The 125,118-nt window shown below is 36.5% G+C and overlaps 1 protein-coding gene across 1 annotated transcript; it reads left to right on the top strand.

Annotated features, from left to right (window-relative positions):
* Positions 1-17,621: 17,621 nt before the first annotated feature.
* LOC106074216 (neuronal acetylcholine receptor subunit alpha-10-like) lies at positions 17,622-117,069 on the top strand. Its single transcript, XM_056008320.1, has 9 exons — positions 17,622-18,147; positions 42,434-42,560; positions 44,164-44,360; positions 64,031-64,075; positions 82,679-82,788; positions 83,308-83,515; positions 84,382-84,504; positions 94,225-94,429; positions 111,453-117,069. The coding sequence occupies exons 2-9, from the start codon at positions 42,434-42,436 to the stop codon at positions 112,235-112,237; spliced, it is 1,800 nt and encodes a 599-aa protein (XP_055864295.1). The 5' UTR covers positions 17,622-18,147; the 3' UTR covers positions 112,238-117,069.
* Positions 117,070-125,118: the final 8,049 nt, after the last annotated feature.

Here is a 125,118-nt window from a genome sequence, read left to right as displayed (position 1 = left end):
GACACATTGGCATCATGGGAAATGAAAAGGCAGATAAGCTATCAAAGGCAGGTTCAACTATGGAACAACCAGATAGACCTGTTAACTACCTCACCCTAAGGTCAATGTTAGTCAACAATCACAAAGAGGAGTGGCTCAACCAATGGGCATCAGGAAACACAGGCAGAGCCATGTACAGAGAAATGACTACGCCTAACAAACTGGACAGTATTAACTTCCTCCCCCGCAAAGAACAATCTACAATCTTCCAACTAAGAACAGGACACACACCACTATTAAATTACCACCTGAACAAAATAAACTCCACACAACTACCCCTTTGCAGACACTGCACCCACCCCTCTGAAACCGTAAACCATATCCTCTTTGAATGCCCCTCCCTAATCCACCTTAGGCAGACCCTACTTCCACTACAGCCCAACATAACCAACACCCTGTACGGCAGTGCTGAACAACTGAAGAAAACAGCACACTTTTTTTCCTTGGCACAGTCTGCAAAAGAGCTCACAGCTCAGCAGCAATAAAGCTGGCTAGAAGAAGAAGAAGAAGAAGAAGTCACATCTAATACAGACAAATCCGTTGTACGTCCAGGTCTATTAGAGCCTTCTCTTTGTCTTCTGCGCATGTCTTTGGCAAGGTTTTTTCTTTCTCAAATGTCTGTCCCGCTGCCGTCGTGAGAACTCTCTTTCACTTTCAGAGGTCGTCTGCTGCCAGCTACTTTCCACAATGCCACGTTGATCTTTATAGCGTTTCCGGTGGTCACCTCTGTTACGACTTCTGCTTTTAAGGACGCCAAAAAAAAAAAAAGATATACAAAAATAAAAATGATCGCCTTTGTCATGCAGTCGTTTATCTTTTATCGGATAACAAACCTGTATCGTTTGGCGAGTAAATGGGAACATTTCAAGTCATTCAAAATAATTGATGCATATTCACTCAATATAAATGTGGGTTTATTTTTCAAAAGTATAATAAGTAAGAAGGGTTGCAAGATAAAAATAACCAATGAGGAAGTGCTTTGAAGAACAGGGTGCCAGGATATCAGCAGCAGATGCCTTGCCTCGCTTGGCCACGTTCGTAGAATGCCAGTAGGTCGACTTCCACAGGACATTTTGTACTGCGATCTAACAGAAGGCTGGAGAGCCGATGGTCGCCCACTTTTACGGTATACGGATGTATGCAAACGCGACATGAAGCTCTTCAAAATCGACACTAGTAGCTGGGAAAAAGTGCACTCTATAGATCCACATGGAGAGAGAGCATAAAGGAAGGGCCTCGGATTGCAGATGCCATACACAACAGCAGCAGAAGGAAGGGTGAAAATGCAACGGCGCCTTGTGATTACATATGCCCAACCTGTAACCAAAGCTGTGTATCAAGGATTGGACTCTTTTGTCACACAAAAAAATAATTATAGTTTTATTCATATCTATGTGATGTGTATGTGGGTTGTTTGATACTTTTTATTCAATCCTGTTGTATTTGTTTTTACGCTTAAATTGTTGAAACAGCTTTGGTGATCTCTATGAGCAAACAAACACTAGTAGACCAGCAACTAAACACACAACTAGACCAGCAACTAAACACAACTAGACCAGCAACTAAACACAACTAGACCAGCGACTAAACACAACTAGACAAGCAACTAAACACAACTAGACCAGCAACTAAACACAACTAGACCAGCAACTAGACACACAACTATACCAGCAACTAAACACAACTAGACCAGCAACTAAACACAACTAGACCAGCAACTAAACACAACTAGACAAGCAACTAAACACAACTAGACCAGCAACTAAACACAACTAGACCAGCAACTAAACACAACTAGACCAGCAACTAAACACACAACAAGACCAGCAACTAAAGACACAACTAGACCAGCAACTAAACACACAACTAGACCAGCAACTAAACACACAACTAGACCAGCAACTAAACACACAACTAGACCAGCAACTAAACACACAACTAGACCAGCAACTAAACACACAACTAGACCAGCAACTAAACACACAACTAGACCAGCAACTAAACACACAACTAGACCAGCAACTAAACACACAACTAGACCAACAACTAAACACACAACTAGACCAGCAACTAAACACACAACTAGACCAGCAACTAAACACACAACTAGACCAGCAACTAAACACACAACTAGACCAGCAACTAAACACACAACTAGACCAGCAACTAAACACAACTAGACCAGCAACCAAAAACTGTTAGACCCGCAAATAAATACTATTAGCATCTGTGGCCTCCTTTAGTCGCGAAGTGACTATAGATCATCTCATGGAAATGAGATGAATGCCTGGGCATTAGCTGTGGTCGGAACGATGTCGCCCACACATCAGTTCTCCCCCTCTCCACGCAGCTGATGTATCCAAAGGAACGGCAGTGCCGACATAGTTTAGTACCTAACAAAGCATGAGTCAATAGAAAAATTAACCACTTGGTTAACTAATTATTGGTAATTAATTATATTGTTTCATATCGAAAAAGGGAAATAAATTCTACATTATTAATAGATATAGTCATACATTTTGATTTTTTCTTCTTAGATAAACCCTTTATATCTTCCCTGTTTTTTGTTTCACCACCTCCACCGTTCCAGATCATTCCACAAACTGTCACACCCGTTGCTCGCGATCAACGTTTTTCTGTCTTTAAAATGAAAGTTTAAATGGCAATATATGCCTTCCTCCATCATCGTGCATTGTTAGTCTTTCTCTTCTCTGTAGCACACTTTTTTTTCTTAGTGACCTCCCTTCCCCAAGTCTTTAATTATCCTACTGAATTAATTGGTTGTATCCGTATTCTGGTAAACAGGGATCCAGTCTTGCGAGACAGTGATCTATGATAGAAAAAATGTAAATCTTCATGGGATCGTTTTTTTAACAAGGGTGTCATGCGGTAAGCACAGCCATCGATCGCTTTTTTTTCTTTCCCCAACGAAGATAAGGTTAATTAGAGGTATACACAGTGAAGAAATAAATAAATAAAAAAAAAAGGTTACAAAGACAGTTTGTGTGGAGACACAAACTCAAAATCGGCCCCCGAAGTGGTCCACCCAGACAGGTAAAAAAGGCAGGTTTCAATATTTTCAGAAAGAACATCAGAATAAAATTCTATCAAAGACAAATGACAGAGAAGAATGGAGAAAGAAGGTTGATGGATCTTATGTGGTGTCCCAGAGGTCCACAGACCAAAGTATAGGTGAAAGTGAATATGAAGTTAGATGTGAACCTGATCTAGCTAATGTCTTAGAATGAATATATAATTTCTCTAATTGTTTTGTAAAGGGACAATATCTTATTTCTCAAGAAAAATACTGTTCCGTAGGAAAAAGTCCTTTAGTTCAACTTCCTATATGAATAAATGTACGTTATATTTCAAGCGATAAAATGTTAAACGACTTATTAATTGTTTAAATTATGCCCAACTTATATGCATACTAAATAGTTTTTTCTTCTAAAAAAAAAGTAAACATTTTTTGTGTAAATTTAGTAGTTAGTATAACACAGTGGTTCCCAAACTTTTTGGTCTCGTAGACCCCTTGCCATGCTTTCTGATTTTCGGTAGACCCTCTGCTTAACTTGCACAAATTTTTTCAAATTCATCAAAACATTTTTTTAAAACAAATTTCTAACTGTAGTGAGTTTAAGAGTGAAAAAGTAATTAAAACTACACATTACGTTATAGAGATCTATATTTTTTATTGATAGCATTTAAATTTAAACCAATAAAAGGTTTATCATCCCTTGCTACGGATACTATAATTCATATAGATCTAGAAATTTGTTGTTCTATGAAGTAGTCTTTCAAACAGTAAATACTAATTAATTAATTTGCCTTAAAAGTTGAGTTTTGCAAAGAGCAGTTTCTCGTGTATTTCTTGATCTTTCACGTGTGGCTCAAATATTGAATCTGCAGAACGTTTTTCATTAACAGGAGAAGGGGCAAAGGCCGAGTAACTGGCGCCTAAACCAGTAAGCTTTGAGAAGGACGGGCCTTGGTTTGCTACCCACCTAGCAGAAAGAAAACTGAATTCAAAAAACTGAATTCAAAACTCTGCTGCCAAAATGGGAAAGGTTTTTCGTGGGTCAACCATGAGGAAAAATAAGGAGACGAGACCATTAGGCCGTTTGTAGCACACAGTGCTACACCTTGTCACACCTGTGAAGCCATTGATCACAAACTGTATATATGTCATTTGCAAAGAATTATATAAGAAGCGTTTACTTTATAACTCATGACACCGATGTGCCCTTGAACTGTATTAAAGAAATTCTTTTAATAATAACAGATGTAGGTTTGTGTAAAACGGATGGTAAAATCATTGTTTGGCCTTTGCTATTTAACGTATTTTGATATAAGTAAAGAGATATTGTAAAGACTCTTAGAAACTCATCTTTGTGGAAGAGAGATTTTTTGGTTCTATTCTGAACTTTATCTTTGAGTGTTCGACTGTTTTTGAAATCTTTATCTATTTTGTCACAGCTCAGCAGCAATAAAGCTGGCTAGAAGAAGAAGAATCTATTTTGTCATGGTGGCATTGTCTCAAATAATCCTCCAGCGTAATTGGTTTCATATCGTCTTAAATAGGTATTTAGGCAACCGCTTGTTTGACAAGGAAGGAAGGAATCCAAATTTTAAATAATCAACGCTACACAGTCAACATTGCTTTTTTAAAAACATTAATTACATGTAGACAAGATTAAGCTATTTAAATAAGTATTGAAATTGAAAGGACAATTTTTCGTTTGAATATCAGGATAAATATTTATAGGATTGACTAAGATACAAATCATATATTAGTGTATGAAATAATTACATGAATAAAATGTGAAAAATAAAGTCACGACTTCCTTAAATGAAATCTATTATCGTAAACCCCCTTGGACATCTCATAGCCCCCAATTTATTTTTTCACTTTCGTAGACCCCTTGGAAGTCTTCGTAGACCCCTTGGGGTCTATATAGACCACTTTGGGAATCACTGGTATAACAGAATTTACTTAACTTAGCAATACAAATGTAAAAAAAAAAATAATTTTTTTACAAAAAATAAAAAACTATGTGCATAAATGTGTTACAAAAAATATGCAATTGAATATCTCCCCCAATAAGGAGCCTCCCGTGCTTGCTATTATTAATAGTTAATAGCTGTAAAAGTGGTGTTTTTAAATAAAAAAAATGCTGGCATAAGTGATTTTAAAAATTTGATTTTTCAGTTTCAGAAAAGAAAAAAGTAGCCGTTGCATCAGAACCTTGTAATGGTCTAAAATATTATGTCAGATTTTCACTATCTTTTCTAGTTTACGAGATCTAAACGGGACGGACGGAAAGACGGATGGACAGACATCCCACACAAAACTAATAGCGTCTTTTCCCCTTTCGGAGGCCGCTAAAACAGATGTACTTTTATAGTATTATCCTAGTAAACCCTCTTAATAGTCTGATAAAATAATGATACTCGATTGAATGACTTCGTACTTGAAAAAAAATTGTGTTTCATGTTCATGTCATCCTCTTCAGTATATCAATTTCACTATATCCTCTTCACTATATCCTTTTCAGTATATCAATTTCACTATATCCTCTTCACTATATCCTCTTCACTATATCCTCTTCACTATATCCTCTTCACTATATCCTCTTCAGTATATCTATTTCAATATATCAATTTCAGTATATCCTCTTCACTATAACCTCTTCAGTATATCTATTTCAATATATCAATTTCAGTATATCCTCTTCACTTTATGCTCGTCAGTATATAAATGGCTACAACGACAAGAAAGCTGTGATGTTAAAAGAAACCAAAAGCTCTACATTGGTAAGAAGCTGTCCACAAGTAGAAACACGACTTCACTTTGTGTAATAAGCTGTCCACAAGTAGAAACACTACTTCACTTGGTGTAAGAAGCTGTCCACAAGTAGAAACACTACTTCACTTGGTGTAACAAGCGGTCCACAAGTAGAAACACTACTTCACTTGGTGTAAGAAGCTGTCCACAAGTAGAAACACTACTTCACTTGGTGTAAGAAGCTGTCCACAAGTAGAAACACGACTTCACTTTGTGTAAGAAGCTGTCCACAAGTAGAAACACGACTTCACTTTGTGTAAGAAGCTGTCCACAAGTAGAAACACGACTTCACTTGGTGTAAGAAGCTGTCCACAAGTAGAAACACTACTTCACTTGGTGTAAGAAGCTGTCCACAAGTAGAAACACGACTTCACTTGGTGTAAGAAGCTGTCTACAAGTAGAAACACGACTTCACTTGGTGTAAGAAGCGGTCCACAAGTAGAAACACTACTTCACTTGGTGTAAGAAGCGATCCACAAGTAGAAACACTACTTCACTTGGTGTAAGAAGCTGTCCACAAGTAGAAACACGACTTCACTTGGTGTAAGAAGCTGTCCACAAGTAGAAACACTACTTCACTTGGTGTAAGAAGCTATCCACAAGTAGAAACACTACTTCACTTGGTGTAAGAAGCTGTCCACAAGTAGAAACACTACTTCACTTGGTGTAAGAATCTGTCCACAAGTAGAAACATGACTTCACTTGGTGTAAGAATCTGTCCACAAGTAGAAACACGACTTCACTTGGTGTAAGAAGCTGTCCACAAGTAGAAACACGACTTCACTTGGTGTAAGAAGCGGTCCACAAGTAGAAACACTACTTCACTTGGTGTAAGAAGCTGTCCACAAGTAGAAACACTACTTCACTTGGTGTAAGAAGCGGCCCACAAGTAGAAACACTACTTCACTTGGTGTAAGAAGCTGTCCACAAGTAGAAACACTACTTCACTTGGAGTAAGAAGCGGTCCACAGGTAGAAGCACTACTTCACTTGGTGTAAGAAGCTGTCCACAAGTAGAAACACTACTTCACTTGGTGTAAGAAGCGGTCCACAGGTAGAAACACTACTTCACTTGGTGTAAGAAGCTGTCCACAAGTAGAAACACTACTTCACTTGGTGTAAGAAGCTGTCCACAAGTAGAAACACGACTTCCACTTGGTGTAAGAAGCTGTCCACAAGTAGAAACACTACTTCACTTGGTGTAAGAAGCTGTCCACAAGTAGAAACACGACTTCACTTGGTGTAAGAAGCGGTCCACAAGTAGAAACACGACTTCACTTGGTGTAAGAAGCTGTCCACAAGTAGAAACACTACTTCACTTGGTGTAAGAAGCGGTCCACAAGTAGAAACACTACTTCACTTGGTGAAAGAAGCTGTCCACAAGTAGAAACACGACTTCACTTGGTGTAAGAAGCTGTCCACAAGTAGAAACACGACTTCACTTGGTGTAAGAAGCGGTCCACAAGTAGAAACACTACTTCACTTGGTGTAAGAAGCTGTCCACAAGTAGAAACACTACTTCACTTGGTGTAAGAAGCGGCCCACAAGTAGAAACACGAATCCACTTGGTGTAAGAAGCGGTCCACAAGTAGAAACACTACTTCACTTGGTGTAAGAAGCGGTCCACAAGTAGAAACACGACTTCACTTGGTGTAAGAAGCTGTCCACAAGTAGAAACACTACTTCACTTGGTGTAAGAAGCGGACCACAAGTAGAAACACGACTTCACTTTGTGTAAGAAGCTGTCCACAAGTAGAACCACGACTTCACTTGGTGTAAGAAGCTGTCCACAAGTAGAAACACGACTTCACTTGGTGTAAGAAGCTGTCTACAAGTAGAAACACCACTTCACTTGGTGTAAGAAGCTGTCCACTAGTAGGAACACAAATTCACTTGGTGTAAGAAGCTGTCCACTAGTAGAAACACGACTTCACTTTGTGTAAGAAGCTGTCCACAAGTAGAAACACGACTTCACTTGGTGTAAGAAGCTGTCCACAAGTAGAAACACGACTTCACTTGGTGTAAGAAGCTGTCCACTAGTAGGAACACAACTTCACTTGGTGTAAAAAGCTGTCCACTAGTAGAAACACAACTTCACTTGGTGTAAGAAGCTGTCCACAAGTAGAAACACTACTTCACTTTGCGTAAGAAGCTGTCCACAAGTAGAAACACCACTTCATATGGTGTAAGAAGCTGTCCACTAGTAGGAACACAACTTTACTTGGTGTAAGAAGCTGTCCACTAGTAGGAACACAACTTCACTTGGTGTAAGAAGCTGTCCACTAGTAGGAGCACTACTTTACTTGGTGTAAGAAGCGGTCCACAAGTAGGAACACCACTTCACTTGGTGTAAGAAGCTGTCCACTAGTAGGAACACAACTTCACTTGGTGTAAGAAGCTGTCCACAAGTAGGAACACCACTTCACTTGGTGTAAGAAGCTGTCCACAAGTAGGAACACCACTTAACTTGGTGTAAGAAGCTGTCCACAAGTAGAAACACCACTTCACTTGGTGTAAGAAGCTGTCCACTAGTAGAAGCACTACTTCACTTGGTGTAAGACGCTGTCCACTAGTAGGAACACTACTTCACTTGGTGTAAGAAGCTGTCCACAAGTAGAAACACCACTTCACTTGGTGTAAGAAGCTGTCCACTAGTAGGGAGTCTATATACTGTAGTCTAGTTTAATGGAAATGTATACTCTATATACTGTAGTCTATTTAAATGGAAATGTATACTCTATATACTGTAGTCTAGTTTAATGGAAATGTATAGTCTATATACTGTAGTCTAGTTTAATGGAAATGTATACTCTATATACTGTGGTCTAGTTTAATGGAAATGTATACTCTATATACTGTAGTCTAGTTTAATGGAAATGTATACTCTATATACTGTAGTCTAGTTTAATGCAAATGTATATTCTATATACTGTAGTCTAGTTTAATGGAAATGTATAGTCTATATACTGTAGTCTAGTTTAATGGAAATGTATTCTCTATATACTGTAGTCTAGTTTAATGGAAATGTATACTCTATATACTGTAGTCTAGTTTAATGGAAATGTATAGTCTATATTGTAGTCTAGTTTAATGGAAATGTATAGTCTATATACTGTAGTCTAGTTTAATGGAAATGTATACTCTATATACTGTGGTCTAGTTTAATGGAAATGTATACTCTATATACTGTAGTCTAGTTTAATAGAAATGTATAGTCTATATACTGTAGTCTAGTTTAATGGAAATGTATACTCTATATACTGTAGTCTAGTTTAAGGGAAATGTATAGTCTATATACTGTAGTCTAGTTTAATGGAAATGTATACTCTATATGCTGTAGTTTAGTTTAATGGAAATGTATACTCTATATACTGTAGTCTAGTTTAATGGAAATGTATACTCTATATACTGTAGTCTAGTTTAATGGAAATGTATACTCTATATACTGTAGTCTAGTTTAATGCAAATGTATATTCTATATACTGTAGTCTAGTTTAATGGAAATGTATAGTCTATATACTGTAGTCTAGTTTAATGGAAATGTATTCTCTATATACTGTAGTCTAGTTTAATGGAAATGTATACTCTATATACTGTAGTCTAGTTTAATGGAAATGTATAGTCTATATTGTAGTCTAGTTTAATGGAAATGTATAGTCTATATACTGTAGTCTAGTTTTTAATGGAAATGTATACTCTATATACTGTGGTCTAGTTTAATGGAAATGTATACTCTATATACTGTAGTCTAGTTTAATAGAAATGTATAGTCTATATACTGTAGTCTAGTTTAATGGAAATGTATACTCTATATACTGTAGTCTAGTTTAAGGGAAATGTATAGTCTATATACTGTAGTCTAGTTTAATGGAAATGTATACTCTATATGCTGTAGTTTAGTTTAATGGAAATGTATACTCTATATACTGTAGTCTAGTTTAATAGAAATGTATAGTCTATATACTGTAGTCTAGTTTAATGGAAATGTATACTCTATATACTGTAGTCTAGTTTAATGCAAATGTATACTCTATATACTGTAGTCTAGTTTAATGAAAAAAAAACAATGCTTATTATAAAGATACGCGTTTTTTTTTAAATCATCATAACACCTTTCGCACCAATACGGCTGCACCAAAACGATAATCGCGCTAAAACTGTGGCGCGAGAAAGTCGCTTACCCACACCAAAATATACATCTATTTTGAATTAAATGCGAACATAAAATATGAATCAAATGTTATAACATTTAACATTTTCATTAATGTAAATAATAGGCTCTTTTTTTATATTTCGACTAAAACAATATCCAAAGATTATTTATTAGTGATATAGTGGTAATCAGAAGATGCGGGGTGACATCAAGGAAAAGCCACATCCAATGACACCAACCCTAGCAACGCATCTGTCAAAGAGCTGGGCATGCGAATTAATCGAAGTCTGGAATAAAAAAATACATATATGACATTTACGCTGCCTAAAACTAACAGCGATCTGCATACAATAATAAACAATATCTTTCAGACAACAAAGCCCATCAGAAATTGTTTCAAGAGGCTCTAGTTCTGCTGGAGACACCGGAGACACGATTGAGCAAGGGAAACAACTGCTCAATATTTCTACTCATTCAAGCAGACGAGATTTTGTTTTGTCCTGTGTTGCTCTCCCTTCCAACGGTGCGTTCTAAGTTTTTCTCCTATGACAAATTGTTGTAGATGTGTGTGTATATTTATTTGTCTTTGATTTCACTAGACAGCGAAAAATCTGAAGCTAAAAAATATATGTCCAATTATCAGGCTTTAGGACGCTGTAAATATTTGTGGTCTGTTTTTTTTCTGATTTCTACACATATACAGGTTATGCTCACACACCTACACACATACATATTTTTATGCACAGCAGAGAAAGATAATTTTAAATTGCTGGTTTAAGGTTGAAGACAAGGGTTTCAGTAAGGTCCCAAAGTTATAAGAAAACACTTTACATTTAAATCCTCAAGATTTCACTTTGTTACTCAGCAGTAATTTTTAGGTAATGACCATCCTAGTACTATTAGAGATTTGTAGATAATGTTTCTTATCTTGCTGCACCGTGAGTCTATTTAAAACCCTAGACATTATTTACCTTATAATAAAACTGACTGTGGCATTAATTTTTTAAAATTATATTTTGATCTACCGCCATCCTTTTGATTTAAGGAAATACCATTCGTCGCATATTTTAATTAATGACGCGTTTATTTATAATATTGGCTCTAGGCTAAATGGGTGTTGGAAAGCATTTGTTTGTTAAAGAGTTACATGTTTTGGATGTTTCTTCAGAGTTCAAGATAACTACTTCCAAATCAGCCGCAGGTCGACGGAGGATGGCCGCTGGCAGGGTACTAGACTTTATAATATTCTAATGATAGGCATATAAGAGGGTGAGCAAAATGTTCCTCAGAGCTGAAGATAGCTACTTCTAAGTCTGCCGCAGGACGACGGGGGATGGCAGCGGGCAGGGTATGAGCTCGGGACCCTCGAGACGACCGAAGACCAGTTCAGCGCGCATACCGCACGACCAGCCATCATTTCCTGACTTGATTTAGCTTGCTTTCATGTCTGCCCATCTACAGATTATTGTTCTATGAGACAAACGATTGCCTGGTTCTCACCTTGAACAAGTATCTAGCTATCGCAGCGGTTCTCACCTTGAACAAGTGACTAGCTATCGCAGCGGTTCTCACCTTGAACAAGTGACTAGCTATCGCAGCGGTTCTCACCTTGAACAAGTGACTAGCTATCGCAGCGGTCCTCACCTTGAACAAGTGACTAGCTATCGCAGCAGTTCTCACATTGAACAAGTGAGTAGGTATGGGAAGATTGTTAGATACTTTTATCTTCAAAGTCTTTAGAAATATTGAATAGACTTCAGAGCACAGATAGATGCAGAGTAAATACCCTAGACCTCCTGCTTGGACTTGGACACATTTAGTTTCAAGATGTTAAAAGTGTACTTTCTGTCAGCGTTATAAATAATCCAAAACGTGAACAACAAGAAATCGATGAGTGGCCATAGACCTAAGTTTGTACAAGCTGAGATATATTCCGCGGTGAATTCATTATGTACACGTTAATTCACTAAACTGAGTCGCCCTTTAACAAATGCATTGACGCCGTGCGGGCTAAGTCTTCTTCAACGGTGAATTCCCTTGGCAATTAAAATCTCGATCGAAATCTCGTTAATTAACAATCTCATTTCTGGGTTAATCCCAGGCTCACGTTGAGTTGTCGTTACATGGATGATAGAACCGTTGATGTCTCACAGGATTCAGGCTGGGTTTTTTTTTAACACGGGTTTCGAGTATCTCCCGGAATGTTTCATTTATTAACACTTGAAAACGATCGAGGCCCGATACTAATGAACTGAATGGGAATGGGGAGGAAAATATATTCTGATGCAATGCCAATTAAAATACAAATACAATACAAATGTACAAAATCCAGGAACATTTAGTTCAGATTGCACCCAGTTTATTTATGGGCATGGGGCTTCAACATTTTTACAGTGGTGTTTAAGGATAAGGCTATACTATCGGAGTTAGACCGGCCTTATTTTACGGTATTTTACACTCAGGTTAAAAGTTTTATTTAAATTAGAAACAATACAATAGAATACAATTATTAATGGAATACCTGTCCCTAAATTTGTAGTAATGTTGTGTTCATTAAAAAACTACTATGATTTCGCATTATTTTCGTTGACCTGATACTTAACATCTTTTCTGGGATACAAGTTTATTAATGACAGACACTTTCATCACTGATGACAGATTTTTATCAGATAATCAAGAATGGGAAGTTGTTTTTGTAGATTTCATTATGGAAAAGAACTGCTCACAGAGACCAGTGCTTGCAAACAAAGCAAGATTCTGGCTGCAAATTTCCGCAATTCAATGTACCGTTCAGGTAAATAAATGTCAAATTTTGGCACAGCCACTTCTTTATACTTTGATTTCAACAAAGAATCTAACTGCTATTCTATCAGTTCTAGTTGCACATTGCCATCAGCATTTTCAGGTGCAAATGGAAATGGAGATACAAACAACGAAAATTTTTGCTCGTATGAAACGAAGTCACGAAAACGTTCATTGAAAGCATTAATAACGATTCCAGGTGTATGACATATTTACCAAATGTTGCAGCCGTATTTAATCTTTTTAGTTCCTGATACGTTGAGAAGTGAGCAAGGTTTTCTATTGATATTTGGTTTATCCACAGTCGTAACTTTGATTGCTAAATCGACCACTTGCGGACAATGGTTACGCCTGCGCTGGCTGGATGTGGCAGAAACAATACAATTTCCTCACGCAATGCAAAAATCTCTTCAATACTTTATGAAAGGAAAGCCAGCGAACTTCTGTGTAGTAGGGAACACAATCAAATTCGTGTCCAATGTCATCCAGAAACATTGAAAATTGGCGATGATTTCAAGCCATGGGCACGAATAACATTGAAAACGACAGAAACTGGTCGTAGCACAGGTTGGGACTGTAGTTGTTCTGCACATATTGCTTCTTAGTGAATGATGCACTGAAAATTAGCAAATTTAAAATTAGCATCAGTCTTTTTTATTTTTTGCATTTCTAACACCAATCATGGATTGTGTCCCATCCGTTGCTAGACTAGCTAGCTTTACCGAAGGTTAATTGTACGACAATATCTCCTCCTAAACTTTGTCAGAAACATCCTCGCTAGTTGTGGTGTTTTGCATAGAACATAGCTCAAGTAGTTCCTCATGTATCTCAAATTTCCTTTCAAAGGCCCTTATGAATATAGCCAACAACAAAGTCTATGTCGTCACTATAAATTGTATGTTCACCGTCAGTCTAATAAAGTGCGCAACCCAACTCACTAAACTAGCTATCTAACAGTTGTTCTTTAATTGTTCACGCACGCTGACTGATTGACAAAATGTAGCTGGCTTTCGCTACAGACTCACTCTCGTTGTTCAGTTTAACAAATACTGTTTGTTGCCTTTGAAACTACTTTTCAATTCAAGTCGCTTGTCATCCCTCATTTTCCAAGTGTACGCCTTTTTGTGATTAGCGTCATGTCGTTTGACATTGTATTCTCTGGGCACTTTATTGCAGGCATTGCATATATAGCAGTGAATACCGATGTGTAGAAATAATTTAACTCCCGTCTTTCTTGAAATGATTTATTTTCATTCTTAGTTTTTCTTTTAGTTACTGATTTTTTTATAATTCTGGGAAATTATATTGTCAGAAAATTAGTGTAAATTGTCTTGTGACCGCAGACAGTGCTGAATATTCAATATACAGGGGGTCAAGAAGTCACAAAAATAAAATACAATTACAATATTAATCACTGATAATGTTTCTGTAACTCTAACCTATTGGCTTATTTATGATGGGATTAAAATATTTTTTTTCAAATTTTATTTGTTTCCAAAAATCTAATCAATAGTGAATACTTCATAAGTGCAACAAAGTTGATTGTTACGTTTTTTTTTACCTGAAAATTAGTGGTGACTGTTAAACGCTGAATAATTGAACATTATTTTAGTGAGGTGGACAGAGTGGGACACTTGCAAAGTGGCTGCGGGCCGTGTTTGACATGCCTGGTGTATTATATCATGTAATGAAGTGTATGTAACATGTTTCTATGAAATAAAACTGAAACAAACCTTTTAATATCTTATACAATTCTTCTATTCAGGTTGCTACTTCATTTACAAAAAAGGACAAACATCAAAAACTTGGAAAATATGTGAACACGGTTCTTGAAAACGGCTCTAAAAGTTTTAGTAAAAATTTAACAGTTGATGTATATCTTTGGGAAAAGATTTACACTGGGAAAACTCTAGTTTTTCAAATTAAAAAAAAATTAAATTTGGCCCGTGAAACTAGAAAATCTTAATTTTGAACAGACTAAGTATTCGGGTATTTGTACGTACACGCTCTATTTTTTAAATTAATAAATGAATGTTAAAAGAACATATTGCGTACGTCATCTGAGTCTAGATCTATAGGCCTATCTTATGAATATTGTAAAGTCCAGAAGATTTATACATTCGCTTTACCCGGATTCTTTACTCGGCTGGGGGAGAATGGGGTGGGGTACAAAATGTTCCATTTTTGAAGTTTAACATTCATTAGTTGTTAAGAGCAAAATAATCGCGCCATAAAATGTTGTAATGAGGAATAGTCTTTTTTTTTTAAAGTATTTAAAAAAAATATTTTTCTTGTTTCTAATTTAGAAAAGTTAAAGCATTGATGAAACTATTACAGAAAGAAAACTAAATATATTTAACTCTGTTTCCAATAGTTGAAAGCTATTACTATAAGTTGTGGATCTTTACTGTTATTTTAGATTCTTAGATGTCTCAATTTACTTCAGCAAGACGATGGGGGTCTCAATAAGTTTGTTTGAGATCTTTTGTATCTATCCCGAAAGTAAAACAAAGTGAAAGTTGAAAGAATGTAGAAAACAAGAAGATGTGTCGTGGAGAACGGGCTGAAGTGAAAAACAATCCAAAGTCTTTCTTTATAGGAGGCTTAGCAGCTTACTAAGTACAATACAGGTGGAACACTTCATTGTAACAGCTAGAGAGAGAGAGAGAGAATGAGAGGGAGAGAGAGAGAGAAAGACACAGAGAGAGAGAGGGATAGGGAGAGAGAGAGAAAGAGAGGGAGAAAGAGAGAGAGAGACAGAGAGAGAGAGAAAGAAAGAGAGAGAGAAAGAGAGAGAAAGAGAGAGAGAGAGAGAACTGGGAAACAGATGAAGATAGAAGCTCAGCCCCAGGGCCACACAACTAATAAATAAATACATAAATAATGAAACACATTAATGTGGGATAGGTTCTAAACTTATTCTAGGTACGGCGAGTAAATAAAATATTTCTCAATCATTCATTTATTTAATCTTCTGTTCAAACTAAGATATAAAGTTATTTAAAATTGAAAGTTTTTGTTCAAATTTTTTTTTTCATTTGACCTTTTCAAATCCTACCATTCAATTGATTCAAATTCATATCACATAGACCGAGACGGCTAAGCACGGTTCAGCACACATTTGAAATGATGATTAGCTTTTAACTCACATCATTGCAACTATTTCTCATAGGTGTTTGTCACGTTTAAAGACATCTAGTGACGATAGAACCCTATCGCCCTGTCAGTTAACTGGCAACCAGAAATTTAATCCCATAATTCCTCAAGTTACTTAGGGAACATAAAATCTCAAACTTTGTTTTTAAAAACTCTTATCAACGTGCAAATTCTTGAAGGGATCAGGAATAATAAAAAACCTGGACACTGATCTCGAAATCGGCTCTAACGATTTTCCTCGAAATTTGACAATTTTATCAACATTTTTGGGAAACAAAATACTTACTAACTGGCACAAGCAGGGAAAACTCTAGTTTGACCGTTATAATTTTTCAAAATATAATAATTTAAATTTAAATTTGATCTGAAGATCTAGATCTTAAAGAAAGAAATAGACGTCCCTGGTCAATGTGCTCCCTGTCTTATGTAGACTTCAGTCTAGACTTCTGTCTTGTTATGTTTTTTAGTCTGACTCTATATCATTTAACTACAATTGCATATACTCTGAGAAGACTTATACATGGGCGTAACCATTTTTTTTTGGGGGGGGGGGAAATAAGTGTTATTATATAGCAATCATTCTTTGTTTATTAAGAGCAAATTAATCTATCATACAAAAGTCATCATATTCATATAGGAGAAATTTTCTTAACAAAAAACTAAACTTTTTATATGTTATTTGTTATTGGCCAGTCAAATTTGAGTTATTGTCTCAGGAAAAGAAAACAGAGGCGGTCTCAGCAGTACGGGCGGTGGTGAACGAATGTCATTGTAGGGCCTAACCGTAACTTCAAATATCAAGCTAAGAACTCTCATGGTAATTGATAACAACTATTGGGTTAAAAAAAAATATTTCAGAAGAAATCGCAACATCGTATTTTACTTTATACCGGATTCGTATGTTATAGGTAATTGATAGGTATGCTGAAGGTAAATTATAGGTATGCTATAGTTAATTTATAGGTATAGTTCCCCTTTCAGACCTTGCAATCTATAGGGCTGATGATGTAAAGGTCATCTGTTTCTGTGGCCGACGGTAAACAAGGGTATCATATGGCCAGCACAACGACCAATTGCCTTTACTTTTTCCCAACTAATGTCAGGTACCATTAGAGATGGGTGGACTCAGATTCTCAGAGGCGCCCAAAGATCCCGAAACTAAAAATCCCTGTCTTTACCAGGATTCGATCCCGGGACGCCGGTTGGTAAGTCAAGCGCCTCACCACTTAAAATGTGTAGGTATGTTCTTTAGTAATCTATACGTATGTTATAGGTATGTAATGCTCTAGCATGTTTAGCAGAATTACAGTATATCTTAATGATAGCCTGATTGTGGTTGTCTCGGACGGTGGCCTCTGTTTGCCAACCCCTAAGACCGCCACTGAACAAGGTGATGACGTCAGTCAACGGGGCGCTCAAAGTCAGCAATCAAAGGGCAGATAAACGTGATTATTTTTCTTTTAATTTGGTTTTTTAAACATAACTGTATATGAAAGTGTCACCCTATATTGTAAAATTAAAATCAAAGGCTCATACAGTGAGAGGATGCAAATATACCTGGCTTAATCAATAGATGGAAGATCATTTTCTATCTCTGGGACATTTCCCACAGGTCAACCCCACCCACCCACATAAACTCAAATCTGTACAACAAGATTACATCGTGAGCTCACACTTGGTTATATGCTCAGCCCTCGTCGTCACAGCGTTCCGTGACTTAGAAAGCTGTGTGGGTCAGTTGGATAGCCCAACGTAGTGTCCCAGGCTTTTGAATCGGAATTGCTAGCTGCTGCGATTTCTAAATATTGTGTTCTGAAAGGACCACTATGTAACTCAGGATTTTTTATAGAGCTTCCACTGGATCGCAAGAATATATTTTGATGACACCAGAGTTTTCTAAATAGATTGAACAATTTAAATATAAACGCTAAATAGGAATAACTAAGATTTAAAGATAAAAAATTTATATAATACTTGGATTATGAAACGATATTTTTTGAAGTGAATATGCCTTTCAATTTGAATATTTTCAAAACTTATTCTTTTTTAAATCTCGTGATCTTATAGTGCTGTAACTCTGGAGCATGAAGGAGTTTTGTATTGATGAAAATTCCTAAACCACTTGGAAGTCTTTTCACAAGATAAATTTATACGTAAGTATCCGAAATCTAAATAAACTCAAATTTTGAACTAGAGGATTTGTAAAAAATCAGTCTTAATAAAAAAAATCTGTTTTTTCTCAACAGATGTTTCCTAAGCTTTGTTTTTTAAAGTATTGATCTTCTAGAACTGTTACTGATTAGATTGGACATAGTTAAAACATCTATATCATAACAACTTTAGACAACTTTGTGTTCTGCTGATGTTTTATTCTCTCGCTAACCTTCTTCCTTAATCCAGCCCTCATTCTCTCTGTACTCTTTCTTCCTCCATCTCTTTTTTTTTCTACCACCCCTCTTCCTCCTTCCATCTTTTTCTCCAACCTCTTCCTCTCTCCCCCCTCTTCCTCCGTCAACCCTCTTTCACCATCCACCTCTATTATTAGACCTTTCTTTATTCTTCCACCTCTTTCTTCCTTGACCTCTCGTTCTCCCCTCCCCACCTCTCTTACTCACCGCTTTTTCTCCCCCTACCCCTCTAAACAAGTCTTGGTCACAACAAATCTTGTTACATCAAACAATCAATGTTATTGCCTAACACTGTTAACATAGTGACAACAATATGGTCTGTTTATTGGAGATTTACACGATAAACTAAACAATGACGCTTAATTGAATTCACTTTTACCAACTAAACAAATAAATAAATAAATAAAACAAAGAACTTAGAAAATTTGATTCCTCAGTGCTAAAAATGGCGCAGAAATATCATCAACCTTTTTAAAAAAAAAAGCTTTTCATCACTTTACTACACCGAATACACCAACAAAACGTACTATTTTTAGCTTTACCGCCATAGAAGGGTATTAAACCTAGAGGAATGTGAACATTTCAGAGCATCCAATCGTTTGATTGCAAATGTTTGTAACAACGTGATGAAAACAAAGTTCATGTACTGGAGATTTTCACACATGGAGGCGAATCAAATAAATAGCAACCTTGTTGGTGTATCCGGTGTACAGAAGAAATGAAGTGTTGATCAGCTCTAGGCCTACTCTATTCTTTCCAAATTTGAAGCACTGCAGAATGAAAGTGTCTGATTTTCTCTTTTTGTAGCTTTCAATGGAAGTTTATTTTATCGACATCGTTTAGTTTTAGTGCAAAGGTCTGATTGTTCTTCTGTGTCTTGGATTGTTTGCTGGGTTCAATTTTTTTTTTGTTTTCGGTAAAGCATTGCATAAATGTAGGAAGAAGAGGTTAGCATGGTAGCATGATTTAGTACCAAAAGTGTGAACAATATCAGCACCATAACACGCATCTTAAAGGTCACTTTGACACATGGCAACCAGACGTCCCACAGGGTATCTAGAAATGTTCCCACTCCATTCAGTTCTCCCACAGGACCCATCTTTGTATCAGGACCTCGTGACACTGACTGTATTAGACAAATCCTTCTCCTGACAGCCAGCAGGCGTTATGTAACTCTCTCGAGATTAGCATTTTGACAAATGATTCTAATAACAAGTATTCGTGCTCTCGGAAAAATATGCAGAAAATTAAAACCTCATTTGCTTAGATTAAAATAATGATTTATAACGAATATGTGCACGTCACATGGATATTCACAAAATACACTACCTATACACATCAATGTCTTCAGAAGTCCTTTGATTCATATCATAGAAACATCATAAAATAGTATAAATAATGAAACTTGATAACAGGAACTTACACTTCATATTATCAATGCCAAAATTATCCAACGAAAGAGTAAAGAATGAAAGGAATTTGATATTAAATCAATTTAAAGTGGAGACGATCCGGGCCCATCAGTCAATAAATTTAAAGCTATATGTTAGATCTAATCTTTTGAATTTACTATCTGAATCTAGATTTTAACGTTTGGTTTTTAATTCAGGATTAATGTATTTTGATTCGTAAAGAAGAATTCGGTTAATTCCTCAAGTCTGGTCGTGTGATATGCGCTCTGGACTGTCGTTTAATGGTCACTATGATCCCTGGTTTGAACCTCACCCACCTCCACCCTCGTCGTCGAGCAGAAGACTTGGGGCTAGCATGCATGTATGCTCAAATCTGACAAAACATTCGATACGTGTAAAACAAAACACAGTCCCCGGTACACTTTGAGCATTGGGTCATCAGATTTAAATTCTGAAATACCTATAGGTATTCACCACGGAATTCTATCGTTACTTATTTTTGGCATATTAGTTAGGATCCCTTCACTTACGTTACATAGAGGCTGGCTTTTGAGTTGTTTATATGATAGTGTATTTACATTTACATTTAATTTATTGAAGTGTACAAATACGAATCATACAACTGACCCTCACTACTAGTGTGTATTATATTGGCACATTAATGCACTAAAAGTAATGTAGCGGGTTCAAACTACTTTATAAAGTTAGAGGTAACAGCCAAATGTTTGTGTGTAAGATTGAAGGCTTAACATACCATTACACTCAATGAACACTTAAGAAATCAAGTTGAAATATTCAGTACATAAAGTCACGAGTTCACTATTCCCACGTGTTAGTCAATTTAAAAGTGAATCAGTTTGTGGTCCTCTACGTAGTCTTTCTGCTGACATTTTTAACATCATCGCCTGTCTGATTGTAGCTACCACCTCTCTCTCTCTCTCCTCTCTCTCTCTCTGTCTATCTGTCTTTCTTTCTCTTATTTCTTTTTGTTTTTGTTTATGCTCGTTGAAAAGAAGTTGTACAAATGAACACAAAACTCATCAAGTCAGAAATATGAGAAACAAACAAACGATCATTTGAGATTTACAAAGAATTGGAAAAATTTAAAAAAAAAAACCTCCACGAAAATAAATCATTAAAAAAATGTCTAAAAAAAAAAAAGCTGAATGCTATTTAAAGATCTGAATTCTTATAATTACGACGTCTGCTTTCAAGCTCTTTCATTTTTTAATCAGACGTCTGCTACTAGGAAAGGAAAAACAGTGATAATGGCGCTATACTGAGTTGTGGATGGTCTTTAATTTAGATAATTATTGAAATTATTGAGTATACAACAGAACTGATTTGAGAAACGACTTTCAATATTCTATTCTAAACTACATTAGTTCTAGACATCAAGTAGCTGGTCTGAGATTTTTTATGAAGTGATGCCCGCTTCCAAATCTTCTCCAATAGCATTGAAAGAATATAGTGACTTCATTTTAATGAAGTGTCAATATCTTCTATTTACACAGACCACTCCGTAATTGATCTGAAATATATTCACAATTACGGGGTGGGATGGCGGTGAAGCGCTTGGCTTCCAAAGCAAAGGGTTTCAAGTTCCCAGTGAGGCCTGGGATTTTGGATTTAGAGATTTTTAGGTCGTCCATGAGTCCAATTAACTCTTAAGGCAACCTGATATACGTTGGGGGAGTCAAGGCGACTGGGCGTTGTGCTGGTCACATGACAACCTTGTTAACCGTCGGCATAGATACAGATTAGCTTTATACCATATGCCCCCATAGATCGTAGATCTGAAAAAAGTAGCTTTACCTTAGCTTTACTTTAGCTTTACTTTAGCTTTACTTTAGCTTTACTTTAGCTTTACTTTAGCTTTAGCTTTACCTTATCTTTACCTTACCTTGACTCAGTTCTGGATAGGCCAGGGGTCGGCAACCTTTTGAGTCGGAAGAGCCAAAAATGACAATTTACAAAATTTCGAAGTTCTCAAAGAGCCACAAAGTTTTTTCTTGCCAGCTATAAATAGTTCTAACACAATGAATTTTTTAAAAAAGAAAAAAACTAATTCATATAAGTAGTGTTTTTCACAATAAATTAGATAATATATATATTTATATATATATCATTATTAGATAATTATATTTTAATTCGGTAACAACTAAAGAACTTAGACATTTACTTACAACACTAACTTGTACTTCAATAACAAACAAAAGAGCAAACAAATTTAATGGGAGCATTGGCTTTGCATGGGTTTTAGAAAGTTTGGATACATTTTGGCTCATAATTTGTTGCTTTTAGTTTCAAACACGGCCCATATTTTCAATTGTTAGTGGGCTTCTTACTTTACTTTTAATTATATTCATGCAAGAGAACAAAGGCTTGCAGGAATATGTCGATTCATAGATAGTCATCACTCCACTGTAGCAATCTGGAAGATTACTCCATTCGCCGAATCAACTCGCGCATTCCTTTTAAAGCTGTCCACTTTTGCAGCATTACATACATTTCTGGACCTCCAACACTTCCAACTTACTTTTCAACTCTGTCAATTTTCCACCCGATAAAGTTTTACTTTTTAAATCGATCTATTGCATTTCTAGAGATCCAGTATCAATTCCAAATTGATTAATGTGGATTTCGTTACTATATTTGTTGAGATGGTGTACTAAGAATGCTAGAATAGTTTTGTTGGTTTTGAGCTGCTCAAATCTGTCAAGAAATTCATCTTTGATTTTTTTTATAACTGTGCTGAAGTAATGTGTGTCTAAAGTTGCACTGATGTTATCGCGATACTGTTTTAGACATTCAACATGAAATAATTCACCGCTCTGATTATCTTCGGCAAAAAGAATTAATTTTTTTTTTCAAAACAAACCAATTCTTATACCAAAACATAGGCTGGGTTTCCCTTTCCTTGCAGCTTTAGATTCAGCTCATTTAATTACTCTGTTAAATCAACCATAAAGTAAAAGTTTTGCAACTATATGTCGTTCTCTAATTCGGTGGGATAAATGTCTTTTTCATATAGAAATAAATGTATTTATTTCATTCAAGCATAAAGCTAAACGTTTCATCACCTTACCTTTGGAAAGTCATAGCACTTTTTTAAGAGGAAGAGGTCGGAATACTGAGTCTCCATTTCGTTTAAGTGGTTGAGTGCTTTTCACAAGATGCTGTTAATAATCTTGATTACCAAATTCATGACCTCAACTATTTCGGTCGGAATCGCTTCTTGGTGCATTATTCAGTGAAACGTAAGAATTTCTTGGTTTATTTAGCTCCGACGAATCGTTGTTGGCCCTTTTTTCCTGTCATACTTCTGGCTCTATCAGTTGCTATTTAAACGATTTTATCTAAATCGATCTTATTGTGTTCAAGGTATTTTCGCTTAGCATCCGCTCTATCGTCCCCTCTAGTTTGTCATGAGAGAGGTAGCAATCCTAGAAGTTCTTCTTTTGGACTTTGGGAAGACATATATCTGACAAAATGGGCAACTTGTGCAAGTTATAAGGCAGAAGAAAGTTGAATACCTTCCACCTTCAGCGGATAATGGCAAATGTTTGAATTTTTTTTTTCAAGATTTCTCTTGTTTTTGAAATCACGAAACAGTTCTTCAGATGCACGTAGGAAGAATTCTTTGACATACTCATCTGTAGATGGTATGCGTTTTTGTGCAATTTCTAGTGGTACGCAAAGTTTGCCAGAATAGTATTAGGCTACTTGTAGATTGTTTCTACCTTTGAGGAGATCATTCGCTTCTAACTCATTTACTTGAAACAACAAACTATACGTCACAGCCAAAGCATGTGGTTAAGATGCCAATTCGTCTTGCGTTAAAACGAATTAAAACCATCTGACGACGGCGTCATTCGAGAGCTGACGACGGACTGACAACAGTGACGACGCGTGCAATGGGGGAGGGGTGTTGTGAAAAGCGAGTACAGCTGGCTGACAGATCGAATCGGCGACTTATCTTTGTTAAAAGATTCAGAACTATTTTTAAAAAAATGTTTCGATAAAATAAATAATATTTGCGTATGGAATTAAAGAGCCGCAGCTTCACATTCAAGGAGCCGCATGTGGCTCGCGAGCCGCAGGTTGCCGACCCCGGGGATAGGCAACATAAGCTATAGGTTTATGGTTCTAAAAATGAGTCAAGGAATATATTTTCAATGTGAATAAATAGTACAGGCCACATTTTCTCATGTGTTTATGAGGGGCCCTACATCTCTAAAAGCTTAGGGTCTTACCAAGTCCGAATCCTTTACTCATATTTTGTCTAATGTTAAATTCTGTCTATTGTCATTAGTTTTAAATCATGTCTTAAGTATTTTTTTGTAAGTGACTTTAGAAAGACATACATTGATAGAGACTTAATCTTAGTACTTTACAACAGAAGTCATAAGATTGAAACATTGGAAGTTGAGTTAAAGTTGTCATGTATCTTGGTTTATTTTAAGAGATTGTCACGTGATACCTTCACTGGGTACACGATCTATTAGTACTCTATATAATTGTTTCTCTAAATAAATGATAAGTAAGAAACATCATTATATACATTAGCAAAAGACGCTCGCTCAAAAGAATAGAAATCTCTTAGGAATGTAGATGTAGATGTAGATGTGGATGTGGATGTAGATGTAGATGTAGATGTAGATGCAGATCTAATAGACATCCAAACTTTTGTTCTAGAATATTCACCTTCGCTAAGTCTTACAAGACGTCCACCTAACACAAAGTACAAGAAGAGACAAAAAGAGAATTAGACAATTCAAGTCAATCACGTGATCGATACAGTCTGACACCACGTCAGACTTGCACTAACAACTTCCCGTCTGCCAGTTTGCAAGAACTATGTAATATTACGTACTGAGACACCAGCCGTGACGTAGCTGGGGGGGGGGGCGATCCAAATCTGAAAATTCCCATTGACCCCCAGGTCCCCCAAATGAGTGTCCGAAATTTGTTTTTACATTTAATATTACGGCATTATCAAGACAAGACAAGAAGTTGTTCAATTTGAGGTTAAACATTGAATGTATACAAACAAAGTATTCAACTGCTAAACGAAAGAAGCAGACATTAAACTGAAGGAGCAGACATTAAACTGAAGGAGCAGGCATTAAATTGATGGAGCAGACATTAAACTGAAGGAGCAGACATTAAACTAAAGGATCAGACTTAGGAAGATGCACACACTTTGACTTGACTTACTTGTTCCTTGGTTCTGAGCAGCTCTCTTCAACTGCTCCCATGTCATTCCAGTAACCTCAGCTTCACGACCGAACTCTCACAGGTTCGTTTGGGCTTGCCCCCTTTCCTCTTTCCCTGGATATTCCAATTAAGTGCCTGCCTTCAAACATTGGCAATTGTTTTCGAAGGGTATGTTCCTCCTAGCTCTATTTTTGCCTTTTAATATCTTATCTTGGTCTAAGAATTACTGCTTGGTTCTCTCCCACAAGTGGACAGCAGAAATCTTTTCGGGCAACGTAATTAGCAATATCCGGCATAGGCATCTGTCGCCGAAGGTCTGGAGTTTTCCATATTTGTTCTTGTAACTCTCGGAACCGTACAGAAGAACTGACTTAACGTTTGTGTTAAAGATTCGGATGTTGCTCTGTAAAGACAGTGCTTCGGAGCGTCAGAATGACTGAACATTGGTAAACGCAAACGTAGCTTTATTAAATGGATTTCGTATAGCACACAGTCTTTTGTAAATAAAATTGACATTTTTTAAAAATACACTATTACATTTGTTATGTAGCTATTTACTTTTGATTTTTATTTCAAATTTCCATATATTTAGTTCTTTTACATAAAAATAGAAAAAAAATATTTACCTTTTATATGCCATGAGTGAAATCAGCATTAAATTGTTCAGTTTTGTTAGCAAAGCAAATGATCATAGCAGAGCTTCTCTATGCCGATGATTGTGCTGGATCTGGCAAAGTATGTAGGTCTTCAGCTGGAGCTGCGTAGCCACAAGATATACTGCACTCTTCGGACCTTTTTTTTTTTGTTAGCATCTTCTAATATTCAGAAATTTGTTTGTGAACTTACAATGCAAGACTTTTGTTTTCTTGTGCACACTCTAATACATTTATTAGTTACACAAATAAAAAAAAATATATTTCTTCTTCTACTTTCTTATAGTTTGCAAGAGTAAAAGAGAATTTATTTGTTTTGGGCATAATTCATGGGTTTGTGTTTTCAGCATCGATCCGAGGTGTTTCTTTCTCCACTTTATAGAGAGCTCCACGCTAGAATACAAAACATCTGCTGTTGGGGAAGCAGTTATTAAAACAAACAAATGGGACAGTTGGTACCGTATTAGTATACAATACTGACATATTGAAAAACTCAATTAAGCTTTAATTTTGTTAGCCCACTAGAGTCAAAATAAAATTTGTATTAAAGAGCAGATTACTTTGAATAATGTTTAGTTGGAAAATCGCCAATATTTAAAAATGTTAAGAAAAAGATACGCCATAGACGAAATATATAGGTCAGTCTTCTTTATTCACTGCATCCACATAACACCCTCACCACTATCTACACATACACACTATTAGAAATTAATGATGTTATATATATATATATATATATATATATATATATATATATATATATATATATATATATATATAGAGTGAGAGAGAGAGAGAGAGAGAGAGAGAGAGAGAGAGTGAGAGAGAGAGAGATAGCCTACGGCAATGAAGAAAAAATAGTCTAAAAGAAAACATAGACAATGGGAACTAAAGAAAGTGACTTCTACTCAAATACAACACACAAGATACACATTGTTTTTCTCTCTTAGTCTTTCTTTACCACACACACACACACTCTCTCCTTCCTCTCTTCACTCATTCTCTTTATATACCTTTATATCTTTTTCCATCTTTCTCTTTTTCACTCTTCTTTTTTCTATCTCTCTCTTTCTTTCTCCCCACTTTCTCTTTATATCTTTCTCTTCTTTGGCTCTCGTTCTCTCTTTCACTTTGTTTTCTCTCTCTCTCTCTCTAAGTTCCTCCCTCAACATAAAAAACAAATCCATTGAATTTTTTTTTCTGTTAGAATCCATCAAAACGCTGTGTGAGCATAATAGTTTCCCAGAAATCCCTTTCTACTTCCGGACAAAACATCTTTTACATGTGAACTTAGGTGAACTTGATCAGGCGCGACTGATCAATGACTTGCACGTGCAGAGAACACGGGTGAGGAATTGTGGGATACATATTATATTGTTATTGATTTACGCCTTCCGTGTCTGGAATGAGACTTATCCCTCTTTAATCCGGGACCTGTTGATAATTACATATTTGTGTGAGTGTGTTGCAGGTGTCAATTGTTTGTTTAGTTTATTTCTAAATATAAGCAAGACAGCAATAGGACTATGAGGACTATGTTTGGCTGCTGCTGTGGTTAACGAGGACTATGTTTGGCTGCTGCTGTGGTTAACGAGGACTATGTTTGGCTGCTGCTGTGGTTAACGAGGACTATGTTTGGCTGCTGCTGTGGTTAACGAGGACTATGTTTGGCTGCTGCTGTGGTTAACGAGGACTATGTTTGGCTGCTGCTGTGGTTAACGAGGACTATGTTTGGCTGCTGCTGTGGTTAACGAGGACTATGTTTGGCTGCTGCTGTGGTTAACGAGGACTATGTTTGGCTGCTGCTGTGGTTAACGAGGACTATGTTTGGCTGCTGCTGTGGTTAACGAGGACTATGTTTGGCTGCTGCTGTGGTTAACGAGGACTATGTTTGGCTGCTGCTGTGGTTAACGAGGACTATGTTTGGCTGCTGCTGTGGTTAACGAGGACTATGTTTGGCTGCTGCTGTGGTTAACGAGGACTATGTTTGGCTGCTGCTGTGGTTAACGAGGACTATGTTTGGCTGCTGCTGTGGTTAACGAGGACTATGTTTGGCTGCTGCTGTGGTTAACGAGGACTATGTTTGGCTGCTGCTGTGGTTAACGAGGACTATGTTTGGCTGCTGCTGTGGTTAACGAGGACTATGTTTGGCTGCTGCTGTGGTTAACGAGGACTATGTTTGGCTGCTGCTGTGGTTAACGAGGACTATGTTTGGCTGCTGCTGTGGTTAACGAGGACTATGTTTGGCTGCTGCTGTGGTTAACGAGGACTATGTTTGGCTGCTGCTGTGGTTAACGAGGACTATGTTTGGCTGCTGCTGTGGTTAACGAGGACTATGTTTGGCTGCTGCTGTGGTTAACGAGGACTATGTTTGGCTGCTGCTGTGGTTAACGAGGACTATGTTTGGCTGCTGCTGTGGTTAACGAGGACTATGTTTGGCTGCTGCTGTGGTTAACGAGGACTATGTTTGGCTGCTGCTGTGGTTAACGAGGACTATGTTTGGCTGCTGCTGTGGTTAACGAGGACTATGTTTGGCTGCTGCTGTGGTTAACGAGGACTATGTTTGGCTGCTGCTGTGGTTAACGAGGACTATGTTTGGCTGCTGCTGTGGTTAACGAGGACTATGTTTGGCTGCTGCTGTGGTTAACGAGGACTATGTTTGGCTGCTGCTGTGGTTAACGAGGACTATGTTTGGCTGCTGCTGTGGTTAACGAGGACTATGTTTGGCTGCTGCTGTGGTTAACGAGGACTATGTTTGGCTGCTGCTGTGGTTAACGAGGACTATGTTTGGCTGCTGCTGTGGTTAACGAGGGCTATGTTTGGCTGCTGCTGTGGTTAACGAGGACTATGTTTGGCTGCTGCTGTGGTTAACGAGGACTATGTTTGGCTGCTGCTGTGGTTAACGAGGACTATGTTTGGCTGCTGCTGTGGTTAACGAGGACTATGTTTGGCTGCTGCTGTGGTTAACGAGGACTATGTTTGGCTGCTGCTGTGGTTAACGAGGACTATGTTTGGCTGCTGCTGTGGTTAACGAGGACTATGTTTGGCTGCTGCTGTGGTTAACGAGGACTATGTTTGGCTGCTGCTGTGGTTAACGAGGACTATGTTTGGCTGCTGCTGTGGTTAACGAGGACTATGTTTGGCTGCTGCTGTGGTTAACGAGGACTATGTTTGGCTGCTGCTGTGGTTAACGAGGACTATGTTTGGCTGCTGCTGTGGTTAACGAGGACTATGTTTGGCTGCTGCTGTGGTTAACGAGGACTATGTTTGGCTGCTGCTGTGGTTAACGAGGACTATGTTTGGCTGCTGCTGTGGTTAACGAGGACTATGTTTGGCTGCTGCTGTGGTTAACGAGGACTATGTTTGGCTGCTGCTGTGGTTAACGAGGACTATGTTTGGCTGCTGCTGTGGTTAACGAGGACTATGTTTGGCTGCTGCTGTGGTTAACGAGGACTATGTTTGGCTGCTGCTGTGGTTAACGAGGACTATGTTTGGCTGCTGCTGTGGTTAACGAGGACTATGTTTGGCTGCTGCTGTGGTTAACGAGGAAGTGGCGTAGCTAGGGATTAGGGGGCTCAGGGGAGGGGGGGGGCTTGAATTCTTTAGGGGCCCCTGCATTTTACATTCGACATCATGGTATGAGATAATGTACTTAATACATATTGAACTTAACAACGGGATAACTCAGGTTACTCCATGAGAGTGACCAGCACGGAAAGGGTTAATCTGTGTGGAATACATGCAACAGTGTCATTAACTTATATAACAACATTCAAACAGTGTCATTAACTTATATAACAACATTCATAGCAAGATTACATGGCAGTGGATTCATATTTAATGTAAAAGAAATCCAGACACTCGTTTGGGGACCCCGCCTCAAGTGGCAGCCCGGGAGAACTTTAGAGTTTTGACCCCTCCCTCCTCCACCCTAGCTACGCCACTGCATGTGGCCATCACAAACGAACATGCACATTTCAAGCAATTGTCAGGAGACTTTGAAAATCTTGACCTACATTTTCTACACCCTGACCGAAACAAATCGAACGTTATTGCCTTGATTGAACATTGACCATAAGAAGCACTGAAAGTAAACTAATTTCTGTTGTTTTGTTCTGGGAACACAGTGGGGACATTCCATTACTGGTCCACGTGGTTCATTCGTCACTGCACGTAAATCTCTGGCCGCCTGCTCCAGGTCGTCAACGTCTGACTCTGTGTCACCTGTTTATTTAACCATTTTATGTTGTTAGATAGATCTTTTTTATATATATAAAGTTTCTACTATCAACTCCTGCTGTCTTCATGATAACAAAAATTTGTGAATTAGTGTCTTAATAATTTTACAATATCCTATCTTGTGCTGATTGGCTAATACATTTTAATGAAATTTCAGAAAGATCAATTCATTAATTATTATCTTTGTAAAAATTAAAATTGTACAAAGGCTTTGTGTAACTTTGGCACTATATATATATGTTTAATATCTGAAAAGTAATAAAATACAACGAATAAATGTATTTGATAAAACTGAAAAATATTAAACCTTTACAACAAAACAATGTAAATATGATCTATTTAAAGAAAAAAAAATACCAAGGGTATTAAGTGCTAGCGTAAGAACTAGGATTCAAGGGTGTAGGAGCGCTGTGTTTGTGTAATGTTAAGACCTACATGTACTCTGTGTAATGTTAATATAATAATATACTATAATATAATAATAATCTTTATTGTCCGTATGGAAATTTGTCTTTCAATTTGTGCATTTCATCAAACAAAAAACATTATAACTATAAGAAACCAAAGTGTACATTCACACCAGACGCACTCATAATTTACATGTGACAAAGTTTATATCAGATTGATCTTATTTAATGATCTGACTGCCTGGAAAACAAAAGAATGTTTGTGTCTTTTTGTCTTTTGTGAGGGTAAAATCACAAAATCCTGACACAAAGGGTGATTCTTTATTTCGAGGATCTTGTTAGCTTTTTTATAGATATTTGTCTCAAACAACTGCCCAAATGGGGTTTGTTTTTTGCCAATGATTTTACCAGCAGCATTTAGGATTCTATAAAGTTTATTTTTATTGTCAATGCTCAGTAATTTAATTACATGACTGATCCAAAATAATTGATACAATTACACTTCGTAAAGACTTTGTTTTTTTTTTTAAATATTATTTACTTATTTGAATTGTTTGTATTTTATTTCATGTGTTTATGTGTTAATTTTTTTTTCAATGTAGTTTTGTGTGTGTGTGTGTATGTGTTCCGTCGCCAGATTGTCCACTTTCAGAAAAGCTGAATACGTAGAGTTCATCGACTTGAATGGACGTGGAGACATGCTCCACTGTATCCATGGGTGTGGAGACATGCTCCACTGTATCCATGGGTGTGGAGACATGCTCCACTGTATCCATGGGTGTGGAGACATGCTCCACTGTATCCATGGGTGTGGAGACATGCTCCACTGTATCCATGGGTGTGGAGACATGCTCCACTGTATCCATGGGTGTGGAGACATGCTCCACTGTATCCATGGGTGTGGAGACATGCTCCACTGTATCCATGGGTGTGGAGACATGCTCCACTGTATCCATGGGTGTGGCCGTGAATTCTGTGATCGACTTTTTGTATGCACTTTTCTGAGAGTGTCAATGTCTCTTCAGATCCACTCTGTCATGTCTTCCAGCTCATTTACATACTGTCACTAAATCTCCATGTTCGAGCTTCTTTACTTCCGGATGATAGCAGTTATCTTCCCTTGCTCTGTTATTAAATGTCATCGCTGTCGATGTTGCGTTTTGTTTGTCGTAAGGCACACACACACACACACACACACACATTCACACATTAGATTAGCAACACATACACACACACACATTCACACATTAGATTAGCAACACATACACACACACACGTGCACGATACAGTATAAGGTTTGGCTGTAGGAAATGAACTGATTCTTTTCCATTAGAATCCCTCGCCCTACCCAATTGACCAGTGAAGTTCAGCTTAAAACTCTCATTCAAATGCTGCTCAATAGTCTGCCCTGAAACTAGTGAACTAGGCGACAACAAAGGAAGCAATTTTTTAAAAGATATCTAATTCATTAATTATTAAGTGGTAAATAGTTTCAAACAGACAAGTGAAAATGCAAGTACAATATTGAGCAATACTGCAGTAGAAATATTGAGCAATACTGCAGTAGAAATACTGAGCAATACTGAAGTAGAAATATTGAGCAATACTGCAGTAATTGTGCGTTTTTTTTCTTATATAAGCTTTGTTTTTACAATTATTATTATTGTTATTTTACTTGTTATCTTTTATACCAATCTTAAGAAACTGTCTGGCCATGTGGTTTGCACTCTGGGCTGGCCCCAAGTACAAACCCTGCCCGCATCCATCCCCTGGCCGTCCTGCAAAAGACTATGACGTAATAATCTTCATTTCTTCCAAAAAAACAGCAACGACAAAACAGCAACGACAAAACAGCAACGTCAAAACAGCAAAAGACAAAACAGCAAAAGACAAAACAGCATGGACAAAGCAGCAACGACAAAACAGCGATGAATCTTGGCGTGCATGTTGATATCTTATATTAATCGCTGTTTTCAACGCCACTATAAATGTTTACAGAGATAACGTTTTTTTGTTTTTTTTCTTTGCATCCTTAACTGGGCTGGATGCTTTGTTCCTTCTTGAAATAAGTCTCTCTGTACTGTTTGGATGATGTTCGAGTACTTCGTACAGTCTTCACCAAATCGAACGATAGTTTACATTAGTTACGTTACAGATGACGACACGAAGGGTACTGCTAATTAGCTGTCGAGTCGAGTGTCATTTGTTTGCTTCGATATATCGTGAAGTCAGGGAGTATGTCTATATCGTGAAGTCAGGGAGTATGTCTATATCGTGAAGTCAGGGAGTATGTCTATATCGTGAAGTCAGGGAGTATGTCTATATCGTGAAGTCAGGGAGTATGTCTATATCGTGAAGTCAGAGAGTATGTCTATATCGTGAAGTCAGGGAGTATGTCTATATCGTGAAGTCAGGGAGTATGTCTATATCGTGAAGTCAGAGAGTATGTCTATATCGTGAAGTCAGGGAGTATGTCTATATCGTGAAGTCAGGGAGTATGTCTATATCGTGAAGTCAGGGAGTATGTCTATTAGATACACAACAAGTAGCGGGAAAGTACAAGCGACTCGACATTGACAAGACGACAATTCTTGCTAACACAAACGTTTGTATTCTGCAAAGATCCCTTTCAGTCCTTGCAATCTATAGGACAGATGATATTAAGGTCATCAGTTTTTTGTGGCTAACGGTTAACGAGGGTGTTATATGGCCAGCACAATGACCAAAGGCCTTTGTTTTACCAACTAAAGTCAGGAACCAATTAGGGTGGACTCAGGGAGGTCTTGAAAATCCCGAAATTTAAAATCCCAGTCTTCACTGAGATTCGAAACCAGGACCGATATATATATATTAGATAGTAGCAGAAAAGTACAATCGATTCGACGTTGTGCTCTTATCACAATGCTTGCTAGCACAAACATATGGAAAACTCATTACATAGTCTAGACAACAAGATGCACTTCAGAACTCTCTTAGAATAGAAATCAGCTTTCTCGGTGAATCTTTTGTATTTGAATATTTATATAGCTATGGGCAAAAGTAATGCTGTCAATAAACAAAAAAATCTTGTTAGTAAAAAATGACTAAAAATCAAAATTGGATCAATGAGCTAGCACTTTAAGCATGTCCCAAGGGAGGTCACACTGCACTAGCACTTTCAGCATGTCCCAAGGGAGGTCACACTGCACTAGCACTTTCAGCATGTCCCAAGGGAGGTCACACACTGCACTAGCACTTTCAGCATGTCCCAAGGGAGGTCACACACTGCACTAGCACTTTCAGCATGTCCCAAGGGAGGTCACACTGCACTAGCACTTTCAGCATGTCCCAAGGGAGGTCACACTGCACTAGCACTTTAAGCATGTCCCAAGGGAGGTCACACTGCACTAGCACTTTAAGCATGTCCCAAGGGAGGTCACACTGCACTAGCACTTTCAGCATGTCCCAAGGGAGGTCACACTGCACTAGCACTTTAAGCATGTCCCAAGGGAGGTCACACTGCACTAGCACTTTCAGCATGTCCCAAGGGAGGTCACACTGCACTAGCACTTTAAGCATGTCCCAAGGGAGGTCACACTGCACTAGCACTTTCAGCATGTCCCAAGGGAGGTCACACTGCACTAGCACTTTAAGCATGTCCCAAGGGAGGTCACACTGCACTAGCACTTTCAGCATGTCCCAAGGGAGGTCACACTGCACTAGCACTTTCAGCATGTCCCAAGGGAGGTCACACACTGCACTAGCACTTTCAGCATGTCCCAAGGGAGGTCACACTGCACTAGAGCATTAAGTGAGACTAAAGATTGTCTTGCCTTGGGACGAGGGAAAAGATGTTCAACTAGGCGTTCTATTTGATCTACATTGAACTATTAACACAATAGGAACTGTCATTTGTCAATTATTTCCGGAGATGGCACAACGTATGTCTCTGTTTAAACTCTGTGTATATAAAGTCATGTAACGTGGCCAGCACAACGACCAACACGACCTTTACTACGGGAACGTCGGGATATTATGTAAACGCCCAAATGATGACAGGCTTAACTCCCTTCCCCTCTTGTAACTGTAACTAAATCCATCCCCCCTCCCATCCTTTAGAGTAACATAACAAGAAAATTCAAATTTGACAAAAGACTTGTTTATATCATTTTACGAAATGAAGTTTTTCATCTTGTTATCGATAGAAATGATGGGAAAAGTATCCACTTCTTTCAGCCATTCAATCTCATGATCTACATTTACAAGACGATCATCCCAAATCTCACTGGCGTCTCAGCATTTGTGCCCAAGTCATGTTCCTTTTGTTTTGTGTGATTTCATCAAGGTGTGTGTGTGTGGCATTCTTTACGAATTCGTCATTGGATCTTTCCTTTCAAACTTGGGCGAAATTGATTGTAAAATGAGGATGTTTACAATCTTTAATGACTATCAGAGACTTTGACAAAGAAATGTTGATTTCATTGAAAAAACAGTATAATTTTTATGCAGGGTTTTTGTATAATGTTAAACTTTTTGTTGCTACTGTTATTTCATGTAGTTTTTGTTTGGTTTTGTTGCGTAACAAATATTCAGACCCCCTACCCCCTTTGTAACAAATCGTAACAAATTTGTCTACCCCTCCCCAATATAATATCTGAATGTTCCCTCTATCAAACAAATGTCAGAAACACGTTAGAGTCAGTCGACCCATAAGGTGTTCTAAAAATCTTGAAATTACAAATGACAGTCTTGACCCAGATTTGAAGCCGAGACCCCTCAGTCCGCAAGCCAAGCGCATCGCCAATCACCACGACCCCAATATCTTTGTACAAAATCTGTGTCCAAACCTTTGTTCTAACCGTTGCAATGCCTGGAACAAAGATGCACAACATTGTTCGGCCCGTGGAAAATTTAAATTCTCAACACTCTTGTCACATGACGCACCAAGTCCAATGAAATTTGAGCTTCTGCGGCTTCATTATGCGCTGTGAGCAGACATTTCGAGGGGTCAGATGGTGGCAATTCAAAGGTCACATCTCGGGCATCACTGCTATAGTAGAAACACATTTAATAAGCTCACACTTTCCCAAACTAGACCGTTACCACTTCATTACATAGTTATTATAGTTTTAGCTGCTTGGATACCTAGCATCATATTTAGCTATTAGTTCAGTCGCATCATCCACTTTGCTCATCACGCGCTATGTTTTGAATCTGCTTGGAACGATGACCACGCCCCTATAGTTCCATACTTGTGTGGGTGGGTTGGTGAAAAGTAATAAGATCAATATTTGGAATGCCAAATGATTGCTTCGAGTGTGTGCGTGTTGGAGGGACTAAAACATATTTGTGCCTAAGGCATCTTAAGTATTTAGTTCGGTTTGATTAGTTACTAATTGCAATGAATTTTTTTTCTGTCTTCAATGTTAGCCGTTTCTCTAGTCCTCGAATGAACTAAATCCCAAGTTGTTAGGCATTAAGTTAAAATCTGGTTTTAAAAAAATGACATCGTGATACTGTACGAGAATGTTAACCTCACTTTCCAATGGAATGTATTTCTGATATTGTATTAACTGTACCTTTAAACACTGAGGCAGTGCACTAGATGTTAGTAACAAAAAATAACTGGAGCTGTACGCAATACGTTTGTTCATTGAAGGACCTACATCTATGGCTTTGTTGTCAGACACTATTGTTTTCATCTGAGTTTTTTAAAAGAATACATTTCAGTTGATATTTTAGTAAAGTTTTTTAGTGTAATTTTCTTAGCTAATTGCCTTTTTTAAAAAATTGTTTGTTCAATACCTAATTCCAATATACGTGATGCTATATTTAATTCCTAGTTAGCAGTAATTAGCAAGAAAAGTTTCAAGTGTCGCTCCGTGTTGACTTACTAATTGTTTGTAGTAATGGCATATCGAATGATGCTGAGTTGTGAATGATATTGACATTTTCACGAGACAGCATGAGACGCAGCTGTAGCAATTTTTTTATTCTTTCTCTCCATCTTTTTTTTGTTTGTCACTCTACCATCAATCATATTTCTGAGATCGTTCCTTCTTTACAAAGAATTCCCATTCACGTTCAGCTTGTTTGCACAAATGATCTTTGCCTTACGTCAAACGGGGCTTAGAAGTTCGGGGCGGGGGGACTCTTTTGTTATAATTATAAATGAAGTAGTAATGTCATGGACCCAATCTCAGACAATCGATCTCTCTGGCGTGTTCAGCTTTACACAATCACCTCGTCTTCAAGCACAAGCAGCCTCGTCAGCAAGACTTTGACTTAAAAGAAACAACACTCGCGCTCACAACAGGCTTTTCAAAAAAAGGATATATAATATTTAATACCTTTAAACCTCATAGTTTTTGTTCAGGAGGCGCCGTGGCTGAGCGGTAAAGTGTTTGTCTTCCGAGCCAGGGGTCATGGGTTTGAATCCTGAGATTTTTAATTTCAGGATATTTAGGGTGTCTCTTTTGTTTAAGAAATGTACGATTAAAAATGGTTTATAGTTTAAATGTCAGTCTTTCTAGAAAAAAATCTGGCTTTAGATAATTTAATTCTTCGAGATATTTTGTCTCATATTTCCACAGTAATGAAATCAAAGAAAGTGTCATTTTTGGCCAAGGTCAAAATCCAGAACACATGCTGGACTAGAAATAAACAATCGTGTAGAAAATAAACACTTTAGTGAAATAGCGTGGGTGTTTGTCAAAAAAATCTATAGCTGAAGAGGGAGCTCCCTCCCATTTAATCCCAGCCCTCCCCTCCACACACACGCACATAAGGACACTTGAACTTGGCGCTAGTTGATGGGATGAACTGTAAGAACAGTAACTCTCTTCTGGGGGTTTCGGACAAGAGAGTTACATCATCCTTAAATACATTATGGATCAGATGGCAATCAACGAGGAACTAATATGTTGGTATATGAGTTGGTTATTCTTGAATATAGTCTTTATTTACATCTATTATATATTAAAAGTGTTCACTAATGTATACAATTTACTGTTTTTAATTCTGGCATATTGAGAAAATGGTAACTATTTTATTCTATATTCTAGACTTATTGTATTCCCAGATTCAGAAACATATTCTATAGAAGTGGACATAACAATGTCAGTCGTCACATCAACTTTAGTACACACACAACCCTTCTATAGTGCCCTAAATACGACCCGCGGGCCAAACCCGTCCCGCGAGTTGGTTCCATCCTTCCCGCCGAAATGTCGGCACAAAATAATAGAAAATCAACCTCCAAAAAGAAAAAAAAAGTTGAAAAATGTATCTTTACTTTTGTAAGGGCGTCAATCTTTCTCTGACGGATTGGTACCATGACATTTAACATAAGTGCATTTATAAAATGGCGCCATGAATGTGGGATCTACCAGGACGGATTTTTACTTTTTGTAGTAAATGATAATAAACCAAAATATTTGATTTGAAAAGAAAGTGTGGCTGTTTTAAAAATAAAGATTATAGTAAAATTATGACGGCATTCTTGGTTTGTTGAACAACGCCTAGAGATTGTAAGATAGATGGGACTATTCACCAAAAAGAGACAAGAAGTCAGTAGTGTAGCCATCAGTTGTATAGAGCAGACACAGTTCCGCCGCAGATAATCAGGCAGGTTGTAGTGTAGCCATCAGTTGTATAGAGCAGACACAGTTCCACCGCAGATAATCAGGCAGGTTGTAGTGTAGCCATCAGTTGTATAGAGCAGACACAGTGTTGGTGTGTGACAGTGTAATACAACAGGGTCCCGTCACTCTCTTGAGTTTGCCTTTCTGCGCTGGTACATTAATAGCATGTTCAATGGCTGGTTCTCTTCTCCTCTCCCCTCTGTTTCTGTCATACACACACACACATAAAATAGACTTGCCTTCAGGACAGTTTCAAAGTTGTACTGAATCTGGTCAGTCAAAGTGATTAAGAACAAATAATAAACCAAACGAAGAAAGAAAACAAACTAAATGTCCATGTGAGTGGTAGGGAAAACAAATTTAATGGCCATGTGAGTGGTAGGGAAAACAAATTTAATGGCCATGTGAGTGGTAGGGAAAACAAATTTAATGGCCATGTGAGTGGTAGGGAAAACAAATTTAATGGCCATGTGAGTGGTAGGGAAAACAAATTTGATGGCCATGTGAGTGGTAGGGAAAACAAATTTAATGGCCATGTGAGTGGTAGGGAAAACAAATTTAATGGCCATGTGAGTGGTAGGGAAAACAAACTTAATGGCCATGTGAGTGGTAGGGAAAACAAATTTAATGGCCATGGTAGTGGTAGGGAAAACAAATTTAATGGCCATGTGAGTGGTAGGGAAAACAAATTTAATGGCCATGTGAGTGGTAGGGAAAATAAATTTAATGGCCATGGTAGTGGTAGGGAAAACAAATTTAATGGCCATGGTAGTGGTAGGGAAAACAAATTTAATGGCCATGTGAGTGGTAGGGAAAACAAATTTAATGGCCATGGTAGTGGTAGGGAAAACAAATTTAATGGCCATCTGAGTGGTAGGGAAAACAAATTTAATGGCCATGGTAGTGGTAGGGAAAACAAATTTAATGGCCATGTGAGTGGTAGGGAAAACAAACTTAATGGCCATGTGAGTGGTAGGGAAAACAAACTTAATAGCCATGTGAGTGGTAGGGAAAACAAACTTAATGGCCATGTGAGTGGTAGGGAAAACAAATTTAATGGCCATGTGAGTGGTAGGGAAAACAAACTTAATGGCCATGTGAGTGGTAGGGAAAACAATCTTAATGGCCATGTGAGTGGTAGGGAAAACAAATTTAATGGCCATGTGAGTGGTAGGGAAAACAAATTTAATGGCCATGTGAGTGGTAGGGAAAACAAATTTAATGGCCATGTGAGTGGTAGGGAAATCAAATTTAATGGCCATGTGAGTGGTAGGGAAAACAAATTTAATGGCCATGTGAGTGGTAGGGAAAACAAATTTAATGGCCATGTGAGTGGTAGGGAAAACAAATTTAATGGCCATGTGAGTGGTAGGGAAAACAAACTTATTGGCCATGTGAGTGGTAGGGAAAACAAATTTAATGGCCATGTGAGTGGTAGGGAAAACAAACTTAATGGCCATGTGAGTGGTAGGGAAAACAAACTTATTGGCCATGTGAGTGGTAGGGAAAACAAACTTAATGGCCATGTGAGTGGTAGGGAAAACACAAATGACCTTGACTTACATAGTGTCTATAAAAAAAAAAGTTGTCTACCAGGTCAATTAGTTCACTACTACATGGAGCAATAAGAAAAGTTGTCCTCTGTCACATATCTCAGCCACGATGTTCAAGATAAGAAGCAAGTATATGTGTGTGCTACAGTGTGTGCTACAGTGTGTGCTACAGTGTGTGCTACAGTGTGTGCTACAGTGCTACACTAAAACGTACTCACCCGACCATCAACAGAACTCTATTTGTTTCCTTCCTGCTATTGACATTGCGATGTAGAAGTTGATTCTTTCAATGTCAGCCATCTTGTCCGACTGTTCTTAACCAGGAGAGTATTACGTCTTTAATCACTTCAACAAACTGATGACGCGGCCAAGTTTCGCTGACTCAGATAGTGAGTGGTAGATTTGTGTCAACACCTTGAGGACATCTTTGCAAACGTTTTCCTGTTCTTTCTAACGCCTGACCTGTTTGCATCACTTTTACCTACTAGTTGGCTGCCCTACTCTGATTTAAACTTCTAGTAGACATTATTCACATTCCAAACATAAGTAGACACCTTTTTCACATTTTATACAAAGTGATTTGTGATTTGTTTTATGTTTTATTTGTAGACATAGTGCACACACTAATTAGTTGTTGTTTTTTTTTTTGGGGGGGGGGGGTAGGGGGGGGTAGGGGGAATTTGGTCATTTACCTGTGATTTTTTAAAGAGAAAAAAATAAGCTCTTTTAATAATTGTTCAAAGTATGTCCCTGTACACTTAGGTCAATGTATGTCCCTGTACAATTTGGTCAATGTATGTCCTCGTACGCTTTGTTCAATGTATGTCCTCGTACGCTTTGTTCAATGTATGTCCTCGTACGCTTTGTTCAATGTATGTCCCTGTACACTTTGGTAAATGTATGTCCTCGTACGCTTTGTTCAATGTATGTCCCTGTACACTTTGGTCAATGTATGTCCTCGTACGCTTTGTTCCGTGTATGTCCCTGTACACTTTGGTCAATGTATATCCTCGTACGCTTTGTTCAATGTATGTCCCTGTACACTTTGGTCAATGTATGTCCTCGTACGCTTTGTTCAATGTATGTCCCTGTACACTTTGGTCAATGTATGTCCTCGTACGCTTTGTTCAATGTATGTCCCTGTACACTTAGGTCAATGTATGTCCTCGTACGCTTAGGTCAATGTATGTCCTCGTACGCTTTGTTTCGTGTATGTCCCTGTACACTTTGGTCAATGTATGTCCTCGTACGCTTTGGTCAATGTATGTCCCTGTACACTTTGGTCAATGTATGTCCTCGTACGCTTTGGTCAATGTATGTCCCTGTACACTTTAGTCAATTTGTATTATTAGTTCACAGTTTATTCAATAAGAAAGTTGGTCAATAACTTAAGTAAAAAAAAACGATCAATTCATTTGAAGCTAAACTTGTGCAATGCGAAGTGTGGCTTGGTTCCACACGGAGTTCCTAGGTTACATTCCTTTACTGTCCTTTTTCTTAACATTTAATTGACACCTTTTTTGAACATAAAGAAGAAATAAATTATTTTTTTGTATATTACTTGTTAAAAATAAATCTTTGTTTACACGGATTCTAACAGGCTCTACGGGTGGGCAAACAATTTGTTTATAAAGTAATTAGAGACTGTCTCGAAGAAAGAAAAGATTGAAACAAAACACTGAATACACTCAAATTGAAACAAAACACTAAGTCTGCTATATTAATACTAGCTAAACAAACAGAGACCATTCTATACATTATATGATACCAATAGAAGTATTTGATACATAATAACTGACTACAGAAAAAAATGAGGTATCAAGTGTCGACATTGAGATATCGTGAATAATTTAAATCTGTAATTATATAGCATTAGATTTATACATATTCATTTCATTATTTATTTATTGTAAAAGATTTATATATAGTAATAAAAAGGCCAGTGGCGTAGCTAGGGTATATGATGCCTAGTGCGGTAGCTCCTCGTAATGCCTCATTCCAAAGAAAACATCAACAACGAAATAAAACAGCAATAAAGCGTGTGTGTTTTTTCCCCAATTAATGCTTATTCATTGTTAAAGTAGTGCTTATTCGAAACTAAAAATGAATCTTACGTAAGTTATTGCTGGCAAAATTATCAATAATTTATTGAAATACATTTTTTCCATCAGCCAAATTAGTGACTCGCAAAGTTTTCATCGACAATCGCAATCGATTTTTTATCATGATATTGATCATACCTGGTGATTATTTCTTGAACTATATCGTCCAAGGAAGAATAAGTCTTCACATTTTTCACTCTTTTCGCTTGGCATCCATTTCTTGTGGCTAAGACGTCTTTGGGGTCTTGCACTGTTTCACTGAGAAAGTTTGTCTTTAATTTGATGCCTCTCACCACTAGATGCCCCGTGCGGCCCGCACCACACGCACATTGCTAGCTGATAAAGGCAATGGCTTCGATTCCGAAGATTGAGAAAGAATGCAGTATTTCACTAGACAACGAGAACCTGCATATTTTTCCACGTCTGATGCAGACGAAACCATTTTCCCGCCGGGGATCTATTTAAAGTTTTCTTTACGTCTTTTGTTCCTGTCTTCTACAAGAGTTTGGGACTCAAATGTGTGGCCCGCGGCCATCGTGAGAGCTTTTCACCTCTATCCTTCAGAGACCATCTGCTCCAGCTACCTTCCTCTATGCCATTGAGGGCAAAATGTCGCTGAGGTTGATTTTTATAGCGCTTACGAAAGTCCCCTCAGTTAAGCTCGCCGAAAAGGATTTCCTGTTTATTTATTGTAATATGTTATAAGTTTTGAAAGTTGTATAAATTAATCTTCATGTCTAATGTTGTTCAATCAACTCAACAAAGTTATTCACTGGCTGGCACTTACGTCCATCCTCATGTTTATTAATCTATCTCATTTCAGATGCAGACCACAATGCAACAGTGGAACGATCATCTACCCGGAAGTCACAGCATCAGCAGCGTTGTACTGGTACTAACACACAACACGCTACCAGTGCTGCTGTCTTTAGTGCTGCAGGCCGCAGCATGTAAGTTGTACTTGTATTTGTAGCTGTTATAGCTATTTACACTAATGATCTACGCATTTCTATCAATGACCGAACGATAATGCCTTTTAGTTTTCATAAAGAATAGTTCAGTCTTGAAATCAATTTGAGCTGTATTACCCGCCAAAAGTCGCTGTCTTTCAGTCGTGGCATTGTAAACACTACCTTACCTAGTGGGATCTATCAAGAGTACACGTATCAGTAACTCAAAAAATTTCCTGCTCTAATCAAGTCCGGCAGTAATGATCTGGGGATTTGAAGTAATCTGGTCTTGAATGTTTCATCCCTGTCATCAACTTAGAAAGACCTCACATTTTTGGGGGCAATGGCGATCTCTCAGACAGCTACACAGCAAAATTTGAGCAGTAAAAATCACTTTTAAACCTGTATATACACCTAGTAACCAGATTTTAACCAATTCTCAATCTTTCTATATCAAACAACTTTAGACAGTTTCTTATAATCATCAACAATACAATCAAGAAAACTGTTCTCCAATGGAGCACAGCACAAATTCTAATAGAAGGAAATGAAAATTCTAACATTCTGTTGAAACATTGAAGCATGTGTATGCAGTCGAAAATAGACTCTATCCATGAATTGATAACAAACAGAGTAGTATAACCCGAATATAATGGACTGGTTCTCAACTAAGCCTCGGGACAAAAGATACCATATACAAACTGTCAAATCGTGACACATGACTCGACCAACGTTAATCTTTTTTCGTCGTACGAGACACAGAGGAAGAGACGTTCCGGAAGATGAAAATCGGAACATGCCCTTGTTCAGAGAATGAGGACCACGCTCTTCAACGGTACAATCTTTATTAAGAGGCTCGAACAAGTTACAGGGGAAAAACAACCTATAGAAGACAAATTATTCGGAAAACAGTCTCAATATGAAACCAATGCGCAGTTAAGATCTAGGGACTAGTCATCCGATCCCTTGAGAACGAGAACGCCGAAGAAGAAGAATGAAATATTTTTGTATGGAACTCGTCTCGTCAAGCAATGACTTTAAATTTGATCCTTATATCCTGTGTTTTGGTTTATTACTTTGTTTTTAGTTTACATGCCATAACAGTACAAGAGATTTTGAGAACTGGAGTTGTACATATAAAAATATACAAGAGATTATTTAAAGAGTCTTCAAGACACTATGTTAGTCATCAAATCATTGAAATAATAATACATTTAAATTACCTGTTACCTAAAGGCTTATACCAGTTAAGGTAATTCACTTGTCCAAATAAATTGCATGCTAATAGTTTTCCCAACTAAATATCCCATATCCTCCATGGCACATTTATGTTTTGCTTCGGTGTTGCTTAGCCCTAAACAGTTTTGTGTCCAAACCTGAAACTGGATAATGCTCAACATGACTTGATATATACAACATGTTGATAAATGTCCTTAAACACTTCCTACACCAAACCAACAGGGACAAGTACATTACAAGTACATTACAAGTACATTACTACATTGATTTACCCAGAACTTTAGTCTTTCTAAAGATTGCCTGTACATATGAGACAAGATACTAAGATTTTGTGTTCACGTTATTATGTCGCTCAATGTTTCAGCTTGTGGCAAAGAACGTGCTGGTTACGACAGGTTCAGCCACCACATCCCCAAGAACCGCGGCCCCAATGTGCCTGACGAGCAACGTCTGCTGGACCATATCATGAAAGGCTACGAGCGGTCAGTTCGACCCGTACGCAACTGGACATCACCTGTGGTCATCAAAATGGGTCTCACTTTGACACAAGTATTAGATATGGTAAGAAAATTAACAATTCTCTATTTGTATCTCAGTTTCCTATGTGCGAATATTACGGAGCCACGTGTCAGCCCTATGTTTATTTATTAAGTCTAAGTGTAACAAAGTCACTTGTAGACATGTAATAAAAGCCTCGCTTGTGCATAAGATATCTAGTAGACTTATCGATCTGTTTCTTTCTTTGTCCACGGTCGCTACTGGCAAAATGCTGTCCCAGATGGTGTTTTTATTAGTGTTTATTTTTTTATTTTAAATATTTCCTTTTGATTACTTTTAGCATTCTTACAATTTTCTTTAACAGTAATGTCTTCCCCCCAACTTTGTATTTATAGAGCAAATGTTAGCAACAATAAATTAAATAACATTTGTTATAGCAAGGATTAATGCCAGGTTCATGACTGAATTCTGTTGACACACTATCATGTAACGTAATTCAAAACAAGATGTATCATTACATTAGGAATTCCGTTGCCTAGAAACTAACAGTTTTCATTTCGTACACACAAGCTGACAAAGTCAAGACTTTGAAAGGTGTAAAGATAGACTGAGCTTTAAAGATATTCAGAGGTGTAAAGGTTGACTGAGTTTTAAAGATATTCAGAGGTGTAAAGATAGACTGAGCTTTAAAGACATTCAGACTGAGCCTTGTAGGTTTGTCCGTTATTTGAACAATTAGAAACACGGACGACAGAAAAAGTCTTCATTTGGTCCTCCAGCAAACAAAGTCTGAGTTGAATAGAGAGAGTTCTTATTATTGTAATTCACAAACTATTTATTAAATATACAAGTCTGATAACACTTCGAATTTCACACATTTGAAAAGAAACGTCATCTATTCGCAAGTATAATTTAAATTGCCCAGGCCAGGACAGTGCTAAAGTGTTGGACATGATCAACGTATTCTGGGATACAGGAATCAAATAGGTTTTACTACTACGTTGGATACAATTACAAGCATACGAAAAATAAATTTTACCAACTAGAATTCAGCCTGTGTAGATGAAAGAAAATACTCCACATGGAAGAAAGGAATCCTATGATTTTTTTGAAAGTAGAATAGATTATAACAGAATTTCATGGAAATTTTAGTAATACAAAAAACAAGTTTTATTCTGGTGGTTTGATTTAACTTTCAATTTGTACGTAATAGAAATCGAGGTTCTGATCTATATATGTTTCCTTCTGTCTGTTGATTTCTTCACCTTGAATTGGAGCAGAATATGCTATTAAACAAGCCAATCCTGGAGGGGCTAATTTTGACACAATTAGTGCACGAGAATGCATCTATTTTATGGTTATCTGATTGGGAACCTTTTATCTTCTTTCTTTAGTCTAAAATTGCATAAGTCCTTTTGCTTTCGGCAAGGCTCGTATCAGCACGCGCAGTATGCCTCCAGACGTGCAGTTTGTTTCCCCCCACATTTTTTCGTTAAAATCTCAAGTCCTTAGATCCCTTTCACTGACAACTCTGTAGGTCTGCAGTTTAGTCTTTGGCTTGCTTGGGTTGAACTTCATCGGCAAGTCCTTGTGAATTCTTCCTTCGTGTACAATGTTCTAAAGTCTCATTCCGTCAAACAGAAAGTTGAGATTCTGTCGGGGGAATTTAAAATTTCAATTTGTTGACTTAAAGATATGGAATAAAGTAAAAAAAAAAAAAAAAAAAGAAATATTGGCAAAATCCCTGCTTCACATATTTTCCCTATTTCTACTGAATACTAATTTGTCTGAGATTCTCGTTTCCTTCTGCGACTGCTACAACGCACAGATCTACTCTTAAACCTATGTCCATACGATTTTGTTATAGACATTTCCCAGGTCACGTGCTCAGACAGGATAAACATTGTTAGTTGACTCCCAAATCTAGAAGCTATTAATAGATCAGATTTTGACGTTCCCATGGTGCAACAGTGTGTTCCAATTCCTGCACATCTTGACAGAGGAACATATTTGACAAGTTGATTTCATCTTTACAGAAATTAGATTGTCCAACGTATTTATTTTTTGCGTGGCCTGGTTAAACAGAAACTTTTGACCCAGACAGCTGAGGAATTACTGGTACAGTCGATGTCGTCTGCTTGTTAAAAAAAAGTAATCGTCTTATTTCACAACTGTGCTCAATACTTTGATGTGCTCATATATTATATTATATATAAACAGAATATATAAACTAAAACCCATTGATCATAATAACGAAGTACAATGTTCTTATAGAAAGAGTGATCTAGACATATGTTTCATTTTCCACATTCATTCCATATAAAACTTAATTAATTAATTACGACTAATTGATTAATTAATTAGTTAATGTTTAGATCGATTGATACGTTGACATAGACTGTTGATAATGTTGCTAAGTTCTAACTTGATCCAAGAGTGAAAAGTTGTAGTTACCAGACGGACAGACAAACAACAAATAATACAGTATAAAAATAACACTCGATCAGACTTCAGCTCCACAAAAGATCCAGTGACGTAATCAAAACATGTGACTTATTTATGCTTGGATTAAATATTAATTTATCCATTTTTCTGGGCCTTAAGACGAATGACATTTTGAACGATTTCATTTATTTAGCCATTTGTCTCCCTTAGATTTTTTGTGCTATAATGGCTGAGGTGTTGGAAGTAGTTCAATTCTATTACAGTTTTTTTTTTTTTTTAGAAGTAAATTTCGATTTAATTAATTGGAAGAACACGAAGTCTACAATAGCATTCTTAGGATGACCATAGCATTAACACGAAGTCTACAATAGCATTCTTAGGATGACCATAGCATTAACACAAAGTCTACAATAGCATTCTTAGGATGACCATAGCATTAACACGAAGTCTACAATAGCATTCTTAGGATGACCATAGCATTAACACAAAGTCTACAATAGCATTCTTAGGATGACCATAGCATTAACACGAAGTCTACAATAGCATTCTTAGGATGACCATAGCATTAACACGAAGTCTACAATAGCATTCTTAGGATGACCATAGCATTAACACAAAGTCTACAATAGCATTCTTAGGATGACCATAGCATTAACACGAAGTCTACAATAGCATTCTTAGGATGACCATAGCATTAACACGAAGTCTACAATAGCATTCTTAGGATGACCATAGCATTAACACGAAGTCTACAATAGCATTCTAAGGATGACCCTAGCACTAACGCGCTGTTCTTTAAAGAAACTGGTTGTACTTTATACAGTTGAAACAGCCAAACTAAGCTTGATAGATGAATGTATCAAATTTCCAAGCCCCTATAATCTCCAGATAACATTTTTTTTTATAAATCTATAAGTTAAATGGAGGCGCAGTCGGTGAGTGGTAAAGCGCTTGGCTTCCGAACCGGGGGTCCAGGGTTCAAATCCTGGTGAAGACTAGAATTTTTAATTTCGGAAACTTTGGGCGTCTCTGTCCACCCCACTCTAATGACATAAGTTGGGGAAATGTTAAGGCGGTAGTAGATGTGCTGACCACATGTACCCGTGTTAACCGTAGGCCACAGAAACAGATGACCTTTACATCTTCTGCCCTAGAGACCACAAGGTCTGAAAAAGGCACGTTTTTTTTATAAGTGAAATAATCAAATAGTTCGCTACGAATGTCACTGCGTCTTGAGTCTCGTGTACGTTTGTGCGTTTACCTTGTATGATAATGACTTCAACGCAGCGCAATAAATACACTGAACAATGAGTTGTAACGCAAAAGACAAATAGTCAGAAAATTAAACGTTGACTCCTGACAATTCACGAATTAGTGCTACAAACCAATAGCCCATGACCGCCAATTAATATCTGTACCCCAATGTAATTTTTGGTAATTACTCAGAGCCTCGGTCAAACTCGATAGAAGACAAAATGTTGATACGCATGGAAACACAACCTTAGAACATAAAGATATGACATATTTTTGGAGCTAGTTATTGGCCTACTAGCAGGCTCACAGGACCAAGAGCCACTGCTCGCGAAAAAGAACGCGCACGTGAGATAAGCTTGTGTAGGCTGGGAGAATGATTTCCTGTGTGATAGGAGCTGGCGGCACTCCAGAGCCCTGATGTAAACATCTTATTTAGATCATTCTCCGCAGAATGGCTCTTGGGCCATCCATTCAAACAAATTTGGTGCTAAATATAGAACTGTTCACCACTGATGAGCCGATGAGAGTGTTCTGTACATTCAACACTATATAGAGCTACGAAAACACTCAGTAAATGAAAAGAAAAACAAGGAAACACTGGAGTTCAAATGAAGCTAATGCTGAATCACTCAAACGTGCTGCCTAGATGGTTTTAATTGCAAAATATCATCCCGTGGAATTAATCCACATTATTATATTATATTGCAATTGTCGGAGCGCAGAAATAACAAGTTTAGACCTATTGTATACAGTTTTAGTTTTGAAATTATGTATTCATTGTTTTCATAAAAATAAAAAGATATTTTTTTTTGTTGCTTTTTTTTTTGCGATGTTTTAATTTTTTCTTTCTGCTTCATTTGCTAAAAATATTTTACAATAAATTCACGGGAAATCAATAATAGAAATCTACTACCTCTAAATCATGTCTTGGTAACATTTACACTGTTTCTGCTTCTGGTAACTCTTAGCTTGGCGAAAAGATTACTTGTAATTGCTTTCTTTCCTTCACTGTCCTGGTCTAATATTCTTTTCTTCTCACGACGTCTAATGCCATACACTCCTTGAATCTCTTTGAATGCTCTCTTCCTAAGCACTGAGCAGACTTCCCATTTTCATCTTCGCTCACGACGTATCTCTAGAGAGGGATTTTCTAATACGACTCTTAATAGTTATGGCCCCTTTTAAGCTCTGAAGTGATCTCGATAAGATCCCAGCTGTTTCTAGATGTGATTGTCTGTTGCGACATATTGGAAAGTACGTTCGTTCTCAAAAATTTAAAACTCAACATAGACCTATCGAGGCCTCGATGTGTTCAATTTTAAACAAGAAGAAAATCAACAAGGCCCTCATGCATCAGACTTTAAACTATAGACTAAAACATATTTCTATAGTTTGCGCTCAAACTATTAAACTTTCGCATCAATAAGTCACTTATAAATTTGACAGATTTTAAATAGTACTTTCAATGTCTCATCAACTAAAGCTTCTTGATGAGCTGTTTCAATGGAAAAAACACTGTGAATCTTAAATTAGCTTTGGGATTTTTTTTATTATCGATCCCATAGTGAAGTATAGTGAATATTTATCCAATGAAAAGCTCTGCAACATATAAATACAATTAAAGAACATGTAAACTTCATTGCTCTAAATATTTTGAAATATATCATTTTCGTAAATTTGTGTATTTTAAATATTTTTTAACTAATAAATTCTTTTAGAAAAAAAAACATAGTTACTTTATCAAGAACTCAAAATATACTAAATGTCATATAACTATTCAGTAAACGTAGAGCACTCCTTTACAGTAGTTAATTGTATCGAGTTCTTTACTGTAAGGGATGTCTTTTATATGTTACCGGCTAAGTGCGAAATGCTGGCATTCTCTAGAATGCTGGGCGTTTGCTAAGTAAAGAACGAAATGATTTTCAGGCAAAGTAAAAAAAAAAATACCTTATTTAGAAAGGTATTTATAAATCATATATTTATATATATATGAGTGAAAATAAACAAGAGGATTTTTTAAGACTCAAATACCTTTCCAGATACCAATGTTTTTATACCCAATGCTAAGTGTAATTTCAGTTTTTAAATTATCAAATAATTTTATAAGTCTAAAATCGTATTTTTAAATATTAATATACAATAGTAAATATATGAATATTTAGCTTCTTCTAAGTAAACTAGAATGATAAATTAAAGATGCTGAAACATGAAGTAGGTCAACCTGTGTACAAGTAACAACAAAATCAGAATAATTCATAAACTGGTATATGTTGCTCCTGATAAGTTCACTAGTTATTGTTTATTCTTCAATACAAAGTAAACATAATAATGTTCTAATCGGTTGTCTTAACTTATAGAATACAAATAGAGAGTGTTTAAACACCTGCCAATAAAGCAAAGAAAAGTCTACATATTCTGTTTGTATGCGTTTTCATTACATTTCCAACTTTTCTTTTGTTGTTTTAAATTAAGTTATTTTGAGAAAAAACGCAGTGAGACCCACTGAAGCCTACAAGACACGTTCTTACTCATAGGAGGACAATAAAGAAGATAAAGGACAATAAAGAAGATAAAGGACAATAAAGAAGATAAAACCTCAGGTTTAGAGCTAAATCCAGTTTATATAGTACAAGTCAACAACAGTTTGATGACACAATGTGCAAGTGAACTAAATTTGAACTAGCAATGAACTTGGAGAACTATGGAAATCTAAAGTATTGAAACTTGTATGCATAACTCATTTTATTATCACATGTTAGTTGATGACACATAGTACAAGTCAACAACAGTTTGATGACTTATTGTACAAACTAGCAAGGATCATGGGGAACTTTGGAGTTCTTAAGTATTCAAATGTATTTGTATACTTAACTTGGGGTCATTTTAAGATATCTGTATCATGCTATATGGACTTCTAGAGGTTTATTTGACCATGCTACGCAGGCTTACTGCAAAACATTATTTATTTCTCTACATGCTTTGACCGTTTTGAAAATGTTCACCTTATTACTTCCACACGTGACAACTTGGTCTGCGACAAGAGAATTAATGAATTTAATTTCAAGCTAGTGACGTGAAATTCTCAGGAGATTTGAAACTACAGTAAAGTTTAAATTTGATTGGCTGAAAATTTATAGCCCAATTACTGCACTTTCTTTTCTATTGGCATCACTGAAAATATTTTTTATATGACAATATTTTGTAAAACATAAATAGGAGAGCGAGAGAGAGAGAGAGACTGGTTAGTGTAACAATGTTGTACAAATCATACACGTTTAAGAGATACACATTCGTTTTACATTTTACAAGTTAGAAAAGTGAAGTTGTTACGAAATCTATTTATATCAAACATCGTTGTTGGTAAGTTGTGACTAGTTGCCTATATCAAACTTCTTGGAAAGTACATTTAGTTTTCCATATGATTCAATTTCAAATTGTAATTGCAAAATTTCACTTTTATGGATTATTATGTCTGCTTTGTCTGTAATAGGTCTAAGCGAATGACCATATTTAAAACAGCTATTTCAAATGGGTTGGACAAGAATGCCAGGCTGAGCACACCCAGAACACCGCCATTTTCCTAAAGTTTACCAAGCAAACCCTGCAGGACTAGTTATTGTTGAAACGGTCCCAAGGGAGGAACGGCGCCCTGTCGAGAAAGCTCTCTTACAACTCCGCAATGCGCTATGGGAATGTTTTTTGCTCTCCTTTAGACACTTCCAATTAGCATAATCTTGACCTCAACGATCGTTTTTACCACAGGGCCGTGTTGAGGCAAAGTAGCGGGTTTGACAGACCCGTGAGATTGTCTTAACAGTTGAGCCGAAGTCTTGAAAGTCTGATTGAACAAACTCTGCCACGCTGCTGGTCCCAAAGTGTATCTGGTACCTGCCTTACGTCACATTTGTGGAGAAGGTGAAACTGCTATGTGTGTGGGTGAAATAGTTCCGACAGTAACCAATGTTCTTGTTCTATGAGATAATTCATAGTCATTCCGCGACTGAATGAGGCCATAGATGTCAAATCAAATGTGACATATAAAACCTATAATGATTGTGCTATATAAAACATGATTGTGATACAAAACATATGATTGCTATACAAAACGCATTCAATTAAAACTCTGTTCTATCACGCGGTAATTCCATCTGTCCTATCAAACATGTTTATGAGTTAATTAATACAGATCTTATATCGTTTTAATTGGTACTTAAACTATAACTTTAACTCTGAAAAATGCATCTCCATCGAACCTAAGTAGAAACTATTGATCTTATCCAGTCAGTCAGTCCGCGTTGAAACGTCGTGAGAATGTTGTCTTTTTCGTGTCTCAACATGAACACTAGGGTCACCCAGGGCTTAAGATTTCTTTCACTTTAAGTTCCCAAACGGAAGGTTAAAAGGTGAACTGGAGTGTCTCTTGTTAAGAGGTTGACTCTAGAAGGAAGTATGTGTTGTGACAACCCGCCAACCACTTCTTTCTAAACATCAATCAATGCTCCCCCCTTCCCCGCCCCACTCCCGTCTTTCTTTTACAGTTTCCGATATCTGGGAGGAGTCGATATGCTTTAATTTTGTATGTTCCAGCGTACTTGAAACTGGACATATTGTCTTATTTCTCAACACAATGTGAAAGTAGGTTGTAAGATCTTCTAGCAGGTTATAGTTCTGATATTTAACGGGGTTATCTCTGCATAGAGTGAGACAGATCTAGATCTAGATCTCCGTTTCTGTTAGTCCAAATAAATAACACTGAACTGACGGTAACGGACTGCGATGATGGTCAGGGGAAGTCACTGTCACACGATTTCCTTCTTCATTCCATGCACCAGTAATCTTCCCCTGAACTTCGGTCTACCAATAATTATTGATATTCTGCTTGAGAAAATTATTAGTTACCTAAAGGCAAAAACAAGGCAATGCAAAGAAATGGCTGTGTTGCTTTCTCTTTCATTTAGTCTGATTTTATTGATTGTAATCTTTTTTCTATCTTTCTCTCTCTCTCTCTCTTACTCTTTTATATCTTTCCACTCTCTCTATCTTTCTCTCTCTCTCTCTCTCTTACTCTTTTATATCTTTCCACTCTCTCTATCTTTCTCTCTCTCTCTCTCTTACTCTTTTATATCTTTCCACTCTCTCTATCTTTCTCTCTCTCTCTCTCTCTTACTCTTTTATATCTTTCCACTCTCTCTATCTTTCTCTCTCTCTCTCTCTCTTACTCTTTTATATCTTTCCACTCTCTCTATCTTTCTCTCTCTCTCTCTCTTACTCTTTTATATCTTTCCACTCTCTCTATCTTTCTCTCTCTCTCTCTCTTACTCTTTTATATCTTTCCACTCTCTCTATGTTTCTGTTGTTTACATCTCTCTATCAAAGATTGTTTTTGTAAGCAAGACATTTTTGTCTTTAGATTATTTAGAATGATTACTTTTTAAATCACGCGTCCTCTCTTTTTTTTTCTGTATCTTTCTGTAACCCATCTCTCTCTCTCTCTCTCTCTCTCTCTCTCTCTCTCTCTCTCTCTCTCTCTCTCATTTGATGTAAGCAGTGCTTTTTTTTTTTTTTTTTTTTCAAAAATAGGTGCCGGTACTCAGTGATGAATTGCCTAACCTTTAACTTCTAATAAATTAATACTAAACGTTAAAATGCAAGAAAAGTAATAATTTGTCCCCACACTGAAAAAGGTGTCGGTACGCCGTACCGGAGCGTACCGTCAAAAAAAAAAAGCACTGGATGTAAGTATTCTCACTTGACAACTTTTAGATTTGTTTTTGTGTTCAACCTACCACGGAAGTAAGACATTGAGGAAAACTATCAACTCTAAGACCACAGTGGACATTGAACTACAAAACAAAAATCCTATTTCTAGATCTACTTTCTATAGACATGTTGTAGAGATGAAAAGTCCTTTGTGCTCTTTATAAATGTCATAATAATTAAATTAAATTATCATTCATTAACTTCTTTACCTTGTATAAATGTGATGAATTCCATACTTTAAATAAAAGCTTTAAAGGTTGTTTTGATTCCGACCTATCCATCCAAACACATATCACAAAGTTGTTTACCTAACCTTCTTAACTCTTCATTTTGGGAAAGTTAAAAACCAAAAGTGAATAAAAAAATAGAAAAGGTTTAGTCTGGACTGAAGACATTACATCTTGTGGGTTTTTAAGCAGGTTTGATCAAATTGGTTTTTGGGTTTTTTAAGGTAGGTGATGAATGGAATAAAAAAAATTTGCTCCTATTATCGTTCAACAACAACAAAAAAAGGAATTAAATCCTGACCTGAATACACTTTTTTTTACGTTATAATTCTTGGTGGAATGTCCAGCCCTGGTCAACTATTTTCTTTGCATGTCAATTTTTATAAGACATAATTTTTAGGTTTAGTAAAACAATACAAAGTTTGATTAGTTGACAGTTTTAAGAAATGACTTTCAAAGGAATGAACATCTGTGGTGATCATATTGTCTATTCTTACCGCTACTATCTTTTAAATCAACACTGCACGTTTCGAAAATCTCAAATTTTCACTGAAGCAACAAGCTGACCATATGGCATGAGATGCCAACCTCTCCAGCATCAAATAGCAAATGTCAGACAGTGTGAAGTTCTGGCCACCTACCGAGTCGAACTGAAGTCATCTACTTGATAGCCCGGTCACGTCAAATGATGGTCTCAAGGGCCGTCACTTTGTTGATGTGCGTCAAGCTGTGCCTCTTTTCTCTTTTTGTTCTAACGCTATACATTCAGGAGAGACATTGGGTTCAACAATAACTCTCTAAAATAGTTGCGATTTGCACGAGAAGTTTTAAACACAGTTCTCAGCCATTATCTTTTTTGTACAGTTTTAAGATCCAATTTACATTCTTTTAGCAAAAATCGAATACCCTATATAGCACAAAGTAAGGCGTATGTATTTATGTATATACGTATGGATGGATGGATACAAACGTATGTATGTATGTATGTAGCCTATGTATGTATGGATGTATGTATGGATATATATATATATATATATATACCGAATGAAAAATCAAAACCACCGTTTAACCAATCTTGGTAAAACTTGGCATAAATGGTCCTTGGATCAAGGCGGAGACCTTATTGTATGTTTATTGTCCATACCACAACAGGAGATTCCTAAAAATAGACAAAAATAAAAGATAAAAATGTATCCGAATTTCTAGGGTCTTGAGGTTTTTTTTGTTTTTTTTTTTACTTTTTTTTACTCATTTTTACTGCTGACAAAAAATGTGATGAAGAGGTGTACGCTTCTAGCATGCTCGGAATACGTGAATACAGCTCCGGATTTACGAGAGTACGTCTACCAAGGGCCTTACACTCCACAAACTCAAACATATACACTATTAAAACAAAGATTGTTTTTAAAAGGAAAGTGAGATTAAATTTACAGGAACTCTTTTTCTTTCTTCTAAAATATAGCATGATCTTAGATATAAGTATTTTCATTCAGAAGTGGATCTTTATTATTATAGCTTTCGAAAAAAAAAATAGGGGCCTCTACAAAAATCCTGCCTCGGCCTCCACATACCTAGGTCCGGCCCTGCACAGAATAGACCATAAAGCAAATGGTTTTTAATTATAACTATGCACCCTGATCGGAATTTCCAATTATCCTTGAGGAAATCATCTTACATTTCGACATATACTGTGCCGTGGTTACTGAAGTATAAATAAATTATATTTACAGCACTTTTATGTAAGTGTATCCAGACTAGGATTGTATGGTGGCCACAATATTACAAAACATGTATATCTTCTCTTATCTAATATATTACAGACGCATATGCCAAGGCTAGCAATGATAACAGAGCCATATTCGTATGGATGGCGTACATGTTTAGACTAAATGGAGTGAAAATATGACTAGTTTCCCCAAAACCAGTGCACAAAACTAGACCAATAACCTCTCACCGCGCACTCACAAAACTTTAGTTAGCTTAAACTTTGACCCTTATACTTGGACACGTCTGTTATGTAGAGGTCCCCCCCCCCCTTTTTCCCTTTTCCCTCCTATGTATATTCATGCGCAGTGGCTTCCCTTGTCACAGCCAATCAAGCCAGGCCAACAAAATTGTACGCCAGAAAAACTCTGTGATTGAATAAGTTAGACATAACGAAGTTGTTGCCCTTGTTATTAAGGCCCCTGGGCTAATAGAAAGATGAAACATAGAAGAAAAAAAATCTGCATTCTTTTGATAGTAACATTGAGGCTTTATATAACACTGAGATAACTCTTTCAAATGTGTAATTACAAAGCTTATCATTATTACTCTGTCTGTCTTGTAAAAAATGTACACGTTATTTCTCCCACACCCATTCTCATATGCAGTTGAAACTTCGAACATTGATTCTTAGACAAAGATAAGACAGAAAGTAATGTTTAAAAAGTAACCAATTAGTCAATTTATTACTGATAATTAATTATTTTGTTTGTTACCAGCAAGGGAAACTAATTATTCAGTATTTACAGATATGGCTAAATTTGTTGGGTTTAGTTCCTGTAGATAACTGTTATCGCTATTTCTTCCTCACGCACTCTCCGATCAAGTTGATACTGTAAACAAGTATTTATTGTACCTAACAAAACATTAATCAATTTTTTAAAACACCAAATTAATCAATTAATTATTGGTATAATTATTTTATTTGATATCGAATAAGGGAAATAATAATAATAATAATAATAATAATAATAATAATAAGGCTTGTCTTCGAGTTCGAAGATAAAAGAGAAATGCAGTTTTTCCCGTGGCTATATTGTGCGAGTTCTTAGCCTTTAGACAAGCTTTGCTGTTTTTTTTAAAGGATTTTTAAAATTTTCTTGTAATATTCGTTTAGATTTTAGATGCTTTATTGTGGATCGATTTTTTAGTGAAAAAAAAAGATTGTATGCATTTTTCTCATCTGTCAATCTGACTAAATAGATTTAAAAAATTTAATCAGCAAATGTTATACCCCGAATCTAATAGCACAGTTCTTTTGTTGTACCTTAAATGACATACTATCAGAATAGATCCCCTACTTTTTCGACATAAACCAACTCTGTTCTAACTGATATTCAGGTGTGTTACGTGCGCATCTTAGTGTGAATGTGAAATGGTGCGATTGCGTGTTGAAAGGAAGGAAGAATCAAAAAATGGAGGAATATGAACAAGAAAGTGTTTTCAGTATTAATAAAGATTAAAGTATTTATAAACTGTGATTTGTCGTTTTCATGTCTAAAGAGTCTCATCCAATATGAAGACGTAACAAGTGGCGCCCAACGCAAAGGTAACCCACGTATCCCTCTATTCACAGGGGATCTCCTGTCAGCAGACAGTAGAGATAGTATAGTCTAGATCTAGAGACAGGAGAACATTCGATTCGATATTATTAGTAATCAACTATGGCGGACAAGGCTGAGGTAGCAGCGTTGAAGGAAGAGGGAAGGTTGTTGGAGCTTGAAGGGGCAGAACTAAGAAAATACGTACAAGAAAGGTTGATGGAGAGGGAGAGATTAGCGATGGAAAGAGACAAAGAAAAGGAGAGATTAGATAAGGAGGACAAAAGAGAAAGGGAAAAAGAAAAGGAGAGATTAGCGATGGAAAGAGACAAAGAAAAGGAGAGATTAGCGATGGAAAGAGACAAAGAAAAGGAGATATTAGCGATGGAAAGAGACAAAGAAAAGGAGAGATTAGATAAGGAGGACAAAAGAGAAAGAGAAAAGGATAAGGAGATAGTAGCAATTGAAAGGGAAAAGAAAAATGAATTGGTCGCCATTGAAAGAGAAAGATTAGCATTTGAAAAAGAGACAGCAGAGAAAAAGTTAAAAACAGACCAAGGAAAAGAGAATGATAAAAGAAAGAGTGAATCTACAGGGAATAAACTGGCAAAATATAAAAGGTTTGATATTCAACGAAGACAAAATGGACATAGACATTTTTTTGAAGAAGTTCGAGATAGAAATGAGAGAACTGGAGTACCCTGAAGACAAATGGACATTCTTATTGTCGAGATCATTTACAGCGGAGGTGCCTTCAAAAATATGTATGAACCAGGGTAACTACAACATTGTGAAAGAACAACTACTTAGAACTTTCGGGAAAACAGAAGCTTTCTATCGCCAACAGTTTGTTAATTGTGAGATAGAACCAGAGGATGACCCGCAGACCTTCTTGGACAAAATGAGCAGCCATTTCGATAACTGGATAGAAACCGCTGAGGTAGAAAAAACCTTTGACAGTCTTAAGACATTTCTCATGCTGGACAAAGTGATGTACGAGTGTCAGGAGGAATTAAAAATATTTCTGTTGGAGAGGAAACCGAAATCCATAGAAGACATAGTAAGACTGATAAGGGCTTATAAAGTGGCACATCCCGAGAAGAAATTATCTAGAGGCAGTGATATAGAAGAAATAGTTGCCTTTAACAGAACATGTGAGACACAGAATAACTCTCACAGAACAAGGGAGACACAGGATAGACAGTATAGAAGTGGTACATATGAAAGACAAAATGATAGCCGCAACGGAAGATATCAAGGAAACAGACAGGAAAGAAAGGACTGGGAGAAAGGTAGAATAGAGCAAGGCTTATCATTGTCATCTGATACTGGAACATTGGAGATTTTTCAGACATTCGTAGGGAACAAGGCAGCCAAGACCATCAGGGATACTGGGAGCACTATTATTGGAGTGAATAAGAATTTAGTGGAAGACCATGAATATACAGGCGAATCTAGGAAGTGTGTTATGTTTAATGGGAATATTGTACAATTACCGATTGCTAAAGTTAGTATAGACACACCGTATGTTAAGGGGACAGTGGAAGCTTGTGTTGTAGATCAGGGTGAGATAGATTTAATTATTGGGAATATTCATGGGGTGAAAATATGTTCAGTAAGGGAGATTGAGAATTGGAAGAGATATTATGGGATAAAGTCTACTCGATGTAGAAATGGGGATGTGGAAGAAGACATAAGATCTCATACATCAGATGACATGGGTAGCAGAGAGCACGAGAAGAAAGAATTAACAGATAAGGTAGAAAGCAATGCAATAGGAATGGGTCCAAATCAAAGTAAAGTAAGGCAATCAGTGGTACAGGGAAAGCGATTTAAGCCCACATACAGACGTACAAATCCATACATCTTATGCTTTAATTGTGGGAAAAGGGGGCATATTAGAAGACAGTGTCAACAGTTAATTAGAATTAAGGATTCAAGGTACAATAGTGAAGAGGCGTATACGAGAAAAGAGAGGGATATTAGCAGCCTAGAAAACAGTACAGCTAGATCATTAGGTAGTAGAATCACAATGGGACATCATTGCAAAGGAGGGAAGCGGAAAGGATGGCATGTCAATAATGTTAGAATTATATAGATATGATTAGAAAAGGTAGGAATGATGGACATTATTTATTGTTCTATTCTACAATGAATAAATATATGTGTAATGAATTGAATATTGTTGTTACAATATGCATGGAGCAAGATAGACTTTGTTTGTTAACTATTTGATTACGACTGGAATGATGGTGTTTTGTACAGGCATACAATTATGAGTGGGGAGTTGTATTGATAGAAATATGATTACTTATAGATAAATGTTAACAGAAGTGGTTTCAATTGCTCATAATAACAGTTATTATTGTGATGAATATAATTGTTATTTTATGTTGGGATTGTATTGGTATTAACATGACATTGTGTTTGATTTTGTTTAGTTATTACATTATGGTTTTATATGTTACCGATTTTTTTAACTTGGAATAGTCTGATAATATATTCAGTGATTTGTATTTTGGACGTTCGATGTGCATCGAACTTGTTAAACAGGGGGGGGGGGGGGGTGTTACGTGCGCATCTTAGTGTGAATGTGAAATGGTGCGATTGCGTGTTGAAAGGAAGGAAGAATCAAAAAATGGAGGAATATGAACAAGAAAGTGTTTTCAGTATTAATAAAGATTAAAGTATTTATAAACTGTGATTTGTCGTTTTCATGTCTAAAGAGTCTCATCCAATATGAAGACGTAACAAGGTGTGAATCCACCTATCCCTTAGTCTGTTGGACCGTTGGGGCGTCACACAATATCTATTGACCGTCTTTCTCCATTCCTCTTTATTTTTTGCCTTGGATAGAATCATTTATATTGCCAGCTTATAATTGATAGTATCCCAAAGAGTGGATTTACTTTGTGCTAGAGTCTCAATCCACTGCTCACATTTTGGCTATGGAACAATATGCATAATTTTTTTTTCTTAAGACCCTTTTGGAATCTCCTTTCTTCATGAAAAAAAAATACGTTGGACTATAAAACAGAACAAATTGTTCTGAGTTCGTCATATAACATCGCGTCCATTAAAATCTCTGTAGAAACTAGATCTATGTGTAAACTTAACACACAAGTGAACAATTACCAATATCTATATGCATTATGTCTCAGATGGTACGCTACAAAAATATAAGAAATGAAGAAAAGAAGAGTGGAAGTGGAAGGCGGTGATATGGCTCGACAGGGGGGGAAAAGTTTGAGGGATTATACCTTACGGCTATGCATCTAATACTTGCATGTCTGAGACATGTTGCCAGATTGGAGAAATCGAAGAATAAATATTGGGATTGGCTGCTTGTCAAACTCCTGGCCAATACTGCCACATATTTCACAGGAACGGGAAGCGGGACAAAAATTAGTAACAGAAAAAAAAATTACTGGAAAAATATTTATATTTTTAAAAATACTGTAATTAGGATTTGTATTTTTTTTCCACTGCAAATGAAATAAAAATAATTACTTTATCATTAGGATTATTTGAATTGAATTTTAATAATGGAAAATAATCCTACTTGACAGTTTCCCAATTACTTTTTATTTAAAATAATTTTTAAAGTATCCCCAAAATGACATATACAATTACATGCACATTTGTTTGATGTCGTCTAAAAATGTAACTTCAATATTTCTGATAAAGTAATTATTTTAATAAAACTGGCTGTTAATTTCCGGAAAATAACAATATTCTCCACTGTTAGGTAAAACAAATATAGACAGATACAAAAGACATAAATTGTTGTTGGCTAACAACACTAGACATATCAGTGAACTGTCAGGTTCTATTCTATGCTTTGCTCGTTAGGGGTTACTTAAATAAGAACAATTAGTAATAAATATACTCCAACTCCGGCTATCCATGAATAACAATAACTTTAATATTCAATAAAGCAAATAATTATATCAGCTCTTAAGAAATACTTAAATACGAACACCAGTCCAGGAAGTAAACGTCCAACCTTCCTGGACCGGGAACAAGACCTCACTGACTAACACACTCTATCGCACATTCAACGAAGACTAAACCATTCACTTCATAACACGTGCAAGAATATTCATATTCATAACCTGGGCCTGGGAGTACATAATACAAATGGATATAACTATCATATTAAAATATCAACAAAGTAACATATTCATTCTCGCCATACCGCCCCCTGACATTAACTAAAATCTAATTTTGTTTTAATCCTTTTCGTTTGTCTGAATCTGATGAAGGCTACGTGGCCCATACTTTCTGAGCTTTTACTTTGGTCCAGCAGGTTCCTTTAAATATGCCTATATACATTTTTTCAGAAAATATTTCATTGACTGAAGAGAAACTAGAGTCCTTTCCTTCGGATTCGCTAACTTTAATATTTGGAGGTTTCTAAGTGGGTTTTTTTTTGTTCGAAATTTGTGATCGATGCTTGACCTGTTCCCACGTGATACCCAATTTAGGGTGTCGATGAAAAGAAAAGGCAAACAATTCGTAATAGCTTTTCCGATCTCCCCCCCCCCTTTTTTTTTACGTGTCTTAATTTGAATTTGAATACAGTGTTTGTGTTAGTAAATTGTGTACAGTGAGTTTAGTGTACAATAAGTTAAATGATAGTGTACATTGAGTTTAGTGTACAATAAGTTAAATAATAGTGTACATTGAGTTTAGTGTACAATAAGTTAAATGATAGTGTACATTGAGTTTAGTGTACAATAAGTTAAATAATAGTGTACAGTGAGTTTAGCGTACAATAAGTTAAATGATATTGTACATTGAGTTTAGTGTACAATAAGTTAAATGATAGTGTACAGTGAGTTTAGTGTACAATAAGTTAAATGATAGTGTACATTGAGTTTAGTGTACAATAAGTTAAATGATAGTGTACATTGAGTTTAGTGTACAATAAGTTAAATGATAGTGTACATTGAGTTTAGTGTACAATAAGTTAAATGATAGTGTACATTGAGTTTAGTGTACAATAAGTTAAATGATAGTGTACATTGAGTTTAGTGTACAATAAGTTAAATGATAGTGTACATTGAGTTTAGTGTACAATAAGTTAAATGATAGTGTACAGTGAGTTTAGTGTACAATAAGTTAAATGATAGTGTACATTGAGTTTAGTGTACAATAAGTTAAATGATAGTGTACATTGAGTTTAGTGTACAATAAGTTAAATGATAGTGTACAGTGAGTTTAGTGTACAATAAGTTAAATGATAGTGTACAGTGAGTTTAGTGTACAATAAGTTAAATGATAGTGTACATCGAGTTACCGGCGATGGGATTAATTAATTATTTATTTGACCTAATTTGTTTCGAAAATATTCCATTTTAAATCTTTATATATATATATTTTCAATACGTTTTGGATTTTTCTTCAGAAGTGGCAATTATTATATTCTAGCCCAGACCTCTCGCAAGACAGCTGGGGGTGGGTTTGAACTCGGTACCAGCGTGATGACGGTCTGGATGAAATACTACACGACCAGCCAGCCATAGTTTATTATAACACTTTTTGTCTTTTTGTCTTCAATATTTTTTTTTAGAAATAAGTGACTCAATTAAACATTATCCCGTTTCTTCTCAATTTTTACTGTATTATAAAGCAACAAGAAAGTGATTACTAGAGAATATGAAACATTTTTATATCTTTAAATATCATATACTTAATACAATTGAAAAGAACATTTACTTCCGTAAGAGCCAGATAAAACCAAGTAAGCAAAGCCAAAATAAACATTCACTAGGAGCCAGATAGAAGTGTGAAGATGTATAAGCCACAGAGAAAGCAAAATGATGCCAAAAAAAAAAAGCGTTCACTCCGTCTCTCCGTTTTCTGGTATGAATAATATTTTGATAGTCTACGGCCAACATAGACATTGATCGCTGCACCATTCAGGAAGATAATGCTGCCAGCGATGTGGACAATTGGAGAGGCCGTAGAGAAATTGGCAAGCGGCAGTACTCCTGTGGCCAAAATAGTGTGGTTCGGACACTGGGCAAATACATTAGCTTCTCGCGGAGGCTGTCGGACCGTATGGGTTGTGAACTGCCGGGAGCGTAGATTAGTGTCAAGAAAGTAGTCCGGGTGAATTATAAATATACAAAAACATTAGTTGTGGGAATACCCGAAGTCTTTTTGTAGATGTTCACCTTGGCATCTGACTAATAGAAACTTTGGTCTTATGAGGGTAATAAACAAGACAATGACAACATACACCAGACAAATGGGCGACTGGGCATTGAAAGTACCTAATTGAGAAAGGGAGAAAGAGATAAAAAAGATTAAAAGAGACGGGGAAGAATGAGAGATAAAGAGAAAATCACCAAGAAATGAAAGGAGTAGTGTGAGAGGAAGAAAGAGACTGAGAGAAGAAGGGAAAGAGAGATACCAAGGTAGAAACAGAGAGGAAGAAACAACATGGGAGAAATAAAGAGAAAGAGAAAAGAGACAAAGAAAGAGGACAAGACACAAAGAGAAAAAAGAAAGACCGAAAGAGAGAAAAAGAGAATGAAAACATTTAAAATTTAAATGTCAAACTTAAAACCTTGTTTATCAGAAAGTGCACTCATGTTTTAATTAAATTGAGTTGATATGAACATCAATAAATTCATTCAAACTATCAACACTTCTAGACACTTGTTTTTTTTTTTATTTCCTTATTATACAACTGAAATAAAAGTTGATATCAATATTACTTTATTTCCAGGACGAGAAAAATCAAGTTCTTATAACGAATGTTTGGCTCGATCACGTGAGTACATCAAAAACTTTGACCAACATTTGAAAACCGTTTGAAATGAGTTTGGATAATACGTAATGAAACAAAATGTCAATGTTGTTCATCTGGCCACAGAAAACTAGATCTCTATTTTTACTTTTATTCTGTTGCAGGGTTATAGGTCACAATGAAAGAAAAAATAGAAAAATATAAATTGGTTACATTTTTTTGTTCTGTGTGACGTATGAACTGAACAGAAGAAAGTTCATGAAGACCAAAGTTGTTATTGCTGTAAACTCTGTGTGTGTGTGTGTGTCATCTGAAATTTGTTCATTATTTCTTGTAAATGGAACAGATGAGTGCAGCATGTGCAGTAACGTAGCTAGGATTGGAGGGGGGGGGAGGTGGGATACAATATTTGACCCCCCGCCCCCCCCCCCCACTTGAGGGGGCCCCCAAATGAGTGTCCAAAATTTGCTTTTATATTAAATATTACGCTATTTTCTCACGTCATGATGTCTAATGTCAAAATGAAGGGGCCCCTAAAGAGGTCAAGCATCCCGGGTCCCCAAATCCATAGCTACGCAACTGAGCATGTTTTAGTGTGTAAACTGCATTGGAAAGATCTTTCTGGCTCGTTACTTTTCTTATACAATATTGTATGACTAAAACATTTGGTTTTACTCAGCTTAGTGATATATTGCATTGAAACATATTCAATATGTGGGATACTAATTAATGCTTATCATATATATATATATATATATATATATATAAACATTTTGTTATTAGAATGCCATTTATAGTTCTAAAGCACTTTATCAAATGTCTGTTATTCAAAGTTATGAAACACATTCTGACAACGACTAGAAAAAACAACAAGAAAAGCATTGTCTAACCAATCAGAAGTTCATTTATTATCCTTACCTAAAATGGACAGGTGCATAATATAAGATGTCGATAGGCATGTTTAAGTTCAAAGTTCAGGCGATGGGTCACATTTGTATTCACTCAATTCACTTGTGCTCATCTGCAGTGTTTCGATTATTTCCCTTATTTTCTTTTTTCGCTCCAGACTCCACTCGTTGCATTTCTTGTCCACGTCTGTCTTGTAGTAGTAATAGACTTTTATTTCTTTCTACAAGATTTGGTTTGAATCAATAAAATAGTCTGTGCAGTAAGTTTTAAAGGAAAGGTGCTGGAGTGACTTCTATCTTTCATATACTTTAGTTTAGACCTGTTTAGAGAACTGTTTGTACCTTAATGTAAGGCAGCCTGCTCTCATACTAGCCGATCTGGCACACACAATCGTATACACACACATACACGCTCCCAGACATACACACATACACGTTCATAGACACACATATACACGCTCGTAGACACAAATACACACACCCAGACACACACATACACACTCCCAAACTCACGCATACACGTTCGTAGACACACACATACACACAGCGTTAGTCATGAAATTTCATAGTACATTCTTTTTGGTCAGATGTTCCATTTCCGGCCCCTCTCGTCCTACCCGCGGACCGACAGCCTCTCTGTCTAACTCGATGACGTAAATCAGAGGACCTTGTACAACACTTAGATCTACCATTAAATCAACAATCTGGAGACTATAATACCAGGAGGCTTGAATTATTTATCATCTTTACTTGGGTCGCTGGACGTAACAGGGGCTATCATTCGTTTTGAGTTCTAACAGATGCCAACTATTATCTTGGTATTGATGAATTATTCAGGTTTACTTGTTCTGTGAAGTAGCTTCAAGAATACAGCTTAAATTGAAAATGATTCATTATTAAAAAAAAGAATCAATCTAAGATTATTCGAAAGCTAAAAATGATTTCCACATTTTGTCACACTCATTTTCGAGATTTTTGAGTGGTGGGGAGTTATGGAGGGCACCATCATTTTCTTAATGGTTGCCATGACTTCAATGAAGTACAATATAAGGGAGTGTACAATAAATGTTTTAAACAGCAAATCATTCATCTCAAAGATACATTTATAGACTATGTAATATTGAATAAATCTAGACGGACATACAGGGCTGGTCCTAGCTGTTGCGGGGCCCTATGCGAAACGGGTTGCGCGGGGTCTAGTCTGGGTAGAGTGATAAGGATAATAAGTGAAATAAATTCGTCTTTGCATTTTATTCATTCTTTGCTTACTACAATATCACGATCAAATTAACTTTACGAGCCTTGCGTAAAGCGAAGTCATACAATTTATCATCAACATTACGTTTCCTACATAGATCACGCTCAATAGCATGAATTGCCAACTTGTTCAATCTATCCTCGCAAATTGTTGACCTCAAGTAATTCTTGATTAGTTTGAGGCGCGAGAAGCTTCTTTCACCAGATGCCACAGTTACTGGTATTGTTTAAAAAATTCTGAGTGCAACAAAGTAGTTTGGGAAAGCAGTGTACCTTTCATTAGTGGACAGATAAGCTAATATTTCTACCGGGGGTTTTGTTGGTATTTGGTAGAATATGCCTTAATGATTCCATTTCAACTGCTAATTCTCGCCCACATATATCTGCCGACTGGTCTGTTGATGACGTCAATGCTTGCTCGAGGATCCCTGCAAACTTTCTAATGTCCTCAAGCTGAAGGTTTTTGAAGCTGTGGACATAAGTCAGAAGAAATGATTAAACTAGAAATTTGGAATGCGTGGCCAACTCTACGCTACTGAAAGGTTGTGAAGCCGCTGAGGGCAAAGTAAATAGAAGATAAAAGGGGAATGAGATTTAATTAAAGCAGAGTGTGTTTCTATTTCATGCATGTTCTGTGAAGACAGAAAGAGCAGCGCCACTCTGGATTTTTATTCTTGGAAGACAGAAAGGGAAGCGCCACTATGGAGTTTTATCCTTGGAAGACAGAAAGAGAAGCGTCACTATGGAGTTTTATCCTTGGAAGACAGAAAGAGAAGCGTCACTGTGGAGTTTCATCCTTGGAAGACAGAAAGAGAAGCGTCACTATGGAGTTTTATCCTTGGAAGACAGAAAGAGAAGCGCCACTATGGAGTTTTATCCTTGGAAGACAGAAAGAGAAGCGTCACTATGGAGTTTATCCTTGGAAGACAGAAAGAGAAGCGTCACTATGGAGTTTCATCCTTGGAAGACAGAAAGAGAAGCGTCACTATGGAGTTTTATCCTTGGAAGACAGAAAGAGAAGCGTTACTATGGAGTTTCATCCTTGGAAGACAGAAAGAGAAGCGTCACTATGGAGTTTTATCCTTGGAAGACAGAAAGAGAAGCGCCACTATGGAGTTTTATCCTTGGAAGACAGAAAGAGAAGCGTCACTATGGAGTTTTATCCTTGGAAGACAGAAAGAGAAGCGTCATTATGGAGTTTTATCCTTGGAAGACAGAAAGAGAAGCGTCACTATGGAGTTTTATCCTTGGAAGACAGAAAGAGAAGCGCCACTATGGAGTTTTATCCTTGGAAGACAGAAAGAGAAGCGTCACTATGGAGTTTTATCCTTGGAAGACAGAAAGAGAAGCGTCACTATGGAGTTTTATCCTTGGAAGACAGAAAGAGAAGCGTCACTATGGAGTTTTATCCTTGGAAGACAGAAAGAGAAGCGTCACTATGGAGTTTCATCCTTGGAAGACAGAAAGAGCAGCGCAACTATGGAGTTTTATCCTTGGAAGACAGAAAGAGAAGAGCCACTCTGGAGTTTTATTCTTAAAAGATAGAAAGAGCGATAAGAGCCACTCTGGGGTTTTATTCTTAAAAGACAGAAAGAGAAGAGCCACTCTGGAGTTTTATTCTTAAAAGACAGAAAGAGCGATAAGAGCCACTCTGGGGTTTTATTCTTAAAAGACAGAAAGAGAAGAGCCACTCTGGGGTTTTATTCTTAAAAGACAGAAAGAGAAGAGCCACTCTGGGGTTTTATTCTTAAAAGACAGAAAGAGAAGAGCCACTCTGGGGTTTTATTCTTAAAAGACAGAAAGAGAAGAGCCACTCTGGGGTTTTATTCTTAAAAGACAGAAAGAGAAGAGCCACTCTGGGGTTTTATTCTTAAAAGACAGAAAGAGCGATAAGAGCCACTCTGGGGTTTTATTCTTAAAAGACAGAAAGAGAAGAGCCACTCTGGGGTTTTATTCTTAAAAGACAGAAAGAGCGAGAAGAGCTACTATGGGGTTTTATCCTTGGAAGACAGAAAGAGAAGCGTCACTATGGAGTTTTATTCTTGGAAGACAGAAAGAGAAAAGTCACTATTTAGTTTTATTCTTGGAAGACAGAAAGAGAAGCGTCACTATGGAGTTTTATCCTTGGAAGACAGAAAGAGAAGCGTCACTATGGAGTTTTATCCTTGGAAGACAGAAAGAGAAGAGCCACTATGTAGTTTTATTCTTGGAATATTGTAGAGAAAATGTGAAAGATCGCATGGTCAAGATCTCTGAAAACTTTAAAAATCGCTTCCTTATTTTCGGTTAATGTTGACTAATTGAAGTAATTGTTATGATCGAATCGACCATTCCATTGCATACCGATTTCATTGATTGGTTTCATCAAAACGCATTTTTCTAGCAAACGTAATCTAATAAACGCGTGGGAGGATAAAAAAAAAAGCAAGATCTTCTTGTCACAATTCTGGATCCCAACAGATTTTCTGTTTACGGTCTCTCGTCACGTGGGGCTGACACCCCGATACAAATCTCGTCTAAAGTCTCGCGTATTCTGATGACCCGGAAGTTATTGTTCTCAATTAGGTTAACGTTGCTGGCGGGCTATCCTTCTGCGACCATAGCAATTGACCCGGGAAGAAAGATTTCACAATCATTTATTGGTTCCCGCCTCTCCTGGTTCAAGTGTTCTTGAATCAAACTTGCTGAATGACACACACACTGCTGTTTCTAAGCGTTTTGAATGTCATCGCAAATATCTACCAGAGGTCAGGGGTCACACTATATTTTAAATATCAGCAAAAACAGTTAAAATTGGATGATAATTTTATCGGACATTAGTAGCATTTATTATTGATTAAGTTAAATAATAAGTTTTATTAATTATTTGCCGGATAGGACCCGCGGCATGCGGGACTTGGTTTGGGTAATACTTATCTAGTGGATTGAATTTGGACCTATGTCAAAGACGGAGAATGTTCCCTTCACATTTATTTAATTTGAGACAAAAATAAAAGTAGAGTGTGAAAATGGGTTTACCCGTTCAGCCGACATATTCTAATCAAAAATAAAATATTGTGAAAACAAACCCGATTTGTTAAGAAAAAATGTTCGTTGTTTAATAGAGACAATTAAGTATTTTTGTCTATTTTTAGGGCCCTTACGCCATTATCTACGGAACATTTATGCCAAGTTTTATCAAGTTTGGTCTAACGGTTTTGATTTTTCTGCCAGAATTCTAAGTGCGAGAGTAGAAAGATGCGAAGGATGCAGATTTTAAAAAGGAGGTTAGAGGAGGGGGGGGGGGTTCCTAACTATTTTTTGACAGGGGATGAAGAAAAGAAAAAAGAGGATGTGTAGTTACTGGCAAAAATTAAACAATCTGCACACGAGGAGCAAACCAACAGGCGTAGGCAGGGTTGAATTCTAGTACAATAATAACATACATAAGTTAACAAAAGAAGCTGTACATTCATAGAGTTAATGAATTTATTTAAAATGAGATTATTGTAATAAATTATCTGACAACAAGCTGGTAATTTTAAAGAACAATATGAAATACCTGTAACAATGAATTTATCGAAAATTTGAGTCAATAAATTGTTAAAAATTTTTGAACGTTATTAGTTCCAAAAGTGATAAAGGTTTGAAGCGCAACACTACTAATACTATGGCACGCGTCTCAAATAGCCTCTAATAACCAGTCCATCTCCTGGCCTTCATGTGTGTGGTTCAGGTACTGCGGAACTGTTGTCACTTACTAAAAGATGGAGCAATAACGAGCAACTGGCACCTATAGGTCTACTAGTAAACTTTGGGCAGGAGGGGCTCGTTAGCCTTGGCTGGTTACCCACCAAGGAGAAGGAAAACTATTAATAGTGAGTAGTTGTAAAAGTGGTGTATTTTTATTAAAAAACTGCTTGCATAAGTGACTTAAAAAATTAGATTTTTCGCTTTCAGAAAAGAAAAAAAGAAGCCGTTGCAACAGAACTTTGAATGGTCTAAAATATTATGATGTCGGATTTTCACTATCTTTTCTAGTTTACGAGATCTAAACGGGACGGACGGACATTCCACACAAAACTAATAGTGTCTTTTCCCCTTTTGGGGGCCGCTAAAAAATTTTTGACGACATTTTATATAAAACTATTTTCTGATTGAAATGTTTAGTGCCTTGACTAGAACGTGGTTGTTAAATGTTTAATGACGACTAGCACATTTCTTCGTTTCGAGTCACTTCTTTTAAAGAATGACCGAAAATACCCAAGAGTTATCTCCCAGCCGCAGACGTATTATTAAGGGGAAATAACAGCTCTGTCGGGGGGAGATTAATTTTGGACCAGAGCAGCGTACCTCAAGCTGTCGAAGTCAGTTTAGGTCACTGTGGTCTCAATCAGATGTTTTGAACGTAATCCCAACAGAAGTCAATAGGGCGATCTGCTCTAGACCAAGAGCTCGCATCTCACAACGTCATTCTTCTGCCTCAAAGGCCGCAGGGGGATTGAAATTAACCCTCTTTGCCCTAGAAGGATTTTTTTTTTAATTTGATAGCATAGTTGGCTAGAAGTGGGAGCTTAAACTGGAGCTTTTGAAGCCGCAGTTAAAAGATCAGAACTTCATCATCAATCAAAGATACACTGTAAACACATTTTTTTACTCCAAAGCCATCATTTGGAAAAACACATATTTGAAAGCGTTTGATTCGATCGCAATAGTAAAACATTTAGGTGATCAAAATCTTTCAGATCTACGTAGGTACTAGCTTCTATAAAACCAGCACACTAAATGAATTCATTTCATGCATTAGTGTTGCCTATTGTCGTAGTAGAATCAGGAGACAGCAACAAATCGTGCTTTATGTATTGCCAGTGACTTCATTTCCGAAATCATTGCTTGCGAATGTATATTTCCGAAAGTTCGCAGACGTCATTTTGTAAATGTCACAGGTTTATTTCTTTGAAACTTAATCGTGCAAGTTTCATTTGAAGACATTGAGAAATAGAAAGAGAGGGGATTGAACAGATACTTCAGGGCATTACCTAAATGGCGAGTGCTTTGATACTGCTAGTTTGTATACAACGAACTAAAAAAAATCATTATTGTATTAAAAACATGTATAATATATTATTATTTTATTTTTTTAAATCCTTAATTATTTAAAGAAGAACATTTTTTAAAAAGTTCTAAGAATATACAAATAAACCTTTCATGACTACATTTGTAACATATGGAAACATAATAAAACATATTGTAACTTATAGAGATATATTGTTAGCTAGTCAATTAAGTAGGCAGGTCATGTGAATAATAAATAATAATGAAAGGTCTAGAATCTGTTTAGTTTATTTGAGTATTATTAGAAGAAGAAGCATTAATCAGTCTGAGTTTTCTGTTTCTACATGCTTATTTCAACATTGCCTCAAACTCTTTATAAGACAAGAATATTTGGGATATGATTTGGAAACATAAATAAATGTCTGTTATACAGAGTCACTAATGAATGCAAGCACGAGAATCTTGACAGTTACTAAAACTACTAACACAGGAACTCGTTTCAATGTTCACTACTGGATGAGAAACACGACCTCTCCTACCTCCATCTACAAATAAATGTGTCATTGTGCTGAGATCACAACACCCTAGTGAACAATGAAATCAAAGACTCCTGAGATCACAACACCCTAGTGAACAATGAAATCAAAGACTCCTGAGATCACAACACCCTAGTGAACAATGAAATCAAAGACTCCTGAGATCACAACACCCTAGTGAACAATGACTCCTGAGTCATGAACTTCTTCGGAAAAGGGATTTTGTTTTTTAATGTGTTAGAACAAAAAACAAGATTACAAAGAGAGTTTGTGTTACACAAACTCAGAGGCGGCCCCCGTCGAAGTCGGATCCCTGTCGGATCTGCATATTCGCAAATAATATTCAAGAGGTGATTTAATTTTGATGTAAAATGTTTTACACGTTTCGGATGTTCCTTCAGAGTTGAAGATAATTACTTCCTAGTCCAAACCTCCCGCAGGACGACGGGGGATGGGAGCGGGCAGGGTTTGAACCCTGGGCCATCCATAAATCTGAACGACAGTCCAGCGCGCAAACCGCACGACCAGGCAGCCATCCGATGGTCAAAAGTAATAATGTTTCAAAGATTCATTTGCCGTAAATTTAAATTTAAATTTAATAAAAAAATAGTAGATTAGTTTTAGTATATTAAAACATTACAATATTGATCAAAACGTTTGGAAATGAAAATCTACACTTTTTTTTTACACTTTAAGTTTAGAAATTGAAATTCTACATCTTAATCTAGTCTATTTTAGTCTAAACTAGATCTAGAAATTCTAGATCTAGACTCTAAAATAATTTTAATTAGAATATAAATCCAGATCTAGATATACTGTAATAAAAATCTAGATCTAGTTTAAAAAATCTAGATTAGATCTAAATCAAGATATCATTCCTTTTTTAAACGCGAGTCACATAACGAGGCTTAATAAACATTACTATACCGAGTTCTTTTTTCATTTCATTTGAAGAATTAATTCCATGTAACGTCAGAGGGAAAAAAAACACTACGTCACACGGCCTAGCTAGACTAAAAATCGCCTTCATCTATAAGAGCCATTTATCGAGTGTTCATATACTTTGGTGCACCGAGTGCGTTCTTTAAGCATTTCATTTAAAGAATTCATTCCATATGACGTCAAAGGAAAAAAAAAACACTACGTCACAAGGCCTAGCTAGACTAAAAATCACCTTTATCAACACGAGCCATTTCTCGAGTGTTCATAGACATTGGTGCACCGAGTGCGTTCTTTTAGCATTTCATTTAAAGAATTCATTCCATATGACGTCAAAGGAAAAAAAAACACTACGTCACAAGGCCTAGCTAGACTAAAAATCACCTTTATCAACACGAGCCATTTCTCGAGTGTTCATAGACATTGGTGCACCGAGTGCGTTCTTTTAGCATTTCATTTAAAGAATTCATTCCATGTGACGTCAAAGGAAAAAAAAACACTACGTCACACGGCTTAGTTAGACTAAAATATGTTTTCATTAATACAAGCAATTTTTTCGAGGGTTAATAGACATTGGTGCACCGAGTGCGTTCTTTTAACATTACATTTAAAGAGTCCATTCATATGACGTCAAAGAAAAAAAATTCCATTACCTCACAATAGGCTAGTACCGGTACCATAAAAAAAAAATGTCTTTATTTACACGAGATATTTAACGAGGGTTCATAGACATTGGTGCACTGAGTTCTAATAGATATTATTTAAAAAGGATCAAAGCCACATTGTTTTTGCGTTTTGTCTGTCAGTCGGTCTGTCCGTTATCTTGATATAAAAAAAACAACTAAAAGTTATTAAAAATTGATTAACCTTTATTTTACGTTTCAAAACATCGCAATAATTTTTAGGTATGAACACAATTGAAAAGTTTATATAATAGATTGTTCCGGATGTTTGTATAAATAGTAAAAGAAAAAGAGAATTTCAGATAAATGTAATACCGTTAATTAAATTTTTTGGATGGTCTCGTATAAAAATTAGATGTACTATAGCCACGTGGAGAGATTTTCTTACCTTACTTTGGTGTTTGGATTCTGTTTTCCTTAAAAATCGGAACATAATATTAACGATAATTAGATTTTTTAATGTTTTATGTAGAAAGTTAAATGTACTGTAAGAGAGTAGTGAGTTAAAATATTTTTCATAAAAATCCGTAAAAACATTATTTCGTAAATGAGAAGATTATTTGTTTATTAATTAGAAGAGGGAGTTCAAACAATTATTTGGCGTTAGTAGATTTTTAAATAAATTCGGAAATTTCTGGCGACGATTTGTAAGAAACAAAATCCGGAACTTTCTTTATCGATTACAAAACTTCTATGTTATGTTTTACAAGAAAATTAAATGTCTAAAAAGTAATTTTCAGTAATCAATTCTAGTAAATTACTTTTTTTAAAAGCCTTATGCGATTTCAAACAATCATTAGGCATAATTCATGTTTTATAAAACAATATCCGGAACATTTTTACACTTAATGAAATATAAGTCAGTATAGAGATTATGATTTAGCATTAATATGCTATTTACATAAAAAACGAAACAACATATTATTGATAATGTGTTTTTGCAACGTTTAAGCATGGAAATTGAATGTAATATAAGTTAGAAGAGCAAACAAACATTTGTTGGCGTTGATTAGTTTTGCACAAAAAAATCCGGAACAATCAATTTTAGATACTTAAAACTATTGAGATGTTATGGGAGGAACATTAAAGGGTAAATCAGATTTTCAATAGCTTTTAGAGTTCTAGTTTTTTAAATCTAATCGTGACGGACAGACCGACCAACAGACAAAACGCACAAAAATAAGCTTCTTTTATTCAGATGGGGGCACTAAACAAAAAATAAATAAAATCTGATTTTTAAAAAAAGTTTAAGGAATTGGTTTAGCACCTGATCATGTTGCGACGTTACGCTACTGCACGAAAATCGCTGCATAAAAAGTCCATTTAAAAAAATGTGCGTGATATTTACATACAAAGTGCATTATTAGCCTTTATAAACAAACAGAAATGTTTTCTTTTAATTTTAGCAGCTAGTTGACCAGAAAAAACGTCTTTAACTATTATTTGTATTTGTTGTAAGCATTTCCTGTACATTTTAAAAATATATTTGACTTAGTGATACTGAAAATACACAAAAATTGTCCATCTTTGTTAGCATATTGTAACATTGCCTCCCTTACATTTACGTAATTGTTTTAGAATTGGTGTATTTTTATGAAAAAATCGCTTGCATAATTAATTTTATAAATTAAACGGTTTGCTTTTAGAAAACCAAAAGTAGCCGTTGCACCTAAACTTTTCAAGCCGGATTTAATGATGAAATAATATTTTTCATATCTCTTCTAGTTTTCGAGATCTGAGTGTGACAGACGGACAGACGGACAGACGGACAGACGGACATTTTGCACAAACCTAATAGCGGCTTTTTCCCCTTACGGGGGCCGCTAAAAAAGAGTAAAGAAACTACGTATGCCTGACCAGACTTAGCCAAATATCTTAACACGACAATAGCACAAAAAACTACGTATGCCTGACCAGACTTAGACAAATATCTTAACACGACAATATGGCAATGTCCGTCCTGCATGGAACTGGACTGCTTGACCAAAGAGAACACAATAGTTCCTTTTTTTTTTTTTTTTGCTCCTTTACGGTACATTATCGTCAGTCTATGTTCGTTATGTTGTTTCAGAATATAAGAATCTTTAATGAATATATTTTTATTTCTAGTAGTCAGTTTTACATTTCTCTTTTATAAAGACTATTTGACATGCCATCATCATCTCACAGTTGAATGAAACCCTTCTGAATCTCAGTGCCATAAAAGCTAATTTGTTTTACTACTAAATAGCCCAAAATTTAAAAAAAAAAAAACATTTTATTTACAGTCTAAAGTGATTGTTTCAATAGGCCAATACTTTTGTTGTATTCCCCCTTCACACGGCATTGAACTCTTGAAATCCAGACATTTATGTAAGAGGCGAGACTTTGTTCTTCTTGTTTCTTGTATTTCCTATCATTCAAAAGATTTGCCCAGTTTTGCACAGGAATAGAATCTCTAACTTGCTCTCTGACGCTTGCGGTGACTAATGATACAAAATGAAGTCTTCGAGTGTAGTTTTTTTTTTTTTTTTTTTTTTCAGAAATAGTTCACATTGATTTTCAATCCTATCTCTAGAACCTCACGCAGAATCCCAAGGGTTAAAAAAATGAAGACATTATTTCGCAAGGGGAGACATGGACGAGTATAGAGATGTAGAAAAGAAATGGGAGAGTTCCAATAGAAAAGAAATGGAAGAGTTCCCTATCATCCAGAGTTGTTTCCCTTTCAGGACCTAGGAACGAGGCGGGAAAAAAATGTTGTAGTCGAGTTTGAATAAGAAGTATAACAGGGGGGGGGGGGACACGGTAGGGAAGGCACGGGAAGGGGGGGGGGGAGGGCGAGGAGTCCAGGGGCTTTTTGATTGAAAGGATGGAAGGTGATCTCAGCGAATCTAGGAACCACTTCATAAATAAATGAGCGTCTGTACATACGTAATATACAACATGACCGGGCGATCTGTGGGGGGAGATGGAAGCAAATATGAGACTCAACAGGAGAATCAACTGTGAGCCGACGATTCTCAAACAGAAAAAATTGCCGCTGACATTTTAGTACATGGAAAAAAAAGTGATATAAACTCTAGCAAAGTTGAGAATCGTTGACAAGGAATACGTTCGTGTTTTACATAAAGTGGTTAACCTGGGAGCACATCAAGACATCATTAGATCTCTTATGAAAGTTACTGGTTTGTATTTAAAACTTATGGTAGTAATAATAGACTTGTCACATTTATATTATTACTTAAAAACTGAGTTTTAGAAAATATGGATTAAAACAGGAGCAACATTTCAACAATAGATATATTCGATCCAATATTAGAATAAGAATGATTCTTTTAAAGTGCGTCTTTCATTCTCTTGCTGAAACTCTGATACCGTGGTATTTTGAATTCAAATTCCATCTCTAGATTTGCATTAAAATTGAAGCAGAGTTTTGAGCTCTAGCAACTCGTAATGTTATTTCACTTTGCTACTATGATCTAAAATGTGCTTATAAATAAAATTGTATAAAAGCTTAAATGTTTCTGAATATTTGTGGTATGTTTTCAATTGAATTAAAACTAGCCCGTTTTTATTTAAACTGATGAAGTAAATTTGGTTTTCATGCTTAAAGTAAAATAATTCCTAAAGTAACCCATTTTATAAAATATCTATGTTGCAACTACGTGGACTGTCCTATTCAGGGCCGGACTTAACCATTGTAGGGCCCAATGCGAAATGGATTTTGCGGAGCCCAGTTTGGGTAGGTATACGAATAAAAAGTGAAAATTAAGAGTTTTTTATTAGAAAATAAATTCGTATTTGCATTTTATTCATTCTTTACTACGCACAGAATTACTACACGAATTACTACACGAGCCTTGCGTGTAGCGAAGTCATACGGTAAAAAATATAAAATAATAAAATTCTGTTTCCTACATAGATCATACATAACAAGAATTACCAAATGTTTCTATCTGTCTACGAGAATTGTTGACCTCAAGTAATTCTTCATTAGTTTGAGGCGCGAGAAGCTTCTTTCACCAGATTCCACATTTACGTGATAATGCCGGGGATTTTTTATTGCGCATAGGATTGGCGTTTTCCATATTGAATGACACCCCAAAATGACAATTTTTGTGTCTATATATTTCAGATTTGTATGACTTTTCAAAAGATTTTAATAATTTCCGGAGATTTCCAAGACTTTTTTGTATATTTTGCAATTTCAGGAGATTTCCAGGAGCTCCTGGTAAATCACGAGGCCGCGGGAAATCTGTTATGAGTTATAAAATGGTTTAATTTAATAATTTACACCTAGAATTAGCGCGGGTCCTACGAAAGTGCTGGGCCCACTGCGGTCGCATAGGTTGCAGTGGCCTAGGGCCGGCACTGGTCATATTGTCATGCTATCGAGTTAAATATCGTCTTTGTGGTTGTTTTTTGTTTTAATTGATTTTATTTCAGTTTTAATGTAGAAACAGAGGCGGCCTTAGCAGAGCGCGGGGCCATGGGCGAGTGTCATATGCGGAACCTGTAGCATTGCAAATGATTCATACTTATTGAAACCTATTCAGATCCGATTGGATGTCATTTATTTACGAAATTAACGATGCCAATTGGTCGCCAACTGATACACGGTTTTATTGATGCTAAGGTGAACTGTAAAAAATGATAGTCTTAGGCCACAAGATGCTGTCCTTACCGAAACTGATCAGTATTTGAAAAAAAAATGTAATTTTAAGAGCTTGCATGGAAATTGGTATTATATAGATGCCGGGAAGGCTTCCAAAATTTAATGTAAAAGGTCCTAGTTAATGAGAATTGATCTGGATTGCGAAGCTGAAGGTGCCAAGGAAATCGCGGGGCCGCCTTCAATAGCGAGGCCTAGAACGGTTGCCCCACTTACCACTCCCTGAGGACGCTACTGTGTAGAACCCCAACGATTCCGCCTTCTTGTATAATGCAACTTGAAATCAAGGAACTAGAATTCAAAACACTTTAATCCATATAGCCAAAAAAAATAAGTTCACCAATCCAGATAGTAATATTAATAATAATAATAGAATGAATATAATTGTTAAGCCACTTCAATTAGAATCAACCAATGAAACGTCAACCTCGGTAGTCCGTTAAAGAATTCTAAAATAATATTTCCGACACTTTGTGAATGAACTAGTAACTTCGAGGCCAGAGTGTGACGTAACAAAGACCTTACCTAGCCAAGTTTTTACTAGATCGATTTAGAAATGGAAATTCCTTCATTCAATCGGATCCGTGGCGTCGGTAGACTTTTTTTTTCCTTTATTGTTTCATTTTTAAAATTGTTGTTGGCTACTTGCCTTTGTTCTAGCAGCACTGTGTTTCTGTGGCATGGACAGTACAACGAGAAATGTCTGTAGAGCGTGTTCATGTTTTGAGTTTGGAACATTCACAACATAGATATCTAGTATCAACAGCTTCTGCTGTCGACTGAATTTATAGTTTCACTTTAAAACATTGAGATTTAGATTTTATATCGAGACAGTTGAGGCCATGTTGCAGTGGCGTAGATAGGGTGGGGGAGGAAGGTGGAGAATTTGAGAAACCTCCCAGAGCAAGTGGAGGGGGCCTCAAATGAGTTTTATTTACATTAAAAATTAAATATTACGGGTCCCCAAACGATGGAAAATTCCTAGCTACGCCCCTGCCATGTTGTGCCCTTCACTTCACTCAAGGTTAAATACACATGACTAAAGACAACGTTATAAAAGAACGAGAAGTTAGTATGGACAAGCCTGCGGTAGTTTCAATGGGCATGACGGGTCAGTAGAACTACTGGGAAGTCTTTCAGCATATAAAGTCAATACATATTGTACTATGTTGGACATTTTGTTCTGACCGAAAAAATTACATATAAAAAAAAAGAGGGTGGGTCGGTCCTATACACACTTGCAAACAAATTCGTTGGGTGTGAGTGATCGCAATTATTTAATGTTTTTTTTTCGTATTGATGGAAAGGTGCACTGGGCTTTAGTCAAGGAGTCATGTGATCCACCACCAACAGATGTAATAAAAAACAACAACTCGTTGATGGCAGTTGTTCGGTCAAAGGGTCAAGACAACAACATTTTAGTAAAACACAAGTTTTTCGTTGCAGACCTCTAAAAGAAATATTTTCCTTCCGCCAAGTCTCTGGGGCTTTTCTCTCGACACATTATGTATACAACATTTTTGCAAATGTTAAGCTAAAAAATCTCACGAACTACAGCCCATCACTAGTAATGAGCTGAAAGTGACTACCCAGAGTACAATGCCGTGCACGTTGTTGTTTTTATGTATATTATATAAATTTGAATATTGTTATAAAAAAAACGTTTGCATAATAAATTTAAAAACAGAAGAACTCGCTATCAGAAGACCGAATTTCGTTAATGCACCAAAATTTAGCCAGCTACCTACTATAGTGAAAACAGATTTCCAATGGCTTTCTAGTTCTTTAGATCTAAACGTGACAGATCAAACAAAGTGACAACGTCTTTGTCTCTTATCAGGGAACCGTTTCAATATGTACGGAGTTTATTAAAAGTTAAAATTGATTTGTTTTTTTATGCCTCTGTTTTTCGTATTAAACGAAGTAGGAGACATTTGTCCTCACTGGATAAAGATACACATACTAAAATAGGCAAACATAAATGTCACTAAAATAAAAATGTTCTTAGTCTAGTCTTGATAGATCATTGACATGTTGTAGTTGGAGCCGCTTTTATATTTGCAATCACAAGATAGAAACGAAAAACCATATATATCTCTGAAAGTTGTATTTTCATTTACGGACCTGTCAATCAATGTAATGTCTTCCTGACCTAGATCTAGCTGGAGTAACTAAAGCAAACGAATAGTGTCCTGGAAATGAGTACAGACCATATCAGTGTTTAATAATAAAAAAAATTCGTTTGCTATTTTTTTGTGGTTTATCATCAAGCCTTTCTTTCCTTACAAACTAATTGTATTAGAGTTACGGGCAAGGTTAGAGTTCGGTGGAGTCGTTTTAAATTTTGTCCTAACAAGAATGTATTGATTTCTTCTCAATCCCAGATGCGTCCCGGCATTCACTGCATATTGTTAATAGTATACATAAACTATGATATTGTACAAATACCAGAGACAAAGAGAGTCCACATACTATTATATTATAGTTGGACTAATAAAGTAAGTGTCTGTAATTCAATGTCTTGAAAGCCATCCAGGAAATATTCTAAATGAACAGAACAAGGCAATAGGATCGTAGGTTGTTTGTCAATTATAAGACTCTTCATTAAATTACTTCCATCTGCTCCTTTAGCTGCCTTCAGGTTTCTTTAGATCTAGTTGTTTTAAGCGAATTGACATTCCTGTCTGCTGCTGATATGACTGTGCACACACTTCACATAATTGTATTTATTCATTTGTCTACTCAGTCAGACTCTGTGGGCTACTAGGAGACAACTTTCTGAGAATCATTCTGTCTTGTGGTTGGGGTGGAACGTGGAACAAACTAAGATCAAAGTTTGCGAATGCTAAAAAGCGAATACTACTTAGTCAATGCCAGTCAATAGTGAATGAAATCATGATTGTTTAAGTGACCAACTTTATTAGCGTTTCTCAAAATGTTTGGACACGGGGATCACAGATTAGCCAGGTAGATATAGGAGACAGCCAGTGTAACGTAACCAACTGTGATTTTCTTCTTCTTCAACTAGCCATTTTTTATATAGCTGCTGAGCTTTAAGCTCTTTTGCAGTCTGTTGCATTTCAGTTGTTTCTCTCTGTACACAAAGTGTTGGTTATGTTTGGGTTCTTGTGGTATTAAGGTCTGTCTGAGGGGAATTAAATTAAAGTATTCAAGGAGGGTATGGTGAACAGTATCGTAACACTTTGCACAGTGTCTCTAGAGAAGTGAGTGAGTGATTCTGTTAAGGTGAACATTTCCCTGTTTTTAGTTGAAAGAATGTAGATTGTTATTTGCGGAGAAGGAAATTTGTTGTTGACTGACGTTAACTTGTAGCACCAAACAGGAAACTGTCCGTCAATTTGTTGTTGACTGACGTTAACTTGTAGCACCAAACAGGAAACTGTCCGTCAATTTGTTGTTGACTGACGTTAACTTGTAGCACCAAACAGGAAACTGTCCGTCAATTTGTTGTTGACTGACGTTAACTTGTAGCACCAAACAGGAAACTGTCCGTCAATTTGTTGTTGACTGACGTTAACTTGTAGCACCAAACAGGAAACTGTCCGTCAATTTGTTGTTGACTGACGTTAACTTGTAGCACCAAACAGGAAACTGTCCGTCAATTTGTTGTTGACTGACGTTAACTTGTAGCACCAAACAGGAAACTGTCCGTCAATTTGTTGTTGACTGACGTTAACTTGTAGCACCAAACAGGAAACTGTCCGTCAATTTGTTGTTGACTGACGTTAACTTGTAGCACCAAACAGGAAACTGTCCGTCAATTTGTTGTTGACTGACGTTAACTTGTAGCACCAAACAGGAAACTGTCCGTCAATTTGTTGTTGACTGACGTTAACTTGTAGCACCAAACAGGAAACTGTCCGTCAATTTGTTGTTGACTGACGTTAACTTGTAGCACCAAACAGGAAACTGTCCGTCAATTTGTTGTTGACTGACGTTAACTTGTAGCACCAAACAGGAAACTGTCCGTCAATTTGTTGTTGACTGTCGTTAACTTGTAGCACCAAACAGGAAACTGTCCGTCAATTTGTTGTTGACTGACGTTAACTTGTAGCACCAAACAGGAAACTGTCCGTCAATTTGTTGTTGACTGACGTTAACTTGTAGCACCAAACAGGAAACTGTCCGTCAATGTTAGCCATTAATCATAAAGAAGTGTGACTCATCCTATGGGCTTCAGTAAGCGCAGACCAAGCTATTTATAGAGAAATGACCACGCAAAACAAACTGAACAGTATCAATTGTGTTATGGAGGGAGTAAGTGTGGGCTTCTAAGGGGACGTTGAGAAGAAATCAGCGATTGGTTGCTGGCTATGATGCAGGATGAATGACACTGTGGTAAACTGTCTTGGGTACGCCAGACGAGTTCAGGATGCCAGAGAGTAAAGACGTGTTTTTGTAGTTATCTAGATATTGTTCAAAATACCATTTTATATTATTAGTAAAGTCAGACTATAAAATTCTACTACATTTATTTCATTTCATCTCAAGCTAAATTTGTCTATATTGCAATAAAAAAAAATCTAGTATAGTTCAGAAAGAAGTTCTTCAAGGTAGTTCAAGTTTTTAAGTTTCATTTTGTTTCTGATCCCCAGGAATGGGTGGACGAGTTCCTGATGTGGGACCCGACACAATTTAACAATATCACCAAGTTACGTATACCATGTCACAAGATATGGCTGCCAGACATGGTGTTATATAACAAGTAAGAATCATACAGACTAGTTCTACATAAATCTTTTTCTTTAGAAAAGTGGATCGTATCATAATACAAATCTACATCTTTTGATTGAAACTTCAAAAATTCCCATTTCATTTCGCTATTTTTTATCTATTCCTAATATTAATTCAAACTTTCTTTATTTTGGTAAGCGGGAGGAGGGGGTTTTTAACATTGACAAATATTTGTAAGGAAAAGTAGTTTGACTGAATGGCTAATAACGCTAATCTCATGGGTTTCACTTTATTTTTCAATGGCAAATGTGATGACTACTAGCTATATAGAATTCAAGGTTTGATGCAAAGATTCCTAATGGTAACCAAATAGTTATAAAAAAAAGTTTTAAACTTTGCATACGATATAACAATTCGATTTAGGGCTTCTTGTTTGATTGTGAAAACATTAAAAGTGATGGCGTGCATTTAGTTTCACTGTCTAAAAATAAATTCATTTGATTTCTCAATGACATATAAACAAAGTTTTACATTGGAAATAATTCTTCAGTGCTGCTGAGTACACAGACGGATTAATGCCGGCTAATGCCATGGTGGAACCCAACGGAAACGTTTTCTGGCCAGTGCCCACAAAACTGCAGAGCTCCTGCAAAGTGGACGTGACCTATTTTCCGTTTGACAGCCAGGAGTGTTCGCTCAAGTTCGGGTCATGGACCTACGACGGATACCAGGTGGATATCACGAACAGGACATCAGAGGTAGACTGCGTAACAAGATACATACAATAGATACATCGTTTGTATACAAACACGTTTATTTCAATGATAACTTAATTAAAATTTTAAAACTAAAATGACATTCTTATGTCGTATCATTAAATACACCATTATGCACTGAATAGACTGTTAGAGTTGAACTTTCTTCATTAGTCAAATCAGTTGTTGTCTTTTTCATGATTTATATTTCACAAAAGTAGGCTTACAATGCTTTTGTTATATTTTATTTATATTGTACACTAAAATTATGCTCGTAAAAAAGTCATATATTTGAAATAAAATGCATGGGCGAAAGTTGTTTTTTTTTAAAACTTTATTTTAATAAAGAAAATAATGAGGCTAAAAATTAGAATCAGAGATGGGTATAGTTCGAATCCTTCTTCAATCACATCCACCTAAACGAAAAAAAAATAGTACACGCTTTTTCATTATCGTCACGACTTATTTTAAAGAGTAGTATTGTCTCCCAAATCAAATAAAATTTTCATTGAGTTTCATACTTTCAAATTCAATTCAACAAGTGATCCAGTGATAAACTAATTCACATAAAATATAAATCACTTTGTTTTTTTTACATACACATAATGTGACCTAATAACCGGGTCAGTCTCGTAGGCCTGGGCAATAGGCATAAAGTACCATCAATGTGAGAATGAGAATTAAATCATCTTAACATTAATACTTCTATTGATTTTACTTATTCTTTCTCTCCGTACGAAATACGAAAACAAACCTGATGACAGAACGAGTTCACTTCCTCCAAAAAGACGCGAAGTTAGCCCCTGAATGGCGAAGTTAACCCCTGAATGGGTCTCAAAATGTTTCCGTCTCGTGTCTCTACTCTCCAGGTAGATCTTAGCAACTACATAGTTAACGGTGAGTGGGAACTTCTGCGTGTCAAATGTGTTCGCAATGTTGTCAGGTACGCTTGCTGTGATGAGCCGTTCCCGGATGTGACGTTTTATATCAAGGTAAAGAACTTTTCAGATCAATATACTTTCTAGAATATTGTCATCTTAACATTTCTTTTTTTTTTAAATATTAATGCTTCTCAAGAAATTTTATTGCTAGAAATCAGGGATGCTCAACCTATTTCGGCTTAAAGGTCATAGAAATGTCCACCATGCTTGTCGTTGGCCTCACTATCGAAAACAAAAATGGTCGATTTGAATGGAGCCGGGGCTAAAATGTTTGTTATGAACTGTGGCCGGAAGTTTCTATCACTGGGGGCTTAGCCTCATGTACAGGGATGTGGCACCTAGTATTAGTTTGAGCATCATTGATATAAAACATAACATTTTTTACAATGGTCGTTGTATTGATTATTTAGAGAAACAAAAACTTTTCGTTATTAAAAAATTAAATAAAAGTTAGAAAAGCCCGCCAGGCAACTCATTAAAAACTAGGATGTGCTTCAATTTGTTGTCAATCTAAACAAAACAATAAGGAAATAAAACGAAACAAAAGATGGTATTTATTTTTTCAACTAGTTTTGCAGCTTTGGTTTCACACTTTTCAAAAGAACTATTTATTTTGAAGGTAAAAAAAAAGCTGATTAAATTTTAAAAAATAGATATCTAAAACAAACTATACATGCATCTGTACTAACAACATATTCGCCCGGTCGCCCTGCGAGAGGTATGGGCTAGAAAGCAGATTATCTGAAACATCCAAAACATGGCAACATTTTACAAAACATTAACCCCTATCATTTCTCTTTCTTTGACTCATTTATCTTCACCTTTCTCACCATCATTCATGTCTTTTCCACTCATTTATCTTCACCTTTCTCACCATCATTCATGTCTTTCCCACTCATTTATCTTCACCTTTCTCACCATCATTCATGTCTTTCCCACTCATTTATCTTCACCTTTCTCACCATCATTCATGTCTTTCCCACTCATTTATCTTCACCTTTCTCACCATCATTCATGTCTTTCCCACTCATTTATTACTTTCTCTTTTATGTTTTGACTAGACATATTATCCGCGGCCCGCGGGTCTTAATTTGCGTATCACTGTCGATATAGTCACTGAGAGTGTTTTGGAAACAATGAAACGAAATAATAATGCTATAAGAAAGCGATAGCGTGAATTTAAAAATAGTACGAATCGAACTATCAAAATAAGCGAATCGACCTAAATCCATTTTTAGCGGCCCCCGTAAGGGGAAAAAGCCGCTATTAGGTTTGTGCAAAATGTCCGTCTGTCCGTCTGTCCGTCTGTCCGTCTGTCCGTCTGTCCGTCTGTCCGTCTGTCACACTCAGATCTCGAAAACTAGAAGAGATATGAAAAATATTATTTCATCATTAAATCCGGCTTGAAAAGTTTAGGTGCAACGGCTACTTTTGGTTTTCTAAAAGCAAACCGTTTAATTTATAAAATTAATTATGCAAGCGATTTTTTCATAAAAATACACCAATTCTAAAACAATTACGTAAATGTAAGGGAGGCAATGTTACAATATGCTAACAAAGATGGACAATTTTTGTGTATTTTCAGTATCACTAAGTCAAATATATTTTTAAAATGTACAGAAAATGTTTACAACAAATACAAATAATAGTTAAAGACGTTTTTTCTGGTCAACTAGCTGCTAAAATTAAAAGAAAACATTTCTGTTTGTTTATAAAGGCTAATAATGCACTTTGTATGTAAATATCACGCACATTTTTTTAAATGGACTTTTTATGCAGCGATTTTCGTGCAGTAGCGTAACGTTGCAACATGATCAGGTGCTAAACCAATTCCTTAAACTTTTTTTAAAAATCAGATTTTATTTATTTTTTGTTTAGTGCCCCCATCCGAATAAAAGAAGCTTATTTTTGTGCGTTTTGTCTGTTGGTCGGTCTGTCCGTCACGATTAGATTTAAAAAACTAGAACTCTAAAAGCTATTGAAAATCTGATTTACCCTTTAATGTTCCTCCCATAACATCTCAATAGTTTTAAGTATCTAAAATTGATTGTTCCGGATTTTTTTGTGCAAAACTAATCAACGCCAACAAATGTTTGTTTGCTCTTCTAACTTATATTACATTCAATTTCCATGCTTAAACGTTGCAAAAACACATTATCAATAATATGTTGTTCCGTTTTTTATGTAAATAGCATATTAATGCTAAATCATAATCTCTATACTGACTTATATTTCATTAATTGTAAAAATGTTCCGGATATTGTTTTATAAAACATGAATTATGCCTAATGATTGTTTGAAATCGCATAAGGCTTTAAAAAAAAGTAATTTACTAGAATTGATTACTGAAAATTACTTTTTAGACATTTAATTTTCTTGTAAAACATAACATAGAAGTTTTGTAATCGATAAAGAAAGTTCCGGATTTTGTTTCTTACAAATCGTCGTCAGAAATTTCCGAATTTATTTAAAAATCTACTAACGCGAAATAATTGTTTGAACTCCCTCTTCTAATTAATAAACAAATAATCTTCTCATTTACGAAATAATGTTTTTACGGATTTTTATGAAAAATATTTTAACTCACTACTCTCTTACAGTACATTTAACTTTCTACCTAAAACATTAAAAAATCTAATTATCGTTAATATTATGTTCCGATTTTTAAGGAAAACAGAATCCAAACACCAAAGTAAGGTATGAAAATCTCTCCACGTGGCTGTAGTACATCTAATTTTTATACGAGACCATCCAAAAAATTTAATTAACGGTATTACATTTATCTGAAATTCTCTTTTTCTTTTACTATTTATACAAACATCCGGAACAATCTATTATATAAACTTTTCAATTGTGTTCATACCTAAAAATTATTGCGATGTTTTGAAACGTAAAATAAAGGTTAATCAATTTTTAATAACTTTTAGTTGTTTTTTTTTATATCAAGATAACGGACAGACCGACTGACAGACAAATCGCAAAAACAATGTGGCTTTGATCCTTTTTAAATAATATCTATTAGAACTCAGTGCACCAATGTCTATGAACCCTCGTTAAATATCTCGTGTAAATAAAGACATTTTTTTTATGGTACCGGTACTAGCCTATTGTGAGGAAATGGAATTTTTTTTCTTTGACGTCATATGAATGGACTCTTTAAATGTAATGTTAAAAGAACGCACTCGGTGCACCAATGTCTATTAACCCTCGAAAAAATTGCTTGTATTAATGAAAACATATTTTAGTCTAACTAAGCCGTGTGACGTAGTGTTTTTTTTTCCTTTGACGTCACATGGAATGAATTCTTTAAATGAAATGCTAAAAGAACGCACTCGGTGCACCAATGTCTATGAACACTCGAGAAATGGCTCGTGTTGATAAAGGTGATTTTTAGTCTAGCTAGGCCTTGTGACGTAGTGTTTTTTTTTCCTTTGACGTCATATGGAATGAATTCTTTAAATGAAATGCTAAAAGAACGCACTCGGTGCACCAATGTCTATGAACACTCGATAAAAGGCTCGTAATGATGAAGGCGATTTTTATTCTAGCTAGGCCGTGTGACGTAGTGTTTTTTTTTTCCTTTGACGTCATATGGAATGAATTCTTTAAATGAAATGCTTAAAGAACGCACTCGGTGCACCAAAGTCTATGAACACTCGATAAATGACTCTTATAGATGAAGGCGATTTTTAGTCTAGCTAGGCCGTGTGACGTAGTGTTTTTTTTTCCCTCTGACGTTATATGGAATTAATTCTTCAAATGAAATGAAAAAAGAACTCGGCATAGTAATGTTTATTAAGCCTCGTTATGTGACTCGCGTTTAAAAAAGGAATGATATCTTGATTTATATCTAATCTAGATTTTTTAAACTAGATCTAGATTTTTATTACAGTATATCTAGATCTGGATTTATATTCTAATTAAAATTATTTTAGAGTCTAGATCTAGAATTTCTAGATCTAGTTTAGACTAAAATAGACTAGATTAAGATGTAGAATTTCAATTTCTAAACTTAAAGTGTAAAAAAAAAAGTGTAGATTTTCATTTCCAAACGTTTTGATCAATATTGTAATGTTTTAATATACTAAAACTAATCTACTATTTTTTTTATTAAATTTAAATTTACGGCAAATGAATCTTTGAAACATTATTACTTTTGACCATCGGATGGCTGCCTGGTCGTGCGGTTTGCGCGCTGGACTGTCGTTTAGATTTATGGATGGCCCAGGGTTCAAACCCTGCCCGCTCCCATCCCCCGTCGTCCTGCGGGAGGTTTGGACTAGGAAGTAATTATCTTCAACTCTGAAGGAACATCCGAAACGTGTAAAACATTTTACATCAAAATTAAAACACCTCTTGAATATTATTTGCGAATATGCAGATCCGACAGGGATCCGACTTCGACGGGGGCCGCCTCTGAGTTTGTGTAACACAAACTCTCTTTGTAATCTTGTTTCAAATAAAAACATTTGCTTGTAGGTCTACATATATTTAGATCTAGATCTAGAGTCTAGATACTATTATAATGGATGTAGACCTACTATCACAAGAGTGAATTCAATGGCTCAAGAAGCTTATTAATTATTGTATGTTAGTATATGTGATATTCCCCATATAGAGCCTCATGTAGCCTGTCCAGTGATTGTGTGTTTACATAGCGGTGTGCACGACACATGAATTAAAATGCTTATTAAAATGCTTGTCAACATGGAAGCTATAGCGAACGAATGTATGAAAAATGCTTTAGAAACACAAAATTTGAGGGTTAATTTGATTAAAATATGAAATGAAAGGACTTTATTTTGTATGCTAATGCGTTAAATAGTGTCCTCACAAAAACAAAACTCATTTCTTGGCCTTCCACCCAGTGACACATCCTTCCACTTTGTCTATGAGCCAAACTTATCTCCCTAACTTTTAGATCTATATCCTCATCTTTTTTTTTTAAATCTTCTCAAATAAAAATAAAAAAAACTCACCTCCAAACACATTCATCATTTCTTGAAAAAAAAAAAGTAAATTTGGAGGATCAATAGCTCCCCATGCTCTTCCACCCCTCACCACTGACCAGTAAAAAGAAACTGACCAAGACTGAACGCTTCGAATCAGAGTCTCTTCACGTGACCACATCCGAGTCAATGGAATCAATATTTGAACTTCATCAATGAGGCGATCAACGAGCCCCGAGTTGGGCTCCAGAAAATGTCTTTATGTTTCTTACCAGCAGCTCCAAGAGAAAAGTTGGTGTGTGTGTTTGTGTGTGTGTGTGCGCGCGCGTGCGTCACGAGTTCACTTTTGTAGAAATAATTGAGAGATTAAAAGTTAAAATACTTTTCAAACAAAACGTTAGCATTTTTTTCTAAACTTAGAAAAACATGGACGATAAGGTTTTTTAAAATAAAAGTGTGTTTTTTGTCAGTAATATGTAGATATCTATTTTTAAATAGTAGTGATACGACTTTTTCGAACGCTACTTTGTTAAGGCTCTTCATGCCTTCCTACTGAACATTATGATCTATTTGAAATGACCTATATAGATTACACTTTCATCAAAATTGAAATCCGAGAAGGTCATTGTCAAGTTTGTCTCTTGAACAGTTGGAGCCGCGTTAACAAAATCTATCTATCTATCTATCTATCTATCTATCTATCTATCTATCTATCTATCTATCTATCTATCTATCTATCTATCTATCTATCTATCTAGCTATCTATCTATCTATCTATCTATCTATCTATCTATCTATCTATCTATCTATCTTTATATATACATATATGTAGAGTTGTACCAGATGAGAAATATTTAAATGTTTGCATTCGTGAATAATGTTCCAGAACTGTGGAACTAGCTTACTAGTTCTATCCTCATGAATGCATTCAAATTATAGTCAGTCAGCATCGACCTGTTTTTAAAGAGTGGAAGTGCATTTTCTTGAAAGAACTGCAAATTCCAACAGGAGAACTGACTTGAACTTCTGTTTCAGTTTATAATTTGCTTGCAGGTATGCCCTCTGGAGCTGAATGAGCTTCTGTACGTAGTAGCGAACTGAGACGTATTAAAATTTGCTTTCACAATCAAGGAATGAAAAAAAGACAAAATCTAATTTCAATTGCTGGCCTGGAGAAATGGGATAGCTTTGTTTAAAAAGATTCAACATAGGCATACGTTTTATGTGCAAACTCATTCCAATTATGTTAATGGCAAACACGAAGTCTGTCTTCCATTCTTTATTAGAAATATTAGTACCGGTAACAGTCACAGTTCAAGAAATGTAACCATTTCTTCCGTGAGATCACATATTCTTCTCACTACCTTGCCCATGCTATGTCAGCGGATACTACTGTGGTGCCGAACATCGGAATTTCTATTTTCCTTGACTCTCTCCCTCCAGTTCTCAAAAAAAAAACCTATCTGTTCCCAATATTTTATTGATTACAAAAGTTCAAGGGACACCACCCAGAGATTATATGGAGACAACTCTTTGTCTGTCTGCTACTTCCAACTGATTTCCCGCCATGGAATAAAAAAAAAGCTCAAAGAAAACAGACGATAAAAAAAAAGTCTGGTCAAACAAGTCACACCCAAGCGTTCCTTTGATCCCGAGTGAACTGACCATCGTGTTGGACTTAACTTGCTAGATTCGATACACTCACACCCACACCAGCAAACTCCCGCACCGACATACTCCCACACCGACAAACTCCCACACTGACAAACTCCCACACCAACAAACTCCCACCCAGAGGATAAGACGTATTTTGATTATCTTCTTAGTTTTCGCACCACACACGTGTAAGAGTGTCCGGGTGTTCATTTCAACACATGTTTTTCTAATCCGTATTCTTTTGTAGATTGATTTTAGGTTTTGTTGGGGTTCCAATGTTAAAGATATAAAACATTACTATTGTATTTTGTTGGGGTTCCAATGGTAAAGATATAAAACATTTACAATTGTATTTTGTTGGGGTTCCAATGTTAAAGATATAAAACATTACTATTGTATTATGTTGGGGTTCCAATGTTAAAGATATAAAACATTACTATTGTATTTTGTTGGGGTTCCAATGGTAAAGATATAAAACATTACTATTGTATTTTGTTGGGGTTTCAATGTTAAAGATATAAAACATTACTATTGTATTTTGTTGGGGTTCCAATGGTAAAGATATAAAACATTTACTATTGTATTATGTTGGGGTTCCAATGTTAAAGATATAAAACATTACTATTGTATTTTGTTGGGGTTCCAATGTTAAAGATATAAAACATTTACTATTGTATTATGTTGGGGTTCCAATGTTAAAGATATAAAACATTTACTATTGTATTTTGTTGGGGTTCCAATGGTAAAGATATAAAACATTTACTATTGTATTATGTTGGGGTTCCAATGTTAAAGATAAAAAACATTTACTATTGTATTATGTTGGGGTTCCAATGTTAAAGATATAAAACATTTTCTATTGTATTTTGTTGGGGTTCCAATGTGAATTTAAAACCTCGCTTCTTTCTCACGATGTAAAGGTAATAAAGGGTCAGATAAAAAGCTTAGTGTTTAAGGGGTCAGATAAAAGGCTTAGTGTTTAAAGGGTCAGATAAAAGGCTTAGTGTTTAAAGGATCAGATAAAAGGCTTAGTGTTTAAAGGGTCAGATAAAAGGCTTAGTGTTTAAGGGGTCAGATAAAAGGCTTAGTGTTTAAAGGGTCAGATAAAAGGCTTAGTGTTTAAAGGGTCAGATAAAAGGCTTAGTGTTTAAAGGGTCTGATAAAAGGCTTAGTGTTTAAAGGGTCAGATAAAAGGCTTAGTGTTTAAAGGGTCAGATAAAAGGCTTAGTGTTTAAAGGGTCAGATAAAAGGCTTAGTGTTTAAGGGGTCAGATAAAAGGCTTAGTGTTTAAAGGGTCAGATAAAAGGCTTAGTGTTTAAAGAGTCAGATAAAATGTTTAGTGTTTAAAGGGTCAGATAAAAGGCTTAGTGTTTAAAGGGTCAGATAAAAGGCTTAGTGTTTAAAGGGTCAGATAAAAGGCTTAGTGTTTAAAGGGTCAGATAAAAGGCTTAGTGTTGATAGGCTTAGGTAAAGACGATACTGAGATTGTTTCAAAGAAAATGAACTTTGAAGATTGCCAACCGTTGACTCCACTAATCGATGTATGAATTAAAGAAAACTTACCAAACTTTACAATTACATTGGGTTAGCTTTATGTCACAGTCTTAGTTGACATTGCATGATCTAAAGCTCACGTCATGTTAATAGTTTAAAAGACACGTGGAATTCCTGGTGTAGAAAACAGGAAGTAGAATGAATAAAGTTGACTTTGAGTTCAGTCAAGTCAAGTCAGTAAGGTCTTGCTCCCGGTCCAGGCAGGTTGGACGTTGCTTCCTGGACTGGTGTATATATATGTATATAGCATGAAAGTCGATGGACTAGTGATTGTTGATTAATAATATTTGAGAGTTGATTTCATTATGTGCTTATTGAATATTAAGGTATTATTCGTATTTCAATGGATATCTATAGTTGAAGCTCCAGTGTCACTAGTAGTAATTGTTCTTATTGTTACCCGCTGAGATGCGGACGTGATTGATTAGTAACTGACATATATTGGATACTTATGATACCGCTGTTATGCGGATAGGATTGTTATTTCTTGACTTGTAGCACTAACAACGAGTGCAGTACATTATTATTATTTTAGTAAAATAAACTTCATGTTGTCTGCTGAAACGGACTTAGGTCAGTTTGTACTATTTGTCTTGTCCCGTGTCTAGAGTACTTCAGGAAGCAAGAACCCAGCATTACGACATTCGTTATTAGAATTCTAGATTTATATCTAGTAGTAGTAGTAGTAGTAACTACTATTTCTTAAATTATTTTTAGATTAAAATATTAATTATTTGATCTAGGTCTAGTAGCTAATTCTAGATCCAGATTATATTTCTGATCATTTCGTTTGTAGAAGATATTAAATCCAGAATATCCTATAATCTAGAGTTAGTTAAAGAGATTGGTTGTGCTTTATATTTTATATTTTTCATGTTTGGCTGTTTCGTCCTTAAAAAAGGTCAAAATAGTTAGTAAAAGTTTAACTAAAGTTTCTTAGTTTAGTTTAACTAATTTTCTTAATTTGCGATTAACTAAAAGTTTAATTACTTTTTTTTTAGTTCAAACTTAGTTTTAGTTTAACTAAAAAAAATTAGTTTAGTTCCCATCACTACAGATCAATCAACTGTAGACATTCTGACGTTCAACAAAACTGTAGACGTTCTGACTTTAAATAAGTTCAATGTAGACAAAACAAAGTGTGAAATTGCATCAATTATTTTTTATCAATCATGTAATTATCTTTATTGACTCAACAATTAACCAAATGCATGCATTTGATTGTCCAAAAAGGATAAACCATTTTGTTTATCAGTGGATAGGCGATTCCGAGAGCACTATTCTAGTTTGTCGGGGTGCGACCGTGCCTGATTATTGTCACGGGCCATCCGCCGCGGATTGACTACATGTTCCATAGTGTTTAAAGGGTCAGATAAATTAATTAGTTACGAGCAATTGATGAAATAATTAATTATTTATTGATTCGTGTGTTGTCTTCATAGACAATGAATGATTATGCAAAGTTTTAACTTGATCTGAGAATGGGAAATGTGAGAAATAACGTGTACACGCTTTTTACCTTCCAGACAGACAGACAGACGGAGTGACTTGATACAAGTTCGGTAAAATGATTCTATTGTTTTTGAAATAAAATGTGGACTTCTGTCCTCAGATACGGCGTAGAACTTTGTACTACATGTACAATGTCGTCTTCCCATGTGTCATGATGTCTGCCTTGACGCTGCTGGTTTTCTGTCTGCCTCCAGACTCTGGGGAGAAGATAGCGCTGGGCATCACAGTTCTCTTGGCCTTCTCGGTCTTCATGCTGGCAGTAGCCGAGAACTTACCCGAAACCTCGGAATTTGTACCTTTAATAAGTAAGTGAGCTTTCCGCGTTCAAGTTTTGACTTTAAAAATACTAGTGAACTATTGTCATTCAAAAATAACAGAGAAAATACAAAATACATAGAAGAAACTTAGGTTTAAAGTAAATAAACAGAAATGTTAAGATAACTTTGAATAGAGTCTACTAAACGATGGTACAGACTGGATCACCAACAATAACTAACTTAGATATAAGCAACAATTCAAACGCCCCCCACCCCCCACCCAAAAAAAAAAAAAACGACAGTAAAGGTGTACTTACTAAAAAAACAAAACAACAGTAAGCTATGAAACTAAGGGACGCAACCTTTATCAGAGCTGCTGTAGTTTTAGTTGATTTTTAAATGTTTAAATGTAGAGAAATTAGATTTATAGCAAGAAAAATAGCTTGCTGATTATTTTTTTTTAAACAAAGCTAAACTAAAAAGCTAGACTTTCTTATTAGTTGTGATTGCTTGACTTTTTCCTTATTTATAGTAACTCTAAACCACGTTTATATCTAAAAAATGAAACATTTAACTTACACCCACTGACAACAATTTTGTGTTGAAGGAAGATCCAACATGTACGTTATTCTTTGATCAATGAAAAGATAGCCACATTGATAAGTTATAAACTAAACGAAGTTAAATATAGGCTTTAATTAAAGATCACTAATAGAAGCATAAACACAATACATTGATTCAGAACCAAGAGAACATAGCAATTAACCCTTAAGACATTACAACAAAAATACATTAACTGTGAAAAAAATTCACAGAACACGTAGCTAAAACTCACATTAACTTTCTCTTTAAAATCTACTTTGTTATAGATGTGACTACGCTAATATCTTTTAATAAAATCCACGGATATATAGCTCTGAAAGAGATCCATGGATATAGGTCTGTCAGTGATGACCGCTGATGGAGGTCCAAACTTGCAGGTCGCTCAAAGAGGTCCAAAATTAAAATCTCCCAGGGAGGTCCAAAGATCAGTGGCGTAGCGAGGGTGGGGGAGGGGGAGAATTTGAAAATCCCCCCGGGCAACCACTTGAGTGGGTCCCAAAAATGAGTTTTCGATTTTTTTTTACATTAAATATTACGCAAAATGCAGGAGCCCCATAAGTAGTCAACCCCCGACCCCCAAATACGCCACTGCCAGGGATGCAGGTCTCTTAAAGAGATCTATGATGGAAATCAATATTACTGAGAAAGGTACTAATGTCCTGTATTTTATCATCAATTGTTTTCCCTCAGTTAAAAAAACAACAACAACCTATAAACTTACTATGTTGTTTTTACATACATGCAAGGATCAATTCAAATGACCACAACTCGAATAGTGGAAATCATTGTCGGTATCGATGCCTCCCTAGCTCTCTACTAAGAATCCAAGAGACAGTTTAAAGTACGTCTAATCAATCACCAGTGGCTGGAAGTCAATATTTTCACAACTAGTCATCTTTTCCTTTCACCAGTAGTGCATTAATGTTGTCGCTCTTCGTCAGTAAAAGATCTATTTGTGAAGACACGACGGGACTCCGAGCAAATAGAACTCACCCTAGAGGTGAGGTAATAATGATAGAATTATCTTCCAAGGTCAAGGTTGTTGGATATCTATATATATAAAAAGGATTTGTGTGTGTCGATGTGTGTGTGTGTTCTCTTTACTTATATAGGTCTCAGGCTACGTTGCTGAAGCGTGCATATATAGTGGTACTCTAGGCGTTCTGGCTTCGTCTACCAAGAATAGTTACCACCAGTTTTATACTATTCACTACATTTTATCCTTAATCCTGCGAACTGTTATAATGCACTTCATAGTGGTCCTGATGATGCACAGTACGTGGAAAGAAACAGGCGCAATCGCCCGTGCACAGCGAAAAATAAATTCCCCAATATTAACTCTATCTCTCCGTAATTCTTTTCCGCGTTTAGATGAATTATTCATTTTTATCATTTGTATTTCACTTCCACGTTACGATTCAACTTCAATTACGTTTTAATTAGAAAATATCATAAGTGGTATAGGGTCACATCAACGATGGTAATCGTCAATCAGGAGAGAAAGAGTTAATTGAATGAAAAAATATCTTCAACATTCGTATGATAACACTTAAAAGTTGAAATAAACTTTAACATAGAATACCAGAAAATCTATACCACAAGTTATTATCTGAACAAAATCTATGCCACAAGTTATTATCTGAACAAAATCTATGCCACAAGTTATTATCTGAACAAAATCTATGCCACAAGTTATTATCTGAACAAAATCTATGCCACAAGTTATTATCTGAACAAAATCTATACCACAAGTTATTATCTGAACAAAATCTATGCCACAAGTTATTATCTGAAGAAAATCTATGCCACAAGTTATTATCTGAACAAAATCTATACCACAAGTTATTATCTGAACAAAATCTATGCCACAAGTAATTATCTGAACAAAATCTATACCACAAGTTATTATCTGAACAAAATCTATGCCACAAGTTATTATCTGAAGAAAAATCTAGCATGAAAGGGAAAGTTCCAGCGTCCATACATAGTGTAGGCAAACACATACGTGATTACAGAGTGTACATCAACCATTTCACTCTATGCATCAAGATATGGACTCCATGTTTCGCTAAAGCGTATGTTTATTTAACTTTTTTTATAAAGGGTTCCAATGATGGGGGACGATGTCATTAAGGTGCTACTCACAGAAACAATAATTAGAGGCTTCTGTTCATAATGGGTCAGTGCCAGTGGACGTATGTATTGTGAAACTATTCATTGTGACACGGAGACGTCCACTCTAAAGGACGCTGTCACGCGAAGCCAAACGTAGAGTCTTCTCTAAACCTCGATACTAATGACACATCTGACATCAAGTTTTACTAATGACATCTGATATCAAGCTGTACTAATGACATACCTGACATCACGCGATGTTTCATGCCCTTTGACTAACCAATCTCATGCATTCGCACTCGCGTAGGTGGAACAGAATTGTTATCAAATAATGTTGTGATCAAACAATAGCCTGTTTGACTTCTTTGATACATGGGACACTCAAAGAACACCCAATAGTACGAATGGCCAACAGTCTTTCATTATTCTAGATGTCTTTTTTTTACGATTTAGCAGTTTCAGTTGAAACATTTTGTTGTTCCATTGTGATCGATTATAGCATTTAATGCCAAACATCAAGTGTAAAGAGAAGAGTGTTAATTCTAAAAGACTTTCTCTTTGATCTCATTTAAATTTTCTGAGCTATCCATAAGACCAGAAGAAACGTTTAACTTTACAACTGACATGTATTTTAAATAGAATATGTCGCGCAAGCTGCCTTTGTTGTGCTATAATGTCATGCACCTTTTTTGTGTCATGTGGCACTATAGTGTCAAGTAGTGGCCCGATGGGGCAATGCCGTTGTGCGTTAGTGTCATGTAAAGACCCAGTAGCATGTGGTGCCCCCAGTGTAGGATTATAGTGTCAAGTAGTGGTCCGATGGGACAGTGCAATGCCGTGCCCCAGGGTTACAGTGACATTGTACCTTAGTGCAATGCCGTGCCCCAGGGTTACAGTGACATTTTACCCTAGTGCAATGCCGTGCCCCAGGGTTATAGTAACATTGTACCCTATTGCAATGCCGTGCCCCAGGGTTATAGTAACATTGTACCCTAGTGCAATGCCGTGCCTCAGTGTTACAGTGACATTGTACCTTAGTGCAATGCCGTGCTCCAGGGTTACAGTGACATTGTACCTTAGTGCAATGCCGTGCCCCAGGGTTACAGTGACATTGTACCCTAGTGCAATGCCGTGCTCCAGGGTTACAGTGACATTGTACCCTAGTGCAATGCCGTGCTCCAGGGTTACAGTGACATTGTACCTTAGTGCAATGCCGTGCCCCAGGGTTAGAGTGACGTTGTACCCTAGTGCAATGCCGTGCCCCAGGGTTACAGTGACATTGTACCTTAGTGCAATGCCGTGCCCCAGGGTTAGAGTGACATTGTACCCTAGTGCAATGCCGTGCCCCAGGGTTACAGTGACATTGTACCTTAGTGCAATGCCGTGCTCCAGGGTTACAGTGACATTGTACCCTAGTGCAATGCCGTGCTCCAGGGTTACAGTGACATTGTACCCTAGTGCAATGCCGTGCCCCAGGGTTACAGTGACATTGTACCTTAGTGCAATGCCGTGCCCCAGGGTTATAGTAACATTGTACCCTAGTGCAATGCCGTGCCTCAGTGTTACAGTGACGTTGTACCCTAGTGCAATATAATGCTTCAGTCTCGTGCTAATTTGCCAAGTATGTGAATATTACTAGGGATCGAATTGTTCAACTGTTTTATCACTTTTAAAAGTTAAATTTGAAAAACCCAAATTCCAAAGTACTATGGGGAATCTTGATATAGGGGAACAAGTAACAAAATATCCCTTATGAAATAAAACAGTTTGATTCCACACGTACAATAATGAACAGATTGAGTACACACTATAAACACACAATGGAACTTAATTTCAATAAATAATTCACAAACGTAGACTTAATATGAAGCTTGAAACTTTTCGACTGATCTCACTTATTGACTTCCTTTATATATATACATCACTAGCGGATCCAGAACACCCTAACCCTAACGCCCAGTAAACCCTAACCCTATGCATAAACGTGTGTACAGAACACACACACACATACACACACACACACACACACACACACATATATATATATATATATATATATATATATATATATATATATATATATATATATATATATATATATATATATATATGAGAATTTTAAAAGGCAGCATTTGTATTCTCCTGACATCTAAAGCTTATTATTCATCAATGGACAACGACAAAAGCGTTTTCTTGCATTCTTCACTGCAGAAACGCATTTTCCTGAAATCTACAGCTCATTATTCAACAATGGAGTTCGGGGCGAAGCCCGAAAGGACAAAAGCGTTTCCTTGCATTCTTCACTGCAGAAACGCATTTTCCTGACATCTACAGCTCATTATTCATCAATGGAGATCGGGGCGAAGCCCCCACGCCAAAAGCGTTTTCTGGCATTTTTCACTGCAGAAACGCATTCTCCTGACCTAAAGCTCATTATTCATACTATTAAAAAAAGGACCTTTTGAATAATATTGTACTTGAAAGATATTCTAATATGAATTTATAGGCCCTTAATACATTGCAAATAAAACCGATTTGTTCCTTGAAAAGATAAGATACCCCACATATTTAGATTTTGGCTTTGAGGATCGCCGCCGAAAAAAAATTATTCGATAAATAATATTCAATAACATTGTAGTATAAGTTGTGAGTTATAGTCCCAAATTTATTTAACTAGAAAAATATCCGATTGAGTAAAGGTTTGGAAAAGGCGACTATAAATGTATCATTTTCGGTTTAGAACTCATCTCAATCATGATTCTTATACTGAAAAATTTCGTTTGAATTCTAGCTTTTCCAATGCAAAGTCTTTCTTAAAATAATTATGATAAATTCATGTGAAATTACATAAACTCTGGAAATGGGAGGAGCGGTAGAATGAAAACGATTAATCCTCGCTCCTTTAATAATTTCTGCTAAAGATTGCATTTGGCATTAAAGAATAAAAAAAAAAAGTAGGGCGACTCGATATAAGAATTTAATTTATAGTATATATAAATTATATTAGTGTGAGATTTTTTACATTTTGTAATTTCTAAACTATAATTCTAAAAGAAAAAGTATTGGTTTGTCCGATGGGGGAAATGCAATTGCATATATCGCCCTTCCCACCTGGTGCAACCTTTTTTCATTTAAATTTACTAATGATAAAATTTGAGATTAGAGTATGGTACGACATAATATACAATGGGTTCACATATCAATACGTAGTTTATATTATATAGATATTCAACTAATTTTGTTCACAAACTATGATTCTCCATAAAAATAGGACCGCCCCCCCCCCACTCAGAGGGCTAGAGTGGGAAGGGCAGTACATGCAATCGCCCTCCCGCCAACCCCACCGAATCGACCAAGATACCAGAAAGGGAGCGACATAATATAACATTTATAGATTAATTCAACTAATTTTGTTCACAAACTATGATTTCTCCATAAAAGTAGGACCCCCCACTCAAATGGTTTAGGTGGGAAGGGCAGTAGAGGTATTCGCCCCCCCCCCCCCCCAAACGGTAAACAGGGAACGACATAATATAAAGATCGGTTAAAATATCAATAACAAGTTTTAATCATATAGATATTTAATTGATTCTGTTAGCAAGCTGTGATTTCTACAAATAAATTGGATTGATACCATTGCCCCCTCCCGACCCCACCAAATCGGTCAACATACTAGAGGAGGGGGTGAAATAATAAAAAAATAGGTTGAAATATAAATAATTAGTATATATTATTAACATAAGTAATAAATTTGTATACAAATTGTGTGAATTCTATACTAAAATTCGTCCGCCGCCCCCCCTTCGGGGGGGGGGGGGGGGAGTCGGCCGAGTGGGAGGGCGATCGCCCCTACCGCCCCCCCCCCTGGATCCGCCAGTGATATATATATATATATACCCTCTGAAGAGTTGGTCTGGTTTTCTGTAAGAATGAAACAGAAATCATTGTTTAAACTCGACTATTTTTGTAGCTTACTATTGGAAGTTTACTTTTGTTTCTCGAAATATGAATATATTGGTTATACAAAAAAATGACTAGACCGGAACTACATCTAATGCGAGACAGCATACCTGCTTTTATTCATGACCAGTGATGCCTAACCTAATTCGACCTGCGGGCCATTTTTATTTCCGACACTCGTGTCGCGGGCCAGATGAACAAAAGTAGGCCTACGAAAACGATATTCACCCTAAACCCGTAGATCATGTGCTTCATTAATTAATGGGATATTTGAAATTTATCTTTTTTCACCGCGTCAGAAGATGGCTTTATTTCTTTACTTAAATATCAGCAACATTGGGCTTCATTTCTGTACTTAAAATATGAGCAACATTATAGCTAGCTTTACAACAGCCATTTTCCTGTATCTTTTTGTTAAATATTCCCATCAATCCTCCAATTTATAGGCTTAGTTTAACAATCTTTTATTAGCGGCTCAAACCAAGAACGCCGTCATATTTGTTTCAAAATGTCGTTTATATATTGTTGACTTTTTAAATAGCCACACTTTCTTTATAATACAAATATGTTGGCTTATTATCATGTTCCACAAAAAAGTAAAGAACCGTTCACTTTCCTGGTAGAAAACATATATTCTACACTCAGATATCTATTTCATAAATTGAGGGCCCTAATCCTCTAACGTAAGCAAAGATACATTTTTACCATTTTTTTTGTCGACATTTCGGCGGGCCGGATAGACTCACATCGCAGGGCCGGATCTGGCCCGCGGGCCGTACTTTGGGCATCACTGTTCATGTCCAATGACAAAGTTTTCTTTCTATATCTCTGTGCATCTGGAAGACACAAACAGTGATCAACAAACATTTTATTTCACTTTTTATTTTCTATTTCACTTTCCTATTTTTTTCTCTTTCATTCTCTTTCTCACTTTCATTCATTCTTCGTTGTGTCTTTCTATCTTTTTTTTCTTTTTTTTTCTTTTTTACCTTTCCTGTAATACTTTCTCTTTTTCTTTCTTTTATTAAAAAATTCTTTGTCTCTTTCTTTCCTTTTTATTCCTCTTTTAGCATTTTTTCTCAATCTTTTAGTTTTGCACTAATATTCTTTCTATCTTTTTCTCTCTTCATTTAGTCGTAGATTACAATTCAGTTCCAAAATCAACATCCATAAAAAGCCTCTATTTCAACACCCATAAAGAGCCTCTATTTCAGCACCCATAAAGAGCCTCTATTTCAACACCCATAAAGTGCCTCTATTTTCTTCTATCAACATCTCAATGAGTTCAATAAAAAAAAAACTATTCAAAACCAGCCTACGTCAGAGCAGACGATAGCTGTAGCCAAACTAGATCAATTTGTGACAATTTCGTTCCGTAGGAACACATGACTCCCAATACAGCGATCTGCCATCCTGCAATTTCAAATCTTATCTTGCTACTGTCATTCAGAACTATCTCCGTGACATAGACATCCATTATTTTTATTTTTTATTTTTTTAATGAACAATATAAAGAAATTTTCTTGATTTGAGGCACCAGTTAAAGTTCAACATTTTTGAACACTGCAAACACTGATGGCTCTCATCCACGAAATGTTTTTTAGCTTTTGGCATGGGACTGACATCGACAAATAAATATATATATATGTGATCATTTATAGTGTCAAACTTTTCACCCCCAGACACTCTACATTTAAGGACGAACAGCTAGTGTCGAAATCTTGAATTCGTGTGAACAACTAAATATATAAGAGAGCGAGAGAAGTGGACAGAGTAGAGCTAGGGAGAAGTAGATAACAAGAAAATAATAAGAAAGGAAAAGGGAGATAATCAAGGCTAAAAAGAACTAGAGCAAGACCAAATGACTACAATGAGAATGTCTATAACAAAGTATGGAGCTCGTGTACTGGCCAGCCACTCCGGGGTCTATGAGGGCAGATAGGGGGACATCTCCTTCTGTTCTAGACACAAATAGGCCAGAAGTGGATGTTTCACAATGGACTTTTAAAAAATGTATTTTTTTTCCCTTCCCAAACCCTGCCTCCATTCCAGAGACTGCTCTGTCTGAACACACCCCCTTCTCTTAGCCAGGAGACCTGAAAATTCAATTTGCCCTTTTCTGATATGGCCAGTTCCTTGTTATACAGTCACTTTGTAGAACGGGATGGACACCAAGAAGGATTTTTTTTTCTCCGTCTTTCATTTATAAAATTCTCTTTTTTTTTCTTAAAGCTACAGGCTTGAGCTACAGGCTTGAGCAGTCATTTCTAGAACATTTTGAAGGATAAACACTATTATATTTGTCCATTTTAAAACAAGATTATAGCTAGATCTAGTTGCGAGTTTAGTTTTGTTAACATTCGTACTTTAAGAAATCATTAGCATGAAAATTATGTTGATAATTAGTAAAACTGACTCTTTTCAACATTAAATGCGCTTATGAACTGACTATTGTAATCAAGTAACCAATGAAACTCTAAACTCATTCACTACAGCTCGCCTCAGTAACGAGATGAAAAAAAACATAGTAAAACTTCAATTTTCAGTTACCTGATATAAAGTCATCTGTTTCTGTGGCCCACGGTTAACGAGGGTGCTATGTGGTCCACACAACGTCAAACCGCCTTTACTTTTCCCAAACTAATGTCAGGTACCCAATAGAGCTGGTTGGACAGAGGTGCCCTAAGATCCCTAAAGAAAAAATCCCAGTCTTCTCCAGGTTTCGAACCTAGGACTCCGGTTCGGAAGCCAAATGTTTTACCAGTTAGCCTTTTCTCAATTTCTAGATTCTATTATTTTTTATTTCTACAATTAATAACAACTTCAACAGTTCAATTAAATCACTATATCTTTGTCTATATATAATTTTTTTAAAAATTCATTTAATCTTATAAAATTAAATCAACTTTTAACTAAACGAAGTAAAATGTATGTAAAATGTTCATGTTTCGGATGTGCCTACAGAGTTGAAGGTAATTTACTTCCTAGTCCATACCTCCCGCACGACGTTGGGGGGATGGCAGCGGGCAGGGTATGAACTCGGGACTATCGAGACGACCGAACGAATGCCCAGCCTGCGTGCCGCAAGGCCAGGCAGCCACCTATTCATTTATTTCGCTCATTGTCTAGTAGTATGTCCATGCAGACATAACAATATTGAGCTCAATCTTACATAACAATATTGAGCTCAATCTTACATAACAATATTGAGCTCAATCTTACATAACAATTTTGAGCTCAATCTTACATAACAATATCGAGCTCAATCTTACATAACAATATTGAGTTTAATCTTCCTGTGGCGGAGAATGATCAAGTGGAAAAAAAGTTGTTAAGCTTATTGTATATCATGAAACTGGTAGAGCTAGTATCAATGTCAAGTTCCAATGCACTTGGCCAAGTTAATGTTGTATCATATACCTGAAGCAAAAGTCCACCAAATGACCTGTCAATCAAAGCTAAACACACACCAGGGGCAGAGAGAAAGAAGAGGGCAGGGCTGTCCAGGCCTGTTTGATGGATGAAGTGGTGAGTACAGAGGTGACTCACACGACTATCTATCACATACATCGTGGACGCTAGAAGGGTGCTGAGAGTTTGTCACGAGTTAACAGTAGACCTGACGGGAAGATGAGAGAGTGACTCCTACCTCACAGATTGCCTCCTATGTGGTTGGTGCTGTTAAATACTGTGGGGGAAAGGTCAGTACATCCAAACTGGTGAATAATCTACTGTACCGCTTGCGATCTAGGGTGCAGATTAAGTCAAAGAGAAAAAAATGTACATTTCCTCTTTCAGACCTTGTGATCTATGGGGATGTTGATGTAAAGGTCTGTTTCTGTGCACCACGGTTATCAAGGGTGCCATGTGGCCAGCACAACGACCAACTGCCTTCACTTTACCCCAACTAATGTCAGGTACCAATCAGAGGCGCCCTAAATATAGCAATAAGGGAAAATCCCAGTCTTCACCAGGATTCGAACCTGGAACCCCCTGTTCGGAAGCCAAGCGCTTTTCCACTCAGCCACTGCTCCTCCTAGAGGAGATAAAGGTCATCTACTGCGGCCCACTATTAACGAAGATTTCATGTGGCCAGCACAACGACCAACCGCCTTTATTTTCCCCCATTAGAGTTGGGTGGCCTAAAAATTCCGAAATTCAAATTGTCAGTATTCGCTGGGATTCGAACCCGAAACTTTGGTTCGGTAGCCAAGCGCCTTATCACTCAGCCACCGCGCACCTACTGTACACAAAGTGACTTTTTTGAGATGTTCATCTCCAGCAATTTGTTTTATTTCACCTTTTAGCTCTATAGTCTAATCATTAAACAGAGGTTGAAAGGCTAAAAGTAGGTAAGGCTGCTCAACACAGATTGATACACATAAAGTAAAGAGTAACGTTTTTCTTCGAAACTAGAGTTAACTCAACTCAACTTGTTTTTTTCAAAATGTTCGTCATTTGTCAAAGCATCAAGCTAAAGAAGTTACCACTAATTTTCATTATTTCCTATCCTAAAATCTCTTTCTTGTAGTCGCACATATCTATGGTACCAGTCAACACGGGATGCTTATATGCGGTTAGGGGGGGGGGAGATTTTCTTTATGCCTGTGACGTAGTCTGCTAATGAGTACGCTCTTGTGCCACATTTGACATGGGTGAAAGAATACTTTACCTGAAGCTATGGTCAGTCTGAAGTTGTATGGTCAGTCTGTACTTCTATTTACCATTAAATTTTGTATATATTGCATTCATTTGGTTTTAAAATATTTATTAACTGTCATAATAATTTTAAAAAAGGCACAGTAAAACCATATTTGTTAGGTCAATCACCTTCGTCTACTTTGGGGAGTATGCAAAGTATTAAGATGCTAAGTGTTTTTTAACATTTTTAAAATCTAAATGTATTTGACTAATTTTTTAAGTTGAAACGATATAAAAATGTAGATTTAATCATTATTTGAAAGAGTATCAATAATGTAAATTATTAATGTAAAAAACAAGATTAATTATTCTAAATTTAAAAACCAAATAGATAACAAAATATTATGTCTTATAACTTAAATAAAACTAGCTATCTCGTTCCCAACATGACATATGTAATGTTTGAAATTTACCTTCAATTGTTGGTTTTCAAATTGGAAACGTGAGCATGCAATGAAAGACCGAACTGGGAGTTATTTTAGCAGAGTTGCCAACAAGTACGCATCTTGCGTATTTTGTACGCAAATGGACTCGAAAATACGCATTTCTCCCTCTAAAGCAGAAAAAAAAATTAATTTAAAAATTAAAAAAAAAAAGTAGTTCTTTCTAATCATATATAAATAGATGCGTCAATACCTGGAAATGGACTATTCCTATTAGATCTACCACAAGATAGATCTAGTATCGCTTTTTTTTTTCGAGCGAAGATTTAAATATTTAAGATTTAAATATTTACTAGATCTAGATCTTACTGATCTAAATAAAGTTGAGTTCCTTTCAATGTGTCAGCTTATATGAAGTCTTTAAACTAATTGGGAATTGATTAATTGATTAGTTCTAATTCATCTAGACTGGATCTAGAACCAGAGATATGTCATGCACCTATAATAGAATGTACTTAAATCTAGATTTAGAATTGAGATCTAGATCTAATTGTGTAATCTAAATATAGATCTAGAGGTTTTCATAGAAGAAACATTGGTTGCGCTTAATCTCTCTTTTAGCATGATAAATGGAATCAAAACTGATGTTCCATAACTTGCAGAATGTATCTTCTGTGGTAGCTATTGTTATAGTCACTAGCGACTAGCTAGGTTCCGTTACTTATGAAGGCCTAAGTTCAAAGAATGAAATCAGGGGCATGTAAGGCAGACTCAGTATCAAAGCTTTTTTATATTAGAAACAAGTTCAATGACTAATTAGGATTTTCTGCCTGAAAAACAAATATTTAAAATGTTATTAGTGATTGTAGAGGATGCCACAGCTTTCATTGCTAACACCAAAAAAAGTCTGGAAGAAGAAAATCTGAGTGATATAAAATATTTCCAGATACCTTGTAAAGAAATTGCCTATAAACAAAATTACATTTATAAAACTAGATGTCACTGATCCATCTAAATGTTCTGTTGCCGCTATTATGGAATGTGAAGTACACATTAGGATCATAAGATCATTGCCAGGTGACAAGAACGTTATCAATTCTAACATAGTCTAGAAAAGTCTAAGACAAAAACTACAAGTGTCAATATTTTGACTTATGTACAAAATGTCTTATATAACTTTATGCTGTGTTAACTTTAGGATAGCTGCCTTTCATGTATGTAATGTGCTTGAATGATTTAATTTTAGTCTTTCCTGGGTATATTTCTTGATATTTAGGAAAATACGCATTTCCTCCTCAAAATACGCATTTTCAGATCTGGGAATACGCATTTCCATTTTGGCATGTAGGCATCTCTGTTTTAGTGACAGACCAAATAGTTTGTTTACATTCGGACCCTGACCCAAAGATGTCGACAATGACAGATTACTTGTAGTACCTTCTGTGATGAAAGCTTTAAGATACCGAAACCCATTTTGCAATATAACAAATAAAATACTAAACTATCAGGTATCTTTCTTGCAATAACATAGTAATGTTGGAATTGGGGGCGAGTAATACCCTCCTCTCTCTCTCTCTCCCCTCCCCACTGAGAGGTCAAGATAATTATCCGAAATTGTCAGAGTTTGAATTAGCTGTTAACGAACAGATGATCTCATTAAAATGCATCTCTACGCAAGAGAGACAACTCCACGTCATTTTACTATCATTTATCAATCAATTTTGAATGAGATCAGCTAGTATATAATTAAATAGCGGTCGAGAGTTATCAAATCAAAAATAATATTATAACCCAGGATATTTGCAAAACTCAAGAAGTAATCGAAGACAAGGAACTAAACTTATTGTTCTAATTAGTTGACTTGAATTCAAACGAAACAAACAAATATAAATATTCCGCCGACTTTGATTTTAACTTATGCACAATAGAAAGAATACATTTGCCTTTTGAAGACTGAATTACGCCAAGCGTTAAAGGTTTCGACATATTAAACATAACATAATACAAAATAAAATGCCGTCAAATATAGAAATTTGAGCCTATATTCAAATAAATTTAAAAAAGAAGCACTCCAAATATGACCAGCGCTGTTCATGTTGCTCATTAACGGAACATCAACACTCGACTGTTATCGGAAGAGTTCGTCTGAAATCGTGGACGGGGGCGTGAAAGACTCGGGGGTTACATTCACACGTGGAGCCTGGCTCAAACACTGAAAGAATGCAGTCGGGATGCTCTCGCCACTCAACATCATTAGTAATGTGGGCTCCTCGCTTTAGCTCGAGACTCGGCTTGAAACGCTTGAGTCATGTGATCGTTGATTGCCTTCACCTTCACCTCTGTGGATTAGGAAATCAATATCCATGTAAGTGGCTATAAGCCCCCGAAACTTCCCCTTCCACAAGACACACACACATCCATACGCACCGAGATACTCATTCCCCAAATATAATATATAAAATATATAATTGGCGTCAGAAAACAAAGGCTTAACTTGGTGTGTATCATTGCAAGGGTTATTTCTCCTAATCTTATCTATATATATCTCTTAATGCCCCCTCTCATCACCAATTCTCGCACTTGACGTGGTCGACAAAATACGACCATTTAACATGCTATCACTTACCCTCGTCTAGGACAACTAAGATATTTTTTTATTATCGAAACCACAGCGTTTAAATTTACCAAAAACATTTTTTTATTCCTACTTTCGACTTTTAAAAGGGGATACTGATCATCGAATTCACGGGCAAAAAGTTTGTATTTGGGAGGGGTTAGGTTCGTAAAGCGAGCTGTGCCAATCGGGTGTAACAGAAACTAAAATTCAAGCTTTTAAAGGAATAGGTGAGACGAAATGGTGGGGGAGAGACATGGGATCTAGAGTCACCTTCCAGAAGTGGGTGTGTTTGGCAAGACGTTTCTATTATTCTATTGTTATAGGTAAGAAAACAATGAAGGAGGTCCATGGCAAAAGAAACACTATATAGCCTGGGAACAAATCAATGGGCGTAGTGGTGCGTGATTCTAGTTTGAAATATAGTTACTAAGGAAGTCAGTGCACGCTTGAAACACGAAGATGTCTCCGTGTGTGTGTGTGTGTGTCTAAAAGGGGCTGGGGTTACTCATTAGAAGGGCTTCTATTAGAAAAATAATGCAGCCGCTAATCATCAAAACGACACAAGTAAAAACACTAGAAGCAGCGAGAGATCTACACGAATTGAAACGATCACACTGTAAGTAATTATACTAGATACATTGAGGAGACAACAATCTATTCAAAGTATTCCTTAACAAAGTAGAGAGGGAGTTAAAAGGACACAAATAGTGACACAGTATCAGTGACTAATTACAAAGACCATATAGGACTCAGAGAAAGTCACTAAAGACATATATTTTTTTATGTGTTGTTTTGTTAGCTAGCAAAAGGGACATAAGGTTTGTTTTGCTTGGCTGATTTAGACATGGGTGTGTGTAATGCATGCGAGTAGGTCAAGTGAAGTCATTATTATAACGTACTTTTTAAAAAGAAATTAAGGACAATGTGTCTCTAGCTTGGTTACCTCAAAGAGTCTCTAGCCCAATCACAGATGTGAAGTCAAAGAGGCACACGTTGGTTACATCTCATCAGCTGCGGTGTAGAGTTCATTTCTTGTCTATAGTCAAAGTTTAAGTTTTTAAGAAAATGAGAATAATTCGGTTTCTGTGTTTACAAAAAACCCCAACATATCCATGATTTAAGTTACCATTGGGGACCATGTTTTCTGTCCACTAAGGTCAGTTTAGTTTAATGTATGCACACTCGGTGCCATGTCCAGACGTCCACATAATGGTAGATCTAAATTTAGAGCATTGATTGTTTCATCTTTAGGTCACAAAAGATGTAACACCATAATGTAGGCAAAGGTTTGTTGGTAAGTTGAGCTCGTGTTTCTGCGAGTTTTTCAGTAGTGTTTTGTGATCCTCTATCTTACCATCTTAAAGTATGGAATGGAACTGAGGAATCGTGTTAGTATGTAATGATCCCTAAGTAGATATACTTAAGTGTTAGTATGGCATGTTGACATAACTTCACAATAGGACATACAGTTATTCGAGAATTCGATACCATATGTAAATTCTGAATTTTAAATTGGCTCATGTGTTTGCTGGCCGCCTGTATGTAAGTAACTTTCTCCCTACATCACAAAATAGATTGAACCAAAGAACCTGCTATAGGGTCAAAGGAAAAGAATACTATTATTATTGAATGAATCAATGTCAACATCTTCAACATTTCTCCTGAAAGTATTATTTGATTTCCTGTTGCATTCGTTATGAAAACAAACATTTTGACTGATAACAAGCAAATGGATACACATTTGTAGCGGCCCCCGAAAGGAGAAAAGACGCTATTAGTTTTGTGTGGAATGTCTGTCTGTCCGTCTGTCCCTATTAGATCTCGTAAACTAGAAAAGATAGTGAAAATCCAACATCACAATATTTAGATCATTCAAAGTTCTGATGCAACGGCTACTTTTTTCTTTTCTGAAAGCGAAAAATCTCATTTTTAAATCATTTATGCAAGCAGTTTTTTTCATAAAAATACACCACTTTTACAACGATTCACTATTAATAGTAACAAACACGGGAGGCTCTTTATTAGGTGACATCAGCAACTATCGTGTTTTTAATACATCTATGCGAACTATTGTAGATTTTTTGTCAAAAATTTTTTTTTACATTTGTATTGTTAAGTTATGTAAGTTCTGTTATACTAAGTACTATATACTAAAGTACTAAGTACACAAAAAATGTTAACTATTTTTTTCAAGAGGAAAAAACTATTTAGTATGCACATAAGTTGGACATAATTTCAAACATCAATTAATAAGTAGCTTTTCATATCATAGCGTGAAATGTAATACTACATCAACGAAACACAACACTTAACCAATGAAAATTATTTTTTTACGGAAATGTTTTTTTCTTGAGGAATAAGAGATAGACCCTTTACAAAACAATTAGATCAATTAGATATTAATTATAAGTCACCAGTTAGGCCAGGTTCACATCTAACTTCACTTTCACCTATCCTTTGGTCTGCTGGACCGCAGGGACTCCACACGAGATCTGTTAATTTTTTTTTCTCCATTCTTCTCTGTCATTTGTCTTTGATAAAATTTCATTCTGATAATATTGAAACCTGCATTTGTAACTGCATGGGTGAACCACTTCGGGGGCCGATTTTTGTAAACAAACCTTGCTATGTTTTAACTTTTGTTTAACTTGAAATTCTTTTACTTATAGTTCTATTTGTCTCTGTTTCTCAGGTATCTACTTGACTATTGTGATGGCTTTAACGTCAGTCTCTGTTATCATGACCGTGTTCGTCCTGAACCTACACCACAGAGGTCCACTGAAACACTCGGTGCCACCCTGGCTGAAGAAGCTCTTTCTAGGCTCCGCTCCGGTGAAGCGTCGGTCGTTCCATCGTGCCAGCGATCGACACAGCAACCTCCACTACTCAGGAGTTGGCGGGCTAGACGCCCACTGCCTGGTGAAGAATATGTCCCTGAAGATGACTCTAGACAATCTGGCGCAGGAACTGCGTGACGAGCTCCACCGAGAGAATGGATGTGCTGATTCTACAGAGTATTCTCAGTCTAACGCGGCTCCTCTATCTACAAATGCTTCTTGTACTCTCGAGGAACACATTTCTGAGGTTCCAGTTTATAATTCTACAGCGATGAACCAGAGATTAAGACAGAATGAGAGGCTGGGCAATGACTTCAACCCTTTGCTGGATACAAACAGCAGCACTCCTTTGAGAAAGACAACTGTCTCAGGATGCGGCTTGGAATCAGCGCCAAAGGGTGACAACTATGCCCATCGGCGATTGAGACAAAAAACTAGAAGCCCTTACGAGGACGCCTTATTTTCTCTTACGAAGCTCCTGGAGAGGCATGAGGTGGAGGAGAAGGACTACGACGACATTCAGGACTGGAGGCGACTTGCCCAAAGTGTGGACAGGATTTTGTTTGTGTTTTTTCTGGTCGCGACAGTGTCTTCCACAGTGGCTGTTCTCATCATTGTTCCCGCCATGCAAGACTTATGATCCACGCTACTCATAGAGTTCAAGACCTATGATCCAAGCTAGTCATAGAGTTCAAGACCTATGATCCAAGCTAGTCATAGAGTTCTAGACCTATGATCCAAGCTAGTCATAGAGTTCTAGACTTATGATCCAAGCTACTCATAGAGTTCAAGACTTATGATCCAAGCTAGTCATAGAGTTCTAGGCTTATGATTCAAGCTATTCATAGAGTGCAAAGAAAAAAGCAAGATTCATATGTTAAAAACAACTGTAAAATAGAACTATTTTTGCTACCAAGCTGTTTGCTTATCAGGCGAAGCTTAACGAATTATGGATAATTCTTTGAGCTTACTCAAACAAGATGCTGATTACTATACGATCCTAAAATGTATCAATAGTTGATGTGGTTAGAAATTCATAATAAGATTGGTTGAAGTTAGATAGACCAACTTATGTCTTGGATAAATGAGAATGAGGTCCAGATTATCAAGACCATTGTTTATTCACGTATGTGATGTGAGACTGTTATAAATGTAATGATCTATACATAGTCACATTGACTTCCAAGGGAGTGCTGCCAGAGTGAGGCTTGAATAAGGATTGGTTTAAATGTAACATAGTTACAGATAGTACTTTGTAACAGAGAGGAAAGACTTTGACAAAATTGAAAGTTCCATCTTTTATTGAATGTATAATTAGAACACCAAAACGTTAATCAAGTGTTTGAATGTCTTCATCAATTAATTTGAAAAAAAAATGAAGACCTTTGTCAAAAGTGTACGTGTGTATGTATGTAGACTTATGTGTGTGTGTGTATGTAGACTTATGTGTATGTGTGTGTGTGTGTATGTAGACTTATGTGTGTGTGTGTGTGCATGTAGACTTATGTGTGTGTGTGTGTGTGTGTATGTAGACTTATGTGTGTGTGTGTATGTAGACTTATGTGTGTGTGTGTGTGTGTATGTAGACTTATGTGTGTGTGTGTGCATGTTGACTTATGTGTGTGTGTACACGATCCTTTGATGTAGCAAGGTTGAAAACGGCCGATGGAAATGTTTCTGAATTAAGGTTACAATTAAGTTGTAAATGATTCTCTAATGAACGCTATCTTACTTGAGAACATGAACATTTCAATAATTGGATTTTGATGTTTAGTTTTGTAAGAAAAAAAATGTTTTTATCGTAGAAAAAAAATGTATCTTAAAAATGTATTAGTTCCTTTTTATCAAATTTATAATTCCTACTTTTGTTTTGAGGTTATATCTTGCAAAATTGTAACAATTTGATGCGCTAATAGTATCCATTTCAATAAGACTCAATAGATTCAGAGCCAATTCTATGTTTCATGGGAATACTATTGTCTCAATTGGGAATAGCCCTAACGTTTTCGCAGCCCCCCCTCCCCCCCCCCCCCAAGCTTTGCATTTTATAATGCTCGTCACTCTTACCCTCATCCGCTAAATAAACAAACAATCAGAATTCAAAGATAAATTCGAAATAAATCAAAACATGTATCATTGTTGTTGTTTTTTTAAATACATAATTGTGCTATAAAACTAATACAAGAACCATCTCCAGAATAAAGATTTTTATCTCTGAAACCGTTCAAATAAAGAAACAAGTTCAACTCAAAACATTCTTTTGAAAAAGGTCTCTCTCTATTCAAACGATTCTACCCGTCTTTCTCGCGTCAGTTGAAATTACCCTGAGTGCCATAAAATGGTTCTGATAATGTCATGTTTTTGTGATGGAGGAAAAAGCCTCTATAAGAAGATGGTTATATTGTAAGATGATCCAGCTATTACAGCTGTAGGTGCGCAGCACTTGCCTCTCTTTCAAACTTTCTCCACAGTGAGTTGATATAAGCTTTATAAAAACGTATGTTCAAAATATCATAAACAGTTCCTTTTCAAGCTTGTTAACATACATTTCTGGCTGAAATCAGCAGAGATAAGGTATTGTCTTCGGGTCCAAAGATTAAGAAAGAGTGCAGTGACTCAGGTGATTACGAAGACCAAGTTGTGACCTACATATTTGTCTCATGTAATGTAAGAGTGTTACTGCATTTCATACCAACACGTCTTCACAAAATATTTGATCATCTTTGTAGAACCCGAAGCAATATTCTCAATGTACAGGTTAATTCATGCAACGGTTTCTGAGAACAAAGGTGTTTACACATTGAGGTCATGTGAGAACAAAGATGTCTACACATTGAGGTCATGTGAAAACAAAGATGTCTACACATTGAGGTCAATACTTTTACAAAAGGGCTTTCTTGTTTATTTACCATCTTTCAACTGGCAACTTTTATTTTCCCTTCATTGTTATCAAGTGTTTATAGCTAGAGATGTATTCTTAGTTGGAATAGAATCAGTGTTTAAGTCTTTGATTTCCTCCCTATACACTATTACATGTATACATAAGTTATATCATAATGTTTCATAACATTTTCCTATTTCAATTGTTATATTCTAAACTATTTGAGTATTATACTTTAGAGACCTGGTCATTATGATTTAGAAACAAATTTGTAGACAAATACTATGTCAATGATCAATTCTTGTAGAATAATAATTATAATATTTCTTTGTTTGGCGTATTTAGCGCTAATTATATAAGTGACAATGTCCAAAATTGTATCCTTGGGCAATGGGTCAAAACTCACTAGAGGGTGCTACGTGCAGTCATAGGGCGTAAAGTTTTCTGGGTTATTTTAATATACTAAAATCCTGATGCAGTTGCATTGTAACCATATATTTATATTTGAAAATTGATTAAATAAAAATGATATTTTATACTTAAGTTGAGGCCTTCGCCTAAAGCAAGTTTGTCTCTTTTTTTTCTGAGGTAATTTCACGTCATACGTTTAACACATTGCAATATGGTCGACTGTTACTTTTAGTATTGCATATTATAACTGAGCTACTATCGTTTAAAGGTTAATTTGAGATTGTTGTATAAATGTATTTTTTTGTAAATAACTTTTCCAATGTATATATTTTTATTAACGCCAAATGAGTAGTTTTAGCAATGGAAAGAGGATCAATAGAATCTTAGTTGATATCAATAATACAGCTATAAATTAGAAATTTATTTCATTTTTATCTGCCTACGCTATTCTCAAGTGTACAATTTTTTTAAAAAATATCGTTAACAGTAGAATCAAAGATGTCCATGTAACCATGGCAACATTCACATTCGTCCTGGGGGGGTGGGTGGTAAGGAGAGTGAAATAAAAATGTGAAATAAGAAATCTTTATAGCTTCACTTTTTTCCATTTCTTCCACCGCATTGTTAAACATAATACGAGGATCTGACAGAGGCTATACTTCTAGTTCTTCCACCGCATTGTTCAACATAATACGAGGATCTGACAGAGGCTATACTTCTAGTTCTTCCACCGCATTGTTTAACATAATACGAGGATCTGACAGAGGCTATACTTCTAGTTCTTCCACCGCATTGTTCAACATAATACGAGGATCTGACAGAGGCTATACTTCTAGTTCTTCCACCGTATTGTTCAACATAATACGAGGATCTGACAGAGGCTATACTTCTCGTTCTTCCACCGTACTGTTCAACATAATACGAGGATCTGACAGAGGCTATACTTCTCGTTCTTCCACCGCATTGTTCAACATAATACGAGGATCTGACAGAGGCTATACTTCTCGTTCTTCCACCGCATTGTTCAACATAATACGAGGATCTGACAGAGGATATACTTCTCGTTCTTCCACCGCATTGTTCAACATAATACGAGGATCTGACAGAGGATATACTTCTCGTTCTTCCACCGCATTGTTCAACATAATACGAGGATCTGACAGAGGCTATACTTCTAGTTCTTCCACCGCATTGTTCAACATAATACGAGGATCTGACAGAGGCTATACTTCTAGTTCTTCCACCGTATTGTTCAACATAATACGAGGATCTGACAGAGGCTATACTTCTCGTTCTTCCACCGTACTGTTCAACATAATACGAGGATCTGACAGAGGCTATACTTCTCGTTCTTCCACCGCATTGTTCAACATAATACGAGGATCTGACAGAGGATATACTTCTCGTTCTTCCACCGCATTGTTCAACATAATACGAGGATCTGACAGAGGATATACTTCTCGTTCTTCCACCGCATTGTTCAACATAATACGAGGATCTGACAGAGGATATACTTCTCGTTCTTCCACCGCATTGTTCAACATAATACGAGGATCTGACAGAGGATATACTTCTCGTTCTTCCACCGCATTGTTCAACATAATACGAGGATCTGACAGAGGCTATACTTCTAGTTCTTTCACCGCATTGTTCAACATAATACGAGGATCTGACAGAGGCTATACTTCTAGTTCTTCCACCGTATTGTTCAACATAATACGAGGATCTGACAGAGGCTATACTTCTAGTTCTTCCACCGCATTGTTCAACATAATACGAGGATCTGACAGAGGCTATACTTCTCGTTCTTCCACCGTATTGTTCAACATAATACGAGGATCTGACAGAGGCTATACTTCTAGTTCTTCCACCGTATTGTTCAACATAATGCAAGGATCTGACAGAGGCTATACTTCTAGTTCTTCCACCGTATTGTTCAACATAATACGAGGATCTGACAGAGGCTATACTTCTAGTTCTTCCACCGTATTGTTCAACATAATACGAGGATCTGACAGAGGCTATACTTCTCGTTCTTCCACCGTATTGTTCAACATAATGCGAGGATCTGACAGAGGCTATACTTCTCGTTCTTCCACCGTATTGTTCAACATAATGCGAGGATCTGACAGATGCTATACTTCTAGTTTAGTTTGGTAGATTTCAGGAACGTCCAACTCAAGAATGTCGTCAAGTCAGAGAAATATTCTACGAAAGAAAAAAGGCAGTTCAATTTTACTTTACTTTTTTTTTTGCCTTTTAATTTTTCAAAAACGTGGCTGGCATTTCTTTTTGTTTCCCCCAAACTTTGCATTGATTTTGTCTTCCATTCCGAATGTCTAAACCTTTTCCTCCCATCCACCATTCAACAATTTCTTTCCAATTTTTTCTTTTTTTTTCTTTCTCATTTATTTATATTGCCAGTTTTTTTTTTTCTTCAGTTTAACTTTATTATTGGTCTGAGCTATTGATACTATTTATAGAGTTAGAACGAATGAACAAGGCAGAGAGAGAGCGAGAGAAAGAGAGTTAGAGAGAAAGAGAGTTAGAGAGAAAGAGAGTTAGAGAGAAAGAGAGTTAGAGAGAAAGAGAGTTAGAGAGAAAGAGAGTTAGAGAGAAAGAGAGAACGTGAAATGGAGAAGAAGAGATAGACATTTTCAAAAGTTATGAAAGAATGAAATAGAGAGGTCAGTGAGAGACATCAAATGTCAGTGTACTATAATGAATACAGTTCAGTGATTCTAAACGTTGAAAGCGTTGTCTGCATTTTATTTTCTATTGTAGTCAGCTGTGTGTTAATGGTGTCATGTCAAATAATGACAAGACTAAGTCAAACTATGTGCATCTTCCATAGTCCAATCAATGCATACTACATAGTCAGCAGAGTATTGTTTTATACAAGTGTAACATACTCAATTGTCGTCATTGGGGTCAGGAGGAACCAAATGTCCCACAGTGTAGCATACTCACTTGTCGTCATTGGGGTCACTAGGAACCAAATTTCCCACAGTGTAACATACTTGTCAATCATTGTGTCAGTTACTAGTGGCATCAAAAAAACGCCAGCAAGTGGTCATTTATGTTATATTTTTCTAATTGATTCTTCATTTTTGAAATCATTTAAATTGTACAGTTTAAAAAAAAAATTATTGTCTTTAACATCTGACACAGAAACCACTTCAGTAATATATTTAAATACTCATTCGAATTGTTACTAATTAGGAATTTGAATCTGATGACCTTAATGACCTTGCTGTGTATATTGTATACGATTCATAAGCAATTAATAAGTATGTCATTTCTTCTAATATCCAGAGCTTCCATCAGTGGAAGATGAAATCAACATATATACATGGGATGTGCCTTTAAAACTGTGAATAGAATTAACGGATTTCTATTAGAACAGGCACCGAACATTACGTAAGTGAAGATTTGACAAGCTAAATATAGATTTCAGGGTATTCCCCTAAAGATTTGAATCTTGAAAACATGAAAAACAAAAACGGACAGACCGTAAGACGTAAAGACTGATGTACACTACTTTGAGATGTCAGAGCCTGCAATAAAATAGGAGTAAATTAGCCACTAGTAACACCGTTTATAGGAGAGCTGCTTGTGATGAATTCTCATCTTGTAAAGAGCTGCCCTGTTACTGTCTCTCCCCGGGGAAATTTACAGGAGTCAGAAATCGCTGCTCGGCTGAGAATAGAAATTTTTTTAAAGAAAATCAAACACGGCGACATGTGCATATTTACACACATGGATTGAGCTTTGACGGGTGTAAACACATACACACTAGCTTATAACGTCTCGCCTTTATTTTATTCTATCTCTATTTCCATCTTTCTCTCTCATTCCTTCTTTCATTATTATTTCTGTCTATCTCTCTCTCTCTCTCTCACCTCAGATTTCTCATTAAAATAGTTCTAAGTATTTGTGCTCACAAAATGAAACAGCTCTAGCATTAGGAGTAGACGTCTGTTGGGAAGGATGTGTCTTCTAACAGTGGTACCAAACCTTTAAAGTCAGGATAATTGATTACCTTTCTAGCACGCGTGTCATTCAAGAGTTGCCTTCCCCCCTTTTTCCATTCCTCTTATCAGCTTGCAATTCTTCGAGTCCAAAAAAAAAAAAAAAGAAAACATGGATGGACACGGATCTCGAAAATGGCTCTAACGAGTTGGGCTTTAATAAGAAACACTTTTTACAAAGCTTCTATCAACTCACTCTGTCTGTCTGTCTGTCTGACTAAAAAAGTTTGTTCACGTTATTTCTCCCACACCCAATTTCGGATTAAGTTAAAATTTTGCACAATTATTTCTTGTACATGTCAACACAAGAATCAATAAAATAAATTAACTAATAACTATCATGTTGTTTGATATATCTACAAGGGAAAGAAATTTTACTTGACTGATACGGTGGTATTAGTTGAATTAGGCCCCTTTATTGCTTGTTGCCACGTCGTACGTGGTAAGGAGCCATTGTTCTAAACTGCCAACAGGCTGTGACGTTGCTGGTCAGTGTAACGAATGGTCTCGGCCGGATAGCACTTCGACACGGACAGAATGTGGCCCGCGGAAATTAGTTTGCGGATCACCAGCTCATAACACACCCTAAGCCGAAACATATAAACTAGCTTCTCTCTCTCTCTCTCTCTCTCTCTCTCTCTCTGCGTGTGTGTGTCTCTCTCTCACGCAAACTAAGCATACAATAAAATATTAGTTTAAAAAGTATATATATATATATATATATATATATATATATATATATATATATATATATATATCATGGGCGTAGCCAGGGAGGGGGTTGGGGTTCAACCCCCCCCCCCCCCGAAATGAAATCCCCCCACCCGGGGGATCGGAATTTAGTGAATGATTTTTTGCTTTGATTTTGTTTATTTTAGGTGAGATTTTAATACTAAACCATCACTTGCCCCAGCGGAACCAATGGAATTTTGAGTTTAAAACCCCCTACCAGGGTGGGTTTTGAGTTTAAAACCCCCTACCAGGGGGGTTCGAGTTTAAAAAACCCCTACCAGAGGTTTTGATTCTAAAACCCCCTACCAGGGGTTTTGAGTTCTAAACCCCCTACTTGGGGTTTTTGCAGTTAACTTCCCCTAATCTATAAAACAAAACAAAAACAAATGCAAACGAAAATCCCTTAATTCCAAGAGCACAGTTAAGGAAGATTTTAAACCCCCCTCCAAAATTTACGATAAACCCCCTCTAATTACGCACTCAAAATGTTATGAACGTAGCTAAATGGGTTTCGACTTAGTTTTGAGTTTAAACCCCACTTCAGCGGGATTTGAAGGTAAAAAATACCTCTTTAATAATAAAAACAAAGCAAATTATACACTCAAAATGTTATGAGTGTAGTCAAAGGGGTTTTGAGTTTAAACTCCCCTCCAGTGGAGTTTGAAGCTAAAAAGTACCTCTTCAATATAAATAAAAGCAAATTACTCACTCTAAAATCTATAAGCGTAGCCAAAGGTGTTTTGAGTTTAAACCCCCGCCAGGGGAGTTTGAGGCTAAAAAATACATCTACAGTTGAAGAAAAAAAGCAAATTACGCACTCAAAATGCTATGAGCGTTGCCAAAAGGGGTTTTGAGTTTAAACCCCCATTCAGATGGATTTGATGCTAAAAAATACCTCTTCAATACAAAAAAAAAAGCAAATTACACACTAAAATTATTTGAGCGTAGCCAAGCCAATCGGGGGTATTGATTTTAAACCCCTCTTCTACAGATGGCGTTTTTTAAAAGTTTAAAACCCCCTCCAGATGGTTTTGAGTTTAAGATCCCCCTTACAGAACATTTTAAGTTGGAAAACCCCCAACATATGATTTTGACGACAAAACTTCTCTTTTCGATATAAAATCTAAAGCAAACTACAGTCACTTAATTCCAAGAGCGTATTCAAGAGAGGTTACACATTTTTACCAGTGGCAGGGCTCCCTTAATAAACTGCAGTGAATAGTCATCTGCCGAAATTGAAAAACACTAAATGTGGCTCATCAAAGATGGCTAAGACAGATTTTAGGAGTTAGTTATAGAGATCGGGTTTAAATCAAGGAAATCCTATGCCGAACTGGGAGTCGACCCTTTAGTAAGATTGTGAGAGAGCGACGCATGAGGTTTGCCGGACATGTTCTCCGACAAAATGAATTACGCATAAGAAGAGTTGCAATGATATCCTGGTACAACTTGAAGCCACTCATTCATTGAGGTCCTCATGGCAGGTGGGAAGAGGCTTCAGACATTACCAGTGACAGATTTTTATGGAAACAGCTTGACGTCAAATGCTCCGAATGGCGCGGGAGGGTCTAAGTCAGTAAGAATAGCACATTAGGTTTTTGAAATAAAACTTTTTAATAGCAGGAAAATGCACTGTAGATACCTCAGAATATGCATTTTGTTGGCTTTCAATACCAGAAATAGTGTTGGGTTGCGGGGCTTCGCCCTGCGCTGGGGGAGCTAATAGCGCTCCCCCAGACCCCATTGCTAGTATTGGCAGGTAATCTACAATTTTATGGAAACAGCTTGACGGCAAATGCGCCAAACGGCGCGGGAGGGTCTAAGTCAGTAAGAATAGCACATTAGGTTTTTGAAATAAAACTTTTTAATAGCAGGAAAAAGCACTGTAGATACCTCAGAATATGCATTTTGTTGGCTTTCAATACCAGAAATAGTGTTGGGCTGCGGGGCTTCGCCCTGCGCTGGGGGAGCTAATAGCGCTCCCCCAGACCCCATTGCTAGTATTGGCAGGTAATCTACAATTTTATGGAAACAGCTTGACGGCAAATGCGCCAAACGGCGCGGGAGGGTCTAAGTCAGTAAGAATAGCACATTAGGTTTTTGAAATAAAACTTTTTAATAGCAGGAAAATGCACTGTAGATACCTCAGAATATGCATTTTGTTGGCTTTCAATACCAGAAGTAGTGCTTGGCGGCGGGGCTTCGCCCTGCGCTGGGGGAGCTAATAGCGCTCCCCCAGACCCCATTGCTAGTATTGGCAGGTAATCTACAATTTTATGGAAACAGCTTGACGGCAAATGCAACCCCCCCCCCCCCGAAAAAAAATCCTGGCTACGCCCATGATATATATATATATAATGACTCTCCGCTTCTTGGGGTCTTTATTTCAGTTTATTTACACTTTTTCTTCTTTTGTTTTTATGCTTTGGAAAATGGATGCAAAGAGAAGAGATTAGGATGAAATAAGAGCTTCAATTTTCTGTTTGTTGACACAAAGCTATTTCTGCCCTAACAATGTCAACCACCTAGTTATTAAATTGTGAGTAGAGTCAATTGAAATTCAGTTCTTACATTGGGCTGGTTAATTGTATGAGTCATATCTAGATCTAATAATAGATTTGGACATAAAGTACTCTAAACTGTAACTTTTATATTCTGATATACATTTTTTCCGTAAACAAGCTAACTGTTATATGCGCGGTAGACTTTAGTTATATTCTAACCACAGAACACTGACTGGGACTGACTAACTAAATGTGCAAATGACCAGTGGGCCGGTACCCAAATGGGCCAGTTTGACCACTCTGAATAACAGCTAGAAAAACTTCTTTCGGAGATTCGATCTCATGATCTAGATTCTCAAGACGATCATCGCGATGTCACTGGTGTCTGTCCACTAAACACTGCACTAAGCGATATATTAGGTCCATATTTTTATAGTCATATAGACGTCGCGTTAGTGTGAACATACTCAGGAATTAGCCCGGAACTAATAAATTGGTTGATAATGTACTTCTAATGTTCCGATGTTATAAGTTAGTACTGTATGCAGTAGTAGAGTTAGTAGTATGTAGAGTCTCTAGTAACGAAATCGACTCTAAAATTGCTTGTCCAGTCCCATTTCCAACATATTATTTGGTTGAACGGTTTGCTGCAAAATCCCAGAATTTGCCCGCCAAATAAAAGCGTGTAATGAAGTATTCCAACCTATTAATGTTGCGATTGTAGTGTAGATTTTCTAGATACGAATAGAGATACCCTACCACCTGATGGCCTATCTACATATAGAAACACAATACTTGACGGAAAGTCACGTTCATGTTTTCAGTTTTCGTGGCGTTATGAAACTTTATTATATCTTATGAGGGCACTCATCAAATGATGCACATCATATGGCACAGTAGGCACGCAACTTGTGGGCCGGATTGTACCGCAATGCCGGGGCTAGTTTGAATCCCAGTACACCCCTGGATACGGACATTATTCAGTAACTATTGAACTCGTATACACAGACCTTACTACATTGACATTCACATTACACTGTCCTTGCAGAACTAGTTAACCAGTTAATACACTTTTAACTATAATATTCTGATTTATATAATGTAAACTAGACATAGAAATGATACATACAGAGACGCATGACGTCATTTCTTTTGCCAACAACGCTATCAGAAATCCTATAAGGCAGAACGTGAATCCATCATTAACATCAAATTTGAAGAGCGTTGCCCCTGATGTAACTCTGACAAAGATCCAGTGGGTTCTTCCCCCTTGACTGACCAAACAATGTAAGCTCCCGACTCTAAAGGTTAATGACAAAAGTAGATGGTCAGTAAACTAGGGCTAGTAAGATTGTGTTAAGACTTTGATTGGTAACGGTTCTAGTACGGTTGGTAGTACAGTCAAGACAATTCTTTCGTTGTTGTTTCTTTGATCGCTCAAACTGATATTTGGGTTTCTTAATATGCAGAACGCAATTTGAATCAGAATGTACATGTATGTCCTTTTTTTACAAAAATGATACTGCATGCAACTCAAAAGACTAAATTATATCAACTAATGATACATAATTATTGATAGATCAAGATAATCGATTTCAAGAAGACTCTTTAGATATATTTCAGAAATCTAAAAAGTATTTTTCTTGATTCGATAGAAAGAAGAATGTATGAATAAGCCCTATAATATGCTAAATGGTCAAGACAGCAAGGAAAACAATATCACAAGAACTTATTATGGGGGGGGGGGGACAGTAATTAATTAATGCTATCATTAAAAGCGTCTTACTAGAGTGTGAGACAACGTCAAAGAATGGGCGAGACCGTTTTGGAATGCCATTGAATAGTTCTGGCAAAACACAGAGGACTTGAGAAGCACTGTCGACAGATCGTATGTGGTGCCCCAACGGACCAAGGTACAGAGCACAGCACAACGGAATAAAGACCTAATGTTTATTCTATACTTATAAAGCCTGACAAGAAAGAGTCGAAGACTCTTGGAACTTGAGGTTCATGGGGTTCATGGGGTTCATGAGGTTCATGGGGTTCATGGGGTTCATGGAAGCTCCTCTCCATCGGCCTGCTGAACGACTTGAGGTTCATGGGGTTCATGGAAGCTCTTCTCCATCGGCCTGCTGAACGACTTGAGGTTCATGGGGTTCATGGAAGCTCCTCTCCATCGGCCTGCTGAACGACTTGAGGTTCATGGGGTTCATGGGGTTCATGGAAGCTCCTCTCCATCGGCCTGCTGAACGACTTGAGGTTCATGGGGTTCATGGGGTTCATGGAAGCTCTTCTCCATCGGCCTGCTGAACGACTTGAGGTTCATGGGGTTCATGGAAGCTCTTCTCCATCGGCCTGCTGAACGACTTGAGGTTCATGGAAGCTCTTCTCCATCGGCCTGCTGAACGACTTGAGGTTCATGGGGTTCATGGAAGCTCTTCTCCATCGGCCTGCTGAACGACTTGAGGTTCATGGGGTTCATGGGGTTCATGGAAGCTCCTCTCCATCGGCCTGCTGAACGACATTTGTTCAATCCCTAAAACCCTCGTATCCCAGGACACTTGGGTTAGAGGCGCGGCACTTCTATCTCCAGCACTGCAATGGACCCAATTACAATGAGTTACTTTACGTCTGACGAGGCACATTTATACACTACACTCACTACACTGACACATCATTGAATGACCGGAACTATGTCAACTAGATTTTTAAGTTGTTGTTTTTTTTTTTTATAGCGCACTGAGCAAACTATAAGCATGAAAGTTGCGCTAAACAAAAACAATTACTAAAATATTTTTAATCGCACAATTTATGATCGCTAGTCTAGATGTATTATAAATTCACTATATGATTGAGTCAAAATAATTGAGGCAATGATTAGCAATATAAGCACTGATTTGTTTTTTATTGTTCTTTAACATGTCGTGCTACAGAGAAGTCTGAATTCTTCTATCGCCTCTCT

This window comes from Biomphalaria glabrata, chromosome 1 (assembly GCF_947242115.1).
Source record: "Biomphalaria glabrata chromosome 1, xgBioGlab47.1, whole genome shotgun sequence".
Taxonomy (NCBI): domain Eukaryota; kingdom Metazoa; phylum Mollusca; class Gastropoda; family Planorbidae; genus Biomphalaria; species Biomphalaria glabrata.
Note: the sequence above shows the minus strand (reverse complement) of the source record. Positions and strands in the feature narration are given on the sequence as shown.

What these genes read in the sequence shown, in the direction of transcription:
- LOC106074216 (XM_056008320.1), top strand. Translation starts at nt 42,434, where the DNA reads ATGCAGACCACAATGCAACAGTGGAACGATCATCTACCCGGAAGTCAC. An exon ending in CGAATGTTTGGCTCGATCAC is followed by an intron (nt 64,076 to 82,678) that starts GTGAGTACATCA and finishes TCTGATCCCCAG; the next exon opens with GAATGGGTGGACGAGTTCCT. An exon ending in TCACGAACAGGACATCAGAG is followed by an intron (nt 83,516 to 84,381) that starts GTAGACTGCGTA and finishes TCTACTCTCCAG; the next exon opens with GTAGATCTTAGCAACTACAT.